Source organism: Anastrepha obliqua, chromosome 2 (assembly GCF_027943255.1).
Source record: "Anastrepha obliqua isolate idAnaObli1 chromosome 2, idAnaObli1_1.0, whole genome shotgun sequence".
In the NCBI taxonomy this organism is placed as follows: Eukaryota; Metazoa; Arthropoda; class Insecta; order Diptera; family Tephritidae; genus Anastrepha; species Anastrepha obliqua.
The window spans coordinates 110,768,555-110,912,733 of NC_072893.1; the positions used below are offsets into that span (position 1 = coordinate 110,768,555).

Below are 144,179 nucleotides of genomic sequence, written 5' to 3' on the forward strand. Positions count from 1 at the left end.
TAGTATGCTCCAGAGTGCGGTGGTTTCGTAATGTTTACATGTTTTCCATCGACAGCGCCAAGGCAATTCGGGAAATTCCACAGTTCATAAAATTCAGAAGTTATCGTTTTCCATTTTTCTTCAGTTTTCGGTAACTGAAAAGATAATAGTTTTTATTTTTATTTATTATTTTTAGAATACACCTGGCGCAAAAAAAGCCAAAACAGAATTTGGTAAAAAAGAAAAACAAGAGTTGCTTAAGAAAGCAGTCAAAGCTTTAGAAGATTCGACGCGGCCCAATGACGATGCGAGTACCTTCAGTTCGACTTGGGAAGTCCTCTTCAGGAAACTTGACCCTACTCAACAATTATTTGCGAATAAAACCATTATGGAGGTGTTGTACCAAGGAACTTTTGGCCAGTTGAACGAAAACTCCCATCAATTGTTCAACGTACAAAACACAAGATGTTCATCAAGACCTCTTTCTTATAGCGACAACTCGTCCACATGTTTTGATAAACGAACAATGCAAAATCGTTCATCAACACCTTTTTCTTATAGCGACAACTCGTCCACATGTTTTGTTGCAAGAACAGTGCAAAATCGTCCGGAATACATAATTTCTCCCCCACTTTCGATTCCAACGCAATTGATATCTACTCCTGCATCTCAAGTTCAGTACACCAGATTTCATAGCACAGTTCAGCCACAGCAATATCAACAAATTTCCAGCATCAATATACAACCACAGGAAACCATAAATACTCAACAATACGGAAACAACACAGAATATCGGACATTTTCGGACTTGCTAAACGACTCTGAATATTCTTAAGCAAACTTTTATTTTTATTTTTTAATGATTTCAAGAAATATTTTATTTTTGTTATGTCAATTTTCATGCAATATACTTACTGAAATAAAATCTTTAAGAACTTTAATCAACGCTTCACATGTCTCAATAATTATGTTGCTTAAACTTGCAGTTGAAATATACGACTGGAATTGCAAACTTTCATAGCTCTCTGCAGTTGCCAAATACCTCAATGTTACAGAGAGACGTTCATCAGGCGAAATTGCGTCTCGCATAAGAGTGTTTTGTTTTTCTATATAAGGTGTTACTTTTTCCAAAAGTTCCTTATATACAGAAGGATCCATTCGGAGAAAATTTTTGTAGTCCGCCGGGCTGGACTGTTTAAGTTCCTTTAATAAACTTATATGTGAAAAAACTGGTCTTCTTGATCGCCATTCCTTTACCCAAGTTTTTCTCTGTCTTTTTTGCTTTTTTTTTGTTCTATTTCGTCTTCTTCTAAAATGTCAAATACAAGTGCTGCAACCAATGCGCGTGCCATGTTGCTTCGTTCACAAATAACAGAGAAATGAAGTATGACAACATGTGTGACCGTTTAAACGAAAGCAATTTTTTTTTTCATCACACCATGTTTGTCACACAGTGTGATCGTGTAAAGGGCGCTTAAGGGGGGACCCTCATTTATCGGGTCAAAAAAATCGATTTTTTGGAAATAATTTTAATCTATTCTACAACTATTTAAGAATATACTTTCAAAATTTCAAGTCGATATCTGTTTTTTTGAAGGAGTGACAAAATTTTTAACAGGACGCGACGGGTGGCCTGATCGCCTGTATCCAAAACTTTAAACGCGTTTTTCTCGAAACATCATTTTTCGATTTTGTGTATACAATTGAGAACGCTGTATTGAACCAATCAGGCTTTACAATAGCTCATTTTAAAGATAATTAAATTGTTTTCAATGTGACATTAAGTGTTTTTTTTTTTTTAAAAGATTTTCATATTTTTTTGTAATTTTAAAGTCAATTTTTATGCATGAAAAATCACTTTTAACATAAAACTGGGTAAAAAATATCAATTTCGACATTTTTTTTTTAAATCAAAATGTCACATCGAAGGTATTATCCTAAAGTTTTAAAAAAAATTTGGTTTTTTTATTTCAGAAAAAAATTCAGAGCGCTAGAATGTACACAGATAGAATGAGGTGCCATGGACGAGGTGTATATTTCCATACTTAAAATGTTTTTTTTCTTCTCCGAAAATTTTTGTAGACAGTCAAGACATTTATTAAAGTACTTTATGAATTACAAAACGTTTGAAGTTATTTTACCTGAGAAAAAAATTCCCAAAAATGATGCATTTTTCGACCGTCTAAATGAGGGTCCCCCCTTAAGGCAGGAGCGACAATCACGCAGCAACGAAACCGTTTAATAGGAAAACGACTATCATAATTATTGTTTTTAAACTCAGTTCTGAATAAATAACTTGTACTTACAGTATGTAAAAAACCGCATTTAATTAGGTGGGTAAGATGAATCTACAAAAAAAAAATAAAAGATTCCGTAGGGGAGGAAATGCTTTTTAAGGGACTCGAAATCCAAGAGTTAGAAGAACCGACGACCAGTTCGCGAGTATCAGTCGACTTGTACTTAGATAGTCTATCACAAAGGCTACGTAAGTATGAAGACGAATACAAATCGCAATCTGAAATCGTTGAAATTCATGATAACATGGAGCGAGATAAAAACCTCAGAATAAAGCAAGTTGTTAATAGCGAAAGTACTTCATGTATAACGCAAATATTAGCAAAATCCAATATCGAAGCGCGCACCAAAGTGAGTACATCCTTCGGGGAATTCACAGTGTATATCCCAAAAGAAGACAAAGCAGAGGACTACATAAGGTGCTTCACTAGCGTGATTAAAAGGACTCAAGAATCCGTAATCTCGCTACACTCGTTATTATTTAAAACTGAGTATAACGTGTATAAAACAGCTCATGAGATAATCAAAGCAGCAAAGAAATCTCTGACATGTTTTACTCTGAACGAGTACCTGAAACAAGTCGTAAGTCTTATGATTCACGCACTTTGTTGGGAAAAAGTAAGAGACAACTTAATCATTAAGATTAAGAAACTTTACGGAGAAGAAACAATTCTTTTAAGGAGTATAAAAAACATCGATGTTTCGATACATCGATGTTTTAGTGCCCGATGTTTTATATAACGATGTTTGCATCCCTATATATAAGAGAGATAGGGCTTCTAGCTACAATAATGCGAATAATCCGCAAGATAGGAAATTACAGAGAATAAACCAGTTAAACAAAGAGGATCTAGGTCCAGTAGAATTGTCAAATTATGAAGAACATTATGAAACAGGCAGTACTTTTTTAGGCTAGTAAACGAGCTGCCTTGCTTACAAACAAAATGCGGCCTAACCGGCACGCCCGTTACCTTATTAGTCGACACTGGTTGCACTAACAATTACATAAATATGAATTGTAGCATAGGAAAATCAATTAAAATGAAACCATTTAAAACAAAAACGTTACATGGTTACTAAATTATAGATTCTAAAAAAATAATAACGATGTACGGGCATCATTAACCTTGTTTGAAATTAAGGAGTTAAACGACTTTGACATGATACTCGGAGAACAGGGATTACACCATATAAAGGCAGTGTACAGTAACCACGCGCCACACCCTTTATCTTTATGTGCATCTATGTATTAAGTACACAAAAACCGGTTTAGTGTACATAGAGAAAAATATCACGCCACTTATTACAGCTATATGAGGCTGCTTATGCTTTGAGGCTAGCGATATCTTTCATTCCAAGTTCAACAGCATAAGTGCGAAGAATAAATTGTTTCTTTGCCTCGCAGAAAATCAAACCGGCGTTTTAATTTATTTTCTTTTGTTTCGATTCCGCAACAGGCAGAAATTAGTTTATTTGATTATAGTCTGTACAAATCTCGGAAAAGCCAAGGGTTTTTCCACAATAGATTTAGAATCAGGGTTTCATCAGATATTAATTAAAGAATGTGATCGAGAAAAAACAACGGCACACAGTATGAATTTATCAGAATGCCATTCGGTTTAAAGAATGCACCCTCTGGTGGTATCGAAAAATCAAAGTGCTAAAGTACCAATAAAATTAGACATAGGAGCAGTAAAAGCCTTGGAAAAGATAAAAAACGCCTTACAAGAGCAAGTTGAACTTTTCCAACTCGATTTTTCCAAACCATTGTTAAACTAAACAACCGATGCTAGCAATTTCGCTATCGCTATCTCAAAATCGCCACCCGATTACATTCATTTCACGTACACTCAATGAAACAGAACAAAACTATAGTACAAATGAGAAAGAACTACTAGCAATTGTTTGGTCCTTACAAAAACTTAGAAACTATTTGTACGGTGTAGCAAACTTAACAATTTGCACGGATCACCAATCCCTAATATTTTCGATTTCTGAAAAAAATCCAAATGCGAAATTAAAACGTTGGAAGAATCTAATTGAAGAATACGGTGCCAAACTTGTTTCTAAACCCGGCCACCAGAATGTTGTTGCAGATGCACTTTCACGGCAGCAAATCAATAACACAACAAACTGTTCAGAACACTCACAACAAAGTTCTCCTGTTGAGACTATAAAAAAAGTTAAACAATCACTAAACTCTTTCAAAAATCAAATAATTATTTTACAAGATAACGAAAAGAATGAAGTTATTAATCAAACAACATAAAGACATAATCAATGCTAAAGTTACGAGTGCGATAAAAATAGAAGAGGAAATAAGAGGACAGAAGCTAGTGAACAATATAGTGAACCTAACCATGAATTCCTTAATTTGAGGGACGACCGTGTCCCAGAAATAGCTAGAACAATACGAGAATTAGCAGAAAATCCAAGTGAGTTTAGTTCCTGGAAAAAAAGTATAGAGAAAATTTTAGAGTACTATGGACAGTATCACGGGACTCCGAGATATTTCGGGATACTTATGACAATAAGGAATAAAATTGTAGGTCATGCAGACGAAGTTTTGGAACCTTATAATATTCCATTAAATTGGACGGCTATTCGCTCCTGTTTAACTTGGCACTATGCTGATTGTTGAATTCTTTCTTTCTTTTATTTTTCTCAAACTACATTAATAAGCAACATTGTGGGGTTAACGAACTGAAGCAAAAATACAATGAATAAAAAGAGAAGAAACTATAACACTTTATCTTTTGTTCTGCTCTTTTCATATATGCAACCTATGTATCTATTGAATTTGAAGATACTCGGTTATTTTTCTTTCATTCCATTTTAAAGCGTGCACGAAGCAACGTGTTATCAGGCAGCTAGAGAAATAAATAAAAATTAAATATTTAAAACATAAAAAGTACAATGTCATTATTTTGATGAAGGAGCGTGATTCCCTATACTGATAAACGAGATCTAAAAACTCTCGAGTACCAACTTTGTAGCTTGGTTCAGGGACGTCCGCACTTGAGGAGGGAGGAGCTAACGCAATACTTCACACACCTCAACCAAAAAGTCATTGTAACCCAACACTCCACACGCGCAACGCTTTTGAGGAAATACCAGAGCAGCGATTGGCGTTCCCGTGGGAAACGCCTACTCAGCAAAGTATTGGTCACGTTGCAAGCACACGGGCTTAGCTTTTAGTCTTAGTATTATAATTAAAATATTTTTAAGTTCAGTTATAAAGAAATTATCAACCAATAAAGACCGGTCTCGTCCGGAACAATTTGTTTTTATAAACCACCACGACCGGGTAGTTTAACTCATACAGATGAACGTATTCCATATTAATAACATGCAGTACCTCAGCTCCATAGACAGATACTCCAAATACTGCTTTTTACGTATTGGGAACCCCTGATTGTACTTGTAAAATTATTTGTTGTATACCTTATGTATTTGATTCCCGCTAATTCTATGTATGCGTGTTTGTACACACGAGTATGTCCGCACAATAGGCCAGCGGAGGGAATGGACACACTGCGAAATAAACCCCGCAAGTTAAATTCGCAAGCGTATAAATTTTATTCCCTCGATTTTTCACATTACGAAAACTAGACACAAAGATAAACTGTCACGAATACGTAGAAGAAGTACTCACACAAGTTTACCCGAATGCCAAGTATCTCATTACTGATAACGAAAGTATATTTAACGGGAACATAGCAAAATTCTTGTACAGCCGACTACAAATAACACACTCCGTCACGCCAATACACCATTCGACATCAAACGCTCAAGTTGAACGGTTACATAGTACACTTATCGAGCTCTGTCAAAGTTTAGCTGCAGAAAATAAAACCGCTCCTGCTGACGAACTATTCAACGCAGTTCTCCAATACAACAGGACGATCCATTCAGCAACAGGATATAAGCCTGAAGACGTTTTTTATAACCGCGAAAAGTATCCTGATATCAAAGAAATACTTGAGAATAATCAGAAGAAATTACTGCGATATCACAATAAAAGTAAGAATGGCATAACTTACCAGTTATGATTATTATGATACAGTTTAAAGCCGAACAGATCGTCGGAAAAAACTTGCAACGAAATACAACAAACACAAAGTGAAAGAAGATCGTGGGAGCACAATCCTAACAGTTAGGGGGAAAATTATACATAAAGATAGTATAAGAAAAAATGTCACACTATCCAACGAATAGTTTTCATACCTTTGGTGATAATTACCTACGGGTTTTGCGATAGGATCACAGACTTGACTGGTAAAAAATATGTAGTTACAGAGTTAGATGATGTATATACCTATGAGAGTTCATCCTAACTTTACCACGTATCGATCTTATCTATAATATTAGAACCATACGAAAAAATTATGCTACTAGTTATGACTCAACTCAAAACCAAGGAAAAAATATATTAATTGATAAAATAGAAGCTTTGAAGTCACAGTTAATACCATCCGAGTATCGTGCCAAACGTGCCCTAAATTTTTTAGGATCAGTATTAAAATTTGTAACAGGAATACCAGATCACGATGATCTTGTAGAAATTAAAACAGGACTTAATCAGCTTATTAATAATAATAATCATCAAAGGAAAATAAATTCACGATTTGAATAAATATTAGCAATATTAGATCTGCAATCAATTTTTAATCACTCAATACTCGCAGAAATATACAGCGAATTAGTAACAAAAAATGTATAAATTACTTATGCTAATTGAGGAGCATCCTTGGAAATTCACTTTATATATAACTATAGTAACAATTATATGATTTGATTTTTGAAAAAATATTTTAACCTTAGTGGATAGAGCTACATAATATATTACGAAGCGAAAATCCCTGAAAATTGAGAAGACAAAGACTAAAAAATTGTATATTATACCGAAATTAGTGGTATTACATATATATGTATAACATACTTTCAAAAAAAATGTATAACATTGGCATAAACTAGTTGCCTATATCAAAAAAAAAAAAAAAAATATCCCAAATCACTTAAATGTTCCTAAATTACAACAACTAAAAAATCTTTTAAAAGTGCACTTGACTTCAAAACGAAAAAATCATGACCTGCTATAGCTTTACTTAAAAACAAGTCAAAGAAAAGCAACACAAAATCTGAGAAACTAATATAGTTTTAAAAATCAAAGCACACTCTTTTCGCTCTCAACTCTGCTATAATCTACTTACTTGTCGCTAAGTGTATAGATACATTATTTCAAAGCAACACAAATGCTGTTAGCAAATTTGCTACATGCCGCGCTAAATAAATGGTGCCCAACAAAATACTAACAGACACGAAGTTGATATACATTGTTGCCAACGAAAAATTGTTGCGAAACAAAGCCATCTCGCGGTAAACGTAAAGTTTCTCAACTGTGCTGGGTTCATAACAAACATGTTGTGTTAAAGTAAATGTTGACTGTGGCAATTTAGAAATTCTGGACACATGTTTAGTGACTGAAAATCTCAAAATATAAATGTTTATGTATGTTTGTACATAATATATGTATGTAAATGAATGCGATTAACCTTAAACAAAAATTAAAAGACAACAAAAATAAAATTTAATGAGAAATAAACGAAAACGTAAACTAATCAAAACACAAAGAAATAACACAAAATGGCACTAACATTAGCAGAGGCGTTGAGGGAGGCACGGAGTATTCCCTTTTTTGATGGTCAAAGTGAGTACACCATAACACATTACTTGCGAGACGTATATACAATTTTGTCGCTGACAACTGAAGAACAAAAGCCTATCATATACAATGTCTTATGTAACAAATTGAAAGGACGAGCATTACACGATGATATATTAAATAGGTTAAAAGAGGAATTTGGTGTTAAGTCCACATACATATTTGAATTTAAGAAACGAAGCTATGAATGTTAGGGCCTCAAATATTCAAAATTTACATAATAAACTAGGATCTATTTTACAGAAAATGAATACCAAATATATCTTAGAAGGGGGTATTGAGGTTTTGTACCCCCCAAGATAAATCGCAGGGACTCGATTTAATTTATGTGGAGGGCGAGTTATGTATTATCCTCCTATGGTACTAAATAGCTCATTAGTGTACTTTAAATATACTGGTTTTCAATATTCTTATTTCATATCGACTCACTCTCAATCTCAATGTAATAAAAATAAATCGATCGCTTAGAGAATGTTAGAGAGTTGCAAGTCGAGTCAGTCTTCGTCTTATATATTGTCGGAATAAGTCGATGTCAACTATTTTTTATTTTAATAAAATATATGTGAAGTTTTGACAAAAAATTAAATGGTTTTATTCCTGATATGAATGTTGAAATGCTACTTTATAAAAGCAACCCTAGCAATGCATATGTTCATGTTCGAATTGTCGAACATAAGTATTAATAAGAAAGCACATTAATTTTAAACTGGTTTTTCGAATGTAACCACCACTTGCGTTCTGTCAATAAAAGTAACAGGTTATGGGCCCAGGTACAAATTCCTGGAATCCAAATAAAGTGTATTGTTAAATTAAAAGTGTCAAGATGAGTTCTTCGCTTTTTAACATTGAGAAGTTGGACGAATCCAACTATGACTCTTGGAGTATACAGCTAAAGAGTGTGCTAGTTCATCAGGAACTATGGTCAGTAGCATGGAAGGTCAAAGACGATAAGACGTCCAGCGAGGCATGGAATACTCTTCGTGATATTCATAGGCCAAAGGGACCTGTACGCAAAGTAACTTTATTTAAGCGTTTACTTGGAATGCGTATGAAAGATGGCGAGTGCGTTCAAGAATATGTGTGTAAATTTACATCATTGGCTGAAAAGCTAGAAGAAATAGGAGTTGGTCTCCAAGAAGAATTTTTCGTTATAATGCTTCTTGCAAGCTTGCCAAAATCCTTCGAGAATTTGGTTGTAGCATTAGAATCCCGTGACGAATTACCCAAGCTTAGTGCTATAAAGATAAAGTTAATAGAAGAAGGAGAACGTCGTAATTCTAGTAGTGTGGAAAACACCGAAAGTACCGTGCAAGCATTTATGGTTCGAGAAAATTCTAGCAAAATGGGTAGTTCGACGAATTCAAATTCAAACGAAATCAATATGCAGCAAGCATTTGCAGCGAAGTCGACGCAGGGTGGTGAATATATAAATAAACAGTTAAATGATTTTTTCGAGAATCGAGGCATTATACGTCAATTGTCAGTTCCCTACACTCCGCAGCAAAACGGGGTAGCGGAAAGGGTCAACCGCACGTTGGTTGAAATGTCCAGAAGTTTGCTGGTGCATTCGGGTATGCCCGATTCGTTGTGGGCAGAAGCGGTAGCGACGGCAGCGTATTTGCGCAATCGTGCGCCGACCAGCGCGCTTAGTAATGAAACGCCTTATGAGGCGTGGTATGGCAGCAGTGTTGCCGAATCAGCTACTTTGTAGCTAGATTTGGCCACTTTTAAAGGCCGATTGCTACAAAAATTTTAAATCAGCTATTAGCTACTAATTTAGCTATTTTCAAAAATTACAATTAGCTGAAATAAAAGTGAACAATATCGGAGTTGGTTGCGATACTTTTTTTGAGAGAAATTTTCCAACACCATTTGGCAAAGTGTGTTGCATCGATATCTTTATCGATAGCGATCACTCAAAAAGCTAATATCATTTTGCAAGCGTCAGCAAAACATCGTTATGCCGAAAGAAATATATAATCAAAAATGCCGAGACGCATGGCTTACAAAGCCAGAATTCAAAGAACTGAAGTGTTCTGTTTTTATTGCAAGTGCACAATAAAGGCCAAACTGTGTCATTTGCAAAAACATGCAACAACAGCAAAACATGTTTCCAATGGTAAGAGTTTTGGGCAGAGAAACAAAATTTCCTTCGAGGTGGACCCAGTACCCAAAACCATTGAGCAGGAGGTTGCGTTGTGCCTTTTTGTTGCAGAGCACACTGCTACTTCACAGGTTGACCATTTGTCACAGTTGTGCGTTCGCAAGTTTTGTGCCAAACCGGAGACAGCTGATCTTAAATTACGACGGACAAAGTGTGTAAACATTATAAAGAACGTTCTAGCGCCACACTTTTGCGAGGATTTGCGCGCGGATATTGGCGATGCCAAGTTTAGTTTGATAGTTGATGAATCAACTGACATCGCGATTACAAAATTACTTGGTGAGTAAATTTTCATTTCTATAACTGTTTTATTTTTAATTTTAATGTTAATTTTATTTAATGTGGTTATATAGGTGTAGTCATTAATTATTATTCGATAAGTCGTAGTTTGGTTGTGTCCACGTTTTTAAGCATAGTAGAAATCGACAGCGGTGATTCCATTTGCATAAGTGAAGCTTTGCTGAAGGAATTGAATAAGTGGAAACTAGATGCAAAAAATGTAATAGGCATAGGAACCGACAATGCCAGTGTGATGGTTGGCTCCCACAAGAGCGTATACGTGGAGCTCAAAAAACATTCACCTGATCTACTACTCATTAAATGCGTTTGCCACTCTGTGCAGTTGGCAGTCAACTATGCGTGCAAGCAGTTTATGCCAGAAGGTCTCGAGTATTTGATTTATGAGACCTATAATTGGTTCTCCAAAAGTTCTCATCGACAATCAGCGTATAGACAAATCTACGAGCTAATGAATAATGATAAGGTTTGGACTGTGTTTGTGTTCGGAACTTGTGTCGTCTTGTCTGTTGTGTTGTGTGTATTTTTTGTATACATTTATATACATTATATAATATTTTATTTTTTAAATTTATTCATACATATATATAATACAGACTCCGTTAAAAATTCCACGTGTTTGCGAGACAAGATGGCTCTCTATTGAGACAGCAGTTTCAGGAGTGATCGATCAATGGGAGGAATTAAAATTGCATTTCTCGATTGCAGCAATAGACGAAAAGTGCACAAAAGCTAAAATGCTGCAATCCATGTATAACGAAAGAATCAACTATCTGTATCAGCTATTTTTACGGCCTATACTAAAAGACATGCAAAGAGTCAACCAAAGTTTTCAAAGCAAGAAACCAGATTCCACAAAATTGCTAAAGGATTTGTTAATTGCAATTAAATCACTGAATCACACTATTATATCGCCGGATGATGACATCAATGTGCTAAATAGTGATTTTGAATCTTACGTTAAGAGAGATCTCTATCTTGGTTACGCATTCGAAAAGGAGTTAAAAACGTTAAGTCTGGACAGAACTGAGGAATCTCAAGTTCGAATCAAATGTACCGATTTTTGTATAGAATTAATACATCAACTGAAGAAAAGGTAAGCTTTTTAAATTTTATGCAAAATTCGTTTTTTATCGTTTTTTTTTTTTCAGAATCCCAGATAATTTTGAAGTGTTAAATAAAATTGACCTATTTTCGGTCGGAAATGTATTGCGAGCCAAGAAAGAAAGTATTATTGAACTTTTAATTTTTTTTAAAGTGGAAGACGTCGACAATTTAAAAAGGCAATATGATAATTTGCAATATAATACCTGGCAAAATGTTGAAAATACGGAGAAGTTCCAATCCATATAAGGAGTTAGCTAGCCTCGCTCTAAAAATTTTGTCTCTTCCCTGGTCGAACGCTGAAGTAGAGCGTCTCTTCAGTCAGGTGAACTTAATTAAAACTAAATTAAGAAATAGAATGAACTGCACGGTACTAAGCTCTATTTTGGCTATAAGGTAAGAACTATTTTAAATATACATATATACATATTAATACGAGATTTGACTTATACATAGATATGGATTACGCCGACAGGGAAAATGTTGTTTCGACTATGATGTTCCGACAAAGTGCCTTAGAAAGGCTAATTATAAAAGCGATGAAGGCGTTGAAAATGATGAGTTGGTGTTCATCGATGAAATAATTACAACATTAAATTAAATAAGTTGAATTTTTATTTAAAAAAAAATGTTTTCATTTTAGCTACTTTTTATGAACTTTTAGTTTAAAATTTTAAAGTCAGCTACTTTTAGCTATTTTTTGACCTCGCCTTAGCTACTTTTGCTGGAAAATTTCGGCAACACTGTATGGCAGGAAACCAGCAGCACTTAAAAGTATTTGGTTCTGTGGCGGTGGCGTTGGACAAAACGCATCATAAGAAATTCCAACAAAAAGGCAAGCAGTATGTAATGGTTGGATATTCTTTGGTGTCAAAGGCATATAGGCTATATGATGCAGAGTTGCGGCAAGTAGTTGAAAAGCCGGATGTGTTGTTCGATGAGGCAAGTTGCGTTGAAGGATCTGGTAGTAACGGAATGTTTGATTTTGAGTACAAGCGGCAAGTTCAGATAGAAGCCAATAACAACAACAACAAATCTGGTGACACAAGGGAAGTAGTTAATGAAAAAGACAGCAGCTGTGAGAGTGACGCGAATGACAGCGATGATGGTGTTAGAGAAATCAGCAGCGAAAATGACGAATTTCTAAGTGCTGATGAGCAGCAGGTGAAGCGTGGACCAGGAAGGCCGATGCTGGTTCGGACAGGTATGCCAGGTCGTCCCAAGAAGAAATTTAACGTATTGAATGCTATGGACACGAATGAAATAGAAGTACCAGAAGCATATGAAGCAGCAATGGCTGGTAAGGCGATGGACAGGGAGCATCTGGAAAAAGGCGATGGACAGGGAGCACCAGGCTCTCACTTCAAATCAGACTTGGTCATTGGTAGATGTGCCTAAGGGGCAATCGGTAATCGGCTGCAAATGGGTGTATAGCCTCAAAAGAGACAAACACGACAACATTGATCGCTATAAGGCGCGTTTGGTGGCGAAAGGCTGTTCGCAGAAGTTTGGCGTAAATTATGAAGACACTTTTTTTCCGGTGTGTCGTTTCGAAACGGTACGATTATTATTAGCGTTAGCGGTAGAGCTGAAAATGTATATACATCAGATGGATGTGTGCCCAGCGTATCTCAATAGTGAGCTTAACGATGTCGTTTATATGAAGCAGCCAAAAGGGTATTGCAGCGGTAATAACATTTAAAAAGTTAAAGAAATTCATAAATCAAGTTTAGAGTGTCGAAACTATATAAAGCCTCTTACGCCTTAAAAACTATGTGTGATATATATAAATATATGTTATACGTGCAAAAAATTTTATTATGCAACCTTGATTTTTAAGAAAATATTTTAACCTTAGTGGATATAGCTAAGCGAAAATCCCTGAAAATTGTGAAGACAAAGACTAAAAAATTGTATATTATACCGAAATTAGTGGTATTACATATATAGGGGAAAATGGGGAGTTTTGAGACACAGGGAGTTGTGAGACATTGTTACCTTTCGGCATTAATCATTTGTTTACATTCGATTTTAAGTGTCAACAAGGGTTCTCGATGCAATCTCACTTTTCAGCTAGCATTGGTCATATTTACACGCATTCGACGCGTCTCTCCAGTTACTGTGTTTTGGAATTTCTCGGTAAGTTTTTTTCATCATTTGTTTTGCGATACATTCGATCAGTTGTTGAAGCAAATTGCAAATGTTAATATATACAAATTATTAGTTGTCCTATTAGCTTTGAATTTACACATTCACTTGGGCATGAACGTTCGATGTGTTTATGACTACGCGGTCATTTATAAAAAAACGATTTGGGGAGTTGTAAGACAACAAATGTGGGGAGTTGTGAGACACCGTTTTTTTCGACGTTTTAACGCATCTTTCATAAGTACCTCGCAATATTCATGCATTGTTTGTATATATATCATGAAATTTTTGGTTAAATTTGAGTTTTTATTGTTTTTCCGCTTTTTCGTAGATTTCTCATTTATCATGCCGCGTCATAGGTATGTGAGTGAGTCAAGTAAAACAACGATCGATGCAAATATATTATTGGTTGCAATCAAGGAAATTTTGGTTGAGAAAAAGGCAATACGATCTGTTGGTCGGGCATACGATATAGATAAATCAAAATTGTCACGTTCCATTTCAAAATTATACCATGCAAATCTGGATCCATTAACCGATTCTAATGAAAAATTGGTTTCCAGGCAACTGGCTTTTATCCATTGAACCCGGATGTGCTTACAGCTGAAGATTTTGCGGCGGCTAATTTGAGTGGGGAAAAACAGTGCACTGAAAATGAAGATGATGATCCTGACAATCGTCGCAGCATAATATTCCGTTCATCTGAATCAGCAGTGGACGGCACATCATCTATGCCGAGCACCTCGGGTGCATCCGTTCAAAACACATTAAAAGAGGTCAGTCTTCTCAAACGTAGTGCTCCAGTAAAAAAGTCTAATCGTGGCCGAAAGTCAATACAAACCACCATTTTAACGTCGCCAGAAAATGTTGCCACTCTCCGTGAAAAAGCTGAGATCAAGCGTTCAAAACAAGCAAAAGAGCAAGAAAAACAAAATCAGAAAACTGGCAACACGCAACCGAAAAAACGCGGTCGACCTGCACTTTCCACATCAGCAGCAATAATTTCAAGTTCATCAGAATTTGAAGAAGAAAAAGATTTCTGCATCATCTGCAAAGGTGCAATGCCGAAAAAGTTAAGCAGAAACAACTCCATTCATTGCAATATATGCGATCGAGCTGTGCACCTAAAGCGTGCCAATTTACGAACTGGTTATTATACATGTTCTCACTGCGAATCATCAGATTGATGGCATTGCATTTTTTATACACTTTTTTATAACAATTGTCTTTTCTTTTTTATTTTTCATCTTAATAAAGAACTAACAACTAAAATAAGTCATTTTTATTGATTTAAACCAGGGTGTCTCACAACTCCCCACATTTTTGTATTTTGTATTATATTTTATATTATTATATACAATTTTAATTTTAAGGAAAATTGTAGTTTTGTTAAATAGGCCATACCAATAGCTTCCAGTATTCATTGACTAAAGATTCCATCGTTGACATATGCAGAATATTAAGATTTTGAGTAATACGGGTCCAAAAACAAAACCCGTCTCACAACTCCCCATTCTCCCTTATGTAAAACATACTTTAAAAAAAAATGTATAATATTAGCATAAACTAGCTGCCTTTATCAAAAAAATTATCCCAAATCACTTAAATGTTCCTAAATTACAACAACTAAAAAGTCTTTTAAAAGTGCACTTGACTTCAAAACGAAAAAATCATGACCTGCTATAGCTGTACTTAAAAACAAGTCAAAGAAAAGCAACACAAAATCTGAGAAACTAGTTTTAAAAATCAAAGCACACTCTTTTCGCTCTCAACTCTGCTATAATCTACTTACTTGTCGCTAAGTGTATAGATACATTATTTCAAAGCAACACAAATGCTGTTAGCAAATTTGCTACATGCCGCGCTAAATAAATGGTGCCCAACAAAATACTAACAGACACGAAGTTGATATACATTGTTGCCAACGAAAAATTGTTGCGAAACAAAGCCATCTCGCGGTAAACGTAAAGTTTCTCAACTGTGCTGGGTTCATAACAAATATGTTGTGTTAAAGTAAATGTTGACTGTGGCAATTTAGAAATTCTGGACACATGTTGAGTGACTGAAAATCTCAAAATATAAATGTTTAGTATGTTTGTACATAGTATATGTAAATGAATGCGATTAACCTTAAACAAAAATTAAAAGACAACAAAAATAAAATTTAAAGAGAAATAAACGAAAACGTAAATTAATCAAAACACAAAGAAATAACAAAAAATGGCACTAACATTAGCAGAGGCGTTGAGGGAGGCACGGAGTATTCCCGTTTTTGATGGTCAAAGTGAGTACACATTACTTGCGAGACGTATATACAATTTTGTCGCTGACAACTGAAGAACAAAAGCCTATCATATCCAATGTCTTATGTAACAAATTGAAAGGACGAGCATTACACGTTATACAACATCTCAACGAGCCGAATTTCGATGATATACAGTGACTCACAAAAGTATTTTGCATGAGAAGACAAATAAGTTCACGCTTCAATTCCTGTATATTTTTTGAATTCATTTGTTAATTATTTCATAAATTCTTAAACATAAACCTTATATCTACATAAACAATGTATTAAAACTTTAAAAGAAAAATATGTTCCAATGTAAACGTAAAAAAAGTAAAATAAAATAGAATTCATTGCTCACAAAAGTATTTTGCTTTTGACTAGGTGGTGTACAAATATACTAATTTCTATTAATTCAATATTTCGTATGATAACCATTATTTTTGGAAACTGCTTCCAAGCGCCTTGGCATAGATTCTATTAACTTGCGACAAAAGTCAAGAGGTATTTTTTCCCATTCTTGGAGTAAAACATCTTTAAGGTCACTTTTTGACGAAATTTTGTGTTCTCGCACTCTTTCTTCGAGATAGGCCCACAGATTTTCTATGGGGTTGATATCGGGACTTTGGGGAGGTGTTGGCAAATGTTTTGTATTAAAAAGTATCCACATTTTGACATCATGAGCTATATGCTTGGGGTCGTTGTCGTGTTGAAACAAAAAGTGGTTAGACGACATTCCCATTTTTTCTGCATTGGAATGTAAGTTGTCTTTGAGAATAGACAAATAAAGATGTTTATCCATCGTTCCATCTATAAACACCAGCTTTCCGACTCCTTGGGCCGACATCCAACCCCACACCATGACGGAACCTCCACCGTGCTTAACAGTGAATTTAACATTTTTTAATCGCAGCTCTTCATTTGGCTTCCGCCATACTATACGACGTCCGTCCGGACCAAAAATGTTGTATTTGCTTTCATCACTAAATATGACGGTTTTCCAAAACTCAAAACTTTTGGTTTTATAGGTGTTGGCGAATAAAAGCCGCTTTGCTTTATTGACTTGTGAAATCAGTGGTTTTTTCCTTGCTGCACGACCGTGAATATTGTTGCTTCTGAGGGCTCTGCGTACTGTCTCATCGGATACTTCAATCTGAAAGGTTGCTTTTATTTTGTCGTTGATTTTTGGGGCTGATAAATGTGGGTTTTTGCGATTTTCTTTCAATATTTGGCGTTCTTCTCTCTCAGTTAGCAACTTTGGTCGACCAAAACGGGTTAAATTTTCTAAATTACCGCGTTCTTTACACCGTTTTATTAGATTTTCTATCGTTTGGCGGCATCGACTAAACATATTTCAAATATATTTCGTAGATTTTCCTTCATTATGGAGATGTAAAATAATTTTTTTTTCAGCTGTAGTTAGTTCTTTACCCTTTGGCATTTCCGATATGCACAGTACCACAATTACAAACGAAATGAACTCAATTACGAATAAAATTGATTATAATACGCACTTGTAGCCACAACTTCAGCGAAAACAGTAAAAGTAACTGAACTGCGTCCAGTAACGGTATCTATAAACAATAAGCAAAATACTTTTGTGAGCACACATTTTCATTGCTACGCACGTTTTTTGTTATATGCACCTAACGGTACAATTTTTGTGCATGATGTGTAGCCCAATTGCTAAGACAGTGCTCAATAATGCGGGTAAGTATTAACATTTTTATTTTCGGATACTTAGTACATACCAAATCTTAAATTTGTACATACGCGCTATTATGCAAAATACTTCTGTGAGCCACTGTATTAAATAGGTTAAAAGAGGAATTTGGTGTTAAGTCCACATATTTGAATTTAAGAAACGAAGCTATGAATGTTAGGGCCTCAAATATTCAAAATTTACATAATAAACTAGGATCTATTTTACAGAAAATGAATACGAAATATATCTTAGAAAGGGGTATTGAGGTTTTGTACCCCCTAAGATAAATCGCAGGGACTCGATTTAATTTATGTGGAGGGCGAGTTATGTATTATCCTCCTATGGTACTAAACAGCTCTTTAATGTACTTTAAATGTACTGGTTTTCAATCTTCTTATTTCATATCGACTCACTCTCAATCTCAATGTAATGAAAATAAATCGATCGTTTAGAGAATGTTAGAGAGTTGCAAGTCGAGTCAGTCTTCGTCAAATATATTGTCGAAATAAGTCGATGTCAACTATTTTTTATGTTAATAAAATATATGTGAAGTTTTGACAAAAAATTAAATGGTAAAGCAGTTCTAAAGCTACATACATTTTTCACTTTCAAGAGTTCAAGACAATTGCTACACAGCTGATCTTTTGTACCAGATGTATTGTGACGACTTTAATCAACTTTACATGTTTCACCTTAAGCATACTTTAAAAGACGTACAAATAGCACTAAAAGTACAATATTTGAAGGTGAAGACAATGACCCCACAAAGTTACTCGACACTCTTGTCTTTCTCATGCAATCGCTCGGAAAAAACATACTTTTTACAACTGTGGATTTGTTGACAACAATAGTTCCGAACGAATGTATGTACGCTAATCCCCACCTTCGCTTTGCATTTGAACAGAAGTTGTCCCAGTCAAGTTTGCCGCAAGAAAATAAAAATGATTTGAAGAAGAGATGCATTGAATTTAGCCTGAAACTCATGAAGGAGATTCAACAAAGACTACCAAGTAATGTCGCTATTCTGAAAAAGATGTCGATGTTAAATGTCTAAGAAACATTAAAAGAAAATAAAAATAATGCAATAGCCAATATAGCCAAAGAATTGGGTTTTAATGACGATTTCATAAATGGTATGCTGCAAGAATATCATAATATCAACTTCGTTAAGTGGAATGACACTGCTAACACTGTTCAATTTTGGAGTGAAGTTTTACAGTACGAAAATGCCGCAGAAGCCGTATAGTGCGGTTCATATCAATCTTACAATATTATAATTTGTATTTGATATTTTTTGTCTTATAAGTTGTATTTAATAATAAACATATAAATACTTATTCGTAAATATAGCAGTTAACACAGTGGCGACGAGAGAAAAATAAATATAAAAGACAGGCGAAGAGCTCGGACATAGGAGTGGGAGATATTGTGCTTTTAAAGAACGTAGTATTCCCGCATAAGTTAACACCAAATTTCGATACAACCGAATACGTTGTGGTTGAGAGACACGGCGATGAGGTTCAGCTTTCAGGTAATGGTAAGGTGCTGCGGAGGAACATTAGCCATGTTAAGAAAATTCCCTCCGCTTACCAAGAACCAGTCAGTGAGTCAGAGAAAGCACCGGAAACATTGCTAGATCCACCAATAGAACAATATTCAACACTATCCAGGAATTCAGGCGCGGGGGAGGCAGGCACGTCACAAGGGTTACTACGTCCTGAGTCAGCGGCTAAGGTCACATCACCACCTGTTTCAAACGTGTGCACCGGCGATCTACCGTCAGCTCAGCAAGAAGGGATTAAGTTGAAGCTAAAAAAAAAATAGGAGGAATGTGGCAACCCTAGTGATTGATGGCAACTGGCAACGACACCGATCTCTATAGTGAACGAGCGAGAAACGTCAAAGTGATAACAAGTCGAGTGCGGTTCATATCAATCTTATTATAATTTGTATGTGATATTTGTTGTCTTATAAGTTGTATTTAATAATAAACATATAAATACTTGTTCGTAAATATAGCAGTTAATACAGTTAATATTATTAATTTTATAAATTTTTAAATTTCCATTTGAATCCAGTACTGGATCAACTTCGTAAATAACTTTTTCAACATTTCTTGAATCATTCATGCTTTCCAATGATATTTTAAAGACACAAATGTTTTTTAGACACAAATTAACAAAGCGTTAGAAAATTTAGTAGATTTATCGAATCATAATAAAAAAAAACCAGTATTTCAGGAGATTGAAACTAACTTCCGTTGATCTCAAATTTCAGTAGAGTTGGTATTACTGGTGTAATTATTATTCATCTAAATATTTTAAGTCCGCAGCTGGCCTCTTGTGCACCTCTCAGAATGAAATTTAGGATCCACCCCTGATGGAGTTAGCGACTTTTGATATTGGCTCTAGCGACTCAGATTTATTGGCGTTGGCAACACTGATTTTAAAATCGTCAACGGCAGTAAACGAACGAACGGCGAACACGCGGTCACTAACGGATTTATTTTATAACTCGACGTATCCTGACACCAGTGATAATTTAGAAGAACGAAGTCAAGATAATATAATAAAGCTAAATAAAAGAAATTTGCATGGCAAAAATAGATACATTTGGACAACAAATAAAGGAAAGCATCATAGAGCAGTTGGTCGTATAGGGCATCAAGCTAGAGGTCCAACATGTCTTGCCAAAGGTATTACTATCCTTTGTGCATATTCAAGCTTTTTATCACGGAGAAAATTTGCAATAGTACAATACACTAATATCGAAATTCAGAGCGGTATAGTCTTCCGGCAATAATTTAAGTAATAATGCAAAAGTCCGATTAAGAAGACTGTTGAGAATATGTAAGGTATATACATTTATATTATACGGTATATATTATATATTATATTGATACATCATATGTTATACATACAAGTTGCGCAGTTGCGTTCTGCGCTTATCTATCTATATATGTATATATGTATGAAGTGAGTAAGTGGGGATAGCGTCACTCTGCTTGCCCGCTTGTCGTTGCCGTTGAGACAGATTAGATTGGATCGAGCACCCGGCTAGTAAAGAGCAAGCGCCCGCACGCGCTCTTTATTAATATTAATAAATAAATATAATTAATAGTTTAAATTTATATGTTTATTTCACTACCTAACCACACCAATATCTCAACAAAGACATAGTCTTCCGGCAATAATTTATTAATTTATATAATAAAAGATATAGAGGGCATAGTCCTCTCTTTTTAAAATAAATAAAAAGTATTTTATTAATTGGCGCCCGAGCAGGGACCGGTTTTAAAGTTCGCGAGTGAAGTGTTGTGCAAAAAAGAGTGCAATCACAAGGATGCGAATCGTGAGCCGGTGCAGCGTTGGAATCCGATAGGAAAGGAACGCTCGCTTCCAATAGTGCGACTTGGAGGTGCCCCAGTAGCGGAAATCAGCAAAGAGGAGTCACACCCCACCGCCGGGAAGTGTTAGAGTAAGAATATTAATATTAAGTAATATTAAGAATTTTTAAAAAGTTTTCCGAAAACTTTTGAGTGTAACAAGAGAATACAAAGTTGAATATTACTATTAAATTAGAATAACAAAAAAAAAAATTATTGAGAAAATACAAAATCGAATATTATTATAAAAGTCTAACTAAAACAAAAATACAAAATACAAATTTATTGAATTATTTAAAAAACTCAAAAATATAAAGAGAATTATAGAGAAAAATTATATAAATAAAATCTGGCTTGTACAGCCAATAAAATAATATAATTCAAGCTGCGACTCACCACCTTATAACAAAGAACATTCTCTGCGATTCACCACCCAAGGGATCCTCCAGAGAATTATAAAATAAAAAAACAATAATAGAACTATTCAATATAAACGCAGTGCGTGCTTATAAATGAAAAACTGAAAAAAGACTACCGTAAGAGTGTATGTGACAGAAGATCTAAATAAACAATTGAAAAATTAAAAAGAACTTAAAAACCAAATAACTATGTTATGAAAAACTTCTTGGAAGAAAAATCAACTTAAAAAAAAACAACGCTAACAACAACACCAAGGACAACAAAACCGACAACAACACCAAGAACAACAACACCAACAACCAGCAGCAGCACAACAGCAATAATGTCATCGGCAGTTCTAATTATTTTATTGTATTTAACCTTTGTAAAAACTGAAGTTCAAATTTTGGATTACACTTCTTCGTATGTCGTGACAATTAATAGAGATACAGCGAAAATCCAGCAAGGAACTTTTACTATTTTACATTCAATAGATCTGGCACAGAACGCAATATCCATATCCAATACCCACACATTTATCCAACAAAACATCCCAAATCCCCATAACCTGTATCCTTATTCACGAATTAAGCCTTAACGAAAATGTTTTAGAAAACACCCACTATAAAAAATAAAAGAGCAATAAATGCCATAGGTACTATTTGGAAATATGTCGCAGGATCTCCAGATCACGACGACTTCGAAATAATAGCTAGTAATATAAATGATCTAAACAAAAATAATAATAAACAAGTGTACGTAAATGAAGTTTTTAATAAAAGATTAAAAAATCTAACAGATATAGTACATCAAAATTTCTAATGTAATAAGAAAAGATGTATTATTAGAAAACGAAATAGTTATACAGTGCACTCGGGAAAACGTCAACACTAGTTTACGTCAACATCCCAAAACGTCAACCCTTAATTTTTTACATTGTCTACTCAAAAACGTCAACCAAACCACAAAGCTCTAAAACGTCAACTTTAAATAAATCAAAATTTTGAATTAAGCAACAGTTAAAACACACAGTTTTGATCACACACACACACACATTTATTTTATGAAATTAGTTCAGAATTCGGGTATTCCCCTTATATTTACGTACATACATATTTATGTATGTAGAATAGAAAAAAAATTCCATCTCAATGTGTTGTCTTTTTTATTATATGTTCAGTTGATTTTTTGTTCTCGTAAGTGCCACATTACCAAAATGTGTTCAAAACAACCGAAAGTGCTTAAATTACAAGAAAAGGCAAATATTTTGGATTTATTAGAAAATGGTGCAAGTGCGGTAGCTTTAGCAAAACAATATGGTATCTCAAAATCAACAATTAGCAAGATAAAAATGAAAAAAAATAAAATTTTGGACTGTGTCAATAATACGCTTTCCGGCCCGGGAAAACGAAAGACATTAAGAGCATCAGAGTTGCCGAAAATGGAAAAGCGCCTGTATCAATGGTTTGTAAAGCAGAGAGAAAAGCATTATCCGGTTAATGCATTAGCGCTCAAACAAAAGGCTAAAGAGATTCATCTAAAAATAAAAGAAAAGGAATGTTCTTTTAACGCAAGTGATGAATGGTTGCAAGGTTTTAAAAAAATATATGGAGTTCGCCTGCTTAAAATAACTGGAGAAAAGTTATCTTCACAGCCTTTGCTGGTCGAACCATTTAAAATCAAACTTAAACAAAAAATTGAAGAAATGGGTCTTTGCCATGATCAATTGTACAATGCTGATGAGTCTGGCTTATTTTGGAAAATTATAAGCCGTGTCATGCCAGGGCAAAAGGATTGCCTTTCAGTTCAACAAGAAGAAGTGAAAAAAATTAAGTTACAAAAACGTCTTATTTTATGTTATTTGAAAGAAGCATATGTAGCATTTAAATCTTTATATCCAGAAATAAAAGTCGGTTTTAGTAAATTTGCTTCCTTGCAACCAAAGCAATGTGTACTTGCTGATATTAATGGAACACACACGGTTCGTGTGTGTAAAATACATCAGAATTTTAAATTAATGTTAAACGGTTTAAAAAGTATTTTTGAAGATATATCTGTAACTACTTATGAAGAAATAATAGAATGCATGATTTGTAGTAAGCCTAAAAATGAATGTTATATGAAACAATGTGATCTTTGCCCTGGCTTTCATGAAATTGCTACTGAAATAGAAGAAGCTCTCAAAAAGAGAAATATTATTAATATAACTTATCAACTGTGGTCTAACACCGATCGTTCTTCTCTAGAAACAATTACGGAGGAGGCGAAAATATTCCTCAAAAAAATGAGCAAAGAAGCTGATATCCTTTTACTGCATAATTTTGTAGCTAAAGAACAAAGTAATTTTTTAAAAAATCTAAAAACAAATTTGAAAGAAGGGGAATTAATTGTAATTGGAGATTTTTCTGAAAATTTTACATTTTTAATACAAAATGCAATACAGAGTCATCATTGGAATAACAGCCAAACAACTATTCATCCTTTTGTGATTTATCGACCTGAGCGAGATCATAATAATAGTGTGAAATTTGAAAGTTTTGTTTTAATTTCAGAAAGTACTGAGCATAGTACGAAAGCGGTTTATCTCAATCAAGATTAATTTCTTTTATTAAAGAGAATTATGGATCAGACAAAATAAAAAAAATTTATTATTTCCCCGATGGTGCAGCATCACAGTATAAAAACAGAAAAAATTTTATCAATTTAGTCTATCATTTTCAAGATTTTAATATAGAAGCAGAATGGCACTTTTTTGCAACGTCTCATGGAAAAAATGCTTTTGATGGAATTGGTGGTACAACAAAAAGGTACGTTAGGCGAGAAAGTCTACGAAGACCTGATACTGTACCAATAGCAACTCCTAGAGCATTTTTTAACATAGTTAAAAACAAATTTGATCCAATTAAATTTGGCTTTTGTTCCAATGAAGCTCTTGAAGATATAAAAAGTTCTTAAGTAAACGATTTTTAACATGCAAAACAATCAGTGGCACACGTGGTTTTCATTCTTTTATTCCAGTTGAAAATGAAAAAATTAAATGTATTAAAAAAATTTCTAACTTCAATGATAGTTCATCTTCCGTATTTAATATTTCATAATAATTCTTATCAATTCTAAAATTCTAATATATTTTATAATATAGAGAAAGGGACTGGTGGATTAGGTCTACTGGGGATACCACCTTTTTTTACATTTTTTTTTTTAAACGCACTTGACGTACTGTACCTCCAGGGTGGTGTGGAAAACGGTATTTATTTAATAAAAAATGTTAATTTAGTAAGTTGGAATAATATTTAAAAAAAAAAATGATGTAAAACTGTGTTCTTTATACTGTATTGGTAAAGAATAAAGCATGCTGCGGGAGCTGCCGCGCGAGTTATATATATAAAACCAAGCACTAACACTATAGATGAATTCATTGCAAATATAATTAAAGACAAAGTGTAATACTAAACCTATTTTCGATTTGTTTACAGAAATTACGATTGAATTCATAAATCAAAATTATTTCTCGGTCGCAATTCCAAGAATTGCAACCGTCCCAAATTAACTAACTTCACTGTCTGCTTACAATAAATATTGTCAAATCGGCATTTCCGTTCCCACACGAAAATGCAATATTAATAAGTAACACAACAATTTTTTATAAACCAATGTAATTAGCAAGTAAGAAAACAAAATTGTAAAATATACCGAGTAAGCAAATATGTATACAAGTTAACACAGTCAATATTCGCTGTTCATAAAAATGCAGAAACAGCAAAATCACATTTTGTGCGAAGGAAAGTGATCGCGACAAAATGTGAATAACCTTACTTACCTGTTCCATTTGCAATTTGACGATTAGCCAATATTTAGCCAATAATAGTAATATTGAATTACACAAATAAGAATTTAGTAAATAAGCAATTTTATTGTAAATTGTAGCAGAATAAGAATTTAGTAAGTAAGCAAATTGTATTAGTAAGTAAGCAAAATTGTATTAGCGAGTAAGCAATTTTGTACTATTTAAGACATCAGTAAATAAAGTAATCAGGTTCAGTTGAAACTAAAAATTCATTTTCAATGGTCGTGGCCTGCAGTCGATAACTGGCGCCCAACATAAATTAAAACTTCAAAAAAGTGAAACGGATAAATCCTACAAGATTTTTTAAACAAAAAAGGATACAACATTTTCTAGTGTTTATTGAGTAATTAATTAAGCTCAAAGAAAAAGAGAGTGTGAAATAAAACCTTAAAACCACGAAAACTTTATCAATATCCTAGCTTTCAAAAAGCGTGAAACGGATAAATCCTACAAGATTTTTATTTGGAAAGGATACAAATATTTCCTGGTAATAAAATCCTTAAACCACAAAAAATTCATCAGGATCAAATATCCAAGAGACCGCATTGAAGTATTGTACAACCGCCTGCAGCCGCCTACTACCGTGACACAACCTGTACCTGAGTACGGAGATAAGCCTTCGAAAACGGAAGAACCAGGACGTCCAGAGATGACCAAAGTGAAAGTGACGCTGTTCCTCGTATTATTGTAAGTTATTAAGAAATTATCTTTATACAAAAATCAGAACTAAATTATTATTAAATATATAATTATAAATATATAAATTAATAATTAATAATTAAAAATAAAAATGGAAAGTATTGAAAATGCAATAACGCAGTTAACAGGCGCGCTCAATTTGCAAATCGAGCAGATGAGGGTTATGAGCAGTAGAATAGGTGAATTAGAAAATAGGATTAGTCCTCCTTCAACAAATAACCCCGTACCTATTGCGCCAGCAACAGAGGCGAAACTCAACGAAATGAGGAGGTTGCCAGACTGCGTGAAAGATCTGCAAATCTTTGACGGAAATCCGATTCAATATATTTCATGGATCTCTAGTGTAGAATCTATTTTAAAAGATTACGAGGTAGTTAAAACCAGACCCATCTTTCGTGCTATAATGCAGCATATTAGGAATAAAATAAGAGGACCGGCGGATACAGCCCTAATCTCTTACAACATATTTAACGATGACTGGGAAAAAATTAAGACCTGCCTCTCCTTACACTACGCAGACAAGCGTGATCTCAGAACTCTAGAATACGAACTAACAACATTAAGCCAGAGAAATTCTAGTGTAGACCACTTTTACGCCAGGATTAACTACCAACTCTCACTTATAATAAATAAGATTAAGGCTCAGGTACATTCAGAGGAAGCTATAAGCGCTCTGATAGATAGCTACAGGACTAGGGCACTCGATGTTTTCATTAGGGGAGTGCAAGGTGAGCTTTCGAGGATATTAATAATCCAAAAGCCGGAAACATTACCTGAAGCCTATGCTTCCTGCTTAGAAATTCAAAATATGAACTTAAGAAATCATTCGATTTACCCAAAAAGTTCCGGCAATGCAAACTACAAAAAAAAAAAAACAATTATTCCGCAATACCAAATTCATCAAACGAATTGAACGTTCGAGAAAGGAATAAAATGTATAATTTTAAAAACCAAAATAACGCTAGGCAAACCACGTCTCACCAAATCCTACCTCCTATACTCTCAAACGACTTAACTGAAAAAGAGATAAAAACAGATTTAGAATACCTTCACCAACTCCATCTGACGAATGTAAAAAAATTAAATTACATCTCATCCAAGTTTATTATGTCAATAAGTTACAGTTTTTTAGCAATATTTCTTGGACTTGTATTATTTATATTATAATACTCTATTTCCACACCAGATCAGCTTACCACAGGAAATTTCAATTCACTCCTCCAATAATAGATTTCAAACCAATCGCAATAAGTAAATGCGATTTCCACTGCAATTTCATGGGCTACAAAGCGACAGAAGACTATTGCACTATCATCTACAGAAGCCGAGTACATGTCAATTGTTGCTGCGATTCAGGAATCTCTTTGGCTTAAGCGATTAGAAGCAGAGTTATCCAGAAGAGTATCTAAGACGATGATTTTATATAGTGACAACAAAAGTGCTATTCATATAGCAAGTAATAACGCATATTCTAATAGGACAAAACATGTAGACATAAAATGCAAATTTGTAAAAGAAAAGATTAAAAGTGGCGATGTAAAACTTATTTATTGTCCTACAAATGAAATGTTTGCTGATATCCTGACGAAATCTCTTGTTATTGTAAAACATGAAAATTTAGTAAAAAGTCTTGGAGTAAATTGAATTTATAATATATATGATGTGTAAATTTTTGCTAAGTTTTTTTTAATACCTTGAATTCTAGTGACTTGCAAACCTATATTTAGTTTATGATTGTTCATTCAAGTAACTATTGAAAAGTAATTTCTTGTTTTTGGATTATGTGATTGCTCATTCAGGGGAAGTGTTGAAATATACTTGAATAAGCAACCATGTAATAATAACATACCTGCTTAGTAGCATATGTTGGAAAATACTAGAATAAGGAAACATGTAATAATAACATACCTGCTTTAGTAACATAAAGCGTACGTTAATATGAATTCTATGAATAAAGCGAATTGTCATTGCTCAAGAAGACTTAAAACGAGAAAGACCGCTTTTATTATAGATTATATCATCTTTGTTTATTTTATCAGCGAGACGCTGATACTTAAAAAGGGGGGAGTTAACACAGTCAATATTCGCTGTTCATAAAAATGCAGAAACAGCAAAATCACATTTTGTGCGAAGGAAAGTGATCGCGACAAAATGTGAATAACCTTACTTACCTGTTCCATTTGCAATTTGACGATTAGCCAATATTTACTTACTTCCAGCAACAACAACAACAATAATAGTAATATTGAATTACACAAATAAGAATTTAGTAAATAAGCAATTTTATTGTAAATTGTAGCAGAATAAGAATTTAGTAAGTAAGCAAATTGTATTAGTAAGTAAGCAAAATTGTATTAGCGAGTAAGCAATTTTATACTATTTAAGACATCAGTAAATAAAGTAATCAGGTTCAGTTGAAACTAAAAATTCATTTTCAATGGTCGTGGCCTGCAGTCGATAACTTACATATGTAAGCTTTGATTTTACCTTAAGTAAAATAATAAAGTTAGTCTTGTTCCTCCCGTTCATTGGAATAGTTGTCAAACTTAACTTAATTGAAATAATATAGAATAAATAAAGTTTATAAGTAAAATAAAAAGAAAACAAATTTAGTTTTTTTTTATGTCAACCGCGATCCGGTAACGAAATTCGCGCGGCTACTAGGCCGAGTCATGCAGTGTAAAATTCAAAAATTAATTTCTCGAGAACAAAACAAAAACCCATCTCTATAATTTGCAGAATCTTTTAAGAAGGGTTCAAACTTTGAGCCTGCCGCGTTATACATCCTGTGAACTATCATATTTGGATACATACAAGCTGATTGTGGCGCCTATTGTTCAGAGTCTGGACTTTATGCAAGGCGAACAGAGTGTTGGATATGGTTGCCTTTTGCCTACAATTATCATCCATTCTCCGTTCATCCGAGCATCCATTCTCTACAATTGCATTAGAGCTGGAAAAGCAATTAAGAAAACGATTCCGAGCTTTCTTTGAATTAAATGAGGAGGCAGATTTGGCGCTAGCTGCAGCTGCACTGATTCCAAATGTAAAGTTGAGCTGGCTGAAAATCTTACAAAAAACATCACCGCAATTTACATATACGCGAATAACGGAAAGGGTGGCCCATTTCCTAAATGCAAGTTGCAATGCATATTTACAACTCATATAGTTCCTAAATAATTGAAAACGTATATTTATATCTATAGTACAGAGAAAAGAAGTGGACACATGGACGCAAAAAGTTATTAATTACGACAAGACTTCGCCATGAAGCTGATTTTAGCGGCAAAAAAAAGAAACGAAATACCATTTGGGAAACTATATTGCGAGAAATTAAAGATGTGGAAAGCTCTTTTCCCTTTTCCAGAGACGATATAACTAGATGTTTCTTAAACATCATGGGAACCTATAAACGCATCAAAAAAAGAAACAATACATCTGGTGAAGCTTCATCAAACTGGGAATACTTTGACGAAATAGATGAAGTTTTTGGGAGCCGTAGCAGCATTAATGTGCCATTAGAAATGACTGATTATTCTCTCGAAGAAATAACTATAAACCCAACGATTTATTCTCCGGTTTCTTTAACAACTGAAGAAGACTTAACGCCCACAACATCAAGGAAAAGAAAGAGAAATGATGTGATTGAATTTTTGGAAAAAGAATCGGAAAAGGATGGTGAGGTTTTGGATAAGTTGCTTAAACTTGCTGAACTGAAACAACTTCGTGCCTTATTCGAAGCAATAGGAGAGAAAAACCGTGAATGATCTCTAAATCAATTAAAAATCAGACTGTTTTAATTATAAAATGTTTTTATTATAAGCGCTAAGCTACCAGAGACCTGAAGTCAATAAAGTTTTTGTTTTTTTTTTTTTGTGTTTAACAAATTTTGTCTCATTTAAGAAATCACGGGTGATCAATTAAGAGGAGTTTTTTTCATTTGCATTTTTTTTACAGATCGCGCGAGTTATGTGGAATGGCCCCGCTCCCACGCATAAAATTATAAAAAAGAAAACAACCATATTTTAATAGAATTTATGATTGTAAAACGAGTATTAATGAAAAAGAAAACAATCATATTCCAATAGAAATTTATGATTGTAAAATGAACCTCAGGAATGCCACTCAGCACTTTAGAGTTAGAAATATAAATATACATATGTATGTATATGCTTAAGTGTAATCCGTTCATTGCATATACGTATGACTTCACGTCATAACAAACATACTGGTGTCAACACTCAAGTATGCAAAACATACTTGAGTGAAATAAGAGGACACAGTAAAACAATTGCAACTATGCTGCAAATCTAAACAAAAAGTAGACTATTTGGATGGTGCTGAGTAGCATCACAAACACACATATTTAATATACAATCTAAATATGTATATTCTGAGGCTATATTTAAGACCTAAAGATTTAAGAAAAGCCAGTTGTGGCTGAACCGCGAGGGCGACTGGCAAAAGTCGCAGAAACTCCGTACTCTAAAATTATAATAAAAGTTTTTTTAAACACCATCAAGAGTATTATTCATTAGAGGAAGGATTTAAAAGGGGTTATGGCCGCAACTCAAGGTTTCTCAAATAGACAGAAACCATAACTCGCGCGAGTTGTGGCAAACTGTCATCGTGGATTTGTTGAACAGCGTTTGGCATTTCATCATGGAAAGACTCACACCGCAACAACGTCTACAAATTGTTCAACTGTATTATGAAAATCAGCGTTCTGTGACAAATGTTTTTCGTGCGCTTAGACCGCATTATGGTCAACATAATCGGCCTGCCTTAAACACTATTCGACATACCATCAAGAAATTTGAATCCGAATATTCATTGGTGGATAATTCTCGACCGAATAGACCACATCCAGCAAGAAGCATTGAGAATATAGCGGCAGTAGCAGAGAGTGTACGTGAAAACCAACAAAATGAGGTGCCTCCAGGCAAATCTTCACCATGCTAAGACTGCTACCACTGAGCTTAGCAGAAGACTTGCCGGAGGTATCAACATAGGGCTGATCCAAGAGCCCTGGATCTACAGAGGCCGTCCTCAAGGCCTCAATGTCCAAAACACACAGGTAATTTATGACAAAAGCGCTGTAAAACCTAGGGCTGCGATAATCATAGGTACCAATATTAAATTCTTGCCATTCACAGAATTCATGGATGGCGACACATCAACAATACTGGTCGAAGCGGAGTTTGGTGGAAGCAAGAGAGAGGTCGTAATCGCCTCAGCTTACTTCCCCGGAGACGCCGACATAGTACCACCAGATAAAATCAGAGGCCTAGTGGAGTATTGCCAAACCCACAATCAAACCCTCATTATTGGATGCGACGCAAACTCCCACAATGTGGTATGGGGGAGCACGAATACAAACAACAGAGGAGAGTCACTCCTTGAATTTTTATTACTTAGTAATATAACAGTAGTAAACAGGGGTAATAAACCCACTTTTGTAAACGCAATACGACAAGAGGTACTCGATTTAACTCTAATTACTAACAAATCTTTGAATATGATCAGTAACTGGAGAGTCTAGGATGAGGACTCAAACACATACTCTTTGACCTAACTGGGGTGGTAAAGTTCTCCACATTTTACAGAAGCCCAAAAACAGCAAACTGGAAAAGATACAATGAATGTCTTTCAGCTAAATGTCCGGCCGGAGCGGATTCTTGGTGTGGTTATCAAAAGGCTTTGGCCGAAGGAAAACCATTTAAACATGAATACACCCCACTGCCAGAAGATGTTTTGAACACAATAAAACCAATTTACGTAGATTTGAGTAAAGACGAACTTTTAGAGAGATGCCTGGGTGGTTTTACTCAAAACACTAACGAGAGTTTAAATCAGCTTATATGGAGGATTGCTCCGAAAAAACTCTCTGGCAGTACAAGTATCGTTCAACTGGCAGCTCTGGTAGCTGCATGCACCTTTAATGAAGGCACAGGTGCTTTGCTGCAGTTTATGTATGACATGGGGATTAGCATTTAGCCAAGCGCTCACGAATATGCGAGAAGAGTGGACCAAACTTGTATCGAAAGATCTGACCAAAAATGCCACCAACAGACTAAGGAGACTTGCTAAAAAAGATGCTGAAGACAATGACAAAGCTAGTGGAAACATACTCTATGGTGCTGGAATCGACGACTCCGTGTAAGTAGAGAGAAAAAAGTATTTTCTTGACGTTTTCATAACTTAAAACTTTAAACGCGGTTTTCTCGAACCTTTTTTTTTAAAGTGCGTAGTCATTGGCATTTGAAAACTACTCAACCGATCCTTTTGAAATTTTGCACACATATTTTACATATAAAAAACCTCCCCCCAACGTTTTTTTTTTCGCCATTTTTTTTTTTATATTAAGGTGGTTTTACACCTACAAAATGGCGGCATTTTTTCGTCAAAAATCACTTTTTACTTCAAACGACTACCAAATGGCTGAAAATGAAAATAAATCGTCAAAATAAACGTTGGGGGGAAGTTTAACTCATACTTTAACTAAATTATTCGATTTTTTTGATTTCAGATGATTCTACGCTGAGATATGCTGACTACTGCAAAATGTATTTTTGAAAAGACGTCTACGTAAATGTGCTCTCATTCGCTCATTTTGCAATATTTTTACATGAAAATTTTATCAAATATTCTTGAAATGTTACTTTATAATATGCAACAACTTTTAATAAACTGACTTGAACCGTTTCGCTACAATAAATTCATGAAAAAAGTGTTTTTTTTTAGCGTTTATCCCTTACCCCCCCTTAATAACAGAGTAAGCAAAATAACATTAACAGAGGAGCTAGAAGAGGCAGTAACAGACATGACTGACTCAATTATGGCCTCATATCAAGACTGTTGTCCACTAAAAATGAAATCCTCCACGAAGAGGGTTTCCTGGTGGAACAACGAACTTGACAAACTTCGGAAAGCAACGAGAAAACTATTCAACACTGCAAAGAAAACAAACAAATGGGACGAATATAGGAAATCCCTAACTAACTATAACAAAGAACTAAGGAAATCCAAACGAAACTCTTGGAAAAACTTCTGCGAGGATCTAAAAGATACTCCAGCAACAGCTAGAATCCAAAAATCACTTTCCAAAGGTGACTCAAGTTCCATAGACACACTAAAAGGTCCAAACGGAACTATTACCAACACATTCGTAGAAACACTAGAGCTTCTTCTAAAGACTCACTTCCCAGATTGTAAAAGTCCTGACCCATCAATCGACAATAGTCTAGACATGGTAACTCACCATCAACGGAGATCGCCGGTCTCATTTGTCAATAAAATCATAAATTTCGAAAGGGTAGAGTGGGCAATTAACCCCTTTAAACCCTTTAAATCACCAGGGCCGGATGGAATATTCCCAGCACTTCTATCCAAAGGCACTGTGGAACTGATCCGAGTCATGGTGAAAATCTTCAGAGCTAGCCTAATATTGGAATACAACATACATTATTTGACATCGCTGCAACCCTGTTCGAGCAGAAGTGAGAGCGCCACGATTGAGAGCAATAATGAAATTTTGGACAGTTGAGTTGACATATGATTTGTGAAATGTAGCTTACAAAGTGTGGAAATTAAAGTTAAATTTATATACTCAGAAGCGTGTTTTATTTGGCTGGTATTACATTGGCGACGAGTGAAAAACGAAATATAACTGTAATTTAAGAAAATAATTTGGTAAATAAAGTGAAATATGTATATGCGAAAAGCATTGCTATAACTATTTTGCGTGCACGCATTAACTTTTGCTGTGTGTGTGTGTGCTGCCGCTGTTCAGTTGCTTCGTGTTTTATTTTTCTTTGCATTGTTATCGTGACGTCGACCCGGTTGGAAAAAAAGAGAGTTAAGCAAAACAAACAAGGGAAAAAGGTATAGTGTGATTGGGAAAAATCATTATACAGGGTAGGCCATTTAAAGCGGGCCCATCGGGAAACCCTATAACTTTTGACAGGAACGTCAGATCGACTAATGACATAGCGCGTTGGAAGCGTCAGTCCAAGACAATTTTTACCATGGAGCAGTACACTCCAAAAGAACGCGCTGAAATAATTCAGCTTTACATCCAAAATAACTTCTCAATTGTGAAAACTCAACGTGCGTTTAAAAAAAAAAATAAAGTTAAAAGTGCGCCATCCAAAAGCACTTTACAGCGTTTATACGCAAAATTTATTAACCACGGTAGTCTCAGCAATACCAGCCACGCATCCAGACAACGTACACGACGTTCTGCTGAAAATATCGAGGCTGTACGAGCCAGTGTTGAGGAGGCTCCGCGAACATCGAGTTATCGTCGTTCTCAGGAATTAGGCATCGCCAGGACAACACTCAGGCGCATAATTCGCATCGATTTGAAAATGTTTCCGTACAAAATTCAAATGGCACAAAAATTAAACCCGGCTGATTACCCGAAAGGTTGATTTCGAAAAATGGTGATTTTCCGTGGCCACCGAGATCACCAGATTTGACGCCACCGGACTTTTATTTGTGGGGTTATCTGAAATCCAAGGTATACATCAACAAGCCAAGGACTCTAACTCAACTTAAAAACAATATCCGACGCGAAATCGCCGCCATACCGGCCGAAATATTGGCCAAAACGATGGAAAACGCCGAAAAAAGGACACATTTGGCCATCAAGGCCAGAGGCAAACATTTGAAGGATATCATTTTCAAAAACTAGCTGGAACAAATCTCCTTGAATCAAAATAAATGATTTTTCATATCAACACAAAAAAAAATGTTTTTTTCAATGTTTTTTTTCAGAAACAAATGGGCCCGCTTTAAATGGCCTACCCTGTAATTAAATAGTGGAAAGAGAATTATATTATCTGACAAGTCAGAAGCTGCGCTAAATTGCGAGCTGCAGAAAATTATCTGACGAAAGTCAGAAGCTGCGCTAAATTGCGAGCTGTAGAAAATTATCTGACAAAAGAAGCTGCGCTAAAGTGCGTGCTGCACATACACATAAACTGTATGTAAATTGTAGTTAGTTGGCAAATGCCAAAAGCATTAAGGTGCTGATAACATACATAGTATTGTTTATTGAAAATATACATCGGCACCAATGTGTATTGTGTACCCACGTAGGGCGCGCATACATAAGTTTCATTTTATAGTCACTGGCGGGATGATCAAAACAAAGTTATTCCTTTTTTTTAAAGTAATTAAATCATAAGAAATGTCAATTTGTTTACCTTTCAGGCAGGCACACAAAATGACAGAGCTAACTATAAAGCCGTTTCTTTGCGAAGCAATAGAAAAATCATCGTTGCGTATTGAATGGGAAAAATGGCTTCGAGCGTTTGAAATTTACTTAGAATCTGAAGATATCATTTCAGTAAGGCAAAAGAAAAACAAACTTTTACATTTGGCAGGTACACAAGTACAATCCGTAGCTTACTCTTTGCCAGGTGCGATCGAAGCATATAATGAGACTGCTAAGAACGATGTCTATCAAGTTTTAGTTGATAAACTAAATGCTTATTTTTCTCCAAAGCAAAATTCTATTTTCGAAAGACATTTGTTTAGAACTATATGCCGCACCGAAGGTGAAACTTTTGCAAAATTTGTTTTAAAATTACGTCAGCAGATAAATAAATGTTCTTTTGGCATTACAAAACATGAAATTGAAGAAATCTGCCTTAAAGATAAAATTTTTGATGCATGGGCATCAAAAGAGCTCAAAAATAAACTTCTTGAAAAAGAACGTACTTTGGACGAAGTCATTGCGGCGTGTCAAGTAGATGAACAAATAAATCAACAATCAGAAACCATGAAATCTGACACAGATGGAATTAGTTCAGGCTTCGTTTGCTCAAGGTAGTGAATGTGGTAGATGTGGTCAAAATAGCGAAACTGATAATATCTCGTTGTGCCCAGCTAAACTAATAAAATGTAATAAATGTGGTCGCATAGGGCATTTCGCACGGAAATGCAGGACAAATTTAAAACGACATTCTACCCAATCTAACTTTAAAAACTCAAACTCGAGGTAGAAAATATGAATAAAAATCTTGTTAAGCGACTGAAAATAGCCCACCTAAATAAAGAAAATTGTAAAGAAGCAATACAAAATTTCATGCTTATATACAATGTGACACCTCATGGCAGCACAGGTACTTCTCCATCTGAATTAATGTTCGGCCGGGTAATATGTGATAAAATACCAAGTATCCAGGATTTAATGGGAGATGTTTCGGATTCGGTAGAGAGAGACAGAGATTGCGTGAGTAAACAGAAAGGGAAAGAAACTGCTGATAGGAAGAGAGGGGCCAAAGAAATAGATATAAAAGTTGGAAACAAAGTTTACTTGAAAAATGTCGTGTTTCCACACAAACTTACTCCTAATTTCGACACCACAGAATATGAGGTTATAGAAAGGAAGGAAAACGTAGTAAAGTTGTTTGGTGGAGGTCGAACACTGATGAGAAATGTAGCACACTTAAAGAGAATACCACCAATTCCACCCACCACGGGGACCCAGTCTCACAGTTCTTCATTAGCTCCCGAAGCACCTGTTTCGGTGGCCGCTCCTCCGGATTCTATTTCTTCCACAGGTACACAAAACTCTGAACAATCTGATCCCCCTGGGTTTAACGCAACTACTTCTTCGGGCCAAAGGTTAAAGCTCAAGCTGGTGAACAAAGGAGGGATGTGGCAACCCTGTTCGAGCAGAACTGAGAGCGCCACGATTGACATTTTGGACAGTTGAGTTGACATATGATTTGTGAAATGTAGCTTACAAAGTGTGGAAATAAAAGTTAAATTTATATACTCAAAAGCGTGTTTTATTTGGCTGGTATTATTGTACAATTTGGAAACCAGAAACGAACGAATAAAAACCGATCACTTGGCTTCTATATCGGAAGTTTTTAAAGCATTTATCGCAAACTGTCAATCTATATACTGGGTTGGAGAAAATGTGTGTGTAGATGAGATGTTGGCTGCATTTCGCGGCAGATGTAAGTTTAAAATGTATATGCCTCTCAAACCAGCCAAATACGGACTGAAGATAATGGCGCTTACCGATGCAAGGACGGGATACCTCTTTAATGCATATATTTACTCCGGAAAAAATTCGGATGGATACGATCTCAGTAAGGAAGAAAACACATATTCAAAGCCTACACAGGCAGTGCTAAAACTTGCGAGACCTATTTATAACACAAATCGTAATATAACTGCTGATAATTGGTTTTCGTCAATTGAATTAGTGAATGCGTTGAAAACTAAAAATCTAACCTATGTTGGGACATTGAAGAAAAATAAAACAGAAATTCCACCTTCGTTTTTGCCGTCAAGACAAAAGAAAATTGACTCGTCTCTTTATGGATTTACAAGCAACATGACATTATTGTATTATCTCCCAAAAAAGAGCAAAGTTGCATTGCTTATTTCGTCAATGCATCATAATCAAAACAATTGTCAACGATAGATGACAATCCTACGTGATGTGCAACCGATGAGCGACGGGAGTTAGTTGGTATCGAGTGGCCGAACGACACGGTTGTACACATTAACATTTGCATTCTTTTCTTTTATTGTATTTCCGATTAGTGAATTATACATCTTTAAAATATACGGTGTCTTATTTAACTCGATACTTGACACAATGGTGTTCAAACTGGTAAACCAGAGATAATTGAATTTTATAATCTAACAAAAGGCGGAGTTGATAGTCTAGACCAAAAATGCAGTATTTATTGTTGTAGCCGCAGGACTCGTCGTTGGCCCATGGCTATATTTTATAGACTTCTAGATATAGCATCAGTGAACTCATTTATTGCGCATCAATCTTATCGAGATAATAAGAAAATGGAGCGCTATGATTTTTCTAAACAATTAGCAATGATGTTGGTACAACCAGAAATGAAACGCAGATTTCACAATACGCATCTTCCACGTGAAATAAGACTTTCCTTGCAACGTATACTAAAAATGGGAAATCCACACCATAAAGTATTTCAGTCAAGCAATGCGAAATTAACAACCTGCAGGAGATGTCCAGCTAGCAAAGAAAGGAAAACAACACATACATACATATATGCGTAATATGTAAGATACGAATATGTTTGCAATGCACCGATAGAATTTGTAAGTGATGAAAAAGTAATCGGTTTAAAGTTACAACACGAATAGATCGTACCCTATAATGCAACTCTGCTTCAAGATTTTCTTCTCTTTCTTTTTCATCTTTTTGTATAACATATTTAGTCTTTGAATAAACGCCATTGTACTTAACTCATTAGAAGTCACCGTACTCATTTAAGTACAGCTATATTTCTTGTCATAAATTCCATAACTCGTTAGGTGTGCGTGGGGTACTTTATTATTTTACTTTATTGTAAGACCCTTTAAGTGTATTCATAAATAATAAGTTGGCAGTGCGACATTTTTCATTAAAAAGTGCCAGTTGAAGTTGTGTTTTGGAAACGTCATTGAGGTTAGTAAATAATTTTAGAATTTTTCAAGTAATTAGTGCTTTTAAGTGTAGTATTTTGATTTATTTTGATGCATTAGATGTAAAAGAAAGATTTTAAAAACTGTTTAATAAATTACATATTACTAAAATAAAACTAGAATCTTGTAAATGTGACTGTGCTCAGTTGAGTACACTGACAACATACATAACCTAAAATTACTGTTTTTTTCAGTTACTTTGCAATGAAGAAACAGCGATTTATAGCTCAAACTAGTTACCGTGGGCTTCAGGAAGCTATCGAAGCTTTGTTACAGGATAGCGAAGATGACGAATGTACCTTGGCTATCATACCGCCTGATCCAAGTGCATTGACTGATGAAGAGGAGGGTGCTGACGAGGATATGGCGGCATGTACCATACCGCAAGACGTACCTGGTACTATTGAGGTAAGTCGAGAGGATAATGGTAGCGAGGATTCTATGCACAGTGACAGTGATGATGAACCACTTGCGTCAAAAAAAAGACGACTTGATGCTACCCGCCAATCTTCTTCGATTTTGAACCCAATCTGGCGCAAATGTACCCCTTCATATTCTTTGACTTTACAGAGTTCAACAGAAGTCTCTGATAAGAAAAGTGCTATTAGGGAAGAACTAGAGGGCCTCAACCCTGTACAAATATTTGAAAAGATGATGGACAATGATATTATCGATATGATCATTTCTAATAGCAAACTATACGCTAACCAAAACAATAGACACGAGTTTCAACTAGATTTCACTGATGTTAAAAAGTTTTTTGGGATTTTGATATTATCTGGCTACCACAAGCTACCTCGAGAACCAATGTACTGGTCATTAGATGAAGACATAGGTGTAGAATTAGTCAGCAAAGCCATGTCAAGGCGTAGGTTTCGTGATATAAAAAGAAACCTTCATCTTGTAGATAACGACGCAGCAGCTACATCAAACGACAAAATGTTCAAAATAAGACCTTTGGTAGATAAACTTATGCAGAAGTTCTTGCAGTGGGGAGTGTTTCATGATCGTATCTCTATCGATGAATCAATGGTGAAATATTATGGCCACCATCCCGCCAAACAGTTTATTCGTGGGAAACCAGTTCGTTTTGGATACAAAAATTGGGTAGCAGCTAGCTCGACCAGATATTGTTACTCATTTGATTTTTACTGTGGAAAATCGCAATCGCCAACTTCTGATCCTTTGGGTTCTCGCGTAGTCAAAACTTTGTTAGAGAAACTGAACTGTACCTCAGCTAATCATGAAGTTTTCTTTGACAACTTTTTTACGAGCTACGACCTTTTACTATATTAGAATTGAGAAGCCTAGGCTACCGTGCTACAGGAACTGTACGAGAAAATAGGACGAAAAAATGTCCCTTGAAAAGCACAAAGGAAATGAAAAAGTTAGATCGTGCTACTTACGACTACAGATTTGACAAGAAAGGTGAAATATTACTGGTAAGATGGAAAGATAATAGTGTGTGTACCATGGCAACTAACTACGATACCATCGAACCTCTCGGAACTGTCAAACGCTGGTGTCCAATCAAAAAGGAGAAGATAGACGTAGCCGTACCACGTTTGTTCCAAACTTATAATAAAAATATGGGAGGTGTTGATGAACTTGACCAGTCTGTCTCATTATATAGAATTGCTGTCCACGGAAAAAAGTGGTGGTGGATGTTATTTACATATATGATAGATATGGCTGTTTCTAATGCCTGGCGTTTACATGTAATGTGTAATGATAATCCTATGGATCAGCTCATGTTCCGACGTCACATTGCACGATTTTATTTACGCCAAGGTGAACAAAAAAAATCAAGGCAAGCTGCATCAATTGTCGAAGGGCTGCCTCAAGATGGAGTTGGACATTATCCCCGCAAAATTGAAAAACAGCTGCGGTGTGTAGTTTGCAGTTCAAGAGTGCGTTGACAATGTAAGAAGTGCCTGAAAACACTGTGTGTTGAAAAAGCGTGTTTCGAAAATTTTCATACTTAGGCGGTCAGTGTACTCAATTAAGTACATCCCCATATTTTCGTGAAAAACAAAATTTTCCATAATTTTTTCGATTTATGTTTTCCTCTGTACTTACTATAATATGAAAATAAACAACATTTTAAAAAAATATTTTTAGTTTGCATTTGACTTCTAATGGGTTAAACGTGTTTTTCTTGATTACGATTCTCGGCTCTGCCCCACAGTAAGGAATGTGGAACTTGAATTTTTAACCAAATTTATCTCTTGCAGATTTTTTTTCAAATGCATATTTTTCTGTTTTATTGTTATATTTTGTATTTGAATACGTTATATTTTAAGTTTCTGCAATAATATGAATTCGTTTTTTGTTTAAATGTTTTTATTGTCGTTTTTTTTACAACCTTAAAAGAATTTTAAAAACGGTAACTGAATATATGTTTCTTAAGAAATTTGTGCGGTTTTATTAAAGTAAACAGTTTTACAACTTTTCCTAGATATTTATATGCTAGAAATATATATCAGATATATATTAAATAAATTTTTCAATTGCTTTGCAAAAATTTTATAAATTTAATATAACCGGTAAAAATTACCGGTGGTCTGTACTAACGTTCATATAATTTGACATCTGTAGTTAAGGGTTAATAAGCACATAGTGCTTTAAGGACAGCTTTCTCTTTAATAAGCACATAGTGCTCTAACAATAATTTATATTCATACCTAGGGCTGCCAGACGTCCCGGTTTTAGGACATTTGTCCCGGTGTCCCGGTCCAATCCTAAAATGTCCCGGCTTTCATTTAGGTGTCCCGGTTTTAAATCTAATCAATTGTAAAGAGCCATGAAATCTACCAACCATTTGGTTTGCTTGTAATGTGCGCTTCAACTAGTCTGAATAAAAGTACCGGCTTTAATTGTGAAATTCTAACATGGCTAGATAGTTGCACATTGCACAGTACACATATATCAATTATCGATATAAAGTGTTCTTCCTAATTAGCTACAGCTGTTTTTGTTTTTCGCCAAGTATTTGGTTCTTCAAGTTGAGTATTTCTGATTTCATTGTAAGTTTTCTCACAAAATTTATAAAATGTTGCGGCAGTGTTACCTTTTATGACAGAGCATCACGTTCTTCGATAAAATTTCGACAACACTGGCAACGTCACGCGTTCGTTTAGCGAAATGTTGACAATCTGTTGCTCATCACTAGCTAATCAAGCGCAACATACAAATTTTCAATGAGGAGGAAAAGTAAGTAAATTTTGTGTTATATTTTATTTTTATGTTGTAATATTGTTAATTACAGGGTGGCTGATGAAAGCCGCTACCAAAAAAAAATTGAATAACTTTTTTTCTTTTTAAGTTATCTGTTCCATTTTTGTTTTAATTTGCAGATTGATCTTTAAAATTTATTAAAATGGATAACTGGGACACGCAAACAAGAATTTGGATAGTCCGCCGCTAATGTTTTGGCTCCGCATTCAGTAGCAAACTTTGTAGATATTTTAATAAAAAATGTGCCTTTTTATGGAATTTCAACGGACGCCAGCAACCACAAAGCCGAAAAAAATGTTTCCATTGCTTATTCACTTTTTCACGGAAAAAGAAGGTTTGCAAGTAAAATTATTCAAACTCACAAATTTACCTAAGAAGCTGCAGATTCTGTAACATCACTTTGCGTAGACACATAAAATCATCACAAAACACCATTACAAAACCTTGTAGCTTTTGGTGCTGATAATACCAATACCAACTTTGGTGGAAGAAAAAGGCAGTGACTAAATAACATATTTTATAAATTAAAAGAAGTTTCAGGGAAAAGCATTGAGTAAATATTTCTTGAATTTTCAAAGTGTCCCGGTTTTGCCCCAGGGGGACCTAACAGCCCTTGTCATGTACGATAACAATAGCCGAGAAAGAAACTTGTGGACACTAAGTCTCGAATGTTTGGTTTTCGTTATGGGAGCGGATAGAATTAACATCCATCCCAGTACTGCTACTCCAGTAGAATTTGCCATAAATGTATGAAAACTCCTAACAACTGACCTGACTCGAGCAGACCATCAAGACAACACCAGACCGCATACATCTTTGAGTAACTTTAACTCAAGACTTTCGCCGTAATGCAACGAGTCACTTTAAACTAAATTTTCCAGCTTATTGTAGAATATACAGGGTGGCTGATGAAAGCCGCTACCAACAAAAAATTGAATAACTTTTTTTCTTTTTAACTTATCTGTTCCATTTTTGTTTTAATTTGCAGATTGATCTTTAAAATTTATTAAAATGGATAACTGGGACACGCAAACAAGAATTTGGATAGTCCGCCGCTATCACACACTGGAGTCCGTAGTTTTGGTACAGAGAGAGTACAGGCGGATGTTTGGCGGCGATCCCCCGAGCAGATGGACCATGATGAGACTGGTGAATAATTTTGCTGAGCAAGGAACAGTCGCAAGAAGGCCTTATCATCGATCGATAGAACGATCCATAAGATGTCAATAGCTTAAATTTTTGAGCCGATATTCCGGTTGTAAAAGATATTTTATTTGTGAAATGTTTTATATTACGTCTAGGTTTTCAAATCAAATACAAATTAAACTAAACAAATTTTAATGCTGAATTCACTGTAGATGCATTAAATACCGAGTCGGATTGACAGCTGTATCGCAAAGTTTGACATTTTTTGGCTTTTGATATACCAGCGCTATTTGTGTTGTTTACAGTAACTTAAAAGATTCATCTCGGGCCAAAAATGGAATTAAATCGTGAACATTTTCGTGCTATTATTTTTAACAACTTTCCACGTGGATTAACTCAGCAACATTGCATGGATGAACTTAATTCATTTTTTGGCGATGAAGCTCCATCAAGGGCCAGTGTTTATCGATGGTATGGTGAATTCAATCGTGGTCGTAGTTCACTCCAAGACGAGTTTCGTGAAGGTCGTCCAAAATCAGTTGTTGTTCCGAAAACCATTGCTGCTGTGCGCGAACTGATATTGCAAGATCGTCATGTGACCTCTTGTGAGATTGAGACAATCTTAGGTATTAGTGGGACCAGCATACATTCAATATTGCATAAGCATTTGACTGTCAAAAAAATTTGTTCGTGTTGGATCCCACACAATTTGTCAATCGCTCAAAAAAAGGCTCGTGTCGATTGGTCGAAGGAAATGCTCAAAAAATACGATAATACGATCGCGGGGCTTCGAAACACGTCTATGACATCGTGACAGGTGATGAATCATGGATTTACGCGTATGAGCCCGAAAGTAAACAGCAGTCGACTGTATGGGTGTTTTAAGATGAGCCAAATCCAACAAAAGTTGTTCGCGCACGAAGCACTTGCAAGCAAATGGTCGCCTGTTTTTTCGGAAAAACTGGACATGTCGCAACCGTACCACTAGAACAACGCAGAACAGTAAATTCTGAGTGGTACACAACCATTTATTTGCCAGTTGTCTTCCAAGAAATTAGGAAAACCAATCGCCAAAGACGAATCACTCTTCACCAGGACAATGCGAGCTCTCACACACCGGCTCAAATAACTGCATTTTTGAGCACCAAAACATCGAATTAATGGGTCATCCGCGGTATAGTCCTGACTTGGCACCGAATGACTTCTTTTTATTCCCGTACGTAAAAAACAAACTGACAGGTACAGGTCAATGTTTTTCGACACCTGAAGAAGCGGTTGCGGCATTCAGAATGCATGTTTTGGAGGTACCTCATTCAGAGTGGCAAAAGTGCTTCGACAATTGGTTCAAACGCATGCAAAAGTGTATAGATCTTCATGGAGAATATTTTGAAAAACAATAAAGTGATTTTCGATCATTAAAATTTGTTTTTGTTCCCTAATCCTGACATATAAAAGGCACCCGTATTCGTATTTTTTCTCTGTTCATTCACTCTGGCTTTTGTCTATGAATTTCCACCAATTATTTAGCCTGAAAAATAAGATCTAAAAAGAGAATTGAAGTTCGAATAATAAACTTTAAATGTCGTTTCTTGTTTTCAGGTAAGTTTACATTATAAAATAGGTGAAATGAGTGATTGATGATTTGTGAATTTAGATATTAAAATAAAAAACTTGTTTTCAGAACAAAGCAACACATTTTATTTGTTTAAGAACAATATTCCCCATAAATGAGACATAATTGTCTTATATGTATATATGTGTTCACACGCACACATGTGTGCGTCCATATACATATAAACCGATTTTTGTCTCGTTTCTTTGTTCTTTCTACGCATGTACCGAATAATGAACGTTGAACGCATAGCAAAATAGCGCGAAAATAATGAACAAAAACATGAATACAGTGAAACTGGATCCTATGTGATGGTGTGTATTGGTCATATATGCAGAGAACGTAAATTCATAGAGAAGGCGCAGTCCCGGCCCGTTCCTCCTAACAAAATACGGGTAGGAAAATGAAATCAGCACACGTTAACAGTAGGAAATTAATTAATATGGCTGCCGGAGAGAAATGAGAGGGAGAGAGTGATACGCAAGTGTGAAAAAATGTAGTTTACATTAGCTTACATTTGCTTGCGTACAGAACAGAGTTGTTCATTTGATATGTCCATATGATTTGTATGCATGTTTACAGATTTGTTCTTTCTGGTTTTTTTATGAAAATTACGCGTAATTGTATGTATGATTGTTTATATACATATATTAGCAAAGGACATATGTATGTATATTAGCTTTACATATATGAAAATTGCGCCAAATATTGGAAAAAATGTATGATTGCATTAGATTTGATTTTGATTGGATAAATGTATATATGTACATATATGAAAATTGCGCCAAATTAATGAAAAGCTCTTATGATTGCTTGTAACCAATTGAACTTTGGTTTCAATGTAATTCGAAAAGAAATGCATGTATGCATGCATGTTTATGTAGTATGTTCACTTATCGAATGCTCACTGTACTCAGTTGAATGCATAAATATTATTACAAACACATTGTAGCACTTGACTACAATATTCATATAAACAATGTGCAAGCACTTGTGGTAATACGATCCCTGGGCCATTGCCCTGATGCTCACTGTACTCAGTTGAATGCATAAATATTATTACAAACACATTGTAGCACTTGACTACAATATTCACATAAACAATGTGCAAGCACTTGTGGTAACACGATCCCTTGGACATTGCCCTGCATGGACATTACCGCATCGGCATATTTGATATGCGCCGACGGTTCAACAACCAAGTGAACATATTACCTCCTCCCCGCCGTTACGAGCCGCGTCAGCCCTTAGACGTTCTTATGTAAACAATACATAAAGAATTATACATAAGCTGACCGCGCCTCTGCCGGCGCAGCCACGCTGTCTTTAGCTGTAAGAACCAGATTGTAATAACTAAAAATTCAATCAATAAATGACACTCGTAGTGACGAGTCAAGCAAACGGAACATTTCTGATTATTTAACAATACAACATATTATATATTAGCATAGCATATGTATTAGGTTATGAAAATTGCGCGAAATTGTATGTATGCAAGTTAACGCCTCCTATACCACACACCACTAACCCAGGATGTAAGCAGTTAAGCATAGATTAATAGCGCAAGCCACTTCCCAAAAAAATAAACAATAAATATAAGCACTTACCATTAGCGAAAGTGTCAAACATGTCATTGACACTTTGCTAATGAAAGAAGTGGACATCACATATCACGTATGGTCCGCTTTCAATAGAATTAAGACATACTAACCTAAGATTTAAGCTTCAGATTCAGTATAAATATTAAGATTAATAAAGTTTCGGATCAGTTTGTATCCGGTGTGCAACGAAGACTCACAATGTGTTTTTAAAAAGCTTTTGCTAGTTAAGCAAAAGATAATTGGCGATCCTGCCAGGAGCGATTTAAGTTCTGGTGGACCAAATAAAAGTTGTGTGTTATAATAGCCTGTAAAAAGGCAGTGCACAATTTAAACAAATAAGTATCCCTAAATCGGAAAAGGGAGAAAAAAAAAAAAATTTTTAGACTAAAAAAGGAGAAAACTAAAAAGTATCCTAAGTCTAAAAAATAATAAAACAAAAAGAAAAAATTTAAAAAAGGAGAAAACCAAAAAGTATCCTAATAAAACAAAAAGAAAAAATTTAAAAAAAAGGAGAAAACCAAAAAGTATCCTAATAAAACAAAAAGAAAAAATTTAAAAAAGGAGAAAACCAAAAAGTATCCTAATAAAACAAAAAGAAAAAAAAGGAGAAAATCAAAAAGTATCCTAGTAAACCAAAATATCAAGCAAGTCTACAAAATATAATAATTCTACAAGGAAACAAGCAAAGGAGGAAAAACGCACTCAATAGAGGAAAAATCACTGTGTGCAAACATCTTTAGCAAGCAAACACCAAGTTGGACCTGAAGGAATCTTCCAGTAATGAGAAACATGGCGAAATTAGTGCCACTTATATTGATATTTTCATATATCAATATCATTACAACAGATATAATTGATTACACAAGAGAAAATTATATACTTGTAGAAGAAGAAGATGCAGGAATTTTTGAATATTATGGATCATTATACCATTTAACAAATCTATCGTTATTTGAAAATGTTGTAAACAAATACAAAAGCAATGAAGAAATAATATTAATTGATAATTCAAGTATGGATTATGAAATACAGATGATAGAAACATTACTAAGACAATTGAAGGTTGATAACAAAAGATCGAAAAGAGGTATTAATGAATTAGGTACTGTTTGGAAATGGATTTCGGGTACGCCTGACCATGATGATTTTATGAAAATAACGAATAAAGTAAATGATCTAATAGAAAATAATAATAAGCAGTTTACAACAAATTCACAAATATTCAAAACAATCACAGAATTAACGCAAATCCTTAAGCAATTACAGGGCAGTTCTAATGAAAAAACTGTTTTAAGGCAAAGAAATAAATTAATAATTACAGAGCTTGAAAATATAGTGGAAACAATTACCTTGTCAAAAGTAGGAATATTAAATCCTTTAATTTTAGATATGTCAGAAATAAAAGAAATAATAAGCAATGAGCAAGTAAATGTAACAATATCAGATCTTATAGATGTTTCGGAATTTAAAATTGTACAAAAGAGTAATTTAATAGTTGTTTACATTAAGTATCCAAAAGTAAAAAATGTTTGTAAATTGTATAAAGCAATAGCTGTAGCGCAAAATGATGGAAAATTGTTGATTGAAAATGAAATAATAAAATGTGGAGATAAATTTTATTCAGTCAAATTTTGTAAAAAGGAATTAAATAAAGCTTTTTGTATGATAAAAGGAAATAACACATGTTTGTCCGATATGTTAAATAATAAACATGCCAACTGCACAAAAATAAATGAAGCAAATGAATCAATAAATATTGTAAAAGATGGTGCTATAATAGCATCAGGAAAGCATAAAATTAATAATCACACTATAGAAGGAGTTTATTTGATAACTTTTCAAGATGATGTTATAATTGACAACAGAAAATATGAAAATCCTACAGGAAAAATTTTAGGATATTTAAGGGAAGGAAAATTAAAATCTTTTTTTGTAAATAAATACATTGAAACAAAAAATATTGATTTAAAATTAAACAATGTTAATATACTCACACCATTAAAGCAAGAAATAAAACGAAATCCTGTTTGGTGGACATTTACCACTTTAATTGTAATAATATTATCTGCATAATTTGTCTTTAAATTTATCATATATATTAATCTAAAAATTAAATTAAAAAATGCAAAAGAAAAAGAAGAATTATTATTGCAATTATCAGACAGAATTAATCACTTAACAGCTTTATATTCGAAGACGGGACGCTTCGATTTAGAAGAGGGGGAGTTAACGCCTCCTATACCACACACCACTAACCCAGGATGTAAACAGTTAAGCATAGATTAATAGCGCAAGCCACTTCCCAAAAAAATAAACAATAAATATAAGCACTTACCATTAGCGAAAGTGTCAAACATGTCATTGACACTTTGCTAATGAAAGAAGTGGACATCACATATCACGTATGGTCCGCTTTCAATAGAATTAAGAAAACAATAAAAATAAGCGCTTACCTTAGCGAAAATGTCAAACATGTCACATATCACGTATGGTCCGCTTTCAATAGAATTAAGACATACTAACCTAAGATTTAAGCTTCAGATTCTGTATAAATATTAAGATTAATAAAGTTTCGGATCAGTTTGTATCCGGTGTGCAACGAAGACTCACAATGTGTTTTTAAAAAGCTTTTGCTAGTTAAGCAAAAGATAATTTGCATGTTTATATACTTATATTAGCATAGGACATACTTATGTATGTAATTAAGTTATGAAAATTGCGCGAAATATTATGTATGCATGTTTATATACGTATATTAGCAAAGGACATATGTATTAGGGTGGTCCAAAAAAAATTTGTATGGTGCCGCCCCCAAAATAGTAAAGAATGAAAAATAAAAAGACCCATATTTTTTTTTTTTTTAATCAGACCATATTTAATGGTGCCGCCGGGGCTTTGAAATATCCCATGTATTTTGCATGGGAAAAAAATACTTTTTCGTAGATTTCATGTAAAAACCTGGAAAATGAATATATTTTAACCGGATAACTCAGTTTCTCTTCATAATTGGTCAGGGAATAACAACCAATTATGAAATAATTAATTTTTTTTGTATTAACTATTTTCATAAAAGTAATATAAAATATTGTTTTTCGATTTTTTCTTAGATTTTCGTTTTATGGGGGCTTTTTGGGGTTCTATAAAAAATAGTTAATACAAAAAAATTAATTATTTCATAATTGGTTGTTATTCCCTGACCAATTATGAAGAGAAACTGAGGTATCCGGTTAAAATATATTCATTTTCCAGGTTTTTACATGAAATCTACGAAAAAGTATTTTTTTCCCATGCAAAATACATGGGATATTTCAAAGCCCCGGCGGCACCATTAAATATGGTCTGATTAAAAAAAAAAAAAATACGGGTCTTTTTATTTTTCATTCTTTACCATTATGGGGGGCGGCAGCATAAAAATTTTAATATACATTTTTTCCCATGCATTTTTGGACCACCCTAATATGTATATTAGCTTTACATACAGTGAGTCAATAAAGTTTAAGTACACCTTGTTATTTCTTACAAACACTAAGAATTATCATAGTTATGTTCAAAAAAACTTCATGTAATATCTTTGTATAATTAAAAGAGTACATTGTTGTCATGAAAGCCGGTTTTTTTGTTGTTCCCTTTATACATTTTAGATGCATACGTAAAATAACCCTCAATTACGCAAAAAAGTTTAAGTACAGCACGCAAATATGTATTGTTGCGTTGTTGTTTTTGTAAAAATAACGGATTTAAATTTGTTTGGGTTTTAGCAAACAAGTGTAGAAATGCGTTTGAAGCATTTTATTATTGATAATTTGTACATTTGTATACAGGCGCTAGTTCAAAGTGGACGAAAAGGGAAAAGGTAAAGAAATATCGATGGAAATAAGAAAACTGATCATCAAATTGTATTTGGAAAAAAAATCATTGCGTGAAATTGGAAGAATTGTTGGAAAAACACATTCTAGCGTACAAAATATTATTAACTTTCACAACAGCAATGGAAATGTGCAAAAGAAACCACGTTCTGGTCGTCCAAAAAAAATTTCCGAACGGGAAGAGAGATATATTTTGAATGCCATCAGAGCTGATCCCAAAAAATCTGCTCCAAAAATACGTGATGAATTGCTACAAGGAACTGCAACAAGCGTCAATCCTCAGACCATTAGACCTGTACTTCATAAAGCTGGTTACAATGGAAGAGTTCCACGTAGAAAACCTCTAATATCACCTCTTAATAAAAAAAACGTTTGGATTTCGCAAAGGAGCACTTAGAAAAGCCAGATTCCTTTTGGGATAACGTATTATTTAGCGATGAATCTAAATATAATATTTATGGACCAGATGGAGCGCCAAAAATATGGAGAAAGCCTAATGAGGAGATGCAGATAAAAAATTTAATATCGACTGTCAAACACGGTGGCGGTAACATAATGATTTGGGGGTGAATGGCGGCAGCTGGTGTGGGTAAAATGGTCTTTATTGAAACTACTATGGATAAGCATTCATATCTAAGCATTTTACGCAGCAACCTTAAGCAAAGTGCAACGCAATTGGGGCTCGATGAAAATACATTTCTTTTTCAGCAGGATAACGACCCCAAGCACACGTCATATTTAGTTAAGGAATGGCTCCTTTACAACTGCAAACAACTGCATACTCCCCCACAATCACCGGACCTAAATCCCATTGAACATGTCTCGGATTTGTTAGAAAAAAGAATTGGGAAACATAATATAACCTCAAAGGGATCGCTTGAAAATGCGTTATCAGAGGAGTGGGGCAAAATCGCAGAAAATGACAGTAAAAGGTTAGTGAGAAGCATGCGTAGACGCTTACAAGCTGTTATCGATGCAGGTGGAGGACCAACAAAATATTAATTTATTCCACGTTTTTTGTTTTTGTTCTTTTTTTAATATTATTTATAAAGTGTACTTAAACTTTTTTTATGTGAAATCACGATAGTGCAAAGTTTTTTGTTTATTATTTTTTAAAGCTAGTATGTAATGAATTGAAAAGAATGATTTTATGTTCCTTACTTTATTTACAATGTGAAATATACAAGCTTTAATAAATTTTTATGTAAATTGAATGAAACATATGAATTTTTTTACCTGACTGATGTGTGTACTTAAACTTTATTGACTCACTGTATATGAAAATTGCGCCAAATATTGGAAAAAATGTATGATTGCATTAGATTTGATTTTGATTGGATAAATGTATATATGTACATATATGAAAACTGCGCCAAATATTGGAAAGCTCTTGTGATTGCATGTAACCAATTGAACTTTGGTTTGAATTTTAATTCGAAAAGAAAGTCGTGCGCGGTGAAGCAAACATTTTTAAATTGTTAATAAGTAATTAATAAAAGAAAAATATGCCTAAAGCTTCGAAATGTCGTGTTCGCGAGTGTTGTAGTGAACAAAATGTTCGATCGTTTGCATTTCCCAAAAATCGGGAATTATTAAAATTGTGGAAGGAGAATTTGAGGATCTCACCCTCAATGCAAATGCCAATGCACAATTCATTTGTATGCATTAAGCATTTTGAGGAGGATGCCGTGGGACCAAAATATCTCAAGAATGGAGCGGTTCCAACTTTAAACTTGGGTAAGTAAATTAATTTATTATTATGTCTCCATATATGTATGTACAGTGAAAAAAAATAAACGGAGTTACCGTCAATATTATTATTTCTTATAAATCTGTGAATATTTTTTTAAATATTAGTGTCTCAGTTTCTTTTTGGTTCACTGTACATACATAAACTGATAATCGTATGCCTGGATGTCGTTTTCAATACTTCGTGCCTATTGAAAAACTTAATATACACATCCATGCATGCATGCAAGAAATAGAAAACAGAGAAGGGATTTATTTATTTAGAATGCGCACTTTCTCATTATTTTATTTACATATTTATAAAAAACTTTTGAATTTAAAAGATCGGGCTTAGGATAATGCCGTATGGGCAATTTTAGGCCAAGTATAATGATTTATTTAATGAAACTTGGTTGAGATGTTAGATGAAAACTATAAATCCCCGGAGGGTGCGGGTTCTAGTTTTATATATGTATATGATTATACTGAATATACCTCAATTTAAATTTTGTAAAAATAAAAATTTTAATTAGGCTATGATGATGTTCCACCGAACAAGTGGACCGAAAAAAAGAAAAAAAGGAGCTGCTGTATCGAGAGCTGCGTGCCTAAGGATAAAGTTATACTTTTTGCGTTTCCTAGGGACGAAGAGACACGTAAGAATTGGGTCTAAAAATTTCACGGATGACACCGATTTGAGACTGGTGAATCCTGAAGACAGGGTATTCGAAGTGTGTCGCCTTCAGATGATGTGGTACCGTCAGCTTTTTGCAAAATATGCTCACGTAGGTAATATTCGCAATCTAATGTTGCCGGTTATAAAACAAAAAACCGAAGAAGTAATAGGACTATGAATAAGTTCGTGCGGTTTTTTTTCGAAATTTGAAACTTTATTGACGTAAAATGGTTACAAATTTAATATTCAAAGTATTGTCCATCGCTTACTACTACTTTTTCCCATCTTTCTGGCAATTCACGGATTCCCTTTGTGAAAAATTCGGTCGGTTTTGCCGCAATCCACGAATCGATCCATTTTTTGACTTCATCGTAATTACGGAAGTGCTGGTCAGCCAGGTCATGTTGCATCGATCGGAAGAGATAGTAATCGGATGGCGCAAGGTCTGGACTATACGGCGGGTGGGGTAGGACATCCCATTTGAGCGTTTCTAAGTATGTTTTGACCACTTGTGCAACATGTGGCCGAGCATTGTCATGTTGCAAAATAACTGTGTCGTGTCTATCGGCGTATTGCGGCCGTTTTTCTCGCAGTGCTCGGCTCAAACGCATCAATTGTCGTCGGTAGACATCCCCCGTAATCGTTTCATTCGGTTTCAGTAGCTCATAATACACAACACCCAGCTGGTCCCACCAGATACACAGCATAACCTTCAGGCCATGAATATTCTGCGCCGACGTCGATGTTGAAGCATGGCCAGGGTATCCATACGTTGCCCGACGTTTTGGATTGTCGTAATGGACCCACTTTTCATCGCCAGTCACAATTCGATGCAAAAAACCCTTTCTTTTGTGCCGTTGAAGCAGTTGTTCGCATGCCATAAAACGGCGTTCAACGTCTCTTGGCTTCAATTCATACGGCACCCAATGGCCTACCTTTCGGATCATTCCCATGGCTTTTAAACGTTTGGAAATGGTTGATTGATCAACTCCCAAAGTTTTTGCAACCTCTTCTTGCGTTTGAGCCGGATCTTGATCGAGCAATTCCTCCAATTCGGTATCCATGAACTTTGGCGGCGCACCCTCGCGTTCTTCGTCTTCCAAGCCAAAATCACCACTTTTAAAGCGTGCAAACCACTTCTGGCACGTTCGCTCAGCTAGAGCATGCTCACCATAAACTTCCACCAAGATACGATGACTTTCGGCTGCTTTTTTCTTCATATTAAAATAATGAAGAAGAATTCCCCGCAAAAACACATTATTTGGCACGAAATTCGACATTTTCAAGTGTGGTAAAAATATTGTTGTTTACGCTTCAAATAAAAAACTTATACTGACGTTTGTGCCTTACGACAGTAGCTCTCCAATGAATGTTTGGAAATGTGGATCGATGGAATAATAATCAAGTTACGCCATCTGTTGTAAAACCGCACGAACTTATTCATAGTCCTATTATTTCCCCATTGGTTCGCAATATCTGGCGAATGTCAGGATCATCGCATCAAGCTACTCGATTTTTTGATATACATATGTACTTCTATTCAAAAATGCGAAATGGCTTTTACGGCAAGAAAATACCCAAGTCAGGTGTCAGAAGCGCAACGATAAACTAAAAAAGTTGTCGTACGTTGTAGGTCAGGGTCCAACAAGGTGAGTTGCGCAGGTGCTTAGGGTAAGTAAAACCAGCGTTTATTTATTGTTTATTCTTATATGTATTCATTTATATTTATTTTTCCTATTTTCCAGATTTTTTTATTTTTCAGGGTTTTCTCCATCTTTCAGATTTTTCTCTATCTTTCAGGTTTTCCTTTTATCTTCTTTTTCAGGTAGCACCTGAGCCTAGATTTTTAAACCACTACAATTTTCACTTAATCACGATGGATTGAGAGTAGTGTTTTAAAAATCAGGTAAATCGCATTGACTTAATCGATGTCAATATCGAAGTCGTGTGAGAAATTGTTATAGTATGAGAACAATTTCGTAATTCGTGCTTTCACAATTTTATATATATATTTTTTTTTCATTTCAGGAAATGTAAATACCTATTATTTATAGTATTGTAATATATATACATACATATATGTACATATAAGAGTACTTAAATTACTTGTGAATAAAAATAAAAAATTAAAATTAAAAAAACTAGTATTTCATTTTCTTAAGGATAATAATATTTATTTGGTAAGAAGAACTTAAGGGGTAACACCACTCTACACGCGTAAAATAAACACGATTTTTAAAGAATTTTTTTGTATAGAAAGAAAGGGAAAACAATCACTCTGATTTGGGAAGTTATTACTTATATATTAAAATACAAAACTACAAAGTTTGATCGAAAAATTTTACAAAATGGCGGTATTGGAGACATTTTTGTAATGTGGTTTCACTTGAAGGAGCTCCGCGGCACGCAGCACAGAGGGTGCAAATTTTAATCTGGAACAAGGAAATTTATTTTTTCTTAATCTAGATAAGAATAGCTAGAGAAACGCGTAGGGGATTTAAAAAATATTTATTTTTGTGGAATTAGCAAGCATTTGAAGAAAAAAACTCTATTTTGGACTAAAAAAACGGCACTTAAATAATTATAACAATCGTTTAAATTAATCTATCGAAAATCCCCTACGCTCTTCTCTTAAGAAGGTTATTATACAGACGTAGTGAAAATCCTGATTAAAAATATTTAAAATTGTTTGAGTTATGCTGCGTGCCAATTTCAGAAAACGTGTTTTGAGAAAAACGCGTTTAAAGTTTGGAAATTTGGAGAAGTCGTTAGGTAGCAGTCACTAACGCTTGGTTAAAAGCTTAAAATATTTATGAAATAAACTTCGGTAACGTATAAAACTTTTTGTTCTGTATTTTAAAAGGTTCAAAGAATTTTTTAAGCTTATAAAAAAAAATCAATTTTTTGAAATTTCTACAGTGGTGTTACCCCTTAAATGACCATATACCAATAATTTAATTCGACAGGATTTCCTTACAAAATCAATATATTCGTTCAGCTAAATCAAATGAACATCTGCATATGAAAAATCGTTCATATGGACGTGCAAAAGCAAACACGCATACACATAAATACATGCCTACAAACTTCCATAGACATACATACATATGAGGTTGCGAGCACTTGCGACAGAAATCAAGAAATCCAGCGCACATTCATTGGCACAGCATTGTACATATACACATATTTACATACATATATTGATGCATACATATATACGGAGCCGCGGCCACTCGACTTGACAAAAATTCAAGATTTACCAAATATTGGCAAATAATTCAACGCGAAATATTCCAATATTGACTATTTTCGAATTGTCGAGAAAATTGGCATATGGGCGGCTCGTTTTATGAATGAAAGTACTTTGTTCGTAGAAATATGAGCTCGAACTTATCAATGAATTTGTTTTTTTGTGCTTTTTAATATTTGAAACTGTTCAGCGCCGTCGCGGGTCAATAATCATGGCGGCAACAGCTACGCCTAGGAATGCATTTTGTTCTTGTAGTCGCTAGGCTTAGAATTTTAGTTTTGGAAGCATACACATGTAGAGGCATAAAGTAAGTATGTGCGATTATATGTATATACGAATATTCATTGTTTTGCTTAGAATAGAAACTTTTACGTACATATGTACATTGTCCCAACATATGTAAGTTAACAGCCAAGCCATCGAACTTCCCTCGCAATGAATTCACCGAGCAACCCGCGCGCAAACAATGTCGTTGAACCCGACCACATATGCAACATAAACAAAGTAATGTGAGTCGGAGCAACGGCCAGCCGTTTCCGTTATGTCGCAAGCGTCGGAATTCTGATCGAAATATGCTGAGTCGGTTTTACAGACCACACACAAACCCATGGCATGATCTTTATGTATTTATTATGTATTTAGGTTTAGATTCATGTTTCCATTTATGTACTTAGCTTTAGTCTTTTATTCACTCATTTCTTATAATCAGTTTTTTCCAGACAATTATTCAATAAAGAACGATTGGCTTTACTCCGGCACGCCGCCGTTAATATTTGATCTATTAATTTACACTGTTGAGCCACAAGGCCAATAGTCTAACAAGGGGACGAAGTCAAGTCTCCCAACATAAACATCCTAAAGCTAATTGAATTAAGAAGTGGCTGAGACGTGTCAGCAACACCCGCCGCTGGACCAAGGCATCAATACTGCTCCAGAGGGAAGTTGAAAACATATAACTTGAGACGTGTCAGCAACACCCGCCGCTGGACCAAGGCATCAATACTGCTCCAGAGGGAAGTTAAACACTATATAACTTACATATATTCAAAAGTATACGCACGAAATTTGAAGTAGATCTAAGCAATACTTTCGGAGTTATACCTAAATATGTAGAGATGCCTCGGCACGTTTTAAGGTAGGTTGACAGAGGCTCAAGCGGCGGCCGCTTATCTCGACCGTTGCTCCTTTTATATACCTGTGTATTGTATTCTTATACATTGTGTGAGAGCATAAAAGTGTTTTCCTTGTACCTGAGAGCAAAATTCAGTTTTTAGACGTTTCGTCAGTATATACAGCTAAGGCAAGCAGTGAAGTCGTGCATTAGGTTTTTAAAGGAGGTTCCAGAAATCGCCTGCAGCGCGCTCTATAATCAACATTTTCATAAATAAAAATTTTGTTACGTTCTTGAAGGATGCTTTTATAACCGCCAAAAATTTTCAAATTAACCCGGCGAGCGTAAGGTTGGGTGAAATTCACTACACTTATTGAAAGAACATCGTTTGACAAGCACAGGCACTGTTCGAAAAAATAAGCCCGAGATTCCAAGTCAGATGCTCCAAACGCGTAACCGAGAGATCCCCAGCACAGTGTTTGGATTTCAAAAGGATATATCTTTATTGTCCCATGTGCCAAAAAAAAACAAGGTTGTTTTGTTGATGTCAACATTACATCACGATGATAGCGTTGTTGCTGATACTAATGGCACACAAAAACCAGAAATGATTATTTTTTATAATCAGACCAAGGGAGGCGTTGATGTTGTAGATGAGCTGTGCACCAACTACGATGTTTCGCGAAATACAAAGCGCTGGCCAATGGTGATTTTCTATGCAGTTTTGAACATGGCTGGTATAAATAGCATAATAGTTTACAAGTCCAATAATAGTAGCAATTTGTCACGCCGAAATTTTCTTAGAGACCTGGGTATTGGATTGGTTTCAGAACATTTACAAAACAGAAAGGAAAATCAGCATTTACCCCGAGAGCTTCGCAAAGGAATTCTGGACCAAGTGGATGAACCCTCACACTCACAACGACCTCCAAATAAAGTTCCTAAGCCTATCAGGAGATGTCAAATATGCCCTACTAAAAAAGATCGCAAGACTAAACACACTTGTTATAAATGCAATCGCTATTTATGTATGGAACATGCTGTTTTCACGTGTCAAGATTGCGCTCAAACTGAAGATGATTACGAGAACTCTGAATAACTATATAGTAAAAGTTTTGATCTCATATGTTTCCTAATTTTATAAGCTAGAAGTAAAAGCTATTCGTTTTGTTTTTTTTTAGTTTCTTTTTTTTATAAAATTATAATACTAAGTGTTACACTTTGTTTAAATGAAAGAAAATATTTTTGTTAATTTCATAAATAAAGATTTAAAAATATTTGTTTGCTTTATTTTTCCTTCCCAATCAGTTCTTGGGTTATTACATAATTGTACTAGTAAATAAAAACATATAAAAATATTATGAACACATTAAAATATCTAGCTCAATATATGGGTTTGTTACACCCAGCTTACTCTCAATGTAATAAATATTAACCTTACGCTCGCCGGGTTAAAATATTCTGAAGTTTCTTCAGGATAAATCCTTGACAACCCGTCTTTTATTTGCTTCATAACTGCGTATAACCCCTTAACAACAGCTTAGCAATATGATCGGGTCAGTCAAGCATTACGACAACAACATGATAATGGGCTTGAGTTTGCAATAAACATTAATAGCAACTCCACAATAGAATTGGGTCGGTCAGGCATTGCAGCAACAACTTAACAGTGGGCGTTCGCTAACAATTCATCCCAATAACAGTATCACCAAACACACAAGATCAAGGCATATGACAACAAAAACAACATAGACAGACAAAGGGTATTTAAGGTGGCAGCTTAGAATAAGAAGGGAGTCTTTTTCAGTTATTGATTTACAACGATAAGTCGTGGTCGGGACAATTAATTTAGCTCTCGTAAGAACTAAATAAATATATGTAAGAGTACCTAGAATAAAGTTTATTTTTAAAAAAGTAAAAAGTTAGGGAGTTCACAAAGTGTACTATTGATGCTATTTCTCCCTTCTGCTATTGAAATAGCACAGTTGTATAGTCGAACGTGTGAACATCCTTTGCTATTTGATGTACTATTGTGAATGCTATTCACCCAATCAATCAGCTGCTTAGCAGAAGTGAAAGTAATACAAAATATAAATATAAACATAAAAATGCCTAGGAGGAGCGAAAAAAGTAAAATAATAGCAGCGATTTGTCAAAAATATACACACGACATCTTCATTGTGGACGAGAGTAAGTAATCCAACACTTCCTTTGAGCTCTTTTTACGTGTTGATTGTAGGTGATGAAGACGAGCAGGAAGATATCGATGAAAGTTTCAGACTGAATATGCTGATATTGCTAAACAATCGCCGAGGTGTCTATTTAGGAATTCCTAAGTCAAACCAATGGAAGCTGAATGTATTGGAGCATTTAGATGAAAACAGATTTTGCCAAATGCTGCGGGTAAACCAAATGGAGTTTGACCACCTTTTAATCTTAGTAAAAGATGATGATGTGTCTTTTGCACAAATTGTGATGGTAAACAAAATCAGCCGATCGTATAGCATAGACAAATAGCACACTAAACATACCTTTTAAAGTTGTATTGAAATAGCAGTATTTGTACATGTTAAACAAAAACAACAACTTTACAACTGTGCTAATACAATAGCATGATTAAAGAAATACGACAAATAGTACATATTGGGAACTCCCTAAGTGTTTTAATATAAAGAGAAAAACCTAACTTATATAAAACAATTTAAAAACTGAAAAATGCATCTACTGTAAAATCACAATTTTTGAGTTATGACGACGTTGCAGCAAATGAACGATATGTACATCCAGCGAGCTATCGCGGTTGCATCATTGCAATATATTAGATTTAGTAGAAGATTCAATCACATTATAATTTCCATTAAACGATATCTTACTGGCTATTAGATCATTCGCAGTGTGACCGTTGAAGTAAGCTGACGCGTGAGCGCTTGTTTTGCTTTACGAGCTAGTGAATTTTTCTTTGAGCGTTGTTTTTCGCGAGAAAATACCGCTTTTTACCGTCGGCAAGTGACGTATATTGTGCGTACCTAATCGGCGTGGTTGTGTTGTGCGGGAAACTGTTCGGCTGTCGTGTGACCGTCGGTGGGTTTTTGCCGTTAGTGAGAGATGCTTAAATTGCGCGTACCTGATCGGTATCTATTGTGCGAAAGACCATTGTTAAGCTGTGCGTGTAATTGTCGGCGGGCTCTTTCCGTCAAGTGGGCGCCACTATAATTGCGAGCACCTGTTCGGTGTAACACGTGTGGGAAAAACAATTATCGTTGTGCGCTATAATTGCGTGTGAACCAATTGTTCGGTATAGAAAACAATTGTTCACTGTGCAAGTGCCGTGACGCGAGTGACAGTGGTGGCAGTGGGCTATGCCCAAATTATGCGTGGCGATGAAGAGGGCGAGCACCCCTCTCCAGTGCGGTTCCAGGTTGGCGTCGTCGGCGATGGACGAGTCGACATCGGGGGAGGAGGAGGTCCTCTTGAGATCCCCTCCCCGTATGAAAAAGAAGACTGCTGGAGGAGCAGTGGTCCCAGCTGAAAAGGTCGCCGCAAAGGCACCTGAAAAGGGTAAGTCTGGGGTTAGTGTAAGCGAGGGCGCTTCCGAGGGTGAGAAAAAGGGGGGTGAAAAGAGTGGCGGACGTGCCATAGCTTTGTACCAATTTACTATCGGTGCGACAGATGACAAAAAACGGTAACAAAATTGTATTTGAAAACGAGTGCTGTAAAATTTACGGTGCGCATAGAAGAACATTTAAAAAAAGTGAAAATTGCATCTCTGGTATTGAATATGGTAAATGCCAGAACGAAAAGTGTATTGTTTGTGTCAAAGACACAAGAAACTGGTACGCGCGAGTTACATATTCAATTCCAAAGACAAGCTCATATTTTAAGACAGACGAAATTGATGAATTTGTAACTAAAATAATAAACAATAAATAAAAGTAATTTGAAGCGCATTTCCTGTTTTGCAACAATTTAACTTACTTAACAAAATATAAGAAAGGAAATGCTGAACAAGACATTAACAATAATTTTGTAAAATTAAAATAAATATTAAATGCCAAATAAGCAATTACATATGTACATTAGTTTAAGTCTGAATGTAATGATTGAACAAGTAATAAATCAGTTGTTGAGAAACCCTTCAAGGCAAAAGTTATTCTTTTTTTTTAAATTCTCCTGCTTGAGAAAATTATAAAATTCACGAGTCTTATTAGATCAAGGATCTCAAGGCACATTCGTTACAGAGCAATTTATACAATTATATAAAATACCATGCCGTTCCACTTCTTTACAAGTGCGTGGGATAAACACGCAGCAGGAAAATTGTCTAAAGAAATTAGCGTATCTTAAACTGCATTCCTGCGCATAATACGATTATACCCTACATGCAAAGGCATATGTCTTACCCAAGTTTCGTTCATATCTGCCACAACAGAGTTTTATTCCATTGCAACTTAGTTCAGATATTTCAAATATTCCTCTAGCGGATCCCGAATATTTCAAATCACGTTCCTTAGATCTTATCTTGGGCGCTGATGTATATGGTTTTCTAATGAAAGACGCTCAAATATAAACTTATTTACCAAAATACTCATGGGTTATCTCGGGACCAATGTCAACATCGGTTAATATTAAAACAATAAATACACATCTTTGCCATATAGATGATCAGCTTAAGATGGGAGCAAAAAGAATTGCCAAACATAAGACCGCATCCTGCTGAAGATATAGCCACTGAACAACGCTTCATTTTTACACACTTAAACGTGTTTTTTTCAAAACGGCATTTTTCAAGTCGGTGTACACGATATTTCGAAAACGGCTTGTTTGATCGGTCAACCGTTTTAACTCAATCTCTAAAGATACATTTTCTAGTAATTAATCGTTCCTTTTGTAAATCTGATACTTATTTTCCATTTTGTAATCAATTTACGGCCAAATCGGCGTAAAAATCGAAATCATTTCTTTTAAAAGCTGCCATTTTGTGAAAATTCACTATTTTGATTAGCCGAACGATTAATTACTAGATAATCTAATATATTAACAAAATTTGTTTGGTTTTTTGATTTCAGATAATCCAATCCTGAGTTACGATGTACACCGTAAATCGTCTTTTTTTAAAGGAGGTTCCAGAAATCGCCTGCAGCGCGCTCTATAATCAACATTTTCATAACAAAAAAAAAAAATGCTTTTATAACCGCCAAAAATTTTCAAATTAAAATATTCTGAAGTTTCTTCAGGATAAATCCTTGAAAACCCGTCTTTTATTTGCTTCATAACTGCGTATAACCCCTTAAGGGATAACACGGGTCGATATATTGTATCGCTTCCTTTCCGAGCCGAGCTTAATGGGAAACCAGTACCAGAGTTTCATAATTCTCACTTAGGTGCTCTAATTAGACTAAAGAATATGGAGCGGATGTTTGCCAGAAACCCAAACTTCCAAATTCTTCTTCTTCTTTCTTACATAGCGGTTCAACGCTGTGTGCGTCAAAGCTTCCTTCAAAATGCTCCTCCAAAGCGGTCCTCCGAAGCGGCTGTTGCTTCGTAGTTACGTATTCCCAGCTTCTTAAGATCGTGTTCCACTGCGTCTACCCAACGATTCCTCGGTGTGTCTTTGGCCTTCACGCCCATTAGCTTTCCAGTCAAGGCTTTCTTTACGGTACAGTCAACAGGCATCCGGATCACATGACCTAGCCATCTTATGCGCTGCGCTTTAACAAAACGCACAGCTGTCTCGTTGTTGAAAATGCAACTCTGTTATCAACTCACATATTCATGCAACTCTGTTTTTTGGTTTTGTTGAAACAACATACAACACTAATTTTCTATTGCTGTAATGACTTGCTTTTTGACTTTCGTTGAATAAACATCATTTTATATTCTTGTATTAAAAGAACTCTCTAGAAGCTTTTTATTTGGTTTCCAACTGTGTGTTAACAAAAGGTAACGATCACGAAGTAATAAGTTTACTTCCAACACTCGTTCTGAGTTAGATCGCTCAGTTCAGAGTTCAATCGGATTTTATAGGTACCATCATCCACTCCAAAGATCTTTCTTAAAAATTTTCTTTCCATGCGAGCAATCTGAGCACAATCATCAACCTTAAGAGTCCATACCTCACAACCATATGTTAGGATTGGTCGAATAAGGGTTTTGTACATAGTTTTAGACAAAAGTCGGGACTTGAACAAATTGAGGTGGGCGTAATACGCTTTGTTGGCGGCGTTGATGCGATCCCTGACGGCGGAAGTTGAATCACCGCTACAAGGGAACACTTCCAAATTGCTTACCTGAAGTTCATGAGAGAATATCAAGATTTAGTTCATATGGAGTTAGTTGGAGAATACCCCAAAAATTTTACTCCCCTGTCATATTATTTGCCACACCATGGCGTAGAAAAACTTAGTAGTACAGCCGCAAAACTGCTCGTTGTATTTGATGGTTCGAGTATGTACCAAAATAATCGCTCACTTAACGAGGAACTGGTGGCCGGACCTGTATTACATTCCGATTTATACCAAATAATACTTCGTAGGCGTAGGCATAAAATAGCTATGTGCTCTGACATAGAAAAAATGTTTAGGCAAATTGTTGTAAACCCTGATCACCAACGTTTTCAAAATATTCTCTGGAGAGAATATGTAAAGGATCCTATAAACATATATAAATTAAAAACTGTAACCTATGGTACAGCTTCCGCTCCCTTTCTTTCTATCAGGGCATTAAAACAGCTTGCTAAAGATGAGTCTGATACCTAGGCACTAGCCTCAGAAGTATTGTTACGCGACATTTATGTGGATGACGTTATAACAGGGGCAGACAATCTTTCCGAGGCTTTTCATCTGCAACAAGAATTGTGTGCACTACTAAAGGCTGGAGGATTTTGTTTGAGGAAATGGTCTTCAAATTGCGTTGATCTTCTTCAATCAATCCCTAAAGAAATGAGAGAATTTTCTAATGCAGTATCACTTAGTGATGCAGATTTCATTAACACTTTAGGATTACAATGGAATCCAGTGGGTGATTACTTTTCGTTAATAATAATAGCTAAAATTATGTTTCAAAATCAAAGCGATGTTGTTTACATGGTTTTTGTGATGCATCGCAAGTTGCTTATGCACCCGTGGTTTACTCGAGAACAGTTATGGAAAATGGACAAATAGTTGTGCCACTGCTTCAGAGTAAGGTGACGACCAGAGTGAGCGCTGAAAGCCGAGCCGAGATTGTCAGTGCGATAAAACTGATTACATACAAGTCAATACAAATAGTCTAAGATCCGGCTGCAGATTTGGTGTAGTCATCGAGTATATGCTGAAATCCACATTTTTACCCACATTTATGATTAGGAGAATAAAAATTCACCAAGGTGCCAGTAGAAATGTGGCCGAAAGTATTTTTAATTAAATTATTGTTAATTGATTTTGCGGGAAAAATTTAATTAACCAAGTTTTGAGATAAAATATCGTTCGGTTTACTGCAATAGGTGTAAAGACTTAAAAAAACCGTAGTTGCCGTTGCGCGCTTGGCCGCACCTCTCCGCAGCCAGGTATAAACAGGTATGATTTCGATATATTTATACATCCATAACGTATATTGATCTGTTATAGATCAAAATATAGCTAATTTTTTTCTCGTTATTATGATATATGGCAACCTAATTAAATCTGGCCGCAAGTTAGGGTTGCCAGCAGTTAAAGATGGGAAAAATTGAAGGTTGAGTGAGAGGAAGCTAGCGCGTAACATCACTAGTCTAACAAGGATAGCGACATTTTAAGGCTATTGCGCATGCGTCAGATGCTGGTGTTCTCAACTAAGCAGCTGCGACATTTTTATCCGAACCTACAAACCACGTTGTTTTGGAGTTCGTAATATATAACGTCTCATATATTTCCTGTTTATTCCCTTTGTGTGTCTAAAACTATCAAATAAATTAATCTAAATTAAATTTGATAAAGATGAAGTCGTGTTGCGACTATACGGCTGCATTCTTTAACAAAGGGAAAATTCGGCCCTTTAAAATATTTATGAAGCAACCACATATTCAAGAAGTTTTCGCGTCTTTGACGAATCCTAATGACATCTTTGAAGAAGCAAAAATTGATACAGTTCAAGAGTTTACATGCCTTATGTATGGACTTCCAAAGTGCCAAAGTGTGAATGCCGCTAGATTTTTATTATTTAATAAAATGTACGCTTCAAAACAAAATAATGAAAAATTTATGAAAAGAATTAAAGGTTTCGACTCAACTCATATTCCACCATGCTGGAAATCCTTGAAACAAAAATTATTGCGGACGATCTTTGTTAATTCGATATGGCTAAATGCTACTGAGCCAAATTGTATCAAGTTCAGCGCGGAAAATAATGGTTGGCTGGTATGAAATGGTTTCTTAAAACCTACATGGTTCTTGGGAGACTCAACTCCAACGCAAGTGGAGAGTGGGCTGTGTGATTCTGCAAACAAATCCTCCAATAATGACGGCAATTCTGATATTTGCAGCGATGATAGTATAAATGAAAGCTCCGATGATTCAGATTTTTAAAAATAAGTCACGGAATTACAAGATACATTTTTTTAATTTTCCATATACTAGAATGTTTAATCTATATGTACCAAATAATTGATTTCTTGAATAAAATCAAAAATTATTTCATACAGTACTTGCACAATAGAATTTTTAACTTCCCGTTAAAAAAATTAAAAATGTGGATGTGTGGATGTGTGTGTGGGTCAACCTCTTTTCTAATTTTTTTTTTACATAGTAACCTTGGCTTTACTTTTGATCAATATTAATTTTTTGTTGTATTTATAAAATTTGTAGTTTTGAAAGAATGATTATTCTTTTGGAGTATTTATTTCTTTGGTCGATCTTGCTATTGTTTGAACTGGTGATTGAGAACACCAGCATCTGACGCATGCGCAATAGCCTTAAAATGTCGCTATCCTTGTTAGACTAGTGATGTTACGCGCTAGCTTCCTCTCACTCAACCTTCAATTTTTCCCATCTTTAACTGCTGGCAACCCTAACTTGCGGCCAGATTTAATTAGGTTGCCATATATCATAATAATGAGAAAAAAATTAGCTATATTTTGATCTATAACAGATCAATATCCGTTATGGATGTATAAATCGAAATCATACCTGTTTATACCTGGCTGCGGAGAGGTGCGGCCAAGCGCGCAACGGCAACTACGGTTTTTTTAAGTCTTTACACCTATTGCAGTAAACCGAACGATATTTTATCTCAAAACTTGGTTAATTAAATTTTTCCCGCAAAATCAATTAACAATAATTTAATTAAAAATACTTTCGGCCATATTTCTACTGGCAACTTGGTGAATTTTTATTCTCCTAATCATAAATGTGGGTAAAAATGTGGATTTCAGCATGTACTCGATGACTACACCAAATCTGCAGCCGGATCCCGTACTAAAATAAGCTTGTGTATAACACAGTGAACGCCGACAAGAGCAGACAACAAAGCCGATGAGTGCGAGAAAACAGTTTCAAAGCGTTTTGCGCGCTTTTTTGCATTGTTGATGTTTACTTTTTAGAGTGCAGTTGTGTTTTTTAGTTTTAGTTTAAAAATAAAAAAATGGAAGTTAACACCACAGTTAACTCGCTCACCTGCAGCAGAAGCACACCTGTCTATTGAAATATGCTGACAGTGCGTCTGCTTGATGCAACGTGATCCACACGCGCATCCGGCAGACAGCAACTTCACCTGAAATGCACAACATCGTGGGAACCGCTATGTCAGCAGAGTTAGGGTAGGAATAAGGCTAGCTTAAGTATAAAAGGTTCTGAGTGTGGCGCTGCGCGGGCAGTCTTGAACCAGTAGTCTTCAATCGGTATTCTTCAACCAGCTAATATAATAAAATATATTGTTAAATACCTAAAAAAGGAGAATTAATTCTAGGATCCCGAAAGTAAGTATAACGTAACGGGCCAAGTGTTTGGCCCGCAACTTTAATTTTTTAAACGATGTCCTGCGGGACACGTTAACTTGGATATCGATCAAATAATAATAATAATTTTTTCCCGGCCTGCTTTGTGGGACCAAAAAACAAATGGTATCACAATCGTGTTTGTGTGGAAAATCGGTTGCAGCAGAAATAAAAGTACCAAGTAAGTAATATTACATATTATTTGAGTTTATTGAGGCATAGATAGTTACAAAAGTGATCTCTAATTAATCTACCATTCTTGATGCTAGCTTGTTGCTTCTCAACTTCTTCTCTCAAGTTTTCATCCAAACCCTCTCGATCAATGATAATATTGTGCAGTAGGCAAATTGCCTTAATAATTACTTCGGCAAGGGAAGGATCGGTTTCTATCGGTTTCCATAAAATTCTAAATTTGGCATTTATAAGTCCAAAAGTGCATTCAATGCACTTTCTAGCCCTTGAAAGGCGCGCATTAAACGTCCACAACACATCACAAGTTGAGGAAAGTGAGGAAATGTATGAAAGCTTTGAAACAAACCCTGAATTATGCCCAAAGAGGAAACGGACTGCGAAGAGCAGCAGTGCCGTACTGTTAGAAATAGAAAAAAAAAAATTACTTTTGCTTGAAAAAAGAAATTTAGAAAAAAAAACAGTCTTGGACGAAGATGAGGCATTTGTCTTAACATTACTGCCGCATATTCGGAAATTGGAGCCGGAAAAAAAATTTTTATGCAGAATGGAAATGCAGAATACACTGTACAAATATGTGCATGGTAAAGCCAACAGTTTGCCAGAACTGCGCAACGAACGCTCACGCTATGAAACAATTTCCTCTCCAATTAGCACCTCCTCTGAGAAGTGTACTCAATTGATTTGAGCACATCAGGACATTTTCATTCCAGCACATTTGTGCCAATTGAAATCACAAATGAACCAACCACTTCATCATTTGCCTCCATACAAATTGGAAGTGAGCCATTATTGGACCAAATACAAACAGCAAAGGAGACGCCAATTTATTACACTGACTCGATACAAAAATAGTTTTTTTATAAATACAAATTATTACATGAAATATAATTGAATTAAACAAAGTATTAAAGAATTATTTTACCTCGGAGTCACTATCAATCTTTCGCAAGAAGTTACTGGCACCTTAATAAAATTTGTCCAGTTTTTCTTTAGTTTCACACCTATCTTGTCCAGTAAAGTGGTGCACAAGTCGACATATATGTGCTTTCAAGTCATTTGCTAAATTCACACAACAATGCAGTGTTTTGTTCTCAACTAACAGTAACAGCTAGAGAGAAAACCAAATCATGCTTTTGTATGACTTGTTTCTCTCTCAGAATTATCACAACACACATATTTCGGCAAGATAGCAAGAAAAGCAATGACACTGAAAGGCAATGAAAAACAATTCAATTCAAACAAGTGAATTGTGTCAAATGTGGATTATTTACTTACATGAATTCCTGATATTTTAAAATCAAATAGGCAGTTAGTGTTTGGTATGATGGTGTTTATTCCAAACAAACACATCCCTGCATTGTCCTCTTAAATTCCGAAAGGCGAAAGAAGGACAATGCAGGAATGAACAACAGCACCAACATCCATATAAAACTTTCAGTTTTTTAACTAACAGCATACGAAAAACTAGGTAGATCACCCGAAGGAGATAAAAATCCAGCTATACCGCCCAGAAGGAAATAAAAATCCAGCTACATCACTAATTAAACAGGTCATTATACATATTATTTTAAATATAATTAATACTCAAACACACACACATGTATATACCGTATAAACCCAATTTATAATAAATTGAATTATAACGAATTAAACACATCCTATTTTTCATTTATACGGAATCGGCCACATATCGTCGATATACCCCGACATTTTGGTCCTTCGAGCCGGATATACAAAGTGAAAAATATACCCAAAGTATTCAACAAACAAACAAGTTCAACAGATATTAATCTGCAAAGAAATATAAGCAGAAGCTGCTAAGACATCAACCATAAAAACCCATCAACAACAAAAAAAAACAAAAAACAAAAAAAAAAACTGTAAGTACGACCCAAATAATTTCAAATATTTTTTCATAAGTGCAAATCACAATTTTGCAAAGTAAAATTAAAAAATTTGTGATTAAGCTAGCTTGAATCGCTAGTTATTTTGCTATATATTCTGCTTTGCACTTTTATATAAGTTAATGCAACATTTATTCATATTTCAATATTTAGTTATTTCATATCAGTTATCATATTTCAATATTTAGTCAGCACATTTCATGACTGCTTACATTGCAGCTAAATGCTTATAAATCATTTATGCTTACTTTACTGTGCCAAATAATAAGAAATACTGATCAATAAATAAACATGTAAACCAGCATAAGAAATGCTGATCAACAAATAAACATGTAAACCAGCATAAGAAATGCTGATCAACAAATAAATATGTAAACCAGCATAAGAAATGCTGATCAATAAGAATCATGTAAACCAGCTTAAGACTATTTATAAGAGGCATTGTAATTTTAAGTGGTCAGTGTAAAAAGATAATTGAATGAATAAAGAGCTCAGCTCGTAAATATTTTTCAAAAACTAAAATAAATTTATAATTTATTAACTTATATACCCATATATATATATATATATATATATATATAATACATACCCGAAACAGTACAGTATAACACAGTATAATATACATACATACCCGAAACAGTGCAGTGTAACACCAGTTGCTCGTCGACAGCGATTATTGCTTATAATTTTTACATTTTAGTCAAATATACACACCCACACGTATATAAACCCAAAGCAACCCATTCCACCTAACAATTTGTTGGTATCAATACCAGTACTCACAAACTAAAATTACCCAGTAGGAAATCGAAAACGCTACCCAGTAGGAAATCGAAAAAGCGACCCGGTAGGAAAAAATTGAAAACCCCCCTGTAGGAAAAATTTGAAACGCATTCTCAGTTGCCTTTAGTGAATAAAATTTTGTAATACATAAAAGTACGAAAATTCATTTGAGCTTTATCTTCAAAATAATAATCGAACTCACTCCCTTCATTACATTCGGTTGTAAAGCCACACTCTTTTAAATAAAATGGAAGACTTTAAGATAACAACTTCTGATCTGATTGAATTCGTGGATGATCATTTCCAGACCCTACCTGAAAACGAGTCAGTATATACTTTAGAAATCAAAAGAGTTGAACTCGATTCTCTTTATAATAAATTGAAGAAAGCATATGATGTTTTTCGCAGAGCCCCTAATAGTGCCGACGATTTAAACAAAATAAAAGATTCATATAAAAAATGCTATCAAATGTATCTAAACTGCTTAGCTTCAATAAATAAGGATGTGGACATTCTAAAGAACCCGAAACATACCCAAGAAATTAAAGAGAGATCTTCAGAGGTCCCTATAATGGATTTCGCACCCACAGTTCATCTACCCCCATGCGACACGGACATCTTTTACGGAGATTATGTGACATGGCCTACATTTAGAGACATGTTCACAGCCCTTTATATCCATAATCCAAGGATAAGCAATGTGGAAAGGCTCTTCCACTTGAACCAAAAGACCCGGGGCGAAGCACGAGAAGCAATTAAAAGTGCACCCTTAACGAATGATGGTTTCATACAAGCATGGAAAAATTTAACGGACCAATATGAAAACAAACGAATGCAGGTGAATACCCAACTAAAAACTCTTTTTAATCTGCCACAAGTAACACAAGAAACAGGCAACTCCATTAAAACCCTACAAAGAACGGTAAACAGTTCTTTAACAAATTTGACAAACCTAGGGATAGACACATTAAGCTGGGACTCGATTCTAATATACCTTTGTAGTTCAAAACTACCTAAGGAAACCCTAGAAGCATTTGAATACACCCTCGAAGATAACTCCACAATACCCTCATGGGAAACTTTTGATAGTTTTTTGACCCATAAATATAAAACTTTGGAATCAGTAGGGAATTTTAAAACTTCAGTTTCAAAAAGTCACCCAGCCCAACACACCATAACAAAAAAAGATTATGAAAAACGATACAACACTTTTCACGTCAACGTATCTAATAACTCCATCCCGCAACAGTCAAAACAAAAAATATTCCGAGCCCAATTTATCAAAAAAACTATTCGAAATAGACAGTTGCCAAATATGCAAAAAACAACATTCCATTCGTGAATGCCATAAATTCCTAGCCATGAGTGTCGAAACCCGTATATCTCTAATCAAAAAGTACGGATATTGTTATAACTGTTTAGCAATGTCGCATAGATTCAGAGACTGCAAAAGCAAATACTCTTGCAGAAAATGTAATAAAAAACATAATACCCTACTCCATAGAGACTCAACAAGTCGAACCCAATCCCCCGGAGGGATTAAGAGTCTTAAGTTCAACTCCTGATACCAACACAGATACCTCCACACCCACGCAAACCCCACAACTAAATCCGCAAACCTATACCAACATTATACAGTCCACTCTACCGACAACCCAAGACCAATTCAACCCAAATAGGAAGCAGATTTTATTAGGAACTGCCATGGTTCAGATAGAACATAATGGCCAAAGATTCACTGCAAGAGCACTCATCGATTCGGGATCCGAAGCTACGTTTATATCCAAAAAACTACAGCAGAATCTCGATATACCCACACACTCCATGTCAGCCCAAGTAACTGGGTTAAATAACTCAGTTTCAGCAACACCAACAAAAATGTGCGGAATTACCCTATACTCACCGTTGAATACACATTTTAGAATATCGACACAAGCATTTATTGTAAACAACCTCACGGATAATTTACCCTCATACCTACTTGACCCTAAGTTGTGCCTTGAAAAGCTCGGCTTCATATTAGCAGATCGCCAATTCCACAAACCCAGACCCGTGGACATATTGATTGGTAGTGATCTATACCCACAACTTATTCTAGGAGGAGTTAAACGAAATATTTTAGGTTCACTCTTAGCCCAAGAGACAGAGTTTGGGTGGATTTTGACTGGCCCTGTACCCAGATTGTCTCAGTCACCAAACTTGGTCTCTTTTTACAATAAAATGAGCCCGGATAACCTACTTACTCATTTTTGGGAGGTAGAGGAAGTTCCCAAAAATCCCCTAGCCTCCCCATCAGACGTACTTTGCGAAGAAAGATATCAAAAAACTACACGTCAAAACCCCAACGGACGCTATATAGTAACTCTACGCTTTAAGAACCCCGAAAACGTCGAAATTGGAGAGTCAAGACACATAGCGCTAGCTGAATACCTCAGAAATGAAAGGTCTTTACTTAAAAGGCCCGAAGTTAAGGCGGAATATGATAAAGCAATTACCGAATACCTGGAACTTGGCCACATGAAGAAAGTTGAATATAAGCCCGCGGATAAAACCACCTCATATTATTTACCCATAACAAAACTTGTAATACTACCTATTAATTAAAAGTTAATTTTTTATAGGATCATGGCCCCCCTAACCCTAAAAAGGAAAACCATTTCAACGGTCAGGACCACTCGCCGAAGCAGCCCAACAATGAGCATCCGAGCATCCGAAGCAGCCCAACAATGAGCTTGTCACCACTCTCGGATGAAAAAGCTTTAAGAGCTTTAGCAATCCGATCTCGCCGGTTTCGTACAACTCTTTCACCCATACAAGAAGAGAGAAATAGCGACATACACCGCACGGCACACCCTAAAATTTCCAACACTACGCGACCCAGATATAGTACACACCGACACGTTGCATGTGGAATATGCAAAAAGGATCATAGGTTGGTGACATGCTCCAAATACACAAACATGAATCTAAAGGAAAAATACGACGCAGTCACAACCCATAAATACTGCATCAATTGCTTGGCCAGATCACACCGGACAAAGAGCTGTACAAGTGAGAAGAGATGTTCCACATGCAATGGAAAACATCACTCCACCCTACATGGACACCCAAGATTATACACTGATGTCACGGAAACGAAAAGAGATCGAGGAGTCGAAGCACATCCCTTCACCACCCCTAGAGGACCACCATCATTACTGGCCAAGCAGACCCTTGTACCCACGGCACTCATCCGCATCAAACAAGCGGACAAATGGCATAGTCAGGGCCCTCATCAACCCGGTCCAAAAAATAACCACCATCGGCTCTGACTTAATAAAAAAGTTGAGACTGCCGATAACATACCTCAACGAACATCGGATTTGCCATCTCAAAATCGGATCACTAACTGATGATCAATTGCGACTCGAAACACACGCCTTGATATCAAAGGATTTACCCACACGACCCTATGAGCAGGACATAAGCGACGAGATTCGAAAAAGTTTCGATCACTTAGTCCTAGCTGACCCATCATTCACGAAGGCAAACAACGTAATGCTCGAACTTGGAGCCGACCTATACCCAAAAATTATAAGGTCCGGCATATTTCACCCCGATAATGGCACAGTCGTCGCCCAAAACACCACATTAGGATGGATTTTAACCGGAGTTTTAAACTAGACCCTAAGTATAACTCATTATTTAAAACAATTTCTCAATATCATGAGAGGTATTTTCCACCCAATTAACCAATTTTTATTCGCAGACACTGCAAGGCGGCCGGGATGTTTATTCCAAACAAACACATCCCTGCATTGTCCTCTTAAATTCCGAAAGGCGAAAGAAGGACAATGCAGGAATGAACAACAGCACCAACATCCATATAAAACTTTCAGTTTTTTAACTAACATCATACGAAAAACAAGGTAGACCACCCGAAGGAGATAAAAATCCAGCTATACCGCCCAGAAGGAAATAAAAATCCAGCTACATCACTAATTAAACAGGTCATTATACATATTATTTTAAATATAATTAATACTCAAACACACACACATGTATATACCATATAAACCCAATTTATAATAAATTGAATTATAACGAATTAAACACACCCTATTTTTCATTTATACGGAATCGGCCACATATCGTCGATATACCCCGACAATGGTTTTGTAGAATAAAAATTAAATTCTGATTAATATTTGAATGTAACTTACACTTTGCCTGCAAATATTCTTCTGCGCACTTTATTGGATTTTAAGTTTACTAAAAGCTGTCTTATTTCATAACTTCAATAGCTTTAAAAATTATTCATCGAAAGTTTACCGTTATTTATTAATATTCTCCCCTTAATACGCAAAAGTGCGCGGGGAACGAAGAAATGTGTATGTTTGCAATTTTCATACATCTCGAAGGTGTGCTAATACACACTACGTACATACATACATATGACACCAATTCACACATTGTACTTGATGTCTTTCGGCAAAGCTTGTATGAGAATGTTTTTCTACCATTGCCATGCAAGCATATAAGCAGCGCACATAGGAGTATTTTCTATTATCTACGCGGCCAAAAGTCAATATAACAAACTTAAAGAAATGATACGACATTCGACTATCTGAGGCAGGGGACATTCCAACGAACAATAGGCCGCCGTCCCCACCCCTATCCCGTTACGCGTTACCTGGCAACCTTAGTCGGTACTTGATCATCGAACAGGCAGCTTGTGTCAGTTATCGGCGATTTTTAGAAAACGTTACCATTGTGAGCTAAACTGCAGTTTCCTGTGTTAACCTGGTTAAAAAAAGCAATGGATTCGAATACTTCAGGTATGTAGCAATCCAAATGTAATTTAAATAATAGAATTTGATTCTGTTTAATATATTTTTAGTTATCGAGAAATAATGTCTAAAATTAGTTGATTTTTTTAAAGAATTTTATCTTCAAAGATGTATTTGTTTAAGTATCGGGGTAGATCCGGCTTTTTTCGACATTCATGTTAAAAATATACATTCTTAAGTATCAAATGATAATTGAATTAGCCGCGGAATAGCGCGGATACACTAATGCCGAGAACATTTATCTTGTAAAGTAAAAATTATTGAAATATTAATTTATGTTTAAAATTTATTTTAGGTTCAGCGGGTACCTCTGGAGTGAGAATAGTGACTCGTAAATCACTCTTCGATAAGATGAAGAAGAAAATTTACGTAATTTTGAAGAAAAGTTGGGTTTTTTAAGAGACCACCTTTTCACTCAAGACGACCTTTCTGAAAGTCAGTTAAATAAACTGAAACACAATTTTGCGCATCTTAAATCAGAACTGAAGCAAAGGTGGATTAAAGCGCACAAAAAAGGAGAGGTTTTCTTAAAAAACAACCATCTTTGGCTGGAAGGTACTTTCGAAATTCCAGTCACAACTACAAATCGTCAAGGTCGCCCTCGCAAATCATTTGGTGAATCTATCGAAAGGAGCAAAAGGAGGAAAACCGAAGATATTCGCTCCATTGTAGAAGATGGTGTTTTAATTCACGCAGCACAAGTTGAATTAAGAAAATCTGGAAAACGTGATGCTTCCCGCGTACTCCAAGATATAACAAGCTCCCCGACTCGTGCAACGAAGTACAAAAAAACTTTCGATACCTCTAAGTGTGGAGTATCATCGCGTCTAACCCCTATGGAAGCTTTAAAAATGTTTATAGATGCAGATTTAACACGAGGACAATATGAAATCATAAGAAAGACAAACAAGAAGTTTTTTCCCTGTTATAGCTTAATTCAAGAAGCCAAAAAGAAATGTTATCCTCCTCCAGAAACGACCACGGTAACGAGTACCTGCGCGGAAACCCAACTGCAACCATTAATTGATATTACTGTCAAGCGTTTATCAGAATTCTTAGAAGAAGTCTTATTGAGAATAAACAAACAAGAGCGGAACACTTTGAAATTGTTATGTAAATGGGGCTGCGACGGATCCCAACAAGCCCAATACAAACAAAAACTAGACGATGAGATTGACTCTGATGCAAATATTTTTCAAAGCTGCTTTGTACCTGTGCGATTAATTTGCGGCACGGACAAACAAAAGGTGTTATGGGAAAATCCAACACCTTCATCTGCCCGATTTTGTCGTCCAATAAGATTTCGCTTCGTAAAAGAGACAACTGATATTACAAACGAAGAGATCAATTATGTTAAAAATTCCATTGGTAATTTGGTTGCGACTGAGGTGGATATTGACGGAGAAAAGTTTTTAGTGTATTCCCAATTTGTAATGACAATGGTCGATGGAAAGGTATGCAACGCAGCTACTGGCACAACATCCACAAGTCGTTGCTACATTTGTGGGAAAGTTTCCAAAGAATTCAACAATTTACAAGACAAAAGGAGAATTTCAAAGGATGCTACTGAATTCGGTCTTTCCATTTTACATGCGAGAATACGATTTTTTGAAAGCATTCTACATCTATCGTATAAATTGCCCGTGAAGAAGTACCGGCAGAGAAAATCAGCGGAAGAAAAAGAAATGGAGTTGAATAAGAAAGTCGAAATACAGACCAGGTTTCGCAATGAAACTGGCTTATTGGTTGACATGCCGAAAGCAAACTTCGGAAACACAAATGACGGCAACACCAGCAGGAGATTTTTTGAAGATCCAAAACTATCCTCAGATATTACAGGAATAGATTACGAGTTAATATATAGATTAAAAGTGATTTTGGAAACGATTTCGAGCGGATACGATATAAATTTAGAAAAATATGAAAAATATGCAGAAGAAACTGCTTGCTTATACGTGCAACTTTACCCGTGGCACCCAATGACACCCACACTTCACAAAGTACTTGTGCACGGATCAGACATAATAAAAAATGCATTGTTACCCATAGGGCAACTATCTGAAGAAGCAGCAGAAGCGCGCAATAAGCATTTTAGGTCATACAGACAGGATTACTCAAGAAAATTTTCTAGAGAGTCCTGTAACAGAGACATTTTCAATAGGCTTCTTTTAAGCTCAGATCCCTATTTTAGTGCCTCAAGGGTAATACAGAAAAATAAGAAGTCTTCTTTTCTTCCTGAAACATTGGATATGCTTGTATCTGCATCACCAAACCCAGCAGACACACTTCAATCCGAAAGTCACGATGAGATTAATTTATGTATTGATTGATTGAATAATTAGTAAAATTGTAAACATGTTTTTTTTTTTTCCTTTTTTTTATGGAAGTTGAAAGAAAATACATTATTTATACCGTTCACATTACGCTTGTATTATTCCCATCCTTAGCAACTCAAAACCCCAAACAAATGTTTTTGGCCAGCTAGATTAACTAAATACCCCTATGTGCAGCGTCGTGCAATTCGTGCACTGTCGATAGAGCCGAAGTAGTATTGCTTGTTGAAGACAGTTTTTCTTCGTTGCTGTTCAAGTTGTGTGCCTACATTGCTTTTTGTCTTCACAAACAGTGTCACATGCAATGTGTGACTTGTTGCTTTGTAATAAGCAAGTCATTTGTGCACCACTTTATTGTCCATAATGTAATCAAATGTTTCAATTTTCATTCGGGTATATTGTTAAAATTTAGCAGGATATTTCCTTAAATCATTATATAAATGATGAAATTCACCAAATTCATTCCTTTTTAGTGTAATTGGATGTTTTCCAAACTCTTTTGTGTTAATAATTGCATTGATCACACTAGGAGAAGCAAAATACTCTTCATCAGATAAGGTAGTGAAATCTTTGTGAAGCAACAAGAGGGGCTCTGTACCTGCGTAAACTACTAAATAAAAGCCTATTAAAGGATAGCTCCATTATGATCTGTTGAGGACATGAAAAAAAATGTAATCGATCCAAACGTCAATTAAATTTATTCGTTTTCACCACGCTAAATACAACCCTACATGTACAACATTCCAAATAAACTCTATCAGCACTATTTGTATACACAAAGGAAAAGTTATAAATGGATGAGTATTAATATTTGTAAGTCAGTCTTAATGTTACACTTAAGCTCAATTGTACAAATACCGATTTAATACGACTAAAATATATTTTTTATTATGTATCTAATTGTATTGTTGTAACTAGGGGCTCAACCGGGATGTACAAAAATATCCTTGAGCTGAAAAGAAAAAATCACATAGTGAAAAAAATATAAAAAGTGAAGAAAAGTGGTTCCTGAAAATAAATCCCACGACGTCTTGAAAAAGTAGACGAGGAATATACTTTTGAAACTGGATTCACTTAAATTAAGGAAATCGATAACTCTTGATGAAAAAAAAAAATATCTTGACGGGCGCGCAATTATCCGCATTAGAAACTGCTTTTGCAGCATTGGAAGCAAAGTTTGCAAGATTCCAGCAAACACAGGGTCCCAATTGAACAATACGAGCCCATTAATCCCAGAATAACAAATGATAATGATATAAATCTAAGGTTATTCGAAAAATTATCATCCTTCAATGGAGACACTAATAAATGTAGGACATGAAGATCTATCATACTTGCGGCTATGAAAACGATAGAAGGATTCGAAACCACCAAGCAATACCACGACGCACTATTCCTCATTCGGTATAGTAAAATCGAAGGTAAAGCAGCGACATTACTTCAAAACCATGGTCCTGTTTTCCATATACAGGCAATTATCAATCGATTGGATTACAGCTATGCTGATACAAGAAGCTATAATGCCCTGATTGAGGAAATGAAACACCAATATCAAGGAAGGCAAACTTTATCAGAATTTCATAGTAAAATCTGCCAGATATTTTATTTAGCTATGACAAAATGTTAAATTGACTACGCTGGAGATAGCAAATCTCTCCAAGAGATTACGAAAGGAATAGCAGTAGATTGTTTTCGCAATGGGCTCAATGATGAGTTTACCCAACACACCTTGTATGGTACGAAACCAAGAGATCTAGAAAGAGCATATGCGATAGCTAATGAGATATCGTACAAAAGGCAAAACAATCCATTAAGAAGAAACACCTATCAGAAGAAATTTGAAGAGGAAAGATGATACCAACCTGGAGTACAGAATAGACGTCAAGAATTCAAACCCACACCTATGGATGTTGACATATCACATGTTCATGTCACAACATATGATAAAATTATCTCCTCTGAACGAGATGTTGTAAAATGTGAACGAGGTTTAATATTGAACCGCAGCTAACTTATGTTAGCTAAAATAAACTTTCCTTTTTCTTTGGACGTCAACATGTGTGGTCATGCAGAATATACTTTTAACATAAGCAAACTATTAAGAGGAAGTTATTTCTAAATATAAAAATCAAATTAAAAATAAAACAGGAGTCTCTGAACATTATACCATTTTAGCAGAGAGTAAGAAAAAGTATTAACTTAATATTATATATTTTCAAAGAATAATAAAAATTATAACAATAAAACATCGCATGTTAGACATAAACCCATGAATAATATACAACAGAGGATAAAAGCCACACATCAGAATCTCTTTAGAAATAACTTTGATCGCCAACGAGCAGGATACCCACCGATGAATCCTTATCCCTTTCCGACCGTGTACGCACAATTGTGCGTGTAAGTTTGAATCCTAATATTTCCGAAAATATCTGCGCTAGTGCAACTTAACCTGATATACAAGTTAAGGCATGACACCGAAACCTAATATAGCAACAGCATTTCGTTGCACCTACCTCACATACCCTACCGCCTTTTCTGTCAGCCCAGTGCTGACATTTAAGCTCAGTCGATGCAGCCTGACAACAGACTAGTATGTTGTGATCACTTGCCTACAAAAACCCCTTTGCCAACAGCCCCAATATGCTCGCCACCTGCCTAACAAAATTCATTGTGATATTGTTGCCTTTTATAATAACAACAAATTATCACACAACAAATTATCCCTGCTTGGAAAAAAAACTTTCTTGTAAGAAATAATTGCTTAAAAAAAGCGAAAATAAAACTTATTAAAATATATCCTTACGAAAAATTTATAATACTATGAAATGTCATATAAAAAGAAAATTGTGAACATATTAAAAAAGGAAATTTCTTTTTTTTTTAAATTATATCAAATAAACAGTTTTCAAAAAAATTGTGAAAAACGTATCTGCAAAAAAAAACTAAATAAATATCCTTTCAAAAAGGAGTTGTGAATGGGTTGCGAAAAACTTTTGAACAATCATCCTAATAAAAAGGTTAATTGCGTCTTTAAAGCGTATTCTTTTAAAAGGAGTATAAAATAATTTGCCAAAAAATACTAAAACCAGGATAAATTGGTATTACAAAAAAAACACTTTTTGCGAAAAAAAATATTCATAAAAAACTGTGAACAAAAAAATGTTCATAAAAATCTTCTAATTGCTATACCAAACATTTGCATATTCAACAAAAAAGTTTATATGTACCAATCGGATGTGGAAGTGGCCAAACACACACAATTTTAGAGGTCGAACTATCAGCAGGAAAACACCAGTCAACATGATCTTGGCTATCAGAAAATTCGAGCAAAATATGTACGTATGAGAAAATAACTAGTTAAGTCTAGTAAGTATTGTAATTAAAAAAAAAAACATAATTAGAGTAGGTCCTTCACTTAAAAAAATATATTTTGTGTTCTTGAAAATAAAATTAGTAATAAATAAACATTAAAAATGGATAGACCTGCAGTGGCTAGTCTGTTAAGAGTCGGCAGCAGAAGTGGTTGAGCAGCATTTTAGGGAACAATTAGCAGAGCTAAAACGAGAGTTTCAAAGTATTTTACCCAAAAAAATAGAAGTTCTTAAGCCCGTTACTATTGTCCAAGGTGTGCAAAGTACTCACACGGACCTTCATTTGATAAAGTCTCTACCGGAATTTAGGGGTAAAATTTCAGAATACCCAGCATGGAGAGAAGCAGCTAGGTTCGCGATAAGCTATTATACCGAGGGCTCAGAGCCATTTCAAAATTTTGTTGTGATGGCAATAATTGGTATGAATTGACTATTGACTTCAAATTTGTCAATTCACTTAAAACAACGGTAACAGTGCAAATTAGAAAGAATTTTGGAGAGACGCAAAATAGAATTTATTTTAAGAAAAAAGTACATCCATATTTAATTTTAAAATAAGCCTAGAGGACGACCAAGAAGAGTTCGTAGAAGAGTTCCTACTTTAAATGGAGGAATATTATTATTATTATTATTATTATTAAATTTGTATAATAACAAGTTATACAAATATAAGAAAGCAGCAGCACTAGCAGCATAGGCCATCGGCTGAGATGGAGGAATAGATCAGGTAAGTAAGTGATAAATGTTTGAAACGTCATATGAGGGCATATCTGTTAAAGCTGTTTTTATTATGGACCTGGTAGCTCTGGAAAAACATTTCTATCTAAAACTCTTACTCACTATATTCGTGGTATTGGAGAAACAGTGATTACCGTAGCTTGGTTTCTTTGGTAAAACCAAACACTAGAGCTGGTCAGGCATTAAAGGCAGCAAAAGCTATTATTTGGGATGAAGCTAGCATGGTACCTGGCAGAGCTCTGTTGCGTTTAGATCGTCTTTTGCGCGATATTCACCAAAATGAGACGCCTTTTGGTGGGAAAATTATTATTGTGGGTGGAAACTTTAGGCAAGTTTTGCCTGTGGTACCGAGAAGTACGCGAACTGGCATAGTTGATAATTGTTTAAAGCGTTGCGCTTTGTGGAAATTTTTTAAATCATTTAAGCTCACAATCAATATGCGTAGTCAAGAACCCGACTATTGTAATGTTCTTTTGCGCATAGGACACGGCGAAGGGCAAGACAATGCATCAAGAGTAAAAATTCCTGATCAAATTCTTTTAAAAAACGGAGACCTCATTGACTGGGTTTTCCAACCAAATAATGGAATAATAGAAATCGATAATTTAAAAGACCGAGCCATATTATGTCCAAAAAATGATCAATGTGCCATCATAAACTCGAGTATAGTCGATATGCTACCTAGTCAAGAGCGCACATATCTCAGCGCTGATACGATTGTTTCACAAGATCAGGTAAGATTCCCTGTGGAATTTTTACACTCCCTCAATTTTAGTGGAACTCCGCTGCATAGGCTTCAATTGAAAATTGGAACAGTGATAATGTTGATTCGCAATTTAAGCCCAGCAGAAAGATTGGTGAATGGCACACGACTTATCATAAAACAAATGCATCCGAATTGTTTGCACGCGGAAGTGTTATGCGGCGAGGCTCAGGGAAGGCGATTTCTATTGCCTCGTATAAATTTGCAGCCGAGTGAAACCACACTTCCTTTTACGTTAAAGCACCGCCAATTTCCCATTATAATAGCCTTCGCCATAACAATAAATAAGGCCTAGGGGCAAACATTATCAAGGGTTTCATTTAAAGGAGGATTGCTTTGCTCACGGCCAACTTTATGTTGCGTTAAGCCGGGTTAGATCCTGGGGGTTTTCGGGGGGTTACATACTAGTATATTATATTGTAATACTTATTTTTCAGCAATAAAATGCCAAAAATAAAGAATAGGGACGTTCGGGGATGCGTCGGGGCGCAACGGATTTTCAATTTTCCAAGTCAGAAGAAAGACGGTGCCAGTTTAGTTATGACAATACACTTTTTAGTAGAGCTTTTTGAAGTAGATATATAAGTACTTTTGTGTAATTGTGTCATAGCTATTTCTATGTATGTGTCTCTTTGCAAGTAAGCTCAGGTACTTATAAATGTAGTAAAGTACTCATTTCTGTTATTGCCTCGGGAGAAAACTGAGTCCTTTCCCTTTATAACAAGTAGCAAGAACTAACATTTTGGCTTTATTATTTGCATTTGAATATAACTTAAGGGGGTCTTCTACCGTCACGGTTTGAAAAAATCGATTTTTTTTTTTTAGATTTTTTAAAAGCTACTAATGTTAAGAGTATGCTATAAAGAGGGTTTTATGAAAAACATGTTCCTTCATGAGCATTTCGGGGAGAATACATGCATGCTGCAATCATGTGTTATACCAAACTTTATCTTTAAACGCCTTTTCCCGAAAGTTGACTTTTTTCAACTTTCTGGTCACACATCTACTATAAATATTTGTCGAATTCATTCCATCTTTTTTCCAGTTATTCAGTGAACATCTCGCTATGTTTTCCCAGACCACTTTTTTCAATTTTTGATTAGTTTAATTTTGCGGGCCTCTAAAGTGTAAAAAAAAGAGGAAATTTTCAAACTTTTTTTTTAAAATCACGCATTTTTTACAAATTTCAAAATATTTAAAATCGCCACTGGGAAAACATAGCCAACGCTACACTTTATGATAAAAAAAAATTTTTTTTTGATTTCAGATAAGTAAAATGGTCGATCGCGTGCCACAAAGTCGCCTAGGACATTTTTACAAGGGCAACCTCGAGGACGGTTCAAGGACACAGGGCCAAAGAATTCGATTTGAAAAATATATTTTTAAATAGTGCAAACTTGTGCAAATTAAATAAAAAAAATCTGATTTCATTATCTCAAGTGGTTGCTTTGTAATTAATTCCCAAAAATAGGCCCGAGATTAAGGCGCGACGGTAGAAGACCCCCTTAAACTCATTAACCCCAAATTAGAGGCATTAAGTTTTGGGTATAAGTACTAGGGCTCTTATTTACTCTTATCTAGATATGCTATTTAGCTTGATCGCTTGGGTGCAGGGAAAAGAAAATCGAAATATCTTTACGCCTGCGAGGGCCATTTCTCCAGTAAAATGAAATTTAAAAATAAATTTATATCTGACGCAATTCCCGATAATATCCTCTTAACTAAATCATATTTACCAACACCCAGTTTTAAATATGATAGTTAACACCACAGTTAACTCGCTCACTTGCAGCAGAAGCACACCTGTCTATCGAAATATGCTGACGTTGCGTCTGCTTAATGCAACGTGATCCACACGCGCATCCGGCAGATAGCAACTTCACCTGAAATGCACAACATCGTGGGAATCGCTATGTCAGCAGAGTTAGGGAAGGAATAAGGCTAGCTTAAGTATAAAAGGTGCTGAGTGTGGCGATGCGCGAGCAGTCTTGTACCAGTGGTATTCAATCGGGATTCTATTCAGCAAATATAATAAAATATATTGTTCAATACATACAATAAAAAAGGATAATTAATTATAGCACGCAGAAAGTAAGTATAACGTAACGGGCCAAGTGGTTGGCCCGCAACTTTAATTTTTTAAACGATGTCCTGCGGGACACGTTAACTGGCGCCCGAGCAGGGACCCCTCTTTTTTTCAAAGATGGGGTACCTAACAAGGATCTCCGCAAGGGAGTCCTTATGGTATAGTGGAAGTGGGAAAAAAGTGAAAGTAAAAAAGTGAGTGCGCCGTGTCATAAAAAAAAAAATTTAAAATAAAATTTAACCTGATAAAATAAAATAAATCAAATTGTAACTAAAATTAAATTAAAATTAGACAAGAAACCAAAATTGGGATCATAGCTAAATTCTTTAATGTAAATTAACACAAAATAAATTAAGTTCAAATGAAATTAAATTTAATAAATAAATTAAAAAACGGAGTTAACCAAATAAACTGAAATTAAAACTGAATTTGAAATAAATTCAAATCAAATTAAGTGTTTGAAAAAAATTCTCGACGGTTCACGGCGCAAAACGAACAATCACTTGAAAATGCCCTTCCACAATGTGAAGCCGTACTTGTGCAGAATAACAGCCGCAATGCGAGCTTCACAAAGGATTCCCTTGTTTAGTAAGGGAATATCCGGCAAAATGGAGCGGAGTGCGACGATAATTTTGTGAGGTGCAGTGAAGGGTGAATGCTCAAATAAAAGAAAAAAAATTAATTATAAAATAAATATGAATCTCGAAGTAAATTGCTCAGCGATTCACCACCTACGGGGGACCCTCCTGGCAATTTACTCACGAGGATAAAAGAAGATGGCTAAAATTTGTCAAGGAAATAAAACAAAATGTTACTTGTTACTGCACCACAGCAATTTTTCGTCTGCGCTCGGTGACATTAGAATTGCCACAGGAGGCCGTATGCCTACGCCTACGAGGACGGACTCCTACGACTATAATGTCGGTCGGTTACAGTCTTGTGTGCCCGCAATAGTAGTCATGCTACACCTTCCACATTGGAGATTGCATGGGGCCAAGTACTTGTTAATTAACTAAATGCCTTATTTTATAAAAAAGGCTGCAAAAATAAAAAAAAAAAATTTTAAAGATAATTACGCAGAAAATCGTATTAAAATCCCTGACAAATTGGTGGGCACTGTGAAACATTCATAGTGCAGGTTCGACTCCTCGTCAGAAGGAAAGAATAAAAAAAGATGCTTGAGAAAAATTACATATTTTAAATCTGGCACCCACCAATTGCCATTGGCACAAGGTTCGACTCCTTGCCCGGATTCGTAAATATCAAAAAAAAAAAAAAAAGAGGAAAAATATTAATTGGCTAGTGTAATTACAGCCATGTTCATAAGTAAATTGGGTTACGTCAACGATCTCGGCATGATAAAGCAGCTGCAGCCAGTGGACTGGATACGCCCTATCTGGGTGCACGTTGTCGTTCACATGGGAACACGCCAACTATTTCTGGCCTCTGGCAGCTAAATTAGAAGTTGTTTAGGCTTCCGAGAATCGTGTGAAGGAAGCGTCCTAAGTAGGTTGCCTACAATCTGATTGTAGGACGACTAAAAAGGGTTCCCGCGTCCCTTCCGTGACCTTAACCAATAAAATAAAATAAAAAATAAAAAAATATTTTACAAAATATTAATACTTTCACATTTCTAGCTCAACCTTTTGGATATCTCGATGCAATCAATCAGCCTGTGAGTTGAATTAAGCAAAGCAACAAGTGCGATAAAAATAAGCAGAAGAGAATAAAGTGACAGAAGCAGCGAAGGAAGAGGAAAAGGTTTGAAAAGGAGTAAAAATAAAAGTCGGTGAGTCAATTTACTTAATTATGGATTCCTTAACCCAATCTGTTACTGAATTAAATGGCTCTGTGGGCGCGCTCATGGCTGAGCTGAAAATGCCGAATATCGCATTCGCCAGCTTGAGGCAGCGTCCGTGGGGGACCCGTGGCAGCACCAATTGAAATTCCTCTACAGGGGCCGGTGAATGAGGACACTAGCCAATTAATTTTTTAAACGATGTCCTGCGGGACACGTTAACTTGATATTGCGCCCTGCTCGGGCGCCAGGAATAAAACATAATATTGATAATAACAAACATGAGTTCGAGCTGATTCCAAATGTATTATAATAAGTAAATAAATAAAATACTTATACACAAAAAATATAAATAAAATAAAATATTTATATTCAAAAAGGTTAAAAAACAAAAAAAAAACATATAGAACATCGCCAACGAAGGGGAGTGAAACTGTGTGTACGTTATATTCACCGGTTCACCAACTGTTCACCACCATTATCCACCGTTACATAGGACATCGAGGGAGGAATGTCCTGCAACTGCGTAGCCTGCCAAAGGGAAGTTGAAGCTGGAAACAAACCAGTCCACGATAAACAGGTATTGAGTGCGAAAAATTGAAGCTAGAAATTGGCTTTGTGATTGACCGAGATTATTACAGTTGCTAATAATCGTCTCACAGTACAAGAGCTTCAATTATTGGCATCTCGTGTATCCACTTCTTATATGCAAATAAACTTATATACTTATATATATACATATCTATATACATATACAGGGTTGGCCATATTAAACTGACCCATTGAGTAACCCTATAACTTTTTACTGTAATTTCAGATCAGCTAATGACATACCGCGTTGGAAGCGTCAGTCGAAGGAGATTTATACCATGAAACAGTACACCCCAATAGAACGCGCTGAAATTGTTCAGCTGTACATTCAAAATTCCTTCTCGATTGTAAAAACGCAACGTGCGTGGAGAAAAAAAATAAAGTGAAAAGTGCGCCGTCAAAGAACGCAATCAAGCAAATGCACAAAAGATTTTTGTCTTCCGGCACTGTGGCTAATACCCGACGTCCAAATAAAAAGCGGCCAAGACGATCTAACGAAAATATCGCGGCCGTACGAGCCAGTATCGAGTCATCGCCGCGAACGTCAGGTAATCGTCGTTCTGCTCAGTTGGACATCCCTCGGACCACTCTACGACGTATCATTCGTTTGGATTTGGGGATATTCCCGTACAAAATACAACTAAATCAACAACTGTTGCCGGCCGATAAGCCTCGTCGCTTGGAATATGCCAATTTTGTCGTCCGAATGGCCCAAACTGATGAGGATTTTTGGCATCAAATCATTATGAGTGATGAGGCCCATTTCTCCTTGAACGGAACCGTAAATAAGCAAAATTGCCGTTTCTACGCCACTGAAAACCCTCAAATTATTGAAGAGGTACCTCTCCACGACCAAAAAGTTACAGTCTGGTGTGGCATTTGCGCTGATATGGTCATTGGGCCGTTCTTAATAAGCCGCAATATTTAAAAAAAAAAAAAAAAAATTTTTTCGACAATACAAATTTTGTTTGAGCAAAGACTCAATTGGTCGCTGCTTATTTTCGTCTCATTTTCGTTGGTTCTGGTCAAGTTTCAGCTATTATATATTTCAGTATTTATCGCTTTCGTTTTCGTTTTCATTTTACAAAAGCCACAGGCCAAAGCAGCGAACTTTAATCTCAAAACATGAGTAAACCAAAGTCGGCTATTTCAAGTCTCTCTCCAAGTAAGGAGATGATGGACTTAAAGTCTTTAAAGCGCCAGGGAACTGTTGCAAAAACCAGCATAGTGCGCATAAAAACGTGTCTCCTTGAAAAGACCATGTCGCTAGATCCAATCGAATTGGAGTGCCGACTCGACATATTGAACTCCCACAGTGAAAACCTCATGAAATGTCAGTCGAAAATTGAGGAAATCGACGAAGAAGACATTGCCCGTAGAGAGTTAGAGGACTTAATTGTAGAAACAAAGTCCATTATAAAGTCCATTCTGGCGAGAAATAAATCGTCAATTGCCGAAACATCTTTTATTGCACCTCACAGCTCGCGACTACCAAAAATGTCGTTACCTACATTCAAAGGAGAGTATTCCGAATTTAAAAACTTTATGAGTCTGTTTGAGAGTTTCGTGCACAATGATCCCACAATCCCGGATATTGAAAAATTTAATCATTTAGTATCATGTCTATCCGGTGAAGCCTTAGGTACAGTGAAGTCCTTCAAAATGTCGGAAGAAAATTATCCAAAGGCGTTGGCCAGTTTGAGAAAGGTTTATGACAATAAATGCCTGTTATTTTTTATTACAGTGTCTAAACTTTTTGAATTGTAATCGGACGAGTGCGGTTTAATTTTTTAATTACGCTTCCACAGGCAATATTCGTTTTATTTCGCGCTTCCCTAAGTAAAGTGTTTTTTTTTTTTATTTAATATACCTACAATATCTTCACAAAACAGTGAAGAATTTTCATGGCGCCCGAGCAGGGACTGAGTGCGAAAGTGAAAAAATAATTACAGAATTAAATAATAGTTCGAGAAATAAACAATAATTTGTGTACATAATTTGTGAACTAAAATTCGGAAGTTATTTAAATAAAACACATTGATAGTGACAACATATTACAAGTTGGTGATTTGTGTAAGCTGCACGAAAAATATTTAAATTAAATAACCAGCCGAATAAATAACTAAAAGAATATTGCCTGCGCGGTCCGTTTACAAGCAAAACAAAAGTCGTCTCGCAAACAAAAAATAAAAAAAACAGACAGCTAAACTAATATATAATATGTACATACTTATGTATATGCATATACAAAAACTAGTGCAGTGACGTGGAAAGTGCAGTAACTGAAAGAGTGCACAGTGACAGTGAGCCCCCAAAAAACAAAACAAAAAAAAAAAAAAGAAAAAATTGTTTGAAATTATTTTTTGCCACAATCGTTAGAAGCTCGCATGCATTTATGCGGTGAATCTAACAATTTATTTTTACTTGCATCAGTTGCAGAAGAGGCTCAGGAGGAAATAAGGGATTTTAGTACAAAAAATTTGGGCGCAAATTTTTGTGAAAGAGGAAGTCAGACAAACTTATGTTTAGCGTCTGTTGTAGATAGTGAACAGAAATTGAAAAGGGAAAATTCCAAGCTGAAGACAATTTTAAAAGAGAAATGCAGATATATTTGCTACTTAAAAGATCAGTTAGCAGAAGTTTCAAAAAAATTAGAAAAAGAAATGTCCGGTAAGGAAAAGGGTTTTAAGCAAAATCAGAGTTTTCGTAGAAATCTTCCTCTTCAAGTTAGTAGCATAATTGAAAATAGTTTAAAAGCTGTAATCGCCCATCCAATGGTCGTAGATTCGACAACTACGTCAAAACTTTGGCTTTAGGTGTATATTTTCTGTCTCCAGTAGCTTATAGGCACTTAAAGTCGCTTCTTAGATTCCCTGAAGTTGGGGTTTCACACAGGATAAGAAATTCGTGTCAGTTTTATGTGACGAAATGGCACTTAAAAGTCATATACAATATGTCGCCAAATATCATAAGATTATAGGAGTTGAGGATTACGGTAACGAGAACCGAACATGCAGAATAGGGAATAGTGCTATGACTCTTATGGTTCAAGGCGTAGGTGGAGTACCTTGGACCCATCCATTATCATATTTTATTGTCCATGGCTCACGTAAAGGGAATGTTGCTAAGAAATATATTTTTGAGGCCATTACCCAACTACAAAATATTGGTCTCACACCTTGTCATTTTGTTTGTGATCAGGGTTCTAATTTCATATACTCGTATTTGGCGAGAATTTTAGGAGTTTCCGAAGAACGCCCATATTTTCAAGTAAATGGCAAGGATGTCTTCTTTTTTCGATTCTCCAGTGTATTAGGAATTGTTTAGAGAATCCTAAAAACAAGATCAGTTTTGCATCCCGGTCAATAAGTTGGAACGATATTGTGCATTTTTATAACAAAGATTCCCAGGATCCGTTCCGTTGTGCTCCAAAACTTTCTGAAGCACATATTTATCCAAATAGTTTGCAACATATGAGCGTAAAGCTAGCCTCCCAGGTTATTAGTGATACGGTCGCTTCTGGGATGCTAGCCACATATGCCTCAGGGAAATCGCTTTGTCCCTCGTCAACAATTTTAAACACCGCGGAATATGTATTGTTTGTAAATAACGCATCGACACATTTAACAGTTGGAGTTTGGATGCTATTTTGCTAACAAAAAAGTCTTTTCATCAACACCAGAGCAAATTAAATTTTTAGAAGAGCCTGTCGCAGTTTAGAGAAGTATTAGGATAGAAGATGAGTACGGGTCTGATATGACTTCTTCTTTTAATTACATTAAGGTTTGGACTTTGAACATAAGTAGCTTGAAGCGTTTGTGGCGATTTTGGCAAACGAAGGTTTTAGGAATTTGCAAACCAGATGTCTTTGCCAGGAACATTTAGAACACTACTTCGGTCAAATTAGAAAAGGAGGTGGTAGAAGTGTTAGGATTACACCATATATGTTCTGCAATTTGTTTAAAAAATCCTGGGGATTACGATACACGAATATCGTAATCAACGGTAATTGCGAGCCCGCCTCGCAAACTGAAAATTTTTGTGTTGAGAGATCTCATCAGATAATAGAAAGTGTGTGCAGTGATCATTTAGTGCGAGCTCTCTTCTGGCAAGAATTTCAGGGTCTACCACGGCTAGAACACACTTTTAATATCTTTCAAGTAGAAGAAATTTCTGATTTAGAAGATTTAGAAGTTGATTTCCTTAAGGAAAACGCGTATGCGTATTTTTGCGGCTATTTTTATTTGAAAATATTTAAGACACACGCATGTAAGTTAACGCCTCCTATACCACACACCACTAACCCAGTATGTAAACAATTAACCATAGATTAATAGCGCAAGCCACTTCCCAAAAAATAAACAATAAATATAAGCACATACCATTAGCGAAAGTGTCAAACATTTCACATATCACGTATGGTCCGCTTTCAATAGAATTAAGACATACTAACCTAAGATGTAAGCTTCAGATTCTGTATAAATATTGAAATTAATAAAGTTTCGGACCAGTTTTTATCCGAGGTGCAATGAAGACTCACATGTTTTTTTAACACTAGGTTTACGGGACCCGTCAATTTGACGGATTTCAAACTTTGAAATGAAACACGCAAAAAACCATAGCATTAATCTTAACTATTTTGCATCGTAAATTTATAATTTCATTTAAAGAGTTTATACGCACAATTATTATTTTCCTAAGCTTTATAAATTTTGAAAATTGTACCTTGTATACCTATTTCAACGGAACCCGTCAATTTGACGGGTTAGCTGATTGCGTCAACAATCCTTATATATTTGCTTCGCTTGTAAAATTATACCTCCAATAGCAAATATAAGACTGAAATAAAGGTCTAAGACCCCCCAACTCATAATCTCAATAGCGCCTCGATAACGAATTGTGTAGCCCGGGTGTCAAATCCTCGCGTTATTCGAAACTCAAAGCGTGCAGCAGACTAAATGTCGTATCGAAAAGATATTCAGTGGTGCAAACATAAACAACACACACAAAGAACTTTCACAGCCTGCGGTAGCCGACGTTAGGCTGCGATAATCCCTGCTGTCTTCAGTATAGTCGCTGCAGTGACCGTGGTAAGAACATTTTTTGAAGACAGTGTGCAAAAGTTTTGGTTATTGTAGTCACCCGCTTATTGTAAGTTTTTACAATAGGGTAATTGAATTTTGCACGGTATTTTTTACTTTCACCGATCACCCTTTTCTAGCAATCATGAGTAGAAACACGCGATATAATAAGAAATTGACAACAATTACCAACATCAATGAGGATTGTTCTGAGGTGTCCTACGAAGAAGATCAATATGAATTAGGTGAAAGTGATGATTACAGTAAAGATTCTGAATCCACCGAAACTGCAGAAATGGAAGGATCTTCGGATAGTGAAGAGGAAAACCTCTTCAATATACGTCGTAACAAGAAAAGGAGGCGGATTATTTCTAGTTCTGACACCGAGGATGAGAGGACGAGTATTTCAAGTACATCCAGAGATGTAATGGAAGAAATTGAAATTGCAGTTGACGGGACACGGTGGGTGAGACTGAAAGCAGGGAAATCTAGGGGTAGGCCGTCCGTTCATACTATATTCAAGGATATCGTAGGGCCTACTGGTTACACAAAAAGAAATATTATGTCGGGTTGTGTAACTAGTGCTTTTGAATTGATAATTGACGCTCACATTATGAAACATATAAAAGACTGCACCGAAACCGAGGCACGTCGAGTTTTGAAGAACGACTGGAGAATTACAGTTTCCGAATTACGTAGTTTTCTTGCAATACTATATGCCCGGGGCGCGTACGAAGTAAGAGCATTGAAAGTATCTTATCTATGGTCCAAAAAATGGGGACCTTCTTTTTTCCGAGATACAATGACCAGAGATAGATTTATGCAAATTCTAAGATTTATACGCTTTGATAAAAGAACCGAACGATCCGAAAGGTTACAAACCGATAAATTTGCACTCATTTCTGAAGTATGGAACAGATTTATAAGTAACAGCCAGGCTTGTTATAAACCACATCAAAATATCACAGTGGATGAACAACTGTTTCCAACTAAAGCCCGTTGCAGATTTACACAATACATGCCAAATAAGCCGTATAAATTTGGCATTAAGTTTTGGTTAGCGGTTGACGTTAAATCAAAATATATTTTGAATGGTTTCCCTTACTTGGGAAAAGATGACACTCGATGCTCAAATTCGTTGGGCCAGTTTGTAACGTTGAAATTAGCCGAACCGTATTTACATCGAGGAAGAAATATCACGACCGACAATTTTTTTACAAGCATCCCGCTGGCCAAAAAATTGCTTGAACTAAAGACAACTTTGGTTGGGACCATCCGCTCGAACAAGAGAGAACTACCAAAACCAGCGAAAGAAACAAAGGACAAAATGCCGTTATTTTCATCAAATTTATATAAATCAGACAAGTGCACGCTTACTGTATATAAAAGTAAACCGAAAATAAAAGTTCTTCTTCTAAGCACCAAGCATACAAATATACAGATAGAAAACAATAGAAAATGTGTTCCAGAAACTATTACATTTTATAATAAAACAAAGTTTGGTGTCGATGTCGCGGACCAGATGGCACGCAAATATAGTGTGAAAGCAGGGTGTTTTCGATGGCCTCTCCAGGTTTTTTATAATATTTTAGATTTGGCAGCGATAAACGCGTGGATATTGTACAAAGAGTGTACCGGATCGAAAATATCCAGAAAGGAGTTTATATTTTCTTTAGCCGATGAATTAGCTGGAAAAAACAAGGAGAACGTTCGTCACAGTTCAGACGTTTCAGATCGGCCACCTTCAACATCGGGAGTGCGAAAAAGTTGCCAAGTGGGCTACTGTAATAAAAATAGAAGCAGTAATTGCTGTATGTATTGTAAAAATATCGTATGCGGGAAATGCACAAAAGAAATTCAATACGTATGTAAAAAATGTCCTCGATAAATATGATTATGTAGCCTTTATATTATTGTAATCATTTTCATAATAACTTAACAAAAAATTTGACTTATTAGTATTTTATTTTTACGTGAAGCCTTATATTGTTAAACTCAGATTTAGTTTGAATAAATTGATTTTTTAAAAATAAATACGTATTTTCATCCACCCGTCAATTTGACGGATGCTCGTAGAGATAGGTATATAAGAAACGCCCGTAAACCTAGTGTTAAAACGCTTCTGCTAGTTAAGCAAAAGATAATTGGCGATCCTGCCAGGAGCGATTTAAGTTCTGGTGGACCAAATAAAAGTTGTGTATTATAATAGCCTGTAAAAAGGCAGTGCGTAAATTAAATAAATAAGTACCCCTAAACCGGAAAAGGGAGAAAAAATTTAAAGACTAAAAAAGGAGAAAACTAAAAAGTATTCTAGTCTAAAAAATTTAAAAAAGGAGAAAACCAAAAGTATTCTAAGTCTAAAAAAATAATAAAACAAAAAGAAAAATTAAAAAAAAGGAGAAAACCAAAAAGTATCCTAATAAAACAAAAAGAAAAAATTAAAAAAAAAGAGAAAACCAAAAAGTATCCTAGTCTAAAAAAATAATAAACCAAAATATCGAACAATTCTACAGAATATAATAATTCTACAAGGAAAAAAGCAAATGAGGAAAAACGCACTCAATTGAGGGAAAATCACTGTATGCAAACATCTTTAGCAAGCAAACGACATCACCAAGTTGGACCTGAAAGGATCTTCCAATAATGAGTAAGAAATTAAATAATTTTTAAGAATTAAAAGTTGTAAATTATTAATTAATTAAGAATAAATATAGCATATGGGCAATAGACCTAGTAGCTTAGGTTACGAGAGATTACACTATTGTGAAAAGTGTAAAGAAAACCACAAAAATTGTGTAAAAAATAAAGAAGTGATTAAAAATTTTTCAAATTTTACCAAAAATAAAGCTGGAAGAGTTGAGAAGTAGATTTGCAGATATGTCTATAGTGAATAATAACAATAGCACGTCCAATATGGATGTTGTGTCGCGACTTATAGCTGCTAGCACCGCCTCGCTGCGTAGCGAGGTAGAACAAGTTAAACGTCAGTTGTAGGCCTTAAGTAATTCCGATACTGTTGCTGAATATGCAACAGAATCAACGATCAATTGTGAGGAAAGTTTAGATGTCATAATATCTCTTCCTGAATTTCGAGGAAAAATCAACAATTATGTTAGCTGGCGCGAGGCTGCTAACAATTCAATGTCATTGTATACTAGGGGAAGCAAAAAATATTTTGCTGCCTTGACTGTCTTGCGTAACAAAATTACGATATTTTAATGAACCACGGTACGGTTCTTAATTTCGATGCAATTCTGGGTAGGCTAGATTTTGCCTTCGCTGATAAGAGGCCGTGTCACATAATAGAACAGGAAATGAGTGTGCTTAGGCAAGGACCTGGTACCCTAATAGAGTTCTACAACGAGGTCAATAAAAAACTGACGTTATTAATTAACAAAACGATAATGACGCACGGAACGAATTCCGCAATTACAAAGGAGCTTAATACCAAAAACAGGGAAACAGCTCTTCGAACTTTCATTACAGGTCTTAACCCTCCGTTGGACCAGATCCTCTTCACGTTGGCACCACGTGACTTACCAAATGCTCTTGCCAAGGCGCAGGAGCTCGATGCCAATCAAATGCGAGCACAATTCGCATTGAATTTTTCAAGGAGTAATAATAATATTACAATAAACAGAAGCGCTCCTCAGGGCGTTCGTAGGGGTGCGAATTTTCAGAACAATTTAAGGTATCCACTAAGGAATACCCAAGCAAATGAGGTCAAACAAAATCGTCCAGAGCCAATGGACGTTGATCCATCATTACAGATCACAAATAGGCCCAAACCGGTACAAACGTACCAGCAACAGGTGAGAGGCAATAGAAATAATTGACAGACCAATTTTAACGTAAAAATCGAAATCATTTCTTTTAAAAGCTGCCATTTTGTGAAAATTCACTATTTTGATTAGCCGAACGATTAATTACTAGATAATCTAATATATTAACAAAATTTGTTTGGTTTTTTGATTTCAGATAATCCAATCCTGAGTTACGATGTACACCGTAAATCGTCTTTTTTTAAAGGAGGTTCCAGAAATCGCCTGCAGCGCGCTCTATAAGCAACATTTTCATAAATAAAAAATTTTGTTACGTTCTTGAAGGATGCTTTTATAACCGCCAAAAATTATTAAATTAAAATATTCTGAAGTTTCTTCAGGATAAATCCTTGACAACCCGTCTTTTATTTGCTTCATAACTGCGTATAACCCCTTAATACATACTAACCTAAGATTTAAGCTTCAGATTCTGTATAAATATTGAAATTAATAAAGTTTCGGATCAGTTTTTATCCGAGGTGCAATGAAGACTCACATGTTTTTTTAAAAAGCTTTTGCTAGTTAAGCAAAAGATAATTTGTACCCAACACTTACCATTTTTAAGAGATGAAGACATTATGTCTGAATTGTATTTCACTCAACAGAGGCATGTTATTAAAGCCGCCCCAGGGATTTGTAGATTACGTAAAGGAGTTAAAAGTAATTATTCAAGGAGAATTCGATTCAATTCATAGGATAGGCATAGGTCAAATTTTATTTGACGAAATGAAAAATGTTAGACCTTCTTTATGTTGTTGTAATTGCGACAGAGATTTAGTTGTAGCGTTTTTTGTTAGAATTGGAATTTTTTAGTTTTAAAATTTTATAATAGAAAGCTTAGCTCTCCCAACTTCAAAACGAAGATTCTGTGTGTTTCGCACATGTAAGAGACTTTTAAACAGTTGGAAAAATAGTATAAAGCGTATAAAATCTAATTTCACTTTTCATATAAGCTAAATTAAAACGAAATAAATTGAATTAAAGTCCTTGTTTTTAGAATATTTACAAAACCTCTTATTCACTTTCGGCTTCTACTTTTAATTATTATACCAGTCATCGACTAACACTCGCTTCGTTGGGACTCGTTATCAAAGTGCTCGTGCGGTTGATAATTTTCTCGTGTGTTAAGTGCTATACGCATTATTAAACTTGTGGAGATCCGTAAATGAAAACGACATTATATGAGTAATAATATGAGTCACCCTGTATGTATGCACTTGTAGGTGCAGAGCGGTCAGGGTGGATAAAGAATGTATTGAGAGAATTAGTCGTTGTCAGCGAGTGATGAAGCGAAGACGTAGGTTGTTACATTGGCGACGAGTATGGGATCTTCTACAATAAAGGTATAGGTAAAACATTAAAACCACTAACTCTTCTTTCTTTTGGATAGTTTATGAGGCGAGAAAGCAAAAAGAATCCACGTGGTAAACATTTTATTTTTCGATAAAGCGAATACTATTGCATCAGCCAATTGACTTTGTTTTTGGAGTGCAAACGCAGAGCAACGAGAGCGAGTAAAAAGAAACACAAGTGTTCGACCAATTGCGCAGTAAAAACAAAGATACGAGAGTGACGCAATAGAAAAGAAAAGGTGAGGAGGTAAAAACAGTCACACTGAGCGAAAAATCGGAAAGTGAAACAAGCGAAAGAAATAAAAGAAATCTAATTAGAAAATCGACCATTCAATTGGTAAATGTCATTCCATTGAATTGGAAATAATATTATGCAAAGATTTATTTTAAAACTTTACATTTTGTTGTAGATAATTATAATTCAATGCGTCCATTGAATTGGTCCTAGGAGTAGCAGGTGTGAATCCATTCAATTGGTGCCATAAGTAACGAGTGTGCAATCCATTCAATTGGTGCCATAAGTAACGAGTGTGCAATCCATTCAATTGGTGGCATAAGTAGCGAGTGTGCAATCCATTCAATTGGTCCCATTAGTAACAAGGGCGCAGTTAGCTAAATTGTGAACAAAATTTGATCGGAAAATCAAGTGAGAATTTCAGTGCAAGGGAATTAACAAAAATTTCTCAATCAATTATTATTTCCTAGGCGATATGACAACTGAAATGAGACCATTCCTTTGCGATAGCATCGACAAGTCGTTATTACGAAGTGAGTGGGAAAAATGGCTAAGGTCCTTCACTTTGTATCTTCAATCAGAAGATATTAAAGACGCGGTTAAACAGAAAAGCAAACTCCTTCATTTAGGTGGACCTCAACTGCAGGAAGTTATCTTCAATACTCCTGGCGCTCTGGTAGAAGCTGACGTGGAAAATAAAGTTGATGTGTTCAAAGTTTTGGTCGAAAAGTTGAACAATTACTTTACACCAAAGCGAAATTCAACGTTCGAGCGGCATCTGTTTAGAAGCATTGCGCCATTGGAAGGAGAACCATTTAACAAATTTTTATTGCGTTTAAGACACCAATCCTCTAAATTTTCTTTTGGTGAAACCAAAAGTGAAATCGAAGACATTGCTTTGAAGGACAAAATTGATTCTTGGGCTAGCGTAGATTTAAGAAAACGTCTCCTTGAAAAGGAGCAAAGCTTAAATGAAATTATTGAGACGTGCCAGATTAATGTACAACGTCACTCCACACAGCACCACAGGGACAGCTCCAACAGAACTCATGTACAATCGCGTTATTAGAGACAAAATACCTGGAATACACGACATAACGGATGATATGCTGGACTCGGCAGCTAGAGACCTCGACATAATGAACAAGCAAAAAGGGAAAGAGAAAGGGGATATGGCAAGGAAGGCAAAGCCGTCCGATATAGCTCCGGGGGATAAAGTACTACTTCGAAATGTCGTTTTCTCACATAAGCTAACACCAACGTTTGACCCCACGGAGTATGAAGTCTTAGATCGAGATGGAAATGAAGTTATAGTGATGGGGGATGGGAAAAGAGTTTGCCGGAATATAAGCCATGTAAAAAAGTTGCCATATTGTACGTCACACAACCCCGACGATGTAACTACTACTTTTGAAAACACCGTTCCATCCACTGCCCCGGGAACATCTTTACATTCAGCTGCACCGACATCGGCGTCATCAAAGAACACACCTTCAGGAACCTCAAACCACCTCGCCATCCACCGACCTGGAATCGACGCACCTGCTGAGGAATCCAAGTTGCGCTTGAAACTTTATAAGGAGGGAGGGATGTGGAGATCCGTAAATGAAAACGACATTATATGAGTAATAATATGAGTCACCCTGTATGTATGCACTTGTAGGTGCAGAGCGGTCAGGGTGGATAAAGAATGTATTGAGAGAATTAGTCGTTGTCAGCGAGTGATGAAGCGAAGACGTAGGTTGTTACAAAACTTATTCATAAAATCAAATATCAAATACCTTTTTTCACTTGATCGTTCAATAACCTACAATTAATTAGTGTAGTACTTATCAATAAACTTTCCACTCCCCCCTGTGGGGAACAGGTTTAGTGTATTGCAAGACTGCGATACGCTGGCCAGCCCCAAAACTAAACGTAAATCAAACAAAAGAAAAGAATTCTACTTATTTGGATTTACCTGAATTGCCAACCATAAATGTCAACCACCTACAGCCCAAATTTATTGTCATAAAATCCACGGAAAATGACAAGCCATTAGCTAACTTCAGTGTATTTGCTAAAAAAAAAAGGCATTGGACTCGATCAGTACTGCACTAAAGACACTATATTTGATAAAAATCTAATTTCTACTCCAGAATCAGAAATATTAGAAGATTTGAAAAGTAAGGGTGTAGTTAGCGTATATAAATTCGCAAAGAAAATTAATAACAAATTAGTATATATGGGATCTATTTTGCTTACTTTTAACCTTTACACGGTTCCCAAGGTCATTGATATAGCATGGTACAAACTCGGAGTGAGGGAATATTTTCCTAATCCCATGCGATGCAAAAGTTGCCAAAAGCTAGGCCATACACTCAAGCATTGCAACAACAACCCGTGTTCCGTATGCGATGAATTTGAAAAGCCCTTACGAAATATGGACACGCAAAAAACCGAACTTGAAATTTAAAATTATTTGGATGTAAAGCCATGGTCCATGTACCACGGGAAAAACGAAAGAAGTTAGATGCTAAGTCTTTTGAGTGTATTATGCTTGGTTATTGCAGCGAATTAAAATCGTATAGGTTGTTCAATCCTAAAACACAAAAAATCATAATTAGTCGGCATGTTGTTTTTTTTTTGAAACACAAGATAACTATACGAGAAAAATGAACTGTACGCTTGAAATACCAGATGCGGGTGAATTATTCAACATTGTCAATTCAGAAGAGGCAAATAATAAAGAATCGTCAATTGTTGAAGAAAAGCCGACAAAATCAGATTTTGAAAGTGCAAATGACTCTGATGAAGTTGAAGTTTCGGGTGGTCATATTATAAGACGTTCAGAGAGAATCGCGGCAAAAAGAGATGGTGTAAACTTTTGTGTAACTGATTTCATATCAGATGACCCTCAAAGTCTAGAAGAGGCTCTAGCTGGTGAGCATGCGAATGAGTGGAAAACCGCAGTTGATAGTGAAATGAACTCTCATTATTTGAATAAAACGTGGTGTTTGAGTGAACTGCCATCTGGTAAGAAAGCCATCAAGTCCAGGTGGGTATTTAAAACTAAAACAGACGCAAATGGCGCAGTAATACGACGGAAAGCTAGGCTGGTGATCAAAGGGTGTAATCAAACAAAAGATATTGACTACGAGGATACGTTTGCTCCTGTAGTTCGATACACTTCCTTGCGTTTTCTTTTGGCGGTAGCAGCAAAACACGACCTACTTATCCATCAGATGGATGCAGTCACAGCATTTCTCAATGCTGAGATTGACGACGAAATTTACATGGTACAACCTAGCGGATTTGAAGATGGTTCTGACCGTGTTTGTAAGTTACTGAAATCTTTGTATGGACTTAAGCAGTCAAGCCGACTGTGGAATGAAAAGTTCAACAACGCTTTACTAAAGTTGGGTCTTACACGTAGCAATGTAGACCAGTGTGTGTATTTCAAAGTACATAACGGCGAGATGCTGTTTGTTGCCGTATATGTCGACGACGTTTTATTGTTTTCAAACGACGAGTGCAGCATGAATATGCTAAAAAAGCAACTTTCATCAGAATTTAGTATGAAGGATCTTGGTGAAGTATCCTTAGTGTTGGGTATGCGTGTCACCAGAGACATTAATGCGGGCACCATCGCGGTCGACCAGTCGCAGTATATCACAGATATGTTGAATCGGTTTGGAATGTTAAATAGCAATCCAGTTGCAACACCAATCGATTTGAATCAGCGTTTGAGCGCCACAATGTGCCCTACTGACGAAGCGGAGCAGCGTGAGATGAGTAAAATTCCGTATATGCAAGCTGTTGGGTGCTTATTATATGCAGCACAAGTAACGCGGCCTGACATCAGTTTCGCTGTAAACGTTCTAAGTCGTTTTTCGACAAATCCAGGAAAAGCACACTGGGTTGCAGCAAAGCGCGTGATGCGTTACTTGAAGGGTACCGTAAACAGCGGTCTTGTATTTCGCAGAGAAGCAAGCAATCTTACTGGGTATTGCGACGCAGATTGGGCTAGTGACCTCGATCACGACAGGCTATATATTCACGCGAACTGTTGCGCTGTCATCAACTGAGGCAGAATTTATGGCCATGACATCAGCAATCCAAGAAGCAACGTGGCTAATGCGATTACAACAAGAGCTGATACCAAATATGGCGAATGGTATGGTTCTTTACTGCGACAATAAAAGTGCCATACAAGTGGCTATGAACAATTCATATTCAACTCGCACAAAACACGTTGATATAAAAGGTAAATTTATTCGACAGCACTTAGACAGCGGTAAAATTAAATTAATATACATACCAACTAACGACATGCTGGCTGACATCCTGACCAAAGGTATAGTTAAGGTGAATCATATCAATATTTGTAAGTCACTTTGTCTTATTAAAAAGTAAATAAAATTTGTTTGATATGCTTTAATTTGAATTGACATGTAATGTAATTAACGATAAATTTTTTAAATAATCTAAAAAAAAAGGTGTCGTTCAGGAAAAGTATTGAAGTGAAAAATAGAACGCCCTTTATACTCTTAAATGCAACCCTGCTCATACTATGTATCTACAACTTTGATGAATAAACACGTCTTCTCTTCCGGTCTTGAATTTCTACCAAATGTGTTGTGTTTTATTTCACTGCGTACAATTTTCTAGTTTTTCAACAGTCAGTTAATGCGTCGGACGATTTTTTGGAGACACCGATTCCCGATCAAACCACGGCTGGAGCGGAAACTAGGCCTTTTCGCCCAGTTGTGGCCGCAGCGGGAACCAGGCCTTGCCGTACTACCATAGACAGGGGATCGGAGACCAGGCCTCTTCGACCCCTGCTACAACACGAACGTCGGCGCGAGCGTGAAGCGGAGACAACACCTCTCCATACCAGAATAGACAGGGGATCGGAGACCAGGCCTCTTCGACCCCAGCTACAGAACGAACGTCGGCGCGAGCGTGGAGCGGAAACTAGGCCTTTTCGACCACGCACGCGAACGACGTTAGTGCGCCAACATCCACGACGCAATGCTCGACTGGCGACTAGGCCTCGCCAGCGAGCATTACCACCCGCATTCCGCGCCGGCGACCTCATTCCAGGCCAGGCGCTACGCCCAGTGGCGACGATCATGCCGACCGCCGTCATCAAAATCGAGGCTGGGCCTTCATCTGGTGCGCGCCCTCATCGACGCGTGCCTCCCAGTCACCATCATTGCGAGCGGCCTCGCAAGGGACCTAGGACTATTAAGCACCCAGGTAGGAGGCCAAAGGGGATGCGTGATAACGATTCGCGGAAGGAACGGCAATCCGAAGCGCGTTGTCACACATGCTGCGGTGGTACCGGGATTTCAGCGCGTCACCCCCTTCCGAAGCGTCGACCCGGGTATAGCGGCGCCTTACGTACATATGCGACTGGCGGACTCCAAATTTTTCGAATCCACTCCTATCCGCCTAGTGATAGGAGCAGAAATTTACGCCAGCGTGATGACGCAGGGGACCCTACCCCCTTTCTCAGCACCCTGATGGCGCAGGGTTCTATATTTGGATGGATACTGTCCGGGGTCTGCCCGCTGTACTAAACTTTTTTATTTTTATTTTTGTATAATACAAAGCACGAATGAATAAATTTTTTGAAATAATAAATTCTACTTCTTTTCGTGTGCAATAATAAATCCACGTACATAAAATTACATATCTTTGCAGCATTTCAGACGGCACCGGCAGCCTCCGATGTCTCACCAATATACCGAACGTTGGCTGACACCTCCGTCCTAAAATAATCATTGCTTATCGCAAGGGGGCCGGCATATTTAGGCCGCACCCTAATATTAAATATAAATTTTTAGCCACCCTAATGGTAACTGCGCCTACCGTTCCGACTGTTGCTAACCACCGTTTCCAGTCACTGCAACGTGAAGGCCGTTAACCCTGGCATTTCCCCGCCGAACAGTTAAAACGTTTACCGTGTTAAACGTTGTTCGGCGAGGTTACTTTCACTCTAATTTTAACTATAACTTTCACTGCGATTGTACAATCAGGAGCAACCAGACGTGTCAGCCAACAAGGTAATATAAATTCTAAATTACACTTTACTTATACTTAACATACATCCTTCTATGCATATATCTATACTGCAATAGGCTAAAGGTAATAAATTACACTTAAACTTATACTTGACATACCTCTTTCTATGCATATATCTATGTATATATTGCAAAATAAATATTAAATGAATATATACTGACACGCTTTTGTGCTTTCTGTTTTTTTATATAAAATATTTCATCGGAGCGACCGTGGAGGCCCACATTTCAAACCGCCCATCGCGTCGCATTCCGATCGAGAACAGTATTTTACACTGATTGTGCTTATTTTTGAAGTGAAACTTCTTTAGCGGCGGTCTGATATTTGAGCGAGAATGGAGAGTAAAATGTAACGTTTAGAGAATTCGGTACGCGAGAGAGAAAAAAAGATACAACGTAGAGAGAAGGAGAAAGAGAGCTATACATTTTCTATACCTAAGACATAGGCTTCGTTGTAAGTCAGAGTATACAGATATATAACATAGAGAGAAAGAGAAGGAGAGCTATACATCATATACATCAGTTTAGGCTATCCGCGTCTCCCTTTTGTGCGGTCCTAGTCCAGAGTCTAACTTGCTTGAAGGGGGAATAGTTTAAGAAGCATCGTACGAGCAAGAGAGAGAGAGCCACGTATTCATTGAATACTAGGCACTAGAAGAAAACAAAGTATGACGCGCATGCACGCGAGTACGTACTACGTACAGCTCTGACACCATACGACAGTGGAGCAAGAGAGAGCGATATATACACTCAGTACGAAGCAATAGAATAGGATAGCTACATTATCGCGCATGCGCGTATTATAGATGTACGCTATATATTAGCAGTTGAAACAGCACGTGTGTATACTTGATATATATGTATATCATTGTATTTTGTTTTTGTGATTATTTACGTTATTTACATCTGTATTCTGTGATTATTTGATAATATCCTTGAACCGCTATAATTAAATTGTTAAAATATTATTATAAATAATATTTCTAAGCCTATATTGGGGTGAAAAAATAAAAATAGTTGATTTACGCCACGTGTTTCATTACAGATAACTATAACGCATAACTTCCATCAGTACGTGAGAGAGGCATTACTTCTGTGCAATCAAGAAATATATCTATACATCGCTATTAAATGTTCAAGTGAAATTGAGAGCGCGAACGCACATTGACGCATGTAATTATGTGTGCAAGTTAACCGCAGACCTCTTACCCCATTACAATGCTAAATGTAAACACAATTGAGAAAACATATTTTGCATCTTACAAATCCGCCAGCTCAGCATTATGCTGCTGCGTAATAAAAATTCATTGAAAATGAAATTGATATCTTCTTTGACCAGGCTGATGCAATGCCAAACCATCATGGTGAAACACATAGATTTAAGTAAACAAATTGTAAAGATATAAATAAGGGAATTTATAGAATAAAGTTTAGTTTTTACTCCGTCTTCAACTGAAGCACGTCTTTTTTAAAAAAATGTTATTCCAGTAAGGAAAAACATAATTGGCGCCCAACGTAAAGGGCCTTGTTCTCCACTTCCAGAGCGTTTAAAAGTGATCGCAGTGCAGGCATCGAGCTCCGGTTCAACAAAGACTCAATAGCAAAGAACAATAACAGCAACAATTTTGCCATTAACACCAGCAGCGGCTTGGCTTGCAGCTTTTTGCAGCAACTCCCCGTGATAGAAACGACAAGACATTTTTTGCCCGATTTGGCAGCGCTCCTTGTAGCGAGCATTTTCCTGGCGCAGCGCGTTCTTCGCAGAAGAGGAGACACAAATGCACCGAAGATAAAAAATGATATATGTAAGTTATATCATATACATATAATAAGGAAATGGGGAATACTCCCAGTGAAATAAAATATTCAAAATTATTATATTGTGAATATTGTAGTGGGGATCATAAAATTGAAAAGTGCCCTATATTATTTAAGAAAAATTTTAAGAAAAAGTGAACAAAAGAATAAAAAGTATTCAAAATAATAAAATATAGGAATGGCTGATTTAACAGTTGATTTAATGTAGTGGGGATCATAAAATTGAAAAGTGCCCTATATTATTTAAGAAAAATTTTAAGAAAAGTGAACAAAAGAATAAGATATAAAAATGGCTGACTTAACAGTTGATTTAATTACAAGATTGATTGCGGAGAGCACAATAAATTTAAGGCAGGAAGTTGAACGATTACGATCTCAAGTTGAGATAGATACTCGTAGGGTGACGGATTATGTGACTGAGTCTATTGACGAAAATATACAGTGCCAAGAATCTCTTGATGTTGTTAAATCCCTTCCAGATTTTTCAGGGAAATTAAATTCTTACGTTAGTTGGAGGGAGGCAGCACATAATGCTATGAGCCTGTATATAAGGAAAAGTTGAAGATACTTTGCAGCCCTTACTATTTTGCGAAACAAGATCACACAAGATGCGAATGACACGCTCACCAATCATGGTACGGTGTTGAATTTTGATGCAATAATTGCGCGATTAGATTTTGCTTATTCAGACAAACGGCCGATACACATTATAGAACAGGAACTGAGTGTCTTACGCCAGGGATCAATGACAGTTGTCGAGTATTATAATTTGGTCAATAGAAAATTGACCTTACTCAGAAATAAAACAATAATGACTCATAGTAGCTCATCCGATATAGCCAAAGAACTTAATAAAAAGAATAAGGATCATGCCTTAAGAATATTTGTAACTGGTCTCAATGCATCTTTAAGAGACATAATATTTTCTCTCAATCCTCAGGATTTGCCCGATGCTTTGGCAAAAGCACAGGAACTAGAATCAAACAACCAAAGAGCATTATTTGCTAAAAATTTTGCAAATGAAAAAGCAAGAAAAGTTCCAAAGAAATCAAGAAAAATTATATTTTGAGTTGCAAAATAAAATAAATATTCTATCAAAAGAAATCGTTGAATCGAGGGCGATTCATTTTAGAGAAGGGGGAGTTAACAGCAGACCACTTACCCCATTACAATGCTAAATGTAAACACAATTGAGAAAACATATTTTGCATCTTACAAATCCGCCAGCTCAGCATTATGCTGCTGCGTAATAAAAATTAATTGAAAATGAAATTGATATCTTCTTTGACCAGGCTGATGCAATGCCAAACCATCATTGTGAAACACATAGATTTAAGTAAACAAATTGTAAAGATATAAATAAGGGAATTTATAGAATAAAGTTTAGTTTTTACTCCGTCTTCAACTGAAGCACGTCTTTTTTAAAAAAATGTTATTCCAGTAAAGAAAAACATAATTTGCATACGCGCTCGGCGTGCACGCGCCAACATACACACTTATGTGCGTCAGTGAGCATTTACATTTCATACCTGAACCTTACCATTACATTATGACTGCCGAATCCACTTGAAATTATTATAACATTCAAAAATGCTATTTTCGAAGAAAATTCTCACCACATACAATGTATTATCAAAAAACAAGTATGCTGTACATGAATTTTTCTATTTCACAGATTTCACCATGCCAAAAAAAAATGACGATCGTTCACGAGGTACCGAAGGAGAAAAAATAAAAAAAGTAAAAATAAACAATAACCCTAAAGAATCAACAACAAAATTTTAAATCTTTGTGGAATAAGTTTATTGAAATTAAATATAAAAAAACAGTTGAAATAAATAAGACAAAATACAGTTGAAGTGAGCATTCATAAGCACTCATACATACATAAGTAAGGTAGCATATGTAGGTACGAACTTAAAAAATAAAAACACTATTTGCATACGGTATACCGGTAGATTTATGTAATAATCAATATATGCAATATACCGCCGCAAATATTTGCATTTAATCACTTATGCACCCGTTGTGCATATACTCGTAATATACATTCAGTCTGTTTATACAGCTAACTTCAAACGTTAATACATTTTTAATATTTTATATGATGGCAACAGAAGAAGCTTCTCGGTTGCCACCTGAGGATATGGTGTCTTTTTACAAGCGTAAGGCACAATCGATTGAACGGGCAATCGAAGGCTAAAAAATTAATCCATTCACCGAAGTGGATTTAAAGGTACGTTGGGAGTGCCTCGAACATATTTCCAGCACGTTTAACTTGGCTCATGACAGCTTAGAGGAGCTCAATTTTGACGAAATCGCGCGGAAAACTGCGTTCAAATTTTGAAGAGCTACTCCTTTAACTTCGGTGTCATATACGGCGTGAGATTCATAAACGTCAATCTCAAATGCCATCCTGTTCAACCATGCGGCACGATCCGGTTTCGGAAGGGCAAACAGTTGTTTTGCAAAGTCGACCACGTTTGGCTGAGCTCAGATTGCCTACATTCAGTGGAGGATATACGGAATACACAGATTTCTTTTCCTTGTTTTCAACTGTTATAGACAAGGATCCGGACCTCACGCATGTCGACAAGTTGCAGCACCTACGTTCATATCTGAAGGGTCCAGCTCTGGATGCAATTCGTTCGTTAGAGATGAGTGGCAACAACTACTCTGTGGCTTTAGATTTGCGTAACAAAAGATTTAACAATAAGCGTCTTATTTTTCAGGCAAAGGGTGGACACTTCTTCAGCGGTGAAGCTTTGTGAATTATCCGACAAGGTAAATGGAAACCTGCGCGCCCTACGCACCATGGGGAATTCGGAGCAAATAGAACTCGTACCCTCATGGGAGCAGTTTACAAGTTTCTTGGAGAAGCGTTGTCAAAAGCTGGAGAACGTAGAACATTATATGGCAGCGTATAAACAGGGCTCTCAGGTGGGGGAAAATAGTAGAACTATTAACCAAGGTAGAAAAACATTTATTGCTACTAACAATACAAACAACTCAACCAATGGCTGTGTTTTTGTGACAACACAGATTATGCTGTATATTCATGCACTCCTTTTATAAATTTATCTCCACAACTTCGTCTTAAAGAGGTCAAAAGGCTTGCTTTGTGTTTAAACTGCCTCAGAAAAGGCCGTCAGCTTCGAACGTGCAATGCTGATTTATGTCGTACATGTGGAGCCAAGCACCATAGTCTGCTACATATCGATTCCTCTAAGTCACAAGGTCCTGCATCTTCAGTGCTGTTGTTTCAACTTCGGTCGCACACCACACCTTGGCGTCAATCTCCCAAACAACGTCAACTGTCACATCTGCTCAGAATCTCAGTCCTGATGTTGTGCTTCTAGCCACTGCTGTCATCAATGTTAAGAAAAGCGCAGGAACATGGGTGCCATGTCGTGCACTGCTCGACTCAGGGTCGCAGTTGCATATTATTACATCTCGTCTTGCTCATCAACTGCAGTTGTGAAAAACCAAGTCATCCACCTACGTATCGGGTGTCTTGGTAATGCAAACTTCGCCTCTGATGGTTTGACTGTCAATATTACTATTCAGTCTCAAAACTCGAAGTACTCTCCCTGCATTACAGCGTTGGTTGCTCCTAAGTGCCCATTTACACACGGAAACATTTTGTTCGGGGGTGAAGGACGGCCGCGGAAGAGAGAAGGGAATTTGTCTCCTGTACTGGCGACACGCTTTGTGCTTCTTTTTCGTATTTCCAATTGTGAAGTTGGCTGCAAAACAATTTTTGACAGTTGCTTCATTCGTTTTCTTGTTTTGTGGTAGAAAGTACTCCTATTTTGAAAATGGAGTGCAAGTGGAACCGTATAAACATATAAAAGTTAATAGCGTATATACAAGAAAATGCTTGTTTATACAGCATAAGATGTACTGACTATATGAACCGAGCCAAAAAAGCTATGGCATTTGCGGAAATCCATAAAAAAATGGCAACAGAAATGGTTGGAGTTACACAAAACGATATCCAAAAAAATGGAAAAACCTCCGTAGCCAATATATGAGGGAGCTACGGTTGATAAAAAACTCGAAGAAAAGTGGAAGCGGCATCAATGAGGTGTACCAAACAAAGCTTTGGTGTTTCGATCAGCTCTCATTTTTAGAAGGCCATGTAGCCACTAGACAGAGCCAATACAATATTGAGGTAATATTAAAATGCAATGTGTTACAAATTTTAAGAAAATACAAATTGCGGTATCGTCAGACGTATACTATATGACTGATATGAAAGAATAATTAACATACGTCACAATTTTTTTTTTCAGATGCCTTCTTCTTCGACTACCTCAACGTATACGGGTGCAGAAAATAGTAGCTCGAGCGTTAACGACGAGCCATCGAAAAAACCAAAAAAGGTACATAACATTACGATTAATAAAAAAATATATCATATAATTGTTTTTTTTTTTTTTTTTTTTTTTTTTTTTTTTTTTTTTTTTTTTTTTTTTTTTTTTTTTTTTTTTTTTTAATAGAAAAGTAAGCAGTATAATCAAATGCATCAGGAGTTCTCTCAATTTAAAGAGATGATGCATAAAAAGAAAAGCTCCCGAAAATACGCCTGGTTGGGCACTTTGGTTGTAAGTCAAATGGAGGAGATAGACAACGACAAACAACAGAGCGCTGCTTGGGAAATCCAGACAGTTTTGAAAAGATTTATTGATGAATCCAATCAGCGCACTCATTCATCATTACCAACTGCATCATCATCAGGCAAGGACTAGTTGCAGCTGTCTATGGAGGGAGTTTTTGACGAAGATGATTTTTGCTAGCAAAGTAGGTATAATTCATAAAACCTATGAGACATGTTTATGTTAACTTCTACATTTTTCCGTTTCTAGATACTTGAACGCCAAAAAACTGATACTGGATTAAAAGCCACCAAATATGGAAACCAAAGTGCCTTTTGTATATAAGAGACTGTGTAATATATTTAAGTTAAGACGAAAGGATTTAATTAATATTTTAAGTAAATTAGTTATACATGAAGTATATTTTATTGAAGTGAAACTTCTTTTGCCTCGAAGGATGAAACGCTGTGAGGAGTAAAACCATAGCGTTTCATCGACATGTGACGCTACGCCAGCGCCATCTGTTAAAAGCGTGGCGTGGATGAAACGCTGTGAGGAGTAAAACTACGCTAAACTAAGTAAAACTCACGCTATGTCAGCGCCATCTGTTAAAAGACTGGCGTGGCGTGTCGTCGTGAAGTGAAACTTGGATAGATAACGAACAAGAACAAAGCATTCCTAATTTCAACTGTATCGTGAAATATAAAAATCCAGGCCCTCGAGGGGGAGATGTCGCGATATATCACAACTCCACTGACACTTCAAGGATATTAACTCCTCATATGGATATCGACATGCATTCTGTACAGAATGTATCCGTCAATTTGGGAACGATTGGAGAACTATGTGCTGCAGAGTGCCAACTTGAAAATGGACAAGTAATTTTACTTGTCTCTCTTTATATTCATGTAAATAAGAAAATAGACGATATAATATATTTTATTCATAAAATATTGTTACCATATACTATGGCAGGGTCTGAGTTGCTAGGACAACATGATCATCAAATTCCGATGATTTTAAGTGGCGACTTTAATGTCAATTTTGCAGAAGAGCGATCAAAGACTCTAATAAGTTTCCTCAAAGAAAAATTAAATTTAAATATGGTTAATGATTGTGAAGTACCAAGAACAAGATGCGGAACTACCATTGATGCAGTATTTCATCGATACCTTGATAGATTAGAATGTAGATCATTTTTTACGTATTTCAGTTACCATAAAGCCCTTGTTTCATTTTTGGAAAACGAATCCAATAATGATAATGACAATGCCGAGAACCAAATGTAATTGAGTACAATAAATTCATTTCTTTTTATATTAAAATAAATAAATAATTCTGTTTAATAAAATTCCATTCCATGCTTTCCATGACTTCTGCATGCATTAAATTGAAATAATAGTTAAATTATTGATTTGTTGATAAAAGAAGTTTCACTTCAGTCGTGCGGGTTCCGTGAACTACCACACACTTTCTTTTTTTTATTTTTTTTTTTTTAATGAAGTACAAAATCTGATATACTTATATACATTTAAAAAATTTTTAAATCCAAATAAATTTAAAAACCAAAGGAACTAAAAAATATGAGGCTGTGTTATAAGTCATAATTCTTATGCATTTTAAGTAAATTAGTTATACATGAAGTATATTTTATTTCATTTTTTTTAATGAAGTACAAAAGCTTATATCCATATATACATTTACGTTAATAAAAATAAAAGAAATTATTTATTATTTAACCAATCCAGTTTGCCTTCTTCATTGAAATATTTAAGAAATTTTTGATGAACATTCTCCGCTTCACCTTTTCTCGGATTATATATTATAATATATTCGATCCAGTTGGGCAGTTATTGTTTACAGTTTCTACATTTCCGCTACCATCAGTGTATGTTTCGCCATTTTCAATTAGATAATTATGTATGTAAAGTACAGCACGTTAATACAATTTTCTCTACAGTGGCCACATCTAGATTTATAGGAGCAAGAAAATCGCGAAATCGGTTCGACAAATTTCGAAATGCATGTTCCACTACATGCCTTGCCCGGAAGAGTCTTCGATTGAAAATTTCTTGACATTGCGTGTGGTAAGGATATGGCTTCATTAAATGCACCTGCAGAGGAAATGCATCGTCTCCAACTACAACATAGGGAACGCATGCAATTAGCGATAGCAAGTAATGAAATTGAGCATTTGATATCCGTAGAAAATTTTTATAGCTCTGCTCATTGTGCACCAGCAACTCTTTGTTTAAAAAAAGCGAACGAGCCGTGATCGCATTTGTTTTTTCGCCATTCTTTTATCCATTGCCGCTTGGACCTCTTGATAGGCAACGATGAAGCTTTGGGTACGTTCGCGAAAATGTATAACTGCAGCAACCCTGTTGCTTATTTTGCACTACACTGCTGATACTCAGCTGTTATATTGCTGTAATGTTGCAGGTATCAATTTGAGAAAAAGTTTTGATTTCAGATCGCAGTAGAAATGGAAATTAATTTAATAATAGATGAGAATGAGAAAAGTGCTGATAGTTTTTTAATAAATTTTGAAAAAAGGAGGAGGCACGAAAACAAAAAAAAAAAAGAATTTTCTTTTTGAAGAAACTCTTAGAGAAGACGAATCGTAAAGGTCCAACATTTTTTTATCACGATTGAACTATACGACGCTGACGTATTCCTTTCCCACTTTCGTATGACTCGTGATACACTGCATGTAAGTATTAAATTTGAGAAGTTATGGCTTTATTTATAATTTAATTTTAATAATGTGTTTAGAAACTGATAACTGCCTTGCACCCTTTCTGGTCAATGCTGGGTACAAGATATTCATTGAAACAGGCAATGTACCTGACTCTATGGCAGCTAAGTAACAGCCGAATTACATTTCGTCAGCTCTCTGACCGATTCAATGTGGGGAAAGGTACAGCTCATAAACTCTTTTACAAGACCATTAAAGTAATATGCTGCCTTAAAAAGGAAATTTGTTGGCCTACGGTCGCAGAGCAACAGAATGTGATGGAAAAGTTCCAGGAAAAACGACCCAATTCGTTTCCCTATGTTGTAGGATGTATGGATGGAATCCACTTTAAAATAAATACTCCAAAACAAGATGCAGTGAGCTATTACGACCGCAAGGGGCATTTTTCCCACAATAATGCAGGTAAACAATGTATATGTACATATAATGTATATAAGGGACATGTGACTAAATTTTTTCAATCTTCTTAGGCTATTTGTGATAGCAGTCTTCGATTTCGAGACGTTTTTATTGGTTATCCTGGAAGTTGTCATGATGCTAACGTATGGAGGAATAGCCCAATTTACCAAAAGATCACGTCGGGAGAAGTTCAGCTCGCTAATGGGGCAATAATTTTAGCAGACTCAGCTTATCCCATAGCAAAATATTTAATGGTCCCATTTAGGGACAATGTGCATCTTTCTACCGAAGAAAGAAGATTCAACTACTACCTCAGTTCAACGCGTGTATTAATAGAACAGTCCTTTGGCGTTTTTCGAAAAAAATTGAAAATACTAAATCACATTGATGTATCAACTATAAAGAAAGCTTCTAAAATTATAATGGCCTGCTCTATATTACACAATTTTATCATAACCCACGATGGCGATACAAGTTCAGCGGATATTTTGAACAGCATTAATTTAAATCAAAGCATAAATTCTGCTCATGTTCAAACCTTAGAAGCTGTCGAAAATATTACTGAAAGCAGTGAAGGAGTCATAAAAAGAAACGATTTAAAAATGTTATTTATGTCTTAAATTTGTAGTTTATTAAAAGAAATAAAGATCAATAAAAGAAAGGTACAATTTAATTCATATCACCACATACAGTGCCGGTCAATATAATAGCACCAGTTGCAATATTCTGATTCGAAAGATGTAAAAATTTCACCTATTTACTATATTATTTTTTGGAGTGTAAAAAACAGTTACATTTTGTATGCTCTATCAGAGTGTGTGCATTTCTTGTCAAATTTCATAACTGTTAATCAGTTATAAAATATCTTTTGTCAACACTTATCATTTTGTGCAGGCAATAAAATAGCACCAGTAGGCTTTTTTAATTTTATTTTGCAAAATTTTGTGAAAAAAGTGAAAACGTGAAGGTAATAACATTTTTTTTAAATACTTTCTATAAAATCGTGTAATAATATTATAAAAATTATATAGTTATGGGTCGCGGAAAGCATTGTTCCCCTGAAAAACGTGAACTAATAAAAAATTTGTGTCCGAGGGTAAATCATATTCCCAAATAAGGGAATTGCTGGGCTGTTCCAATAAAATGATAATAAATGCCCTAAGATATGAGGAAAAAATTGAATCCCGTGGTAGGAAGCGAGTTTTGTCACCCTTAATGGTAAAGCGGTTAGTACAGACGACTAAAGCAAATCCCTTTATGACAGCTACAGAGCTCAAAAAACCATTGGATGTGCCGGCAAGCGTGGAGACTATTCGCCGCAGACTTCGAGACAACAGCCTCAATGCCTGTAGTCCTCGAAAAGTGCCGCTCCTTTCTTCTAAGCACGTTGCTAAACGGATATCTTTTGCTAAAGCACATCTAAATTGGCCAAAGGAAAAGTGGAGAAATGTGCTATGGACTGACGAATCCAAAAGTGTTCTTTTTGGTGGAAAGGGTTCCAGATGTTTCGTCCGTAGGCCACCTAACAGCGAATACAAGCCACAATTCACAGCAAAAACTATCAAACATGGAGGTCATAGTATTATGGTATGGGGTTGCTTCTCATTTCAAGGTGTGGGTCCTATATATTGGATCAAAACCGTTATGGATTCATCGGTTTATGTAAAAATTCTTGATGAAATTATGCTGCCGTATGCTTCCTACGAAATGCCGCAAGACAATGACCCCAAACACACTAGCAAAATGGCAAAAAAATGGTTCAACGATAACTCTATCAATGTAATGGAGTGGCCTGCACAGTCCCCAGATTTGAACCCTATCGAAAATCTGTGGACGGACATAAAGAAGGGTGTATCTACAATAAAACCAACAAGCGTTGAAGGCTCTGGGAGGCTGTGCAGAAAATTTGGAGTTCCATCAAAGTTGAAAGATGCCAGCATTTAGTGGATTCCATGGGAAGGCGTTGTGCCGCGGTAATAGCAAACAAAGGGCAAGATATCTGAGTGAAACTTTTTATTTATTTTAACAAAGACCACTAACTTTTGTTAAAAATGAACTGAAGTACTATTATTTTGACTGTGTAGTTTTTAAGGTTTTGGTTTAAATTAATTAGCGTATTATAAACTGTTGAAAAAAATCAAATAATTTTCTTATGATACTAAACCATTAACATCAAAGAATTTATTATTTTGTTTTGAGTTGAATCGGTCCAACAGTTAAACAGATGTAAACGGAGTCAGTATAAATTTGTGCGTGGTGCTATTATATTGACCGCAGCTGTATGTGTTTTTGTACTGCGTTTACAAAACATTGCAAAATTATCTTCAAAAATTAATTTCGTATCAAAATTTGTTTAAGCTTTTACGTCCTCTTAGCTAAAATGTCGCGCAAAGAGTTTAGCACACCAATTTTCTCCTTTTCAATCTCAAGCTTTTCCCTCTCTAACCGTAGTACATCCTCATGACGTTTTTGTTCCTTGCTAGCTTCTTCCTTAAAAAATGATATCGCCTCATTTCCTTTACCTAAAAGTATTTCTTCTTTATCGTACCGTCGTAAATGTTCGATGTTCAGATCAAGGCTTTTTCAAGTCGCAACGAATAGACATGTGTTTGACAGTGATGTGATTGTAATGTTTGTTGATTTAATTTACAAAAATACATTATAAAACGATCTCACATTTTGGTGTGTGCGTTTTAGTAAATTTAAAACTATACAAATTTTATGAACATGTTTACTAATTGTTGAGTCGAAATTAATTAATAGAGCATACAAGTGTTTTGGTATATTGACGTACATATGCACATATATGTGTGTTTGTGCAAAAGTTCAATTGGATCTTCAATTCTTAAAGTGTTGCATACATATGTATATATGTATGTGTATACGCACTGTGGAAACCATGACCTATCTCACGACGCATCGCCTTATCATATATAGATGTGATTATGCATTTATTTGTTCCTATTTCAATTTACATGTTATTACAGGAAAGAATATATGTACGCATTTTGTAGATAGTAAAAAACTTTTAAATAAATGCAGGAAAACTTCAAAGAAACGTATTTGCCTATACATACATGTAACAGTGGCAACAGTGGTTGCAGAACAGCAGAGAGGCAACGGCGTAAAAGCATATTTTTCCATAAATCTTATGCCTGCAAACAAATTGGCAGTCAGTAAGTCGTCGCGCCGCGGAGAAGTCGTGCCATAAAAAGAACCGAACTTCTATTATTTGTTACATTTATATGTAACTTATTTAATAAAATTCGCACTAAAATCTGTACTGTATTAAAATCCATTTTAGTTTTAGTTCATAAAATTTAAAACAAAATATACCAACACAAATATCTTCAATAAATAATTATTTGTTACATATGGGGGCTCGTCCCACACAACGCAAATAAACGCGTGTGATTTCCATTATATTTCTATAAATTGGGGTGATTTAAAATTTGATTGAACAAAATACGTTGCGATAAATTAATAAAAGTGCATAATCTGAACAAATCTGCGGTAAATTAGCAAAAGTGCATAAATAAAGTGTTGTGTGTGGGTGGCAACTGAGTGGCGTATGTGATTTTAAGTAGAAGGTCATAAAAATACCCTAGGTACGAGATAAGTGTGAATCGTGCCCTTGAAGTTGTCCACATAAAAATAACAGTAGTTGTGGCGCGAAACTAGCGAAATATATAACATATAGACATGTTAACATGGCAAATGTTAACTTTTCACACGCCGATCAGCAACATGAGTACAGCCGATGTACAACGCTTACATAGTGCTTCCCACAATATTCCAGACGCACTGTCAGCAGAAAAGCCAACGGCAGCAACACCCCAATTGAATTAGGCCGGATGTTATGCACGCGCAACCAAAGTCAGCGATTCCTGGAAATTGCTCACGCCACCACAGGTAGCTCGGTGCATTTTAAGTTTAGGTTTTAGATTAAGAAATTTTGTAATTTTCCACGCGAAAATCTTTAACTGGCGCCCAACGTGGGGCCAATTCGTTAACTAACGCGAGTGTGAACCAATAAAGGAGCCGTCTCCAGTAATAGTGTCCATAGTGTCCTAAAAATAGAAGAGCCGCCTCCACTAATAAGTGTTCCGTTCGCGAGTAGTAGCTGAATTGGCCCCCGAACCTGGTGGACATAAAGGGCTTTTTCCAAGCTGTGCCACCAAAAACTGGAAACGTTTGCCGGAAAAAGGATTCCCTGGCAAACGGAGATTATCAACAATCCGCCGCACCACAGCGACCAAGTGCCGGAAAAAGGATTCCCTGGCAAACGGGGATTATTAACAATCCGCCGCACCACAGCGACCAAGTGCCGGAAAAAGGATTCCCTGACAAACGGGGACTATCAACAATTCGTCGCATCATAGCAACCAAGAGTGACGGAAAAGCAAACGGGAGACGCGAGCCGTCAGCCGCCGCACCGAATCAGCGCAAGACACGCAAGTAAACTTCATGGAAGGAAAAGGTCAACAGTAAAAATGTTCCTTCACACCTTTATGTAAGTTACATACAAGTCTATAAATTTAAGTTTAAATATGCATACTAGAGTGTTGTAGTATGTTCACTTATCGAATGCTCACTGTACTCAGTTGAATGCATAAATATTATTACAAACACATTGTAGCACTTGACTACAATATTCATATAAACAATGTGCAAGCACTTGTGGTAATACGATCCCTTGGACATTGCCCTGCATGGACATTGCCGCGTCGGCATATTTGACATGCGCCGACGGTTCAACAACCAAGTGAACATATTACCTCCTCCCCGCCGTTGCGACCCGCGTCAGCCCCTAGACGTTCTTATGTAAACAATACATAAAGAATTATACATAAGCTGACCGCGCCTCTGCCGGCGTCCCTGACAGCGCAGCCACGCTGTCTTTAGCTGTAAGAACCAAATTGTAACAACTGAAAAGGCATTGAATAAAACACACTCGTAGCAACGAGTCGATTACGATTAAGACAAACAGAATTTCTTTGATTACGATTAATACATGGCGACCGTGACAGGCACAAGTCTAATACATGGCGACCAGAAGGCAAACCATAAGCATTCAACCTCTACCACCACACAAAGACATATAAAAACAATTGATAACACTATTCCCAAATTAAACCAGCCAGGAGCAATAAAAGCCCAGCTCAGTAAACCAGCCAAGAAGTGCCCAGACGACTGCGAGGGACCATTGGACAGTGCGTTCTGCGAATACACGTGCAAGCACTGCACGGCAGCGGATCCGAACACCAAGACTAACAACAACTAGAGACATCAAACGCGAGGGGCACCCCGCCGCTTGCGTCAACGAGGGAGCGCCAGCGTGCCAGATCCGGCGAAGACCAGCTGGTGCAGATGGACGATCAACAGCAGCAGAATTTAGATATATTTATATAATACATAAGAAAAAAAAAAATTGTAATTAATTTAAGACAAATATAGGAAGCGGAAGCGATAACTGCATTGCCCGCTAGAGTATGGCCCGTGAAGCCATACAAACCACTAGGTAGGAGATCGCTGTTGATCGAATCAGGAAAAACTAATTAAATTAAAATTGAGTCCTAAATGAACATACTACAGTGTCCCAAAAAAATTAAAGTGTTTTTTTTTAACGCATACCCTCTTATTTTGTTTGAATGGTCTCAAAACATCCAAAAATAAAGTTTCGTCTATTTAGAATCACGGCAACCCGTGCCGAGTTGCGCGGAAACCTGTCGGTACTTGTATAATACGGCGCGCGCGAACTGTCGGATTGATTGCATGTAATTACTTGTTTATTTTATTAGTAATCGCGTTTTTTTCGTGTAGTCAACATGTCAGTGGAGTTACGAAGTTCCAAAAAGGAGATATTTCTAATAGGGGACGTAAAACATCAAATCACCGGTTCTAAACTTCCCTCTAACGGGCAAGTACTGACAGTTTTGTTCTTTAATATTCGTGAAGTGAACTTAAGTGTCAATGAAAGTGCAAATCTCACAATTTGTGAGTGTATTATTTATTGGGAAAAAGGCACGTATACCGACCAGATCAATATCTAAATGTGTTAAGAAACTAGTTAACTATACCAAGTTTGGAATGAATTGCAAAAAAAAGCGAAAAAAACTCAAGAAGTGTTTGAACACCATCGAAAGGAGTTTGTTTCAAACTTAAAGAATTTGTTTGACATTGCACATGCCGATGCTCTTCAGTCGATTACAATAAATGAAGATAAGATCTTCTTGCAGCGCCAAAGAGAACCAGGTCGGCCCGGTCACTTAGCCGGAGTGGACAAAAAACTGACAAACAAAGAGGAAAGGACGCGCCTTAGAATCATCGAGGAGGAAAAGCGACGTGCTAAAAATTTTTCATCCTTAGCCCCATCAACATCATCTTGCGAACCACCACTAGAAAAGTCCTCTTCTGATTGTGAAATAATAGAATTAGAAGAAAATAGGCCCAGCGCAAGAGAAGCCTCCTCTCAGCTCGATAAAACTTCTATGCGGAAAAATATCATAACTCCCAAGTTAGTTGCCGCATTACACAGGTGTCAGTTAAGTGTGAGGGATTCTGTCTTTATAATTGAAGCTACTATTGAGACTCTGGGGCACATTACGGATGAATTCCCTATAAGCAGGTTCTCCATCCATAGAGTTCGTACGGAAATGAAGCTATAAAAATTTATTTTCAAAACAAGGTCCCGGACACGATAACTGTCCACTGGGACGGAAAACTGTTGCCAACTCTAGATTCACGTAAAAGTAAAGAAGAACACCTACCGGTAATTATTACATACGATAATAAAGAACAAATTATTGCTGTTCCTAAATTGGATAGCTCGACAGGAAGGGAACAGGCAGACGCAGTTTGGGATGCTATTACGAACTAGAACCTTGAAGACAAAGTGCAGATTCTCTGTTGTGATACTACTGCTTCTAACACAGGCCGCATAAATGGAGCATGTGTGCTTCTCGAACAAAAACTGGGTAGAGAAGTGCTTGCCGTCATCACGTTTACGAATTAGTACTTAAAGGCGTGTTTGAAGCGAAAATCAGTCAAGTAACTACAAGCCCAGACATCCCATTATTCAAGAAATTCCGAGGAAACTGGAAAAATATCGATCCCGAGAAAAAACAAAGCTGTATAGAAAAGCTATCTTGTTTTAATGTTTCGAAAATTGACAAACTGCTAGAATTCTACAAAACTGAATTAACCAAAGAAATCGTTAGAGATGACTATCGCGAATTAATTGAGCTTTCAATTATATTTCTTGGCGGTGCTATGCACCAGGCTCGATGGATGGCGAGAGCCATTTATTCATTAAAAATATCGTTACTTAGCTCTCAATTCAGTTTTCAGTTTTGCCAGCATTTGTGGTATTTGACAGATGAAGTATCTATTCTGGCTTTATTTGATGATGATGTCGATCTAGAAACTAAAGTAAAAATGATTGCTAACTTAACTATAGAAAACTCAACAGCCCATAATAAACCTTACATTGCATCCAAAGAAGAACTCTGTAGCCCACTTTTTGGTACGTTATTTAAGCTTTGATTTTGTTCTTTTACTAAGTTTGCTAATAGGTATAACATTGATGACTTCGTCTCTGTCAAAAGCAAGTTCCTGTTTAATCGACTCCAGATTGACGACAGTTTTCTGAACAAGTGCCCCTCTTGATGATTCCTTTCTACAGGCTAAAAGGAAGCTGCTAGGACGGAAAGCAGTTAATGATGCGGCAGAAAGAGCGGTTAAGTTAATGCAGGACTTCCATGGTTTGATCACTGTTCAAGAGAAGCAAAAACAATTTTTATTACGTTGCGTACAAGAACACTGACAGGTATATCCCGACTGTAAAAAGAAAACTTTGAAAAGAAAATTCTATGATTGATGCCCCTTTTATAATAAAAAGAAAATAAATACGAAATATGTGTTTTATTTTTATTTATATAATTAATCTCAAAGTTCAATTAAACTTTTCTCTATTGTGAGCCTATAGCTTTCATACTAACTTTTAAACTTAAAGTTTGACATCAAGTCGGCACGGGTTAATAACATCCGATCTCAATAATATTTTATATTTAAGTTTTTAGAGTCAAATGGAAAAAATATAAAGGGTATGCGTATTGAAATTCCGAAAAGAAAAATTCCCCCTTGTAGCCTGCGACACCCTAATGCTTACATTTGTAAAATCTTGAAAATATAAAATATAAAAATATTAAGAAATACAAAATTGTGAATGTAGAATCATGAAAATATTAAATACAAAATTGTGAAAAAAAATAACAATTTTAAAATTAACCTTTATTTTTATGTACATGGCCACATACTAAAGTATAAATGCCTATATTTCTTGAAATCGCAAAAGTAATGCGAAAGTGTTAAAAAATAAATATATTGTGAAAGGAAAAATAATTAATTCCTGATAAACTCTATAAGTAAAGGCTTGTACAGCCAATAATAAATTAAAAATAAAAAACTCTATAATATTGCTTAACTCTGCGATTCCTACGGGACCCTCCAGAGTAGGAAAGCCCTCCTTCCTAGAAGGAGTAAAACAAATATAATAATTATAAAATTCATAAAGAACGGCTCGTACAGCCAATAACTCAATAAATTGGAAATTGATAATATAACTTAACTCTGCGATTCCCAACACCAGGGACCCTCCAGGGTACGAAAGCCCTCTTAATCCAAATAACTTGGTAAGACCTCCTGTGCTAAGCGCTCCTCCTCTACAATCCGTTCCTTCCTCCTCAAATGCAAATGCATTCAACATGGAGCAATTAACAAACATAATAGCAGGAGTCGTAAATAACATACTTAAACAAGAGGGACGAAACTTAGTTCAAGCTGCCCTCAACACTAATGCGAACTTTACTGACATTTCGGACGTGACTATGATTCTAGTCTACCGAACAATATAACAGAGTTAGACAAAATTCCAGACGTAGTGAGATGTTTGCGTGAATTTTCGGGTAACCCGGGGGAATTCAACTCCTGGAAAGAGTGTAGATCGCATTTTGCAGATCTACGAACCGCAAAAAGGAACGCCTAAATAATATGGAATTCTCAACGTCATACGTAACAAGATTGTGGGCCCCTAGAATCGTATAACACGCCTTTGGACTGGAAAGCGATTTCCAGATGCCTTACTTTACACTACGCGGACAAACGCGACATCGGTACCCTTGAGTACCAAATGACCTCCTTAGTGCAGGGCAACCTCACTATCCAAGAGTTTTATCAGCGCGGCTATTCCCACCTGTCACTTATCCTTAACAACATCGGAAGCATGGAAGTTAGTCAAGAAGCCATGCATCTAATTACGCGCACCTATCGGGATAAGGCCCTTGACACCTTCATTCGAGGACTTAGAGGCGATCTACCAAGACTTCTCGGAATGAGAGAACCAGCAGATCTTCCACAGGCTCTTCATTTATGCCTGAAGTTGGAAAACCAGAGTTTTCGTTCTTACTACGCACTGAAAAGCAGTGACCAGAACAGGAAACCTCACAACTTTCGTCCACCACTTCCACCAAGAAGGTCCAACAATGAGTTCTACCCTGAATTAGCATATTTGCCCCAGTCGCGACCAAACCCGGCTCTCCCCAACAGAGCACATAAGCCATATTTTCAATTTCAATAGCATTATCAACCCAACATATCTCAGCAACTAAACAATCTAACACCGCGTCCGTTTCCGTCTCCGTTTCCGAAACCTCAACCACGACCGGAACCGATGGACATAGATCCATCATTACGTACACGCCATGTTAATTACATGAACAGACCACGCGCTAACGACTTTTTCGGTAAGAGACCTCCGATCGATAACCCACCGATTCCGAATAAAGTGCAAAGGAATTTCCATATATAAGTTAACACATGACTCCGATGAGTGACATATGAATACCATATGCCATAATTTAAATGCATATAAGTTAAGACGAAAAACCGTCTCATCCAGAATGGATCGTACCAAGCTATTTAGCCATAAATAATTTAATGCATCATCAAAAAAATATTACTGGCCCCGATGAATTCAAACAATTATATCTTGAAACTGTTTCTCCTTTGAAATCAGACTGGGACCTGTTATTTACTGACGGATCTAAAACCGATACCTGTACTTCATTTGCCGTAACAAACGAAATAGGTACCACTATAACCGTTGGAGTTTTACCAAGTTACTGCTCAATTTTCACAGCCGAAGCTGCTGCGTTACTTGAGGCGGTACACTTTGCGTCCCAAAAAAACCATCAATATATAATATGCAGTGACAGCAAATCAACAATCGAGGCTATTCTGAACCCAGCTAATAACTCTCCAGTAATAACAAAAATGCGCAACATGCTCACACAAAAAAAAGGTTCAATCAAACTTATGTGGGTCCCGGGTCACAGTGGCATCAAAGGTAACGAACAGGCCGATAGTAGAGCTAAGGAGGCAACCAAAGAGCCATTGTACATGTTCGAATACACTCACCCAGAAGATATAAAAAAGTTGGTAAGGCGTACCAATTATGAAAGTTCCCTGAACAAATGGAACCAGTACCAACATCACTACAAATCCTTCAATCTCTCCAGATCGAAAAACCAATACCCGTCAAACTCTTCATGCCGGAATATTAAGACCGTTGTTCGTCTGAGAATTGGCCATACAACTTCAACCCACTCGTATTTGCTAAATGGTTTGCCGAAACCCCCGTGCCCGTTTTGTGGATTTAGCGAATTCACCGTATCGCACTTCATGGATATATGTTCAGGAATCCAAAATATCAGATCATCGGTGTTTAGAAATATCAAACCATCTGAACTTCTGAAGCAGACAACGGACTATAATATTAGTATCATAAACCAATTCGTTTCTTGCTGTAAATTAAAAATTTAACTTCATAGGCTTCTAAGTTATCTGGTGTGTATAGTAGTGGTTAACTCCACATACCTTCTATTGTACTATCTTCATCTTCTCCAGTGTAGATATAATATATTTTTATCTCGAATCTAGCGTATAATAAACCTAGTATAATATAATTATTTCATTTTCTCGTCTTGATATATAGTATTAATCATTTAAAACAATAGCCGAAGGCCTTAGCAGCCAGTGCTTGTTAATTTTTTTTTTTTTTTTTTTTTTTTTTTTCTTACCTATAAGTGGAATAATTATTTATAATTATTACTCTTTTCAATAAATAAATAAATAAAAATTTTTGGCTCATGACAACAACACCAACAATAAATGTAACAATATCCACCATATCCGCAGAGCATGCAATGCAGCAGGCAGTTAGGCAGCGATCCCACCTTCAAGCAGCGAGCGTAAGCCGATATCACCAACATACGGCAGACGCTCTATCAGCAACTTTAAGTCACGCGTTGTCCACATGCAACATGCAATAGCTAAATTTCAAAGTTAGGTATTCAGATGCAGTCACCGATTTAGTTAGTTTATGTTAACTCGCTCAGCGTTACGGCTGCCCTTGCATAGCAAGGTTAATAAAAATTACATCAAAAACAAATTGGTGTTTTAATAAAACCATAATTGGCGCCCAACTGGCAGAATAACCGAGCCCAACTAGCAGAACAACCGAGCCCAACTAGCAGGACAACTGAACCCAACTGGCAGAACAACTGAATCTAACAACGAAGGATACAATCAACTATTTTTGGAAACGAAAGAAACCTGCACGGCAGAAATGATTGCAATATTTTTTATACTACTTTTAATTCAGGGGTTATACGGTAAAATAACGGACTTTTCAAAATCAAACTATATACCGATATCGGACGGGAAAGCTGCAATTTGGGAAAATTTTGACTACATGACACATTGTACAAACCTTACTACTTACCGTAATGTTGTAGAGGGAACAGAAAAAATACTTCACGTTTTCCCTCAATCTCATATGAAACAAATTCTTCAATCGGACATGGAACACATACTCAGACTGATGGACACACTTCAGATTCATCATAGACATGCACGAAGTATAAATTTAATTGGTACAGCACTCAAATACATAGGCGGAACCCTGGATTTTGACGACTTCAATGAGGTAAAATTCAGAGAAAGAGCGCTCATTGAATCTAATGAACGTCAATTCACTATTAATACAAAGATGCAAGTACAAATTAACCAACTCACTGATACAGTCAACCAAATTTTAAGAACTACCAAGGAAAGTAAAATAGATACAGGGAATTTATTCGGATTGTTGACGGCAAGAAACAGGGCACTTATAACTGACTTAGAGAATATAATTTATTCTATAGTTTTAGGGAAAGTAAATATAGTAAATCCTATTATTCTTGACACAAAAGAAATTTCAAAAATATTAATCACTGAGCTCGCTGCAAATGTTAGTATAAGTGATATTATAAGTAATTCTAAGTTGAAAATGTTTCAAAATAATGAATTAATTTACTTTATAATTAAGTTTCCAAGAATAAAAAAACTATGCAGTTTAGTTAGGGTGTTTCCAGTGGCACACAATCAAAGGACAATATTTTTAGAAACTAATAAAGTTGCGGACTGTGGAGACTCAACCATTCCTGTCACAAATTGCACGACGGCACTAACAGCTAAATTTTGTAGAGTAAAATTAGATGCGACGTGTGTGCAACAACTGTTTAACAATCACAAGGCTACATGTAAAACTACATTCAACCAACTCGAACCAGTTGCCGAGGTAGACAATGGGGTAATTATAATAAATGACCAAACTGTTGAAGTTCAAGAAACAGACAATTCATCAGTCACGATATCTGGCACCTTTTTAATAACTTTTGATAAAACAATTCACGTAAACCGTACGACTTTTGTCAACGAAAAGGCAATAGCAACACTCTACCCAGGAGTTCCTTCAACCCAGTTTGTGAATTTGACGGAAGATTTGGAGATTTTAAGCTTACCGTACCTACACAGAATCAATTTGAAGAATCTTGGATACATTGAAAAATTACATGACGACATTCAAACTTGTTCAATTCAGGGAGGATCAATACTAATTATCATAGTCATCGTTGTTGCCATAATCTTTGTAATCAAAAAATACAAAGCAACCAAAGTAAAAAAGGATAAGATAAAAAGAGATGAGATAGCAGCAAAGATTATAAAAGCGGCCGAGGACGGCCTAAATTTACGAGGGGGGCAGTTAACACATGACTCCGATGAGTGACATATGAATACCATGTGCCATAGTTTAAATGCATATAAGTTAACACATAATAATTTTTGGCTCATGACAACAACACCAACAATAAATGTAACAATATCCACCATATCCGCAGAGCATGCAATGCAGCAGGCAGTTAGGCAGCGATCCCACGTTCAAGCAGCGAGCGTAAGCCGATATCACCAACATACGGCAGACGCTCTATCAGCAACTTTAAGTCACGCGTTGTCCACATGCAACATGCAATAGCTAAATTTCAAAGTTAGGTATTCAGGTGCAGTCACCGATTTAGTTAGTTTATGTTAACTCGCTGAGCGTTACGGCTGCCCTTGCATAGCAAGGTTAATAAAAATTACATCAAAAACAAATTGGTGTTTTAATAAAACCATAATTTTTATTCCGACCAAAATTATGGTCAAGAGCAATCTATAGCAGAACAAACAAATGGTTATATAGACCAGTACGATGAACTACAAGACAACGATCTGACTGACATAACAGATATAACCCAGAACTTGACGGGAACTTATGTTATCAACTTCCATAACTCAACATTGAAAGTTAATAATCAAATATTCATCAACTATGAGGCAATTCGTCCTCCAGCTATCCCAGCTGTCCTACAACCAGCACCAATCGAAAACGAACGAATTGAATTGCTTTCACTAAAATCTCTGCAAGAACTGCATATAAATAATACCCGAAAAATAAATCTCCTAAAGACAGCAGCAATATCAACTGGCTCACTTTCACTTGGATCAATTGCAACTATTACTTGCATAGCACTAATATTTTTCAAATTATTGGTGGAAAACTCAAAACAAAATAATCATCGCACAAAGTCTAGACAGCAACCAGATGCCTCCAGCAGGCCTCAACTTGGGTCAACTCAAAGATTTGCCAAAAGATCAACCAAGATATGTAAATTTCAATAACTTACCCAATTTCTAACAACGCTCGAGGACGAACGTTTTTAAGAGGGAAGTGTTATCATGGCAAATGTTAGCTTTTCAAAACGCTGATCAGTAACATTACATATCCCACAATAATCCAGACGCACTGTTTTAAAAAAGGATTTTTTACGCGAAAATCTTTAACTTGCATTTTGTAGACAGTAAAAAACTTTGAAATAAATAAAGGAAAACCTCAAAGAAACGTATTTACATTTCCTCTATCCAATGGCAATCGTTATAGCCTTACGATAATCGACAGATTCACGAGGTGGCCAGAAGCCATTCCCATGCCTGACATCTCAGCACCGACGGTGACAAAAGCCTTGCTAAATGTATGGATCTCGCGCTTTGGTATTCCTGTGAATATAACATCTGACTTGGGTAGACAGTTTGAAAGCGCTCTTTTTCAAGAACTTCTAAAACGCCTTGGAGTTAACCACCTGCGAACAACGCCGTACCATCCTCAAGCAAACGGTATGGTTGAGAGATGGCACCGTACTCTGAAATCAGCGATTTTATGCCATAATCAAGAGAGATGGACGGCGTACCTGCCCTTAATCTTGCTAGGATTACGATCAGTTTTCAAGGATGACATAAAGGCTACCCCTGCCGAGCTTGTTTACGGAACTACACTTCGGCTACCTTCGGAATTTTGGGTAGACAGCAAACCTTCAAATAACGAACACGAGATGCTTTCTGAACTTCGCCTAGTCATGCAGAATTTGAAACCTGTTGACTCCGCATGGCACTCCACACCCAAAGTCTTCATCCATCCATCACTGAAGTCCTGCGAGCAAGTCTTTATCAGAGATGATTCAATTCGACCATCACTTTCATCGCCGTACAAGGGCCCCTATAAAGTCCTGCGTCGAACGCCGAAATATTACACAATTCAAATAGGAAGCAAACACGTCAAAACTACCATCGATCGTCTTAAGCCTGCTTTTGTTGCTGCGATGCTTCTAAGAGGGGAGTAATGTGGCGTACCCACAAACTATTATTGAATTTATATTAATTTTGCTATGGCAACGCCGCGCTACTGGCATGAGCTGTCATTTCATTTCAATTCAATTTCAATGTTCTTTCTTTTTCCGGATCGGGCACGTGTCGGTAAATGTAAATTTTATTTCCTTAACAAAAATCACAATAAATCCAAATATATATTATAACATACATACATATGTTAAGTTACATACATTGATAATGGTAAATTAAGAGATCAAATTAAATAAGCAAATAGAAAATAAGATTAGCGTTATTAAATTCGAGTGTAACTGTTGAAAAATAAAGTTTTAGTTCTTGAGTTGACATCGAAGAAGAATGTTTTACTTCTGATACTTGGCTGGCGACGAGGATAACAAATACATAATTTGGCAAGAGTCATTTATGTTAAAGCTAAAGGGCAAATAAAATTAAATTTTTAATGGTGAAACAAATTTAATAAACAAAAAAATTTAAAACTTCAGTTTTAACTTTGAACTGAGTGCTAGTATTGAAACTTTTAAAACATGGTTATAAATATGTCGCAATGATAACTGTAATTAAAACTTTACTCTTTTGAACTATATCATGAAAAAGTGAAATAAAATCATAAAAAGATTATGAACTATTTAAGTAAAAAGAATATAAATAAGTGTAATTAAAACTTTAGCTGAAAGAAAAAAGGCATACACAATTTTTTCGCTATCCCGTTAGTTGATGGGTGCAAGTTACAATACAAAATATTTGTAGACTCTACTCTTTTGTACTTTCTCAAGGTCAGAAAAAAAACAAATTTGTTCTCATGAAGCAGCATTTCTTTCGAAATCGCAAATTATGTACATTTCCCGTTATTGGAATTTTGAGAAAATTAATCAAATCATCAGTTATTTCGAAGAGAGTGAATAAATTTAACGTTATAAAAATACTTACTTCCACGGAGACAATTTGTATACAAAAACAAAAATTAAAGTAGATTATTTATTACACCGCAACTTTAAGGGGTTATATACCTTGTGTTTTTCAAAAAAATCAAAATAAATTTTATTTCTTTATCGTAAAGTACAATCCCTTGAGAACATTTTCCAAAAATTTCATAGAGATCTGAGCAATAGATCGAAAGTTACAGCGTTTTAAATTGTGCGTCGTCACAACGTAACGTAACTAAACTTGAAACTTTAAACGCGATTATCTCAAAAACGTGTTTTTCCAAAAATGCTTTTGCGGTGGACGCGATTGCAAAAAAAGTATTCAACCGATTTTTATAATTTTTTTTTTAAATTGTTCGTAATTGATGTCGCCTCTTAGTGAACGATCAACTTTTTATGTATAAATTTTTATTTTGCAGATATAAATTTTTTAATGCCAATTTTAGGACTGTAGAAGTGGAGTTTTTTAAAAATATGTGCCTATTTTCACAAAAATCAAAATATTTAATATATTGATCGTTCACTAAGAAGATATAACCCTATACTAATGAAATCTTTTCGATTTTTTGATTTCAGTTGACTTGGTGGACTTGAATCGCGTCCACCGCAAGCCTCTTCTTTAAACATTGTAATATCCAATAATAAAAACTTTTATACAATAAAATTATTGCTACATATCTTAAAAAAAAACCCAACTTTCGCTAATTTCACCGGACCACAAGGTATATAACCCCTTAAGAGACAGTCAAATAGTAGTGCATAATCAAAAACATATGTGCATAAGCCAATAACAATGTAGAACATCAATTACTTTCAAAGAGAATGAAATAGAATGTTGCCATTCACAAAATCTCTTCAATAATACCCATTCATACATAGGTAAAAGAGAATTCGAAGAAGGAACTGAAATCCATATCGAAATCGGCCTTCCAGAAATGCTATGATGATTGGAAAAAACGTTGGCATATGTGTATCGCCTCCAATGGTGATTACTTTGAAGGAGATAAAATAAAAATTGAACAATAATTAACCGTTTGTGTTTTATAAAATCAGTCTCGTTCAACTGATAAACGACAATGCGCTATTCTTACCTTATTAATGATTTCAAAATACGTGTACAATGGCTCAAGTTCCGGAAGCAGCTCAGAAGAGCTTGAGCTCTTGGTTCACTCACCCTCTGCCAGGGGTGGGCGGCCGCGTGGTACCAATTACCGCGTTAGGCAGCGCGCTAGATCAGGCGTCGCAGGCATCGGGAAAAAAATACAACCTATCTTCCCACAACACGCAGCCAAGAGCATACGTGGTCTATTACGGTCAATTGTTGCAGGGCTGTGCTTCTTTGCACTTATGTACTTCTTCAAACGATACCGCTCAAACGCCTCCAGAGTCCGAAGACGAAGGGGAGGACCCGAGGCAGTTTGGTCTGACGGACCAAGAACACAGCAGGGTCTCAGCTTCGGAAAAGCTGCATTTGAAGAGGGGCAGAAGTCTAAAATTGATTGGGACAAGATCCCTAATTAGTGCGAAGGAAGCAGCACGCCTCGGGTGGTTAGAAGGAGGACTCTATACTCAGTCCTATGTTAACCATTTAACGCGAGAGGTAACTGACCTTTTTACCCTCAACCAATCTGAGGATGAAAAAGTAAATGTAGGATAAAATGTACCCCTGCACGGCAACCCTAACACGACGAACAAACATCAAACTGAACGGACGCCACAGATGTTAGAATACAATAGACATTGGAGAACGGAGTGGTGAACAGTGAGGTACATGTGAGCGATTCAATAGTGGACGTATTAAATGAACAATGAACTCTGTAATAGATTTACTTTTAATATAACTAATAACTTTGTAAATAATTGCTAAATAATAAAGAATTCCTACATACATATGGGACAACTAAATTCAATTGCATCGTTATTAAATATAGTGTTGCACGCATATGTACATACATACATATGTACTGAAGCAACCATGACCTCACGCGAGTTAACGACGTTGACACATACACTACACTACATACATACACTGTAAACATACAAGTTAACACGCTGCAGTCGCATTTACAGCGACGCTCCCACGGCTGCGTGCTACACGTGTCGCAGTGTCAGCATATTTTTATTTCACAATTACCTGCAATAGAACATTCCCACGATCGGTTGCAACACACGCATAGCATAAGTAACCAAGCCGGCATGCGGCAATCCGACACTCTTGCCAAGGCCATGGCGAATAGCATACGCATTAGAATGAAGGTGTCAGCACTAATCATTTCACACGATTGTGAAATGATACTCATATTGTACCTGTGGGAAGTCAAGGCAAAGGTTGGCCTCAGACGTATCAAACAACAACTGCATCGTCGCTGTTGTAATGATAGGTGTAAAGGAAGCGGCGGTCACCTCAAGCGGACAGTCGAGTTCGGGACGGGCTACTCATCATTACCTAATACTTAATTTCTTATTATATTATAAGCTAGTGAATTTGGAATTTAATTAAATTGTAACTTATAAAAAATCAAGTGTTTCCTTACTGGGCAGCTGGCCCATTATTTTTTTCAGTGCTACGGACAGGAAGTCCGTTTCTTACATTATCATTGTTTCCAAACAATAATGATAAACAATATAAACATGGTCTTTGTCCCTTCATAACAATAAACACATGTAAGCATTAAAATACAAATATATGCAGAGACTAAACAATACCATGATAACAGCTAAATATAAAAACATGTAAACATATCTCAAACCAAATTGTATTTAGAAATAGTATAAATAGATCTAAGCATTAAAATATAAGATTAATTCTGAAATAGACGAATTGAACAAAGGAGCTCTTGCTCAGAAAAAATATATGTAGTTTCATTATTTTTTCCACACAGAGTCCTAACTGGGGGCTCAACCGGGATTGCAATACGTTTGCCACCCAAAAGCTAACATAAGTCCTTGAAATAAAGGAAATTATAAAAATCCACGGTCTTTAAGAAAGACAGTTTCTGAAAAATTGAAACAAAAATTATTAAGTGAAGCCTAGCTATACCAGCAAAGAAAACTGGAGCACTTTAAAAATTTACGGCTAGTTAAAAAAAAACCGCACCTACGACAGTAATCGAGATATAAAAAAATAGCAGCCCTGAAAGCCCAAATAACGACATGGCAATGAACAGGCAGAGCCAACAAGAATCCTTGCAGTAACACATCGAAACCATCAAAAGGGAATCATTCCAACAAGCAACATTTGTTACTCAACATGAAGAAGTCCGTCTGGCACTAACAGACCCTAAGGATATTGATCTGGAGCTATTTAAAGCGTTACCAAAATTTGATGGCGATAAAACGCAGTACCGTTCTTGGAGAAATCAAGCCTGGACATTTATGGAGTCCATTATGAGTTTTATGCAACACCCTCGTTATTACTCGGCATTGGGAATAGTACGCACGAAGATTATTGGGTCGGCAGCTGATATTCTAACAAACCACAACACAAAATTAAATTTCTACTCGATAATCAATCGACTAGATTACACCTATGCAGATCAGCGTCCGTTATATGTCCTATTAGACGATATGAAAAGAATAGTTCAAGGAAGACGTGCATTGTCTGAATTTCACAGTGAGGTCAGCAAGGCATTAAATTTAGCCTTGTCTAAAATCGAGATGTCTGCTAGTCAAAACAATGCAGCAATGTTAGAATATGCTAACGAAGAAGCTGTGCGTACTTTTATACTAGGGCTAAACAGCAAATACACTAGCGGAACATTATACGGCAATAGCCCAAAAGACTTGGAGGCAGCTTATGCCATTGCATGTACAATATACCACGACAATGTGAATCAACAGTTCGATATACAGCCGCAGCGATCAAATTCAGCACGAAAATCGTCCAGCACCACGATATGAAGACAGGTAACATCGATATAATCCAGGGATACAGGTATACGGGAATAATCAGCGATTTCAGCACCAACAGCAGTCGCAGAGACCAGTACTCATGGAAGTCGACAACTCAAGAGAATTCGTTCGGACTACACAGAATGGTAAATATAATAACCCATTTAAGAGAGACAGAGTGCCGTCAAATCAAAACATAAATCCTCAGAAATTACACAGAATAAATCATACAGTCGAAGAAGAAAATAGAGCAGAAAATCTAGACTGTTTTGAAGACAAATTAGAAACAGGAAGCACTTTTTTAGGCGTGTAAAAGGTTTGCCATGTATTGTAACAAAATGCGGTATGACTGGCAAACCAGTAACAGTTTTAGTAGATACAGGGGCTACAAATAATTATATTAGTTTCAATTGTGATATAGGGAAATCCGTCCAAATTAGACCAACACACACAAAAACATTGCATGGAAACTCAGTAATAAAATCAAAAAAAGTCATTACACTATTCGGACACCACTTATCTTTCTATGAAATTGATGAACTAAACGACTACGATATGATTTTAGGTGAACAGGGATTACGTGTATTAAAAGCAGAAGTAAATTTATTTGATTATAGCCTGAAATATAAAAAGAGGATTGAAGAACAAAAAATTAATTACACCTTAGATAATGAGAGTTATAATAAAGAAATTTCTCAAATTATGCAAAGAAATGATTATATAAGTGAGTCTTTACCATTTACAACAACAACTGAAGCTTCAATTAGAACTCAATCGGACGACCCCATTTGGACTAAGCAATACCCTTATCCGATGGCAGACCATGAGTTTGTGAAAAGTGAAATAAATAAATTACTTAAAGAAGGAATTATTCAAACAAGCAAAAGCCCGTATAATTCCTCTATATGGACCGTTCCTAAAAAGGGCACCGGTGACCAAGGCAGACCCAAGAGACGGATGGTTGTTGATTTTCAGAAAGTAAATTCCTACACAATTACAGATAGGTACCCGATACCCGAAGTAAACATGACTATACAAAGTCTAGGGAAAGCAAACATATTTTTTACATTAGACTTAGAATCAGGATTCCACCAAATCCTCATTAAAGATAAAGATAGAGAAAAGACAGCATTTTCAGTAAATGGTGCAAAATATGAATTTGTTAGGATGCCTTTTGGTTTAAAAAACGCACCGGCAATATTGTTATAACTAATGAACATACTTGGAATGGTTTAAAAATAAACGGACCACATTTAATACAATTTAAGACCTCTACAAGTATAGATAATAAAACATATGTGAGCCACCAAGAAGAAATTAAAAACGTTATTCACGCACATAATAACAAACAAGTAGATGTCTTGAAAATACTAGCATCAAATTCAAATTATAAATTTAATAATATTCAACAATTATATAAGTATTATATGTTATACCTATAGAAGAGCATCCATTAAAATTCACATTATATGTTATTTTTTTCATAATTACCTTTACCTTAACAATTTACTTATACATAAAATTAAGTAAATATCACCGAAACCAACGAGAGGAAAAGAGACGCTTAATATTCCAAAGCGCATATGACGCCGAACTACTCCGACTACAGCAGATTTGAAATGAGAACATTTCATTCTAAACACCGGGCAGAGTTAACGAGGTTGACACATACACTACACTACATACATATGTACACTGCAAACATACATTATTATTGTTTGGAAACAAACGATAAACGACAATACGCAATTCTCAATACGTTAATGATTTCTGAATATATGTATGATGACTCAAGCTCAGGAAGCAGCACAGAAGAGCTTGAGCTCCTGGTTCACTCACCCTCTGCCAAGGGTGGGCGACCGAGTGGTACCCGTTACCGCACTAGGCAGTGCACTAGACCAAACATCACAAGCGTCAGGGAGGAAATACAATCTATCCTCCCACAATACCCAACCACGAGCCTACGTGGTATACTATGGTCAGTTATTGCAGGGTTGTGCCTCGCTGCATTTATGTACCTTTTCCGACACAACGGTACACACACCTCCGGAATCCGAAGACGAGGTAGAAGATCCGAGACAATTCGGTCTAACAGAGTAGGAATACAACAAAATCTCGGCTTCGAAGAAACTCAATCTGAGGAGGGGCAGGAGCGTAAAGTTGATTGGGACAAAATCCCTGATTAGCGCAAAAGAGGCATCACGTCTGGGATGGTTGGCAGGAGGACTTTACACCCAGTCTTATGTAAATCACCTGACCAGAGAAATAACTGACATATTCAGCCTCGATCAATCTGAGGACGTGAAAATAGCTATGTTTGTATGGAAACAATATGTATTGTTTGGAAACAATAATAATGATAAACAATACAAACATGGTCTTTGTCCCTTCATACAATAAACACATGTAAGCATATTTTTATCTACACAAAACATTGTATTTAGAAATAGTATAAATAGATGTAAGCATTAAAATACAAATATATGCAGAGACTAAACAATACCATGATAACAGCTAAATATAAAAACATGTAAACATATCTCAAACCAAATTGTATTTAGAAATAGTATAAATAGATCTAAGCATTAAAATATAAAATTAATTCTGAAATAGACGAATTCGATAAAGGAGCTCTTGCTCAGAAAAAATATAGTTTTATTATTTTTTCCACACAGAGTCCTAACTCGAGCATCGCCTTATATTTCATGCAATAATTAGGACGTAAATACCCGAATGATCGAATTCCTGCCTAACAAATGCTCAAACAATTCTATTTTGCATATGCGTGTACATATTTGTATTTTGAACTTCCAGCAAAACAATGCTTATTTGTATAAGTTAACACCACACCTTACAAAACCTCGAATTGGACAATAACACCATGGGTTAGTGGCACCGATAACACATCTGGTGAATTCGTTATAGCCGCTGACGCTGCATCAGCATTCTACGAACATTTACATCAAATTAGTAAATGTATTGATCAGCAACAATAATGAGTCAACAACAGTCAGCATATTGATGGTCGAAATAGGTGTAATGTAGAAGTAAGAAACATAATGTAATTAATCTTAAGTTGAGCTTAAACGAATAAAGACAAATGAGTCGGACAATAGTCCGATTGTCTTTTTTAAAAATTAAAATCGAAATGTAACTTTGTAACATTGACTTATACACATATGCATGTTAAGGGTGGTAACTCTATCCAAAAGGCAGCCTCTATAGTAGGGCTTACCCATATTTAGATGTATAATTAAAATTTATAGTATTAATTATCATGAAATTTATTGATTTTTTTATATTCTTACAGGAAAGGAAATGAAATGCAAATGGCGCCATATCAGGGAAAACTTTTTAAAATATCTAAATAGAGGAAAAAGTGGCGATCCAGCAGCAAAAACAAAAAAATATATATACGCTGATGCTCTTCAATTTCTATTGAATACAGTAGAAAAACGTAGGACATCAGGCAATATCGAAACCACGGATAGCAGCGAAACCCAAGGACCATCAGGAAATACTATTGATGAGGAAGAGAACCATCAGGTGCAACCACCGTCAACCAGTTCTGGTAGCGGATTGCAAACACCATCACGATCTGCATCTCGTCAGCGACAAAATGAGCGATTTACACCATTTCAAAGTGCTCTATTACAAAAATTAGACTTGACAAATACCGACCAAGGCGATGAAGATCCAGATAAAATATATATTCTGTCACTTTTATCTGATTGTAAAAAATTAAATGACGATGAAAAAATGGATTTTAAATTTCTGACGCTGGACTTCTTTAGAAATGCACAACGCAGGCGAAGCTCGCACTATTCTGGAATTAACACATCCATGCAAAATTTTCCACCATCAACTAAATCATCGATGTATGTTTTTTCGCAACCGGGATCCAGATCGACTGATTTTTCTTATCAATTGCCGCCGTCATCATATCCCATTCAAGGGCCATATCCAACGCCATCGCCAAATTCTATGCAACCAGCATCGCCCATGCATCAATCGTCACCATCGCCGTCATTTGGTCAAATGCAAAGACCTCCGCCAATACCATCGCCATCGCCGACTTCAATGCAACCACCATCGCCCATGCATCGATCGTCGCCATCACCGTCACTTCTTCCACTGCAACGTCCAAACCCAATGACAACACCATCACCAACTTCAGTGCAGTCACAGCCAGCAAGAGAAACAACACAACATTCTTTTCATGAAGAATCTTCAGAATCCTCGACTTCCATGGACTTTTATTACCATCATTAATGTAGATTACGTTTTACTTATTTATTATTGATGTTATTTACGAAAATAATATATTAACGTATTATTATTTTGTGATGATATTATAATTTAATATACATATATCGATTTTTTACATACCTGAGTGTAACTGTCGATCTTTCTTCTGCACTTATGGAGTTTCGAAATTGTGTATTTTCTCTTGATATCTGAGGTCTTAAGATTTCCAGCAACTCGTCAAAAGATTTTATTGACATTCGATAATATTTAAAAAATTTATCACTATAGAGGCGAATATTTTTGAAAAACCGTCGAAATTTCTCAGTTGATTCACGATGAGAAAAGAATGGATGGACCCAGTGTTGGCGATTCACCGGCTCTCTCAATAATCCTTCCGCTTCCAATAGCGAAATTGCAATTATTTTTTTTCTCAAAATTTTCCGGGACATCTTGTTGTGCTTACAGAATGCAGCAGACTGACGCAGATTGACGCTGACTGACCGTACAGTGTGACCGGTCGATCCGGTGCGGTGAAAACGCATGCATTTCAACTGCTCCGGTGAAAACGCACAGTGTGACTCCGGCCTAAAGTAGTCGCGGCGGCGCTGAACAGTTTCAACAAAAACTCATAATCAAAAAATTCATTGATAAATTCGAGCTCATAATTCTAAGAGCAAAGTACTTTCATTCATAAAACGAGCCGCTCATAAGCGAATTTTCTCGACCATTCAAAAAAGTCAATATTGGAATATTTCGCGTTGAATTATTTGCCAATATTTGATAAATCTTGAATTTTTGTCAAGTCGAGTGCCACGATAATGTATCACATTCCATAGAAATTAGTCAACAGAAATAACAATGAGCGATAAGCAAATCCTCACACCCCATAGAAATTAGTCATCATAAATAAACTATACCTAAGCGATTAAAATAATGTATAAATAGAGTTATTCTCTAAGGAATCGACAGTCGGGGTATAACCGCTGTGTAGTGCATAAGCCACTGTAACTGTATTGTCTTGATAGGAATAAATAATGTTTTTTTATTTTTATCGAGAGTAGGGGAGGTCGGGGTATTCTTGGACACGGGGTATTGTTGGACAGCTCGGTATCTTTCCTCCCCGTAACGCTAGAGGTATCAACCAATAGCCATGCACTTATATCGTAATCAGCTCACTTTTTATTAGGCAGTCGACCTGTTTAGACACGCAGATTCAGCGCTGTCAAAGAGTAAAAAAATTCGACACTGTGAAATTTTTTTTTGCACTAAGTATTATATTTATTTTGACTGCTGTTTTCAACGTATTAATTCAGGTAAGTATATTTATAATATTCGTGTAACCTTAACCCTCATTTGTACCAATGGGTCCAGCCAGACCTTTTTAAACTTTGTTTCACTATTTTATATGACAGGAGGCTCTTTTATGTTTTACTGCTTCTTGATATCCTTGGTTTGGTATTTTAGTATAGTTTTTTTCATGCAGCTAATTATAAAGTTTTATAGATATATAATAAATTAACTTTTCCAGTGAAAAAGTCACATTGAGTACTAATGGGTCTAGCCAGACCCTTATGCGTATAACGTAGTATCAATATACTTTTGTATGCACCGGCCTACTTTATTTTCGGTTTGTGCATGGCTCGCTTTGCTAATTTGAATTTGAAATAACGTAATACAAAAAATTTTTATTTCTTCATATTGAATGTGTCATTTGAAGTCATAAATTGTTGTTTGCATTCAAGTGGAGAATAGTCGGTGTTTTCAGTGAAAGCGTGTATTTATTGCATAAAAATGAGTAAAATAGATTTTATTTATGATAATGTGCCACGTAGTGATGCAAATTTTTATGAGTTGGCCGCAAATGCGTTGGCCGAAGAGATTGAAAATGAGAGCGAAAATGGCGATAATGATTCTAATTTTGGTGCCTTAGACGATGAAATAGAGTCGCCACTTGAAGCTTCAGATATTGAAGCTGAATATGAAATTGAAGTCGCGGAAGAATATAGTAGTTCAGAAAGCGATGACGATTTCAATACTGATGTAAGTAACAACTTTATTGGCAAAGATGGGACAGTTTGGAGTAAGACAGTGCCTCAAAGTGGTCGCATTCGCTCCCATAATATACTGCGTTCTTCCGGTGGACCAACTATCAAATCGAATTCGCCTGTTGAAGTGTTTGATGCATTTTTTACACCAAATATATCATATATTATTATAAGCGAAACAAACAAGTACGGTACGGCAAAAACAAATGAATGGAACTTGAAACATCCTACTAATCTAAAAGAATGGCAAGATCTTAACGAAGCAGAGTTGAGAGGTTTTCTTGGTATTCTTATTGCAGCAGGAGTCAGCAATAACAATAATCAGGCAGCGTCAGTTTTGTGGAAAACGAACCAGATGCCAATTTTCAGAGCAACGATGTCTTACCGTCGTTTTTTGACAATATCACGTTATATACGCTTCGATGACGGGCGTACTAGATCTTTTCGCTCAGAAACTGATAAAGCAGCACCAATACGAGACATTTGGAACTTTCTAAATGAAAATCTTCAAAAGAATTTTCGACCGTATAGTGAGATAACTGTTGACGAACAACTCTTTCCTTATCGAGGAAGAACAAAATTTACACAATATATACCTTCAAAACCGGCTAAGTACGGCATAAAAGTATGGTGGGCATGTGATGCAAAAACCCATTATCCTTTGATTGGAAATATTTATACCGGAAAAGAACCCAATGAGGAGAGAGCAAAAAACCAAGGAGAAAATGAGCTTATACGTTTGGTTTCAAAATATGCAAATTCTGGGCGCACAATAGTTGCTGATAACTTCTTTTCCAGTTTTAATTTATGTAAGCGTCTAATTGGCTTGGGACTGTCATACGTTGGAACCCTTCGAAGCAATAAAGCATGCATCCCACCCGAAATGAAAAAGCACAAGAATAGGACAATTCTTTCCTCTGAGTTTGGATTCCACAAAGACAATGTAGCCATTTGTTCATACGTTCCTAAGAAGAACAAATCAGTGATATTACTATCAACGGTTCATTATGACAAGGAAGTTGAAGGCGCCAAGCAAAAACCAGCAGCAATAATGCATTACAATAAAAATAAAGTGGGTGTTGATGCCATGGACCAAATGCTAACTCGATACACTACTAAAAGGAAGACAAAGAGATGGACGCTTGCGTTTTTTTACAATATTGTAGATGTGATGGCGTTAGGAAGTTTTGTTATATGCAAAGAAAATAACAATTACACTAAATTAGACGCACGCAGAAATTTTTTATGCGATTTATCGGAAATGTTAGCACGTCCGCAAATCGAGTGCAGACGTAACAACATACATGTTATGAAGCATTCCGCTTGTCGATCTGGAATTGAAGCTATTTTGGGAGAATCTAAGGTATGTATTCAAGAACTTGTACGTAGACATTTGTATATATAACAAGCACATTTTGCAGACGCTGCCCAAAGCCCTCACAGAAACCAAAAGTGATACCTTAGAAAAAAAACGGGATTGCAGTTTATGCCATGCTCAAGACAAACATCGCCGTAAAACCAGATTCTTCTGCCAGGAGTGTGAAGAAGCTGTTTGCCAGCAACATTCGAAATGTTATTACATATGTTTTAATTGCATAAAAAACAAGTAATTTTAATTTCAATATTTATTTTGATTTATAGAAAACTCTATTTAAGTTTTTAAAATGTTGCAATAAAGATAAACTGAAGTTTCCACAAAATTACGATAGATTTACTCCCACCCAGACCCATTGGGTCCCGTCAGACCCATTGGTACTCTATATGACAATTCATATGTCTGTCAAAATAAGGGTTAAATCACCGATGCATGAAGTTTGCATTGTGTTTTTTGTACTATGACATTTTGTAAAAGTAAGCATTCGGGGAATTATTGGACACTTTTCTCGGGGGTATTATTGGACACTTAGTCCTTGATGTTTTACAATATAAATTCGTGTGATTGATATGTATAAGTGGTTTTTCATACATAATTTTATCAGGGCTTTTGTTTTTTGTCAATTTCTATTATTATTTTAGACTTATAAAGTTTTCTGTGGCAGAATGCCGCGTTATTATGCCAAGAAAGAAAAGACGATTGATTTCGACAATATTTTGGAGGCGATTAAGCTGGTGAAATTGCACAAGAACTCCATTCGACAAGCTGCAAAGGCGAAAAACATTCCAAAAAGCACTTTGGCTTGGCACATTTCGAATTTTGACAAGGCAAATATTGACGTTGCTGCTGATAATGTTGATGTGATGAAGAATTTGCTGAAAGAACATTCGACGACCGGCAAAACAGTGAGTTGTGTTAATTTCATTAATTTTTTTTTATTCAATCACAAATAAATTTATTATTATTCATTAATTCATTTATTTTGCTTCATGATGAAAGCTTTGTTTTCCTTCAAATTATGAATTTTTTAAAAATGCTTCAATCGAAATTTTTTTACATTAATTTATAAGTTGATAGCACAAATCTGTGAAATTTGACTTTTTTTTTTGTTACAAAAGATTTAGGGCTGATTTTTACAAGTTTTTACACGTAGAATACGAACCTGATCTTAGAAATGATCCATTACTTCAGAATTTTCTATAATTTCATCTCAGATATCCGAAAAATTTCAATTTTTGTCATTTTCGTAAATTTTTTTATATTCATTTCATGCGCATTTTAACCCGCAAAAAATCCTAAATATTAAAAATGATCCAATGATAATAAAAATTTTATCTCTATGAGGAAACAAAATGTTCATGAAATGAACATAATTTTCAGCTTGTTTATTTTTATTTCAGATTTTCAATGCAGAGCAAGAGAGTGTGCTGATGAAATACCTTCTTGACGCCAGCAACATCAACTAAGGATTGAGTTTGAAGGAACTGCGAAAACTTGCATATGAATATTCTAATAAGATCGGCATTTCGTATCCGAACTCATGGAATGCCAACAAAGAGGCAAGTACGGATTGGCAATTGGCCTTCATGAAACGTCACCGGAATTTGTCATTACGAACAGCGGAACAAGTGAGTCAGAATCGTGCAAAGTCTTTCAACAAAGAGAATGTCGATGCCTTCTTCAACAATCTGTCGTCTGTGCTCAGTGCCACCCAGTTCGAATCGCATCGAATTTGGAACATGGACGAATGTCCATGCCCGACTGTGCCAACGAAAGTAGTCAAAACAATTGCACCGAAAGGAAAAAAGCGTGTAGGAACATCAACATCTGCCGAGAGAGGCACAAATGTGACTCTAGCATTGTCCGTTAGCGCGACGGGGCAATCAATTCCGCCGTTTTATCTCTTCCCACGGAACAACATGAAAGAGGTGTACATGACGCATGCAACACTTGGCGCAGTTGGGTTCGCAAATGGTTCTCGATGGATGACATCTGAAGACTTCATCCGATATATGCAACATTTCATCAAACACACGGGCGCGAATGCGGATTCACCAACTCTTCTGCTTCTCGACAATCACACGTCACATTTGTCGATTGAGGCCATTGAATTGGCATTGAGGCACGGCATTACCATGATCTCATTCCCACCGCATTGCACGCATCGTATGCAGCCGCTCGATGTTTCGGTATTTGGCCCTTTCAAGAACATGTTCACCATAAAACATGATGCTTGGAAGAAGTCCAACGTAGGCGTGATTTTTGATTTACATCATGTACCACTCATCGACGACCAATCCTTAGACGTTGCCTTGACGCCAAAAAACATTAAGGCGGGATTTCGAGCGACAGGAATTTTTCCATTCAACCCGCAAGCCTTCACGGAAATCGACTTTGTTGCTTCGAAGTTGAGTGGCGAAAATGCGTGTGACGATGATGAAGAAGATGTCGATAATCAGCGTCGAATCATTATGTCTGGGGATTCAATATCAACCGCAGCTCATGAAGAAATCACGACATCCGAACCATCGACAAGCACTGCGGTTTCGGTCAAAGACCTCCGCCTTGCATTGACATCGGTAGGTCCGCTGAAACTTGGCACGCCAGTTAAGAAGTCAAACCGTGGTCGCAAGCCAATGAAATCGGCCGTCTTGACATCGCCAGAATGTGTAACCGAAATACGTGAAAAGGCTAAGAAGAAACAGGAGAAATTATCGGAGAAAGGCGACACACCAGCAGCAAAGAATCGAAAAAGCACACCAGCAACAAAGAAACTAAAAGGCCGTGGAAAACCAAAGACTCCTCTGAAGAAAATACCGTCTTCTACTGAAACCGACGATGAGGAAGACATTGATTTCTGCATAATTTGCATGGAAAATATGCCCAAGAAGGAGAACCGCCGAAACACAGCCCATTGCATCGCCTGTGATCGCGGTGTTCACTTGAGTTGCGCCGGAGAGAACCCCAATGCATTTACGTGTGTTCAATGCGGTCCACAATAATATTTCTTGTCAAATTTCAATTTATTTTGTAAATTAAGTCTTATTTTTTCATTTTCATTCTCAAATAAAAATTTTCGAACAATAATTTAAATTTTCTATTAATTTACGAACTGTCCAATAATTCCCCGAGATTTTTGAAAATCGTGAAAATCGATATTTTGCGCTAACTGATATTAACTGTACAATATCATACCATTTGATCAAGTTGTCATACCAAAATGAAGGTTATTTCTCGTACTTTAAAACTAAGTTTTCGCATTTTTAGAAAAAAATTTTTTTTGCGAGTTTTCGTACAAAATGAAAGTGTGTCCAATAATACCCCGACTTCCCCTAATTAATCTTAAGTTGAGCTTAAACGAATAAAGACAAATGAGTCGGACAATAGCCCGATTGTCTTTTTTAAAAATTAAAATCGAAATGTAAAACATTAACTTATACACATATGCATGTGAAGGGTGGTAACTCTATCCAAAAGGCAGCCCCGGCGAACCGGCATGTAAGAGGAAGAAGCGGTCGTGATCAGTCGTGTGCGCTAACGATACTTTATTTTTCATAAACTATTTTTAACTCTTAATTAAAAAACACTGCATTTGTACAATATATTGTTCTGCATAAATAAACGTTATGAAATTCAACCGAAAGAAGGAATATCTTCTTTCTTACATGCATGTAAGTACAACCGCACACACGGGCCACCCACTTTATTCCTGTAAATGTGTATGTCGTCCAAAGCTAAAATTCTATGCTTAGCGACTACAAGAACAAAATGCATTCATAGGCGCAGCCGTAGCGGCGCTGAACAGTTTCAACAAAAACTCATAATCAAAAAATTCATTGATAAATTCGAGCTCATAATTCTAAGAGCAAAGTACTTTCATTCATAAAACGAGCCGCTCATAAGCGAATTTTCTCGACCATTCAAAAAAAGTCAATATTGGAATATTTCGCGTTGAATTATTTGCCAATATTTGGTAAATCTTGAATTTTTGTCAAGTCGAGTGCCACGATAATGTAACACATTCCATAGAAATTAGTCAACAGAAATAACAATGAGCGATAAGCAAATCCTCACACCCCATAGAAATTAGTCATCATAAATAAACTATACCTAAGCGATTAAAATAATGTATAAATAGAGTTATTCTCTAAGGAATCGACAGTCGGGGTATAACCGCTGTGTAGTGCATAAGCCACTGTAACTGTATTGTCTTGATAGGAATAAATAATGTTTTTTTATTTTTATCGAGAGTACAATTTTAATTCGCGCATGAGCATACAGCAAGTTGCAGAAAACAACATAAGAAGCTTATAAAAAAGTTCTGTGTCGGACATTTCAATCCTAGGAGAAAATTTCGAAACAATTATTTTATGTTCTCTGATAGCAAGTAAATAGT

At 36.0% G+C, this 144,179-nt stretch overlaps 3 protein-coding genes and 3 pseudogenes across 3 annotated transcripts in view; all 6 read left to right on the forward strand.

The window, feature by feature from the left end:
• The window catches only part of LOC129238333 (uncharacterized), a 3,601-nt gene extending 2,787 nt beyond the window's left edge, over positions 1–814 (forward strand). The window contains exon 3 of the mRNA XM_054873365.1: positions 176–814. Within this exon, the coding sequence (XP_054729340.1) occupies positions 176–814 (639 nt within the window). The remainder of the gene's footprint in view (positions 1–175) is intronic.
• A 28,095-nt stretch (positions 815–28,909) lies between these two features.
• LOC129238335 (uncharacterized) lies at positions 28,910–29,798 on the forward strand. The gene is made up of 2 exons (XM_054873366.1): positions 28,910–29,077; positions 29,238–29,798. Exons 1-2 carry the CDS (start codon positions 28,910–28,912, stop codon positions 29,796–29,798), a joined length of 729 nt encoding a protein of 242 aa, XP_054729341.1.
• Positions 29,799–60,166: 30,368 nt separating this feature from the next.
• On the forward strand, positions 60,167–73,220 carry LOC129238336 (uncharacterized; annotated as a pseudogene).
• Positions 73,221–87,194: 13,974 nt separating this feature from the next.
• Positions 87,195–89,396, forward strand: LOC129238337 (uncharacterized; annotated as a pseudogene).
• Positions 89,397–111,640: 22,244 nt separating this feature from the next.
• Positions 111,641–112,819, forward strand: LOC129239184 (putative nuclease HARBI1; annotated as a pseudogene).
• Positions 112,820–141,369: 28,550 nt separating this feature from the next.
• On the forward strand, positions 141,370–142,785 carry LOC129238338 (uncharacterized). Its single transcript, XM_054873368.1, has one exon. The coding sequence runs from the start codon at positions 141,370–141,372 to the stop codon at positions 142,783–142,785; it is 1,416 nt and encodes a 471-aa protein (XP_054729343.1).
• Positions 142,786–144,179: the final 1,394 nt, after the last annotated feature.

Excerpts from the sequence above, each read along its gene's own strand:
- LOC129238335 (XM_054873366.1), top strand. The coding sequence starts at position 28,910 with ATGGTTGCCTTTTGCCTACAATTATCATCCATTCTCCGTTCATCCGAG. Across the intron at positions 29,078-29,237 it reads CAGCTGCACTGATTCCAAAT|TACAGAGAAAAGAAGTGGAC; the intron begins GTAAAGTTGAGC and ends TTATATCTATAG.
- LOC129238338 (XM_054873368.1), top strand. The coding sequence starts at position 141,370 with ATGAAACGTCACCGGAATTTGTCATTACGAACAGCGGAACAAGTGAGT.